The sequence below is a fragment of the Stigmatopora nigra genome, chromosome 23 (genome assembly GCF_051989575.1).
Source record: "Stigmatopora nigra isolate UIUO_SnigA chromosome 23, RoL_Snig_1.1, whole genome shotgun sequence".
NCBI lineage: Eukaryota > Metazoa > Chordata > Actinopteri > Syngnathiformes > Syngnathidae > Stigmatopora > Stigmatopora nigra.
Window position 1 is genome coordinate 7,505,081 of NC_135530.1, and position 130,457 is coordinate 7,635,537.

The 130,457-nt window shown below is 42.5% G+C and overlaps 6 protein-coding genes, 1 long non-coding RNA gene, 6 other non-coding genes and 1 pseudogene across 15 annotated transcripts; 10 read left to right on the plus strand and 4 right to left on the minus strand.

The window, feature by feature from the left end:
* Positions 1-14,120: 14,120 nt before the first annotated feature.
* trnar-acg (transfer RNA arginine (anticodon ACG)) lies at positions 14,121-14,193 on the minus strand. Its single transcript has one exon. It is a non-coding gene; the product is annotated as a tRNA-Arg (tRNA).
* A 444-nt stretch (positions 14,194-14,637) lies between these two features.
* trnar-acg (transfer RNA arginine (anticodon ACG)) lies at positions 14,638-14,710 on the minus strand. Its single transcript has one exon. It is a non-coding gene; the product is annotated as a tRNA-Arg (tRNA).
* An 8,197-nt stretch (positions 14,711-22,907) lies between these two features.
* LOC144181594 (putative RNA-binding protein 46) lies at positions 22,908-25,236 on the plus strand. The gene is made up of 6 exons (XM_077710173.1): positions 22,908-23,042; positions 24,008-24,099; positions 24,271-24,340; positions 24,526-24,752; positions 25,034-25,121; positions 25,190-25,236. The coding sequence occupies exons 1-6, from the start codon at positions 23,024-23,026 to the stop codon at positions 25,234-25,236; spliced, it is 543 nt and encodes a 180-aa protein (XP_077566299.1). The 5' UTR covers positions 22,908-23,023.
* A 1,522-nt stretch (positions 25,237-26,758) lies between these two features.
* On the plus strand, positions 26,759-31,548 carry LOC144181595 (uncharacterized). The gene is made up of 5 exons (XM_077710174.1): positions 26,759-26,869; positions 27,470-27,562; positions 27,727-27,958; positions 31,162-31,302; positions 31,388-31,548. Exons 1-5 carry the CDS (start codon positions 26,792-26,794, stop codon positions 31,546-31,548), a joined length of 705 nt encoding a protein of 234 aa, XP_077566300.1. The 5' UTR covers positions 26,759-26,791.
* A 168-nt stretch (positions 31,549-31,716) lies between these two features.
* LOC144181110 (uncharacterized) lies at positions 31,717-37,908 on the plus strand. 3 transcript variants are annotated; one of them, XM_077709412.1, is made up of 11 exons: positions 31,717-31,858; positions 31,925-32,053; positions 32,141-32,182; positions 32,429-32,510; positions 32,851-32,979; positions 35,888-36,042; positions 36,193-36,378; positions 36,445-36,573; positions 36,662-36,703; positions 36,962-37,036; positions 37,233-37,908. In XM_077709412.1, the coding sequence occupies exons 1-11, from the start codon at positions 31,742-31,744 to the stop codon at positions 37,323-37,325; spliced, it is 1,179 nt and encodes a 392-aa protein (XP_077565538.1). In that variant the 5' UTR covers positions 31,717-31,741; the 3' UTR covers positions 37,326-37,908. The 3 variants fall into 3 exon arrangements, with proteins under 3 accessions (XP_077565538.1, XP_077565540.1, XP_077565539.1); XM_077709414.1 differs by having other exon boundaries at positions 37,248-37,908; XM_077709413.1 differs by having other exon boundaries at positions 36,448-36,573.
* A 1,882-nt stretch (positions 37,909-39,790) lies between these two features.
* Positions 39,791-66,153, minus strand: LOC144181596 (putative RNA-binding protein 46). The gene is made up of 7 exons (XM_077710175.1): positions 66,136-66,153; positions 66,011-66,068; positions 65,037-65,128; positions 64,682-64,865; positions 64,417-64,616; positions 40,079-40,181; positions 39,791-40,015 (listed from the first exon to the last, which is right to left on the minus strand). The coding sequence occupies exons 1-7, from the start codon at positions 66,151-66,153 to the stop codon at positions 39,954-39,956; spliced, it is 717 nt and encodes a 238-aa protein (XP_077566301.1). The 3' UTR covers positions 39,791-39,953.
* On the minus strand, positions 57,150-59,206 carry LOC144181574 (engulfment and cell motility protein 3 pseudogene; annotated as a pseudogene).
* A 15,378-nt stretch (positions 66,154-81,531) lies between the features above and the next one.
* trnar-acg (transfer RNA arginine (anticodon ACG)) lies at positions 81,532-81,604 on the plus strand. Its single transcript has one exon. It is a non-coding gene; the product is annotated as a tRNA-Arg (tRNA).
* Positions 81,605-81,877: 273 nt separating this feature from the next.
* On the plus strand, positions 81,878-81,950 carry trnar-acg (transfer RNA arginine (anticodon ACG)). Its single transcript has one exon. It is a non-coding gene; the product is annotated as a tRNA-Arg (tRNA).
* Positions 81,951-103,033: 21,083 nt separating this feature from the next.
* On the plus strand, positions 103,034-103,106 carry trnar-acg (transfer RNA arginine (anticodon ACG)). Its single transcript has one exon. It is a non-coding gene; the product is annotated as a tRNA-Arg (tRNA).
* A 435-nt stretch (positions 103,107-103,541) lies between these two features.
* trnah-aug (transfer RNA histidin (anticodon AUG)) lies at positions 103,542-103,614 on the plus strand. Its single transcript has one exon. It is a non-coding gene; the product is annotated as a tRNA-His (tRNA).
* Positions 103,615-112,520: 8,906 nt separating this feature from the next.
* LOC144181597 (desmoplakin-A-like) lies at positions 112,521-113,720 on the plus strand. The gene is made up of 3 exons (XM_077710176.1): positions 112,521-112,700; positions 112,869-113,029; positions 113,099-113,720. The coding sequence occupies exons 1-3, from the start codon at positions 112,521-112,523 to the stop codon at positions 113,718-113,720; spliced, it is 963 nt and encodes a 320-aa protein (XP_077566302.1).
* Positions 113,721-119,566: 5,846 nt separating this feature from the next.
* Positions 119,567-122,101, plus strand: LOC144181116 (uncharacterized). The gene is made up of 6 exons (XM_077709424.1): positions 119,567-119,794; positions 120,760-120,851; positions 121,023-121,203; positions 121,269-121,495; positions 121,675-121,777; positions 121,846-122,101. Exons 1-6 carry the CDS (start codon positions 119,776-119,778, stop codon positions 121,905-121,907), a joined length of 684 nt encoding a protein of 227 aa, XP_077565550.1. The 5' UTR covers positions 119,567-119,775; the 3' UTR covers positions 121,908-122,101.
* Positions 122,102-127,466: 5,365 nt separating this feature from the next.
* Positions 127,467-128,002, plus strand: LOC144181131 (uncharacterized). The gene is made up of 3 exons (XR_013324623.1): positions 127,467-127,541; positions 127,633-127,674; positions 127,921-128,002. It is a non-coding gene; the product is annotated as an uncharacterized LOC144181131 (long non-coding RNA).
* The last annotated feature ends 2,455 nt before the right edge of the window (positions 128,003-130,457 follow it).

The window sequence follows — 130,457 nt, forward strand, 5'->3', positions numbered from 1 at the left end:
AGAGGGAACAGGTGATCGGTTAATTTTAACCTACGTCAGCATGCAGCTGGATCCAATTGAAGCCAAACATCCAAATTGTGTCAGGTATGCGGCGGCTCTCGGAAAATGCCTGCAAAAAATTGATCACATTGTAATGCAGCATCCACTCACAGTACTGACATCACATGCGGTTGCAGCCTTTGTATCGTCAGCAGAGTTCACACTCACTCCTCGCAGAACAGACAAACTAGATCGCATCCTGCACCGGCCAAATGTGACTTACAAGACTGAAGGTGTAAACATGGCAGACAGTATTGCGGAGGGAACACCCCACTGTTGTGCTGAACTGACCCTTGTGGAGCAGAGGCTCAGAGAGGGCCTACAGGCCACGCCTCTCACACATCCTGACATGACATTTTTCACTGACGGTTGTTGTTTTAGACACCCCACTGAAGGACTGAAATCAGCTTATGCAGTGACTCAAGACTACAACGACAACCACACAGACTTTATTGTTGTAGAATCAGACACCATCACCGGAAAACAGTCAGCCCAAAGAGCTGAACTGATTGCCATGATCAGAGCATTGGAGAAGGGGCGGACGTGGAAAATTAACATTTATACAGATTCTGCTTATGTAATAGGCTCTATTTTTGTTGATCTTCCTTTATGGAAAAGGAATGGTTTCCTCACAGCAACAGGTGCCCCTGTGAAACATCAAGAGGAGATGATGGCCTTAGAAAGGGCCCTTGACATGCCAGCAGAGGTTGCAATCATGAAATGTAGGGCACATACAAATGGCATGACTTTTGTGGACAGAGGTAATGCATCGGCTGATGCAGAGGCCAAAAGGACTGCAGGTTTTAAGGGTCCCGAATCAATGATGGTTCTAAATGAAGAGCAATTGGCAAATGTTGACGTCAACTCAATTTTAATTGAACAACAAAAGGCCTCACCGGAAGAAATTTCTTATTGGCTCTCCACCGGTAAAGTAATAAAAGATGCTATAGGTCTGTACCGACACGAAAGGACCGGCAGACCTATTCCCTCCGCGAAAACTTTGCGCGAAATAATCTTAGAAGCACACGGTCCTGCCCATGTGGGATACGCCCCCATAGATGCGCGCCTCAAAGCATGGTATCACCCAAACATGACTGTTACGATAAAAGACATTCTGGCAAACTGTACAGTATGTCATGAGTTTAATGTGCGTCCAAGCGAACAAACAAAACAGGGCGTAATTCCCACTCCCAAAAAACCAGGCGAAGAAATTACTATGGATTTTACTGACATGATCACCCCTTGCTACGGTAAAAGGTACCTGTTAGTAATTGTAGACTCCTATTCAAGGTGGCCTGAAACGTATCCCTGCCGAAAAGAAGACGCTGTGTCAGTGATTAAAGCACTGGTAAATCATTGGATACCCACGCACGGGTTTCCTAAAACTATAAGATCAGACAACGGCACTCATTTCAAAAATCAACACCTAAACGAAGTTGAAAAATGTCTAGGTCTCACGCATAAATTTGGTTCGGTCTACCACCCACAGTCCCAGGGAAAAGTAGAAAGGTTAAACAGGACACTAAAAGACAAACTAGCCAAAGTTATGGCCACAACTAAACTAAACTGGGTCGACGCCCTCCCGGTGGTACTGCTCACCATTAGATCTACTCTGTCATCAGCTACAGGTTACTCACCATTCGAACTCGAACATGGTCAATCTTTCCCCGGTCCGTGGATTGATCCCAAATTGGGTGGTAGACTTAGCAATGTTAGGCCCAAAGCTTTTTTCGATGCTCTGCACTCTCTAGTAGCTCAGTATTCTGTTCAGGTACCGACTGGAGAAAAAAGACCAGAGCAACCTGCCTACGATCCGGACCACTTCAGCACTCAGGTGTTCCTGAAGGTGTACCGGCGGAAGTGGAGCGAACCTCGTTGGTCTGGTCCATATCGAGTGGTGGAAAGGACTACGCACGCCTACCGGCTGGAAGGCAAAGGAGACACCTGGTTCCACAAGTCGCAGTGCTCACCTGCTCCCGTCGGCCGGCCTCCCCCGGCCCAACAGTCATCGCTTCAGGATGTTCCGTCGGAGGGTTCCAGTTGATCGCGACAACAAGCACCCCCCTTGGGCTACAGCATCCAGACGGAGTCTCAACCCGACCGTGATCCTGGTCCTCGTCGTCTGTGTCATAATTTTCATAATCCCCTTCATCGCCCTTGGTATGGGTGATGCAGCTTCCGGAGGCGACCCCCCAATCATACCCATGGGGAGCACTCCCAGAACCAACGACACCGATAGCGCCAACCCTGTATCCAGTGCGTCGCCATTCCCCGTAGACCCCACAACACCGCCTCCCATTTCTCCTGACCCCTACAAGGCCCGTGTGGGGGTCTCCAGTTTTCCTCATGTTGGCTCATCCTTCAAACTGAGGCCCAAACGCAACTCTGATTTGCCTTTCAGACTGAACACTGCCATAAAGCCATCATCTCCCGTTGGGGCTGCAGCGGAAGTCAACTTACCCGCCAACCTGGAGAGTAAAGAACTAATCCATTTCCCACCATGTCCCAAACCAGTACGAGCTGGTGTCAAAACCAGGTCCTCGTGTTTAAGTGTAGACGCTAATAATCAAGTGTCCTTCACATTTGACATATGCCGTCTGTTTCCCTGTAGTTGGGCTCCACGGGCTAATTATTATTTGACACCTAGATACAATTCCGGGTGGGAACATGTGCTTGCACACACAGGAAAGGATTGGGGACCTACTTGTACAAAGGACTTATGTAAGACATTAAGGGATGTCTTAACGTTGTCCAAAGCTAATGTTAAGGGCTCTGACAAGTATCTTACCTTGACAGTCGACTTAAGACACTCTAACATCTCCAGCTGGAAAGGCAACACTCAAAAGGGCCAATGTTATGATGTTTTTATCTATGCCCATGTGTCCGGTACTGACCCGGTTAGCATAATCCGGCTGTGTCAGTTCTTCGTTAGAACGCAGACAACGACCCGTTTTCGATCTCCCATTCCGCAACTGGACAAAGTAAGGGCTGTTTATACTGAAGATTTAACTGTGCCGGATGTCCTGTCTTCTTCCACGGGTGTTGGTTCTCTTAGTGGTAATGTGTGGTTAGAACGTGCGGCTGCTGCCCAGGGGTTGGTGAAACAAGGTGATTGTTTAGTTTGTATGGGCCCCAGGCCACTAATGTTGTTGGTCTCAACCACTGTAGACATTAGAGAACCGTCTTGTGTCTTACCTTTGATGTCTTCTGACAATCCCACTCAACAGTGTTCACAGTGGGATGAAATCTATCCCCTATTCTTTTTAACTGCTCCCCTACCCGTGTTTGATGCCTCTCGCATTTCCCTCAATGGAACTTGTTTTTTCCGATACCCAGCCGATCACATGGACCGTCCCATGGGTTCCGTAGACGCCTCCTCCTGTAGCACCACTATGGATGTCACCAAAGACGCCCGTGCTGCTAGGTTAACACGGGGGAGGGGTGATGTTTGGTGGTTCTGTGGGGGTGTAAGGCTGTACAACTCCCTTCCTCCCACCTGGAGTGGACGTTGTAGTTTAGTCTCAGCTATGTATCCGGCTACAGTGATAACAGGTAGTAAATTGGCTACCTGGTTAGCAGGTGGTTCTATATTTTCTGCCAGCCCTAGGTTATTTACCCAAGAGTTCCTTAAACGACCCACACGCTCTGTAGAGAGTGTAATAGGCCCCTCACCTGTCTATATTGATGCTCTGGGTATTCCCCGAGGTGTTCCTAACGAGTATAAATTGGTTGATCAGATAGCAACAGGGTTTGAAAATCTTCCTGTGATTTCGGCCATATTTCCCATCACTCCCAATAAAAATGCAGACAGGATTAATTACCTGCACTACAATCAACAACGTCTTGCTAACCTTACCCGTGATGGTTTTACAGCGGCCCACCAACAATTGGCGGCCACATCCCTAATGTCACTACAAGCTCATATGGCTGTTGATATGTTACTGGCTAAAGATGGTGGTATTTGTGCTATGTTTGGAGAGCAATGTTGTACTTTCATCCCTAATAACACGTCCCCAGATGGTACCCTGACACAAACCCTGACTAAGCTGCGTTCTTTCTCTGTCGAATTAAAATCTCATTCGGGAGTCGACACTTCATGGTGGGATGACACAATGGGCGCATGGTTCGGTAAATTTAAAGGCATTGTCTCATCCGTTTTACTCTCCCTTGCTGTATTCACCTCCATTTTGGTCACGTGTGGTTGTTGTTGTATTCCCTGTTTACGTCGTCTGTCCGAACGTCTAATCTCGACGGCCCTTGAAAAACGTGATCTAGAGCCACCTCCGGCCTATATGATGCCACTTCTAGATAACTCTGGTTCATACGTAGGGTCGTGTCCCCCGGAGGTTGAGGAGGTTGAATATTGCGAGATGAGCCAAGGTCTTTTCCCTGCTCCTTCCCCCCCCGTTTCTTCTGACGTCTTAGACGCCCTGGAGTAACTTTGTTGATTTTCCCCTCTCAGCTTGTTTATGTGATCCCAGAACTTTCTGGGATCAAGAGAGGGATTGTTGGAATTATATATCAAAATGTTTACTAACGACAATTATGCAACTTACTAATACATTAATAAGTAAGCAAATGAAACTAAGGCTGAACCACTATATATGTTTAATAGTGTTTTTACGACTTCACTATGTGGAACACAGCCGCTTGTATTGGAATTATATATATTAAAATGTTTACTAACGACAATTATGCAACTTACTAATACATTAATAAGTAAGCAAATGAAACTAAGGCTGAACCACTATATATGTTTAATAGTGTTTTTACGACTTCACTATGTGGAACACAGCCGCTTGTTAAACCCTGTATGATTTATCGCGTAAATAATGAGCTATCTATACTTTATGGCATAGACGCTGAAGGAGTTTTCTGTTCCGTTATCTTAGAATGACCAATGTGAACCCTAGTGTCTCACTCCTTTTTCCAGTTTGTTTGTGTTACCAGAAGTTATGGCCCTCTCGGCTCAGAGAAAGAAAAGTTACTGCCGACAGACATGAGTTAATTGGATGACCCATGTGTGGGGTCATAGGGAGTCTTTTCACACACACACTCATACTCAGAGGGACGGAGATCATTGCTATATATGTGCTTTGTAAACTGTATTGAGTGACCTTTCTTCCTCTTGCTTCTGTATGAGGTGTTAGGTCCAGATCGATCTGTTATATAAAGCCACGCCTTTTGAACGAGACTCTGCTGACTTTTTCCATTTATGAATTAAAAGAACTTGTGGAAGTAGAAACAGGCTAATATTGAAATTAGCTAACGGCAACAACAAACTTTCTACTTCAATTATCATTCAACAAAGGTGCTCTTAAATGGGTCAAAATTGTCAAAAGTTTGCACTTTGATGGCCCATGTTTGAAATAGGTCAAAAAAGGTTTTGAATTGGCTTTTGACAGTCCATACCAATCCTGAATAATCAGAGTGCACAAAGAGTTACCTGTGACAATAATGTACAAATTGACTTTATTTTGAATATGCTGTGGTGAAATACAGTTTAACGAATGGTTCCTGAACTCATCCAGCAGGGGTACTATTTCCTGTTTGGCAAGTAGCATTATGCTACTATAGCGACACCAATGGAAGGGGAGCCTCCCTCAATTGTCAAAATAGAAGTAAAGAACTATCCTGATAATCATAGTTAGTCATCTGTTCCTCGCTCCAGTGCTTAGTTCAAGTGTTATTACGTCTGTAATCAATGTTTCTTAATGAAACAGGAATATCGTTACGTTTCTTCGCGTCAATTGAATAATCAACTGACATGTTAACTTTCCAATAATTTTCGGTCCTGAATGTTTAACTTATATTACCACTTCCTCTAAAAAATCATTCATTTCCATTCGGTTTTCAATTTTTAAAACATTATTTTGTCAGAGATTAGGACAATGTGATTTGAAGATGTCTTATATTGTTCAAGTTCAGACATAGGCAAACTGCGGCCCGTGGGCCAGATCCAGTCCGCTAGGCCTTTTAAGGTTGAAGTAGAAAGTTTGTTGTTGCCGTTAGCTAATTTCAATATTAGCCTGTTTCTACTTCCACAAGTTCTTTTAATTCATAAATGGAAAAAGTCAGCAGAGTCTCGTTCAAAAGGCGTGGCTTTATATAACAGATCGATCTGGACCTAACACCTCATACAGAAGCAAGAGGAAGAAAGGTAACTCAATACAGTTTACAAAGCACATATATAGCAATGATCTCCGTCCCTCTAAGTATGAGTGTGTGTGTGAAAAGACCCCCTATGACCCCACACATGGGTCATCCTTTTAACTCATGTCTGTCGGCAGTAACTTCTCTTTCTCTGAGCTGAGGGGGCCATAACTTCTGGTAACACAAACAAAACTGGAAAAAGGAGTGAGACACTAGGGTTCACATTGGTCATTCTAAGATAACGGAACTGAAAGTAACTTCAGCGTCTATGCCATAAAGTATAGATAGCTCATTATTTACGCGATAAATCATACAGGGTTTAACAAGCGGCTGTGTTCCACATAGTGAAGTCGTAAAAACACTATTAAACATATATAGTGGTTCAGCCTTAGTTTCATTTGCTTAGTTATTAATGTATTAGTAAGTTGCATAATTGTCGTTAGTTAACATTTTAATATATAATTCCAACAATCCCTCTCTTGATCCCAGAAAGTTCTGGGATCACATAAACAAGCGGAGAGGGGAAAATCAACAAAGTTACTCCAGGGCGTCTAAGACGTCAGAAGAAACAGGAGGGGGACACGACCCTACATATGAACCAGAGTTAACTAGAAGTGGCATCAAATAGGCCAGAGGTGGCCCTAGATCACGTTTTTCAAAGGCCGTCGAGATTAGACGTTTGGACAGACGACGTAAACAGGGAATACAACAACAACCACACGTGACCAGAATGGCGGTGAATACAGCAAGGGAGAGTAAGACGGATGAGACAATGCCTTTAAATTTACCGAAGCGCCCATTGTGTCATCCCACCATGAAGTGTCGACTCCCGAATGAGATTTTAATTCGACAGAGAAAGAACGCAGCTTAAGTTGACTTCCGTTGCAGCCTCAACGGGAGCTGATGGCTCCATGGCAGTGTTCAGTCTGAAAGGCGAATCAGAGTTGCGTCTGGGCCTCCGTTTGGTGGATGAGCCAACATGAGGGAGACTGGAGGCCCTCACACGGGCCTTGTGGGGATCAGGAGAAATGGGAGGCGGCGTTGTGGGATCTATGGGAAATGGCGACGCACTGGATACAGGGTTGGCGCTATCGGTGTCGTTGGCTTGGAGTGCTCCCCATAGGTATGATTGGGGGTCGCCTCCGGAAGCTGCATCGCCCACACCAAGGACGATGAAGGGGATTATGATATTATGGTACAGACGACGATGACCAGGACCACGGTCGGGTTGAAACTCCGTCTGGATGCTGTAGCCCAAGGGGGTGCTTGTTGTCGGGATCAACTGGAACTCTCCGACGGAACATCCTGAAGCGATGCTCGTTTCTTGACTCGAATCTCTGGGAGCGGGCCGTTCAGCCACACTCAGGCTGCCACTGATAGTACAGTCACAATGATGAGGGTGGCAGCGACTTTCATTTTGGCTTCTGTGTGGGGGTGTAAAAACTATGAGAGGTCAAGGTTAGGTGAAAGGTGCTCGTGGCAGGTGAGTAGACGTCAGATGATTTTTTCACGGACAAGGGTTTTGGAACCGCCCGATTTCCAGTCTACTCAGAGTCACCGTTGTCTCGAACTACTTTGACTTGGGATTGGTGTATCCATGTCGACCTCTCTTTACTGCGGTGGGGGTGGTGAGTTGAACCACGAAGGGGCCTTCCCAACGTGGCGAGGACCAGGATTTCCATTTTATGACTCAAATCAGGATCTGGTCACCATACTTCACCACCTCCATTTGTGCGCTCTTTAAGTCCCACGGTCTTTTGGACGTTGCACTTGTTGTTGTTATTGTTGTTGTTAGGCCATCCAGGTGTTTAGGGTTTACCCTCAGTCGCACTCGTGAAGGTTCCAACTTTGTCTCCCCGCTGCACTTGTTTGGGCCTCTGGGACATGGAACACGTGCTCTGCCATGTCCATCTTCCCCCTTGTTGAGACATGGCTCCTTCCATGGCTCAATCTTGGAATAAATTCTTTGGTAGGCACGGTAGGCCTTTAGCTGTGAATAGGCCGTCTGTAGATTGTTCTGCTTTTTCATGTATCCATGCATCTTTTCTTTCTATGGTGCAATGTTTTTAAATCAATTAACACAGTTTTTTAGATCGACTCAGTTTTGTTGTTGTGTATGCTGTCTAGTAAGTGTTTTCTGCTGCTGCTTTAGCTGCTGTATTCTGTCGTTGTCTTCAGCGTGTGCTTAACATTTGCTTATCGCTATGTGGTTGGGCTTAAAATTCCAATGAACAAAAATCATAACAATCTTACTTAATTTCTAACTATATGCCTTATCAGTCACCAATAATAGGAAAAATACAAAAAACAAATCAGGCTGCTCTCTCCTCAGGAAAACAGCTTTTCCATTCTCTGCAACAGTTACATTCAAATCAATTAGTATTCAGAAACAAATGCACACATTTATAATTCTGAACAGAATTGAACCTACTAAAATGTAACCACCCCTTGTTGGTTAGGGTTAATAATTTTAGCATAATTGAGTCATTTAGAGCAATTAAATTTCATTACTTATAAAATGCATGCTAATCTAGTCCCAATTAATTCAATAATGTGTATCGCGTTGCATATTAAACTCAGTCGTTCGAAATTGAAAATATCCCAATCTAGTAGTCTTTTTTATCAAATGTCACATTGCATTGTCTTTGAGGTTTGCCAATCATCTCCTATAAAACTTTCTTAATCAATATTTTTCAATAGTCAGGCATAAAATTGAAATCCAGTTCCATTTCTATCAATTTTCTTTCTAGTTGTTCACATTAACTGTCTGTAAGAAGGTTTGGTCTCAATTGAAACGCTTTCACTCTTTTTATGGAGACAATAAAACCAATATAAAAAGTTCCTTATGGTTTATAGCATTGCTCCTCGAGCAATAATCTTTCCAATCAATATTGGATGCTTTCCATTACGTCTGATCGCGTCAATAAGCTTATCTTACCTGTCTCCTCAAACGTTTCAACTGAGAGAACCTCCTTACAGTGCAAAGATGGATCTGCATCCTCCGCTATTTTCATGTCTGCTGTTTGGTCAGCAACAGTTGTACGGACGTTCTCATTTTGGGTTGCTCGTGCGTCTTCTCCGTGTTTCCTGTTGAGAAGCACAGTCTTCTTCTCCCAACTCAAAATTAGTGTGTTTCTGTAAAGTTTTTCTTTTATGCAGATAGCCAGATTAGTCTAATCATCCAGCTCCAATCGTGAAGTGAATAATGGCGTTTGGTATGGTCTACTAAATAGGCTTTCCATATTTAACACAATTTGAATGCCATTAACACTATAAATCAATGGTACTTTGGAATTTCATATGATGCACTGCTTTTGTTCTTTCATTTCAGTGCTCCAAAATTTCACATTGCAGATTTGTTCCTCCAATTAATTCAATGCATTATCTTCAAAACATTTGTTTGGACTAAACAATTTTCCACAATTTTTTCATCGCCATCCAAAAAGGCTTATTGGCGACTTCAGAAATCGATTTCAAATTTCCAATCCTTCGCTGCCATCCCTGAAAAGGGCTTATTGGCGATTTCAGAAATCGATTCCAATTTGCAAAATCCTTTTCCACCTTGATATCTAACGGATTGAATACATCTTGGTGGTTGGCCAATCAAAAACACAAAAAGACAAACAACCATTCACACTCACAGACATCAGTGGTCTGTAATTTTTTATCACTAATCGTTCTCAAAAGAAATAGGTTAATGTCATTTGGTTAACATGAATTGTTTGATGCTTATGCAATCCGTTATATTCTAATAGTCATTAATATGACTTGCGCTAAAGCATATCTCATCTGTTCATGGGCGACCGAGACACATCATTCCGTGCACTGAATGATCTGTGATGCTCACACACTCCCAGAGAAATCATGCCTATCCTAAATTAATTATTTTATCTAAACTTGCCAGGTAATTTACCTAATAATTTGGAAAAAGGCCATTTATGCATTGTCTTTATGTTTGATATCATTAATATTGTTGATTTCCTCTGCCTCTGAATCTTTATCTCTCTCTGTTCCTCCTTTCTCCATCGCTTGGTGCGAGGCAAGCATTCCAGGAACCCCCCCGCACGCACCCTCCCTGTGTCCTTGGAGTTTGTAAAAGTTGCCTGGTACGAGTCTTTACGACGAGGGGGCGTAGGTGGGGGCTACTGTCTCTCAGCAGGCCTGGGATCTATCAAAGATTTTATGCTGGCGAGTTTCGGGGTGGGTTAGTAGGAGATGGGCTAGGGGAAAAGGCTTTTTTTTTTTTCATTCCAGTTGGCGGCCATTTTTCCTTTGTCTCTATCGGCTTGGCCATTTTTTCTTCACGTGTGCTTTGGTTTTGAACGTTTTTCAAACAATAGTCAAATGTTACGCTATTAATTTATTTCTCTAGGTTTTTATTTTTTATTTTTTATTTTTTAGGGACGTCCCAACTATGGAGGCGTGGGTGTAATTTTGTAAACAAACCAAAACAGTAATTATCTTTGCAATATGAAGGAGAACACTATGATGTTATTCAATCTACACAAAGGAAAATCTGGCGATTTTCCACTACTTTCTCAACACAAAGAGAAAACACAAACATAAACAAAAATGACACACTACTACAACCGGCAACATATAACAAAATGGGATCCCACAGACAACAAATATGAGTAAATATGAACGTTTTTTAAGACCGAGTGTTCCAGGTTTGTAAACACAAGCTTTTAATGTTATCCTAGAGACAACAATGGTTCAGCTACCTAAACCTTAAAAACCTTTCTACGGCCGGGCAAAAAGCGATAAACCCCATAAGAAAAAACCTAACTATCGTTTTTTAATACCGAGTGTTCCAGGTTTGTAAACACAAGCTTTTAATGTTATCCTAGAGACAACAATGGTTCAGCTCCCTAAACCTTAAAAACCTTTCTACGGCCGGGCAAAGAGCGATAAACCCCATAAGAAAAACCCTAACTATCGTTTTTTAATACCGAGTGTTCCAGGTTTGTAAACACAAGCTTTTAATGTTATCCTAGAGACAACAATGGTTCAGCTCCCTAAACCTTAAAAACCTTTCTACGGCCGGGCAAAGAGCGATAAACCCCATAAGAAAAACCCTAACTATCGTTTTTTAATACCGAGTGTTCCAGGTTTGTAAACACAAGCTTTTAATGTTATCCTAGAGACAACAATGGTTCAGCTCCCTAAACCTTAAAAACCTTTCTACGGCCGGGCAAAGAGCGATAAACCCCATAAGAAAAACCCTAACTATCGTTTTTTAATACCGAGTGTTCCAGGTTTGTAAACACAAGCTTTTAATGTTATCCTAGAGACAACAATGGTTCAGCTCCCTAAACCTTAAAAACCTTTCTACGGCCGGGCAAAGAGCGATAAACCCCATCAGAAAAAACCTAACTATCGTTTTTTAAGACCGAGTGTTCCAGGTTTGTAAACACAAGCTTTTAATGTTATCTTAGAGACAACAATGGTTCAGCTCCCTAAACCTTAAAAACCTTTCTACGGCCGGGCAAAGAGCGATAAACCCCATAAGAAAAAACCTAACTATCGTTTTTTAAGACCGAGTGTTCCAGGTTTGTAAACACAAGCTTTTAATGTTATCTTAGAGACAACAATGGTTCAGCTCCCTAAACCTTAAAAACCTTTCTACGGCCGGGCAAAGAGCGATAAACCCCATAAGAAAAAACCTAACTATCGTTTTTTAAGACCGAGTGTTCCAGGTTTGTAAACACAAGCTTTTAATGTTATCCTAGAGACAACAATGGTTCAGCTCCCTAAACCTTAAAAACCTTTCTACGGCCGGGCAAAGAGCGATAAACCCCATAAGAAAAAACCTAACTATCGTTTTTTAAGACCGAGTGTTCCAGGTTTGTAAACACAAGCTTTTAATGTTATCCTAGAGACAACAATGGTTCAGCTCCCTAAACCTTAAAAACCTTTCTACGGCCGGGCAAAGAGCGATAAACCCCATAAGAAAAAAGAAAGCCACACTTTTAGAACTACCGTTTCAGACAACACAAGGCAGGACAGTGAGTTTTTTTGCAGTACTCTAATTAAGAAGTACTATAAGCCAATTTGACACTTTTGACTGATTTTCAGTAACAGGGAGTGTCTTACCTTTTTGTTGTGGTCGACCTTTTCACTGTCCCGGCCTGGATCGCCGTTCACGTATCTGCAACTCCTCCAATGAATCCTGTCCGTGACGCCAATTGAAGTAGAAAGTTTGTTGTTGCCGTTAGCTAATTTCAATATTAGCCTGTTTCTACTTCCACAAGTTCTTTTAATTCATAAATGGAAAAAGTCAGCAGAGTCTCGTTCAAAAGGCGTGGCTTTATATAACAGATCGATCTGGACCTAACACCTCATACAGAAGCAAGAGGAAGAAAGGTAACCCAATACAGTTTACAAAGCACATATATAGCAATGATCTCCGTCCCTCTGAGTATGAGTGTGTGTGTGAAAAGACTCCCTATGACCCCACACATGGGTCATCCAATTAACTCATGTCTGTCGGCAGTAACTTTTCTTTCTCTGAGCCGAGAGGGCCATAACTTCTGGTAACACAAACAAACTGGAAAAAGGAGTGAGACACTAGGGTTCACATTGGTCATTCTAAGATAACGGAACAGAAAACTCCTTCAGCGTCTATGCCATAAAGTATAGATAGCTCATTATTTACGCGATAAATCATACAGGGTTTAACAAGCGGCTGTGTTCCACATAGTGAAGTCGTAAAAACACTATTAAACATATATAGTGGTTCAGCCTTAGTTTCATTTGCTTACTTATTAATGTATTAGTAAGTTGCATAATTGTCGTTAGTAAACATTTTAATATATATAATTCCAATACAAGCGGCTGTGTTCCACATAGTGAAGTCGTAAAAACACTATTAAACATATATAGTGGTTCAGCCTTAGTTTCATTTGCTTACTTATTAATGTATTAGTAAGTTGCATAATTGTCGTTAGTAAACATTTTGATATATAATTCCAACAAGGTAAAGTTTTTTTTCTCCCCGAGATGGCGCTGTCACGCGGAAGACAGTGGCAGTAGCGCTGTCCGCTCTTATTTGTTTTTCGTGTTTTACAGCCCCTCTATCTTTTTTAAATTACGTTTTAATATTTCTTAATACATTCCTTTTTACTTTACTTTGTACTTGATACTTTTTACTTTAATGATGAGTGATGAGTATGTTAATACTTTAGTCCTTTTTTTCTGTTTACGTTTCATATGTACTCTTAACGGATGCAGGTTTTTTTTATATGTATCGTGTCTTGTGCTGACCCGGTCGATATGTCAATTTTTTCAAGTCAATGTGGCCCTTTTTAAAGTCATTGTCTTGACAAAAAAAGAACAAATGTATTAAATTATTATCAGTTTCATGCAAATTTTTAATGATTGCATTCATGTTCTGCAAAACACTCAATGTTAGTAGCACTGTGCATTCCCAACCAAAGAAAAAACAGGAAGTTTGCCGGGAGGGAAGTGGGGCTCCATTGTCAAGTAGGTTACTCCAAAAAAGGGGCGGCTGCTAATTGACTCTGTATAAGAGCAGCAGTGCATGATGTGATTTTTTAAAAATCATAGTTGAAAGCTAAAATAAAGACCGACCAGTTGATGTTATGACTCAACTGTTACATTACTAGTTCTCGGTAGAATTACCTTATAAGGGTGCGTTTATGACTATGTTATTACAAACGAGCATGTGAATGAAGACGGCGAGCACACCAAACAAGAGGGTGCTTAATCTGTAGAGCAGTGAGCCGCTGCACCCGTGCGCGCCGCCATCTTGCCAAAATGTCTGTAAGTCAAGCATATTTACCTGGCAGGGGAGATACCACATTCAGGTAGGTGGTTCATACAGGGTGAGGCTCAGCCATTGCACTTTTGGCTGTGCTGACCCTTGTCTATTCCCCAATTGTGTATCAGGAATAAAAACAGAAATCCGAGCTAGCCAGGAGTCAAACCTGGAATCTCCTGATTCGTAGTCAGACGCGTTATCCATTGCGCCACTAGCCCTGTCTAATGAAGAAAAGGGCCATGGTAAACCAAATGTCATGGGTTAATATTATCAAAATGATGTATTCCCACTTGTGTATCAGGAATAAAAACAGAAAACCAAGCTAGCCAGGAGTCAAACCTGGTAGCTCCTAATTCGTAGTCAGACGTGTTATCCATTGCGCCACAAGCCCTCTATTGGAGAAAGGGCCCACGGTAATCCAATTGTCGTGGTTTAATATAATCAGAGTGATGTATTCCCAATTGTGTATCAGGAATATGAACAGAAAACCGAGCTAGCCAGGAGTCGAACTTGGAATCTCCTGATTTGAAGACAGACGCATTATCCTTTGCGCCACTAGCCCTTTCTTTTGGAGAAAGGCCCCATGGTAATCCAAATGCCGTGGGTTAATATAATCAAAGTGATGTATTACCGATTGTGTATCAGGAATAAGAACAGAAAACCGAGCCAGCCAGGAGTCGAACCTGGAATCTCCTGATTCGTAGTCAGACGCGTTGTCCATTGCGCCACTAGCCCTGTCTGTCGGACAACAGGCCCATGGTAATCCAAACTTTGCAGGTGAAAATGATCAAAATGATGTATTCCCAATTGTGTATCAGGAATAAAAACAGAAAACCAAGCTAGCCAGGAGTCGAACATGGAATCTCCAGTCAGACGCGTTATCCATTGCGCCACTCGCCCTGTCTATAGGATGAAAGGCCCATGGCAATCCAAAATTTGCGGGTGAAAATGATCAAAATGATGTATTCCCAATTGTGTATCAGGAATAAAAACAGAAAACCAAGCCAGCCTGGAGTCAAACCTGGAGTCTCCTGATTCATAGTCAGACACGTTATCCATTGCGCCACTAGGCCTGTCGATCACACAAAAGGCCCATGGTAATCCAAATGTCGTGGGTTAATAGTATCAAAATGATGTATTCCCAATTGTGTATCAGGAATAAAAACACAAAACCAAGCTAGCCAGGAGTCGAATCTGGAATCTCCTGATTCATATTCAGACGCGTTATCCAATGCACCACTAGCCCTGTCTATAGGACAAAAGGCCCATGATAATCCAAACTTTGCGGATAAAAATGATCAAAATTACGTAATCCCAATTGTGTATCAGGAATAAAACCAGAAAGCCGAGGTAGCCAGGAGTCAAACCTGGAGTCTTCTGATTCATAGTCAGACCCGTAATCCATTGCGCCACTAGTCTATAGGAGAGGTGTTGTGCTTGCTCGCAGTTCCTTCTCACAATGTCAACATGAATTACGTCAATTCTTAAAGGCTCGCGCTAACATTTACTGAACTCTATTATGTTCAGTACTAACCCTGCTTGACAATTGAATTGATCCGAGGAAAGGTAGGTTATACGGTGTCTCATTTGCTCATGAGAAATCTAACCAAGGATAGCAACTCACACACGTAGGTCAGGTTTTCAACCAGTTTCATTAATAAATTTCCAACCTATTTGGTTATGAACAAACCTAAAAGGTGTGGAGTGTGCATCCTTTCAGGCAGTTATGAATACAGACCAATGGATGCTGGTATGGACCAAAGAGACAAACTTAGCTGGAAAGGCGATCTTAGTTTGCTTCAGAAGTGGTCTGTTCGTTTTTTGTGTTATCGCAAAAAGACCAGAGTTTATACCAAAACTAAAATCACACTAATTTTTATGTAACAGGGTTCTGTAGCCTCAAGCATTTTGGGAAATGTTGTTTAGTTAGCAGTTAGCATTCTATGGAAATAACGGCACGGGTTAAAATAACAAAGGAGCAGAGTTTGCATGTTCCCCCTGGGCTTGCGTGTTTTTTTTTCCCATGTACTCCGTTTTTTTCTCACATCGCAGAAACATGCACGGAAGGCTGGTTCAGCATATATGTATGAGATTTAACATGTTTTCTGTTGCATTGTTTCATTCAACTGGATGGAAACCCATTCTTTTCGATTTGTTTTCTTCTCCTGTGTGCGTCTGTGTATGTCATTTCCGCTTTGCAGGCTGAAATGTGCACTGTTTTCCAGTGGCTTCTTCTTCTTATTGAAGCACTGTGGCTGCAATGGGAAATTGGTCCAAAGGTATAACAAAAAAATGGTCCAGCGTGGTCCAACGTGGTCATTCCAAAGCGCACCTGTCTCGCCAGATTCTGTGCTAATGTTCAAAGCAGCTCTCTCTGGCCTGAGAGGAGGACGTTATCTGAAAGGCGGGGGCGTGGCCTTCCTTGCTAATTCTGGGGAATTCTCCACACCTCGGGAACGTCAATAAAATTGCCTTCCGAGGAAGTCTTATGCACTTTGAGCTTTTTGCTGAAAGACACGTAAGCCCTTTTCTTATCTTAACTCTTCTTTTCTTTTCTCTTCTTTTCTTTTGTTTTCTTTTCTTTGCTGTTCTTTTCTTTTGTTTTGTTTTCTTTTCTTTTGTTTTGTTTTCTTTTCTTTTGTTTTGTTTTGTTTTCTTTTCTTTTCTTTTATTTTATTTTCTTCACTTTTCTTTTCTTTTCTTTTCTTTTCTTTTCTCTTCTCTTCTCTTCTCTTCTCTTCTCTTCTCTTCTCTTCTCTTCTTCTCTTCTCTTCTCTTCTTTTCTTTTCTCTTCTCCTCGCCAATGATCTTTCATGTCCAATCAAGAGCGATAACGAATAACATCTTATACGCAGCGCGTTTGAGTATTTGTTATTGGTTTTAGGGGGTTAAAAGAGAAAGCCAAACGTTCCCATTTTGGACACTCCATATTATTTGGGCACAAACAAGAAGAGAATTTTTAGGACTTGATGTCATTGGATTGTTATTTTCGTCACCAAAGCTTTCCTGTTTTGGACGAGTGGAACTTGAATAGCATCCCTTTCGTCATAAGGCATTTTAATGCTTTGTTTCGTGACTTATTTTCTCAATGGAAAGAAGCTCTAAAAGTATACGTTATTGTTTTCGTTAAAAAAAACAACAACCTTGCGCTCTTATTAACTCAAACTTAGTATTTGCTTTGACTGCTTGTATTATTCATACGTTAATTTGAATGTTTGCTCTGTTATGTTGGAGCCGTACCAATGACATTTTCCAGTTTCCAGTGTCTTGTGATGACATTTTTTTAGATTTAAAAACTATGTAAAAAACGCAAAAAAACGGACTTAAATAGAAATTATAGCCAAGATATGTTGTCACGCAACAGGCAGAAAAACCTTGGCCACGTCAGTGTCCTCCGTATTCAAAAGATGTTGACTGTCATTCATATTTGAAGAATCAAAAGAAGCTTTTCTGCCTGCAGGGGCAGACTTTGAGCCAGAAAACCACTTTGGAATTTTGTAATTCTGCTGCCAACAAAACAAACAACAAGTCATTGTCATTTACATTGTCATTGGGTAGGTCTTTTTTATTTGGAAAACATTTTGCTGTAATTGTCATCCATAATTAGATGGCGTACATCAATTAAGGTGTCCGTAAGTGAAAAAATACGTGGGTGGTTTGTTAGCATTTTTTCATCAATTGGATCTAGCCAAGCTATACAAAAATTATTAAGACATCACAAAGTATCCTTTGCTGAAAATCTCTCTCTGTGGGATTTGATCCAATCCAGCTACTTCACCGAAGACCACCGGCTTCAGCTAATTGTACGTTTCCGGACGGGGTGGCTCGCCCGGCAGGTCGCCATGCAGGAGAAACTGGAGAAGCGCCAAGGTAAAGAAACAATGGCGGGCCTGAGAAAGCTCGTCACGGCCCAACAACTCCTGGACTCTGGCGTCATCGACGACGACACGTTTAACGAGGTGCGGGAAGGCCACGCCACTTTGGAACAAGTCACTCAAGGAGCACGTTTCCAGCAATACCTGAGCGGAAAGAGGAGCATCGCCGGCGTCAAAGCCTATCCGTCTCAGACGGTCTTGAGCATCTACGCCGCAAGAAAGCAGGGCGCCTTGACAGACCGCGTGGCCCTTTTACTCCTCGAAGCCCAGGCGTCGACGGGATGGATCCTCGACCCAGTGGCCAACAAGTTCTACGCCGTCGAAGAGGCGGCCAAGGAGGAGCTCTTCGGACCGGACGTGTTGGAGAAGCTTCTGCTGGCCGAGCGGGCCCTGGTTGGCTACAAAGATCCCTACAGCGGAAACACCGTGTCGCTGTTCCAGGCCATGAAGTCGGAGCTGATTGCGGAAAGCGACGCCATTCGTCTCCTTCAAGCGCAAATGGCGACGGGCGGAGTGGTGGACCCCAACGCCAGCCTCAGGCTGCCCGCCGACGTTGCCGTCAAGAGGGGACTTCTGGATGAGCCACTCCAAAGGGTTCTGCTCCAGCCAGATGACAATTCCAAGAGATTCTTTGATCCCAACACCAGAGAAAGTCTTTCCTACCTGCAGCTGGTGGAGAGGTGCCAAACGGATGCCAGAACGGGGCTGCTCCTCCTGCCCATACGCGATGAGACATCCGGTGGGTTTCATACAGAGAAACGGGCGGGGAGATTAAACGGCAAGCGCAAAGAGGTTAGCTTGTGGCAGGCGCTGCTGTCTGAATACATTTCCCAGGCCAAAAGGGAGCAGCTGGTGCAACAGTACAAGAGCAGCGCCCTGACGCAAAAGATCACGGAAATACTCACGGCCATCATAGCAGAGGTGTCGTCCGAAGAAAGAAAGTTGGACGGACTGAGCAAGCAGATCTCGGTGGGCCACCTCTTTGATTCCAAGAAGCCCTTCACGCAAAGCATACAAGGCGAGGTGACGGTGGACAACGGCAACAAAATGGATTCCGTCCACAAGTATCTCGGGGCCACAAACTGCATTGCCGGCGTCCGGGTGGAGTCTACAAAGAAGGTCATGAGCATCTACGAAGCCAAGTCCAGAGGTCTGCTGCCTCCCGGGACATCTCTCATACTCCTGGAGGCCCAAGCCGCCACGGGATTTCTCATCGACCCGGTCGGCAACAAGAAACTTTCAGTGGAAGAAGCTGTGGCTCAGAGAGTGGTCGGCAGCGAGTTGAAAGAGAAGCTGCTGTCGGCCCAACGAGCGGTCACCGGATACACGGATCCTAAGACTACGGAAACCATATCATTGTTCCAGGCCCTGAACAAAGAGCTGATCGTCAAGGATCATGGAATTCGCCTTCTGGAAGCTCAAATTGCCACGGGAGGCATCATTGACCCGGTCTACAGCCACAGGGTTCCCGTGGAGGTGGCCTACCAACGAGGCTACTTTGACCAAGAAATGAAGTGGATTCTTTCCGACCCAGATGATGACACCAAGGGATTTTTTGATCCCAACACTCAAGAGAACCTCACCTATCTCCAACTCTTGGAGAGGTGCATCAGAGATCCCACCACTGGTCTAAGTTTACTACCTTTGAGCAAATAATGAAGACTCGTCTTCTCATCTTAGTCTGTCTTAATTTGAAGGAATTGAGCAACTTTTTTTGTTGATTTATATTTGTTTTTTTTATATTTAAAATGCTTGTGAGTGTGGCTTACTTACATAAATGCATTTTGAATCATGTTTAGTTCAGTCTCAAGTTGACATAAAAGGTAGGTAATAGTCAAGACTCAACAATTACACCCGTTTTTATGCACCAGGCAGATGACAACTACAAAAAATGGTATCATGATATTTGAACAAAATAACTGTGAACTTGGAAACGAAGCAATGACACACAATAGGAAATGGCATTCATTTATTTTACAAACTCCTAAATTGCCAGAAGAGCAGCCAGGACAAAAGTTTCATCTGACCGGCGACTTACAAGATTTTGATATAAAGATGATAGGTTCATTAATAATTACCCTTCTTTGTAATTATCAATAACTGCAGGCTGACATGTTATTTAATTATTGACATTTAATTAAATAGATTGGATCACAGATAAGAACCTTAAGGGAGGAGATCTTCAAAAGTATCCTCCTGAACAGTATTTTGCGTACGGCTTTAAGGCATTTTGGATAAAACAATCACGCCTTCATTTGACCTAACAATCATATATCAATTACATAAAGAAGCTCGTCACGAGTGTTATGGAAGTGGCAGAAACAACATCCAGTGACCCTGGCTCCGTTGCCTTGGATAAGAAGTCCACGTGAGAGTGGACCAGGTGGCTGATTATGACCTTGAGCCGAACAATTGGGAAGAATGATTTAATGATTTAACAAAGAAATGAATTACTACACATATATGTATAATAGTAATACAGAATAAACCCAACAAAAGAACATTGACATTTCGGGATCGGTCAGATCTCTTGTCCGCGATAAATTCTCTTGAGGCCTCTGGGAAGGAGGACAGGTTGGCTCCAATTTTGCGCCTCTGGGTAAATGCCTTGCTTCTGGCAAAATGTCAACATGTTGCTGCTGAAATACTGACCCCAGAAGAGGCACTCCAGCTCTGCAAAACAAACAAAAAAAGCAAACATGTATATTCCGCAATCTTCAAAAAAAACAACCTAATTTTAAAGACTAAATTCAAAACTTAGTGTAACAGCTGTCAGCCCCTCTTGGCCCTTTGTGGAATTTGTTTGACACTCCTGATCTAGAGAGTTTAGGGTCATTGTAAACCTGGATTTACATCAGTAGAAGGCTTAAGAACTCTTAAAGACAGAATTTCGTAAACAAGGTATTGAATTTCATGGATATTCTGTACTTTTGTCCACATTACCATCGAATGTCTCAAAATTCTAATTATGAGTAATCAAATGATAAATGAATGAGCTGTGAGGCTACTCATCTGCCGAGCCACCCCATTCATAGATATTAATCATTACATTTTATTCCTACTAAATCATTTATGTGTAGTAGACATGCACCTGCATTTTAGTCATTTACTAGTGACATTACATTTTGCATTCTTTGCACCGGTCGAAAAATATTTGCATCGGAATCGGTATCGAAAAAACATATTGAGAAAAAATTGGATTGAAACGGAAGTTCAGTTATTCCTATTAATTTCTAATCATTTTCTCATAGTATATAGTACAATGGCTTCATTCTAATATCCCAATTTTAATCTTGTGATATTTCTTTAACATGCGCAGATTCTCAAAATGTTACATATAAGATATACTGTTTTTACAATACTGATATGTACTACATTTGACTTATATTGTGACTTAAATTACTTAATAATCTGATTTCATCCTTTTCCCCCTTTTCTTTGGCCCTAATACTTCCGTTTTCGCGGTTGTTGACGTTTGTCTTTTTCACAGTTGGACTCCAGTCAGAGGGGGTGCATGAAACCTCTTCTCCCCCCAAACGTTTGTTTAACTCCCCGACGTAGGTAGACATCCTTCATTCACAAATGGATCGGACATCGATGAGTGACAAACCCAATTAAGGGGTTGAGATTTGAAGAGTCATGTCATTGGACGTTTATCATGAAACTGTCTATGTTGACACTAGGTGGTCACTCCTGGTCTGCTGGCAGAACTGAGAATCCGAAACCGACTACTCCCTCAACCAGCCTGAACCCGGAGACGGATGGACCTCAAAGAGGGTTGAAAACCCCAAAAGTGGTCCCCTTAGCCTGACATCAGCTTGTCCGAGACCCTGTCTCAATTCAAATAGGTGGGAATCTTTTCCCATTTCTTCCACAGTCAGAAGTATTCCCGGCAGATGTTTTTTTTTTGTTTTGTTTTGGGCCTGACACACAAGACATGAACATTTGATTTCATTTGACATCTGTTACACAACACATTTTGGAAGAATTTTAAATCTTGCCAACTTGGTAAAGAAGAATTGGTTCAATGTCAATTTTGCTGGTTCTGAAAAATATTTCAGAAGGTATTTCTCTTGATGTTTCCTTTTTTTCTTAGTTATCGTGAAGATAGTGTTTTGGGGCTTGGTTTAGCAATTAATGACAAATCATGTAAGAATCGCATAATCTCATTATTACCAATTCTACAATTCTTTCTTGGATTCTACACGTGCACCAATGTTCCAATCATATTTGTTCTTTTATGATGAGAATGGACCAATACATGTGGCGGTTCCTCCAAGCGCACACAATCTTTTCAAGGAATACACTACCAAAAATGTCATATTTTTTTAGGGCTTCACCAAAACTCTGTTGTTTCCTAACCTTAGTAATGTCTTCACTTCCTGTATTAACTATAATATATGTCAGCAATCATCTATCGTCTGTGTCGGGAGATTAAATGGGCAGCAAATTATAGTGGAAATACAACTAATGGCCGTTTTTTTGTTACCGCTCAAAATCCGGATCGGTCCACCTGTGTGGAGTTTGCATGTTCTCCCTGAGCCTGCGTGGATTTTCTCTGGATACTCCGGTTTCCTCCCACATTCCAATGACATGCATGGTAGGCTGACTGAAACACATTTAAATGTATTCTTTTTTGATTGAATTACACTATAATACGGTCCAAATACAAAATACCGTTACTTCCATCAAATATGCTGTTTCATAACAAATAAATTCACTTCAATCAAAAAGTCCTTTTCAATAAAAAAAAAAATTGTGCTCAAGTGCATTTTTTGTCTCAATAATATGTTTGCATTTAAACCCTTTTTTGATAGAATTTTTTATTTATTTTTATTGTTGGGGATTTTTTTTAATTGAAAATAAATATTTTGATTGAGGCAAGATTTTTAAAAATGAAATATGAAGGAGCGGATCGCTGGAAGAGGTTTTAGCGCATCGGCCTCACAGTTATGCGGGTCTTGTGTGGATTTTCTCTGGGTACTCCAGTTTCCTCGCTTATCCCCAGAACATGCATGGTAGGTTGGTGGAACACTCCAAATTGCCTCTAGCTATGTCTGGTCGTTTGTCTAACTGTGCCTTGCGATTGGCTACCACTTCGGTTCAGAATTAAACGGCTTCCTTGCTAGAGTAGAAATTAATTTCAGATTGTAAAAGAAATAAGTGCGATCTAATGGCGGAACCGACCAATGGTAAGTGTTTTGTGAGTCTTGATAAATATCGTTTAAAAACCAAAAACACTTTGCTAACTGTTAGCAAACCGTTAGCACGTTAGCATAACCGCAGTCACTTGACTGCAATGTAAAACCTGTTCTGGAATCAAATAATGATTTTTTTATCACTCTACATAAGTCTAAATGAAAGTTTATACCTGTATTTTATCTTTTATACGCTATTTTTTGAGTCGTATGCCGATCGAGAGATTCTAGCTGTGTGCCAAATCCACTTTTACTAGAATTCAAACCGGTTTAACTTTGTTCAGTGGCAACATTTTTGGGGGGATGGAATATGGAAAAAAAGAACATTTATTATGTGTTATAAGTGACCATAAATACAACGTAATACCACTCGACAACCACAGTAATGATACAGTCACAGTATCAGACAGCAACAGACAGACGAATGAATTATCAATAAATAAGTAGTCCAAGCAGAGAGGATTGGGCTTGTTCAGTCTAAAGTCCAGTAATGATAAATAAATAATCGCGAAATAGTAATACAAAAATATGTGGTCAACATAAGAAGTATAAGTAGTAGGATTAAGTCTTGATCAGCTCTTAGGTGCAGAACTCGAGTTGAGTATGGTGACAGCTCTTGGGAAGAAACTGTCCTTGAGTCTATTTGTCTTGGCTGTCATAGCGCTGTAGCGCCTCCCACAGGGCAGCAGGGAGGAGTGGTGGAAGCCGGGATGTGTATTGTCTTTTCTAATGCTCTCTGCCCGGCTAAGGCAGTGTTTTCCAACCATGGTGTACCGTGAACGATGCTCAGGTGTGCCGCGGGAAATTACGAGAAACCACTTTGATTTCAAAATACTATGTCGTGATCGTGGTTACTTAGTATTTATTTTATTTTGACTTCAAAACTCTGCCGTACTTGCAGTGCTAAGAATGAAGATGTATTACTTGTGAAGTTTCTGACTGTTGTCTTCGCACCACAGGAATGAGACTGTGGGGTAAGAACCCATGGGTGAACTGGGCCAAGCCCAAAAACAGTAAAGAGGCTAAAATTAGACCAGCGAACGTTGGCCAAGTAAGTCAAATCTTGTTGGAATATAAAGATCTATTCAGAAAGAATGAAGAATGTGTTTAAATTCCATGATTATCAGAGTCCATATAATGTTGTCAACATGAGAAACGTTGTGCTAAAAAGAAGCGGATGCAGCAAAATTATTTTATCATGAAAGTCGAGTGGGCTTTTCAGGCACTTTACAACCCGTCGCCAAGCTCAACAGCGGAAACGCTGCAGCGGGAGATGGAGCCCATCGAAGCAGGTGCGGTGGGGGGCGGGGGGGGCAACTATGGCACTTCCATTGGCGGGCACATCGTAGAAAGTCTGGATTCCACCAATCCACCTTCTCCCCAGTGGAGTTTTCGTCCTATTTCAGGCCCAGGTCAACAATCCGACAAATTATCTCTTCAGTCCTTTTGGTTTGAGCGTGGTTCTATTTCTGTACAGTATACAGCAACCTGCCTGTGACCCCGGTACTTCCGGGCATGAAGATGTCCCCGCTCTTTCCAGGGATGACCCTATCCCACACCGGCCTGCCGCAACTCCAGCGGTATCAGATCACTTCTGCAGTCAGCCTGCTGGAATTGTACTGTGGTTTGCACAACTTACCACCCCCACAATACAGCCTTTACTCTTTGCCGGATGAGCGCGGCAACCTGTGGCCAGTCTACGAGGTAACCACTTTAAATCAATTCATTCGTTCATTTTCGGAGCCCCTGGAATCCTGGGTTCAAATCTTGGTCGGTCCACCGGTGTGGAGTTTGCATGTTCTCCCCCGGCAGGCTTGGGTTTCCACCGGGTACTCCGGTTTCCCCCCACTTTCCAAAAACATGCACGGTAGGCTGATTAGACCCTTTAAAATTTAGAGGGTCTAATCAGCCTACCGTGCATGTTTTTGGAAAGTGGGGGGAAACAGAGACAATTTAGAGTCTAAATTGTCTCTGTTTGTGAGCAGGTGGTGATGCCGCTAACGCACAGCAGATTTTTGCCTCACCGCTTTTGTGCACGGCTGGATGATGCGCTCAACGCATTGTGGAATCTCGGTAAACGCCTCGGCACACGCCTATCGTTACGGTCACTCCAATGAGTGTTTGTGCTTCCCCACCACCAGACCCAGTCTTCGCGCGTGATTGGCCCCACATCACGTCTGTTGATTGACTGTTCGATTCCTGAGATGATCTGGCCCCGCCCAGCCTCGGCCTCCCTGTGCTTACCGGCTACTTTTATTTAGGAGCTGTTTTTGTGGCCTCTTCATGTCCAGAAAGAATGTGAAGTTCAATGGTAAATATGTCCTACAGTTCATGTTGTCTAGGTTCATATGTTTCATCTCCTAGTAATTTATTGAATAAAAGTTGAATCTCTCAAAATCATGTTTAGCATCATATATATAGGTACAGTAATCCGTTGAATATAGCGGATTAATGTACACCAGACATGGCCGCGATCATGGAAAAATCGCGGAGCAGGGTCACCCCTATTATTACTACTATACACCATGTTTTGGCGCCTATACAGAAATACAATGATCAACTTCAAAGGCAGCGTCTTGGAGGTCTAGCACGACATCAATCGTCACCCTGGGAAGGAGAACCATCTTCTGTGTTGCATATTTTGGGACGTAGTTACCTTCAACTGATAGCTGGCTGCTTTCCTGGTTGGTGTGTCATTTTTGACCTCCGGCGACCAATGTGTCTGCCAGAGCACCCGACAGCAGCGACAAAGACGACTTCATCTGGTCTCTCCACTTCCTGGCTCAACCTTTGAATCAACACAGCATGCGCTACAGGCGGGGAAATTCACTTTATATTTGTGTATTGAAAACTTCATTGCACCATGTGCTTTTGGACATTGAAAAAAGTAACTTGCCGGCAGGACTTTACGATTCATGTTTGTGTTTGTCTCTGTGAACCATGTTGAGTTGATTGCTTTGAATAACCTGTTATTAGTGTTCTTATTTTTGCTCTGAAGGATTTTGGGAGATGAGCGACAAAAACACAGACAAGACTTTATTGAAGCTTCAATGGTGGATTCTCTTTATATTCACAAGGTAAAAGACAACTTCTTGTAGATCTGACTCCAGTTTTAGCTCCCAAAGTTCATTTCAATATTAGTGGGGCTTCAGCTCCAAAGGAATTTCCATATCAGGATTTTTCCAAGGGTTGCTAGCCTTTTACTTAACTTGATTTTGTAGTTAGGCCTTGAGATCTTTCAGGTTTCTTGGACAGCTAGAATGTAGGAATTCTGGGTTTCAAGGTAAGTGTGGATGGAATAAACAACATATGCATACAAGACTTGGTTGATCATATAAACGATACATTTAAGTGTAAATGATGACATCTCATTTTCTGAACCAACCCAAGCAAAATTAAAAGTGAGATTCAACGTGAAATGCCCATTCCCACCCGGTCAGACGATCTTTGAAAGTTGGAATTTCCTTCATCAATGAATGGTCAGTCCCTTCAACATGCCTTATTTCACTTTTGTAAATCAAGGTTTAAAAAAATATATATTTTAAGTAAAGAAGTCCTGGTTTTGTATATTTAGTCACGCCATATACTCTTCCACATTTTAAAAAAAATGAAACACCGTTCATTTTAAGAAAAAAAAAATCGATTGAATAATATTTCTCTCCGGACAAGAGTCAACTACTGGCCCCGCCCTCTTTTCCCTTTACGGCTATACTTGCTCGGACCGTGGTAATCATTTTGAAAAGATGGACAGACACGCGCTATGTATGGCGAAGCTGAGGCAACACCATAAAGTATGTCAAGAGCTCTACGAAACATTACAGGTGCGTATTTTGGGAGCTTTTTAGATTCGATTGTTCCGACTTTTAATCAAGTTCGATGGGATTTGTGGGATTTTCGTGCTTTTGGTAACCAGCGAACGTGCCCCATTTGCGTCACGTTTTCGCCATTACATAGCTTGATTTGCATGAATAATCCTTTTTATTGTTGTTGGAGTATTCCAATGTGGGTGTTCGAAGAGTAGTTAGGTTATAAACTGTAACAACGTGGGTGTACAATGCCAGGCAATTTAGGCTTTTAGGCCACTCTCTTTGCTAAACTATTCTAGTTTCCGCCTCGTGCCCAAACTCAGCTGGGATAGGCTCTAGTGACCCTTGTGAGGATAAGCGGTTGAGAAAATGAATGAATGGATACAGGAGCTCATTTAATGAAATGTTCCATATTTGTCTCACATTAAGAGGGCGGTCGAAGACATAAAGGTTATTTTAATGAAATCATCCGCAGAATTTGTCTTTTTTTTTTTAAGCAAGCAATTATTTGACTATTTTAGGTGGTCTGAAGACCTATTTCTTCAGCAGTAATTGAGTTTGGTGGACACAACTTTGCAAATGAAGATATCAAATTCAGCCCATGGGTGTTTGTAGTCTTATCTTTCAGCTGCCCACCATGCACATGGTCCTAAGAAGCCTGAGGAAAAAGATTTGTCTCACATCAAGACGGAGGCCGAAGCCATAAAGGTTATTTTAATGAAATTTTCCGCAGAATTTGTGTCATTTTTTTTAAGTGAGCGATTATTTGACTATTTTAGGTGGTCTGGAGACCTATTTCTTCAGCAGTAATTGAGTTTGGGGACACAACAATGCAAATGAAGATATCAAATTCAGCCCATGCGTGTTTGTAGTCTTATCTTTCAGCCATCCGCCATGCACCTGGTCCTAAGATGCCCGAGAAAGAAGATTTGTCTCACATCAAGACGGGGGCTGAAGACATTAAGGTGACTGAGGAAGGGTCCGTACAGGTAAAAGAGGAGCAAGAGGAGCATCTCATCCAAGTTGAGGAGCAGCACCCATTTACAACATTCAACAACATTCTGGGCGTCGGTGAGGAGAAGGCGGACATCATCAAGTTGACTGGTGAGCCCTTGAAGAATGACAATGTGTGTTCAATGTGCTGTCTTTCATCACCTTTGTCCAAGTGGCTATGAGTTATGCTAGCAGAAAAACTCCAAAGGAAGTGATAGGTTAATTAATAATTACCCTTTATTATAATTATTAAACTCTGCAGGCAGACATCTGATTAAATTATTGACATTTAATTAAATAGGCATTTCTGGTAAACAACCTTATGAGGGAAGATACATCAAGACTTCCTCCTGATCTCCAAAGTATCTCCTAGAACAGTAATTTCTCGTACGGATTTAAAGCCATAAATCAAAACAATTACAAGGTTATTGATTAATACAACATGCGTAGGCAAAAACAACATCTGTAACTACAATCAAGGTATTTTAACAATAACAAAAGAGCAAACTAAAAACATACTTCATTTGGATTAGAACAATCACGCCTTCATTTGACATAACAATTACCTAACAATTACATAAAGAAGCGCAAAGTGCGTCACGATGAAGGAACACTATGCAAGTGTTCCTGGAAGTGATTGATAATCATCTGCTGGTAGCAAGAGTCCTTGACGACTCTTCGCTGCAAACCCAGATCAACAGTCCTCGGAGCCCGGGACTGGGTGAGATGTCAGGTCAACAGTCCTTGGCATGAGGACTCACTCGACTGGTTGCGACCCCGTGTTCTCTTCAGAAAATTGGAAGAATGGTTTAACAAAGAAATGATTAAATACATACATATTTATAATTGTATTACAGAATAAACCCAACAGGAAGCTAAGTGGGCCTGCTTCTTCAGCAGCTGTGCTCAATACGTCGATTGTGATCCACCAGTCGATTGCCAAGTTCGACTTGGTAGATCACATGACTGTCAGATTTCATCCTCGTATTGAAATGTATAAAAAATGGATATGATGATTGATTGATAACCCACATAACCCCTGAGCTTTTTCTGTGGCCCGTAAAGATCTCAAAATGGTGGCTCCTTGAAAAGGAGATCTAGAATAAAAAACGTTTGAACTCTGATCCACAGGGTTCTACTTAACATTTAAGCCACGTGCCTGTAGGGCAGGTAAACCGTCTATCTTACCATCAACAAACAAAACAAACTTAATGCGGGAGTACAGTGATACCTTTAGATACGAGCATTCCGGGACAGAGCTCGTATGTCAATGTACTCGTATCTCAAATCAATTATTCCCATGAAGATGAACTAAAGAGAAATTCCTTCCTTCGCACTCTCTGAAAAAACACCAAAATCAGAATATTACAATGAAAAAACATCTTTTTATTGATTCTAATTCAGCCCCTACTCACAAAGGAACAAATACTTATCTAGTGGTTATGATCTTCGATGCTAAAATGTGGCCTTACTCAGAATGGACTGACGGCGCGGACGAGAGAGAGACTTGAAGGACGCGCTCTTAAAATACGAATAAACTTTAAATTGAACATAGATTACTATACACACTGTTAGGTTCATTAATAATTACCCTTGTTCGTAATTATCAATAACTGCAGGCAGACATCTTATTCAATTATTGACATTTAATTAAATAGATTGGATCACGGATAAAAACCTCAAAGGGGAGATTCAACAAGCAAGGGTTCCCCCTACAACTTCGGAGCATCTCCGCGAATAGACATTTTCGTACGACTCTTATTGCCATGAATCAAAACAATTTACAGAGTTATTGATCATTTCATCACGTATGAGTAAAAACATCATCTGGAACTACAATAACAATCAAAGTATTTTACCAATAACAAGACAGGAGACTAACCCTAACAACATTTGGATTAAAACAATCACGCCTTCATTTGACCTAAAAATCATATAACAATTACATAAAGAAAAACCCAAAGTGCGTCACGAGGTATAGCCACTATGTTGGAAATGACAGGAACAACATTCTTGTTATTGGCCAAATGGCCCTGGCCTCGTTGGAAAAGGGACCAACGAATCTCGAAGACCCAGATTGGGTGAATTGTTTGTATAAACAATCCTTGGACAAGCAGTCCAGGTTCGAGAGGACTTGACGTTTTTTTGTGACCTCGAAACACTTTGAGAATAATAAGAGAATGATTTAACAAAGAAATTAATTAATACAACTATATGTATAATAGTAATACAGAATAAACCCAACACACACACTTATTATTTTTAATGTTACATTACGCTACATTTAAACCTTCTTGCGCCATAACCAAAACAAAAGTGTTCATGTATTCCACCGCGGCTTTCGAGGCCGAACTTCCTGCTTCTTGTTTTACTCGACCCGCTTGGAAGGGTTTCGCTGGTATCTTTTTTGCTTTCAAGTCCGTGTAAATTCCACTGGCTTTTTAGCAGATTGTCGACTCGGTGAGGCTATCCAGTAAAAAATGCAACCTGCGCTCGTAAATATCTTTACGCAAGACCGACAGTGCGCTGTTATCATTAGCACCCTCCCGCGTCTCGGCCACTTGGCTGTCTCTTATGCTCATACCTCAAGGCAAATATCTGCTCAGAATTTTGCTCGTATCTCAAGGCAAATATTTTCTCAGAATTTTGCTTGTATCTCAAGGCAAAAATCTGCCCAGAATTTAGCTCGTAACTTGAGGCAAATATTTTCTCAGAATTTTGCTTGTATCTCAAGGCAATATTTGCTCAGAGTTTTGCTCACTTCTCAAGGCAAACATTTTCTCTGAATTTTGCACGTATCTCAAGGCAAACATTTGCTCAGAATTTTGTTCGCATCTCAAGACAAATATTTTCTCAGAATTTTGCTCAGGTTCAGGCAAATATTTGCTCAGAATTTTGCTTGTACTCAGGGCAAGTATTTACTCAGAATTTTGCTCGTATCTTAAACTTTCCTCGTATGTCGAGGCACTCGTATGTCAAGGTATTACTGTATTAGGCAGAGTACTATTGTGTGCATTTATTTAGATATACTGTTATAACGTAATACCTTACACAGAATATGGTGAAATATTTTTTCGTCCCGGTACAAAGACGTTGAACAGACAAAATCCCAAACAAAACAAGATTAATGCGCACCATAAAAAAAACCAACTAATATTTGTTGCAAAATGGCGGTGCTCTTAAGTAAAAGTACACATGCACAGAAGATGAAAATATGTCACAAAATGGCCGTGCCCATGGCAGGAAACCAAACAGACACTGTGATTTTCCTCATGTACTTTACGGAACATGTAATTGGTCTTTTTCTCATGCAGATGTCAGAAGATGTCTTGATGCTGGGCCACAGCATCCGGATTCTCCGGATGGTCCGAGGGAAGTCACTAGGGAGCTCACCAGCGAGGCGCAACCTCTGGACAGCGTCCGAGTGAACGCTTCATCCAACGCTTCATTTTCAGGTAGCGAGAACGACTTGTCACACTTGCCTTAAAAAATAAAAAAAGGTCAGTGTGACTGCGTATTTTGTTTGTGTACATTTTTCAGTCAAAATGGTGGAGAATGAGAGCTCCTTTGGCCACAGCGGCATGCTCAACATACAGCAAAGGAACAATGCAATTGCTGTCGATGAGTCCAACGAGGGAAATCCAACTACAGTCAACATGTTGGAAGAACAATTGACAACTGAGGCAATTTCTTCAATCTAATTGAACTATCAGAGGGTTGAAAAAAGTGAAATATTTGGCCATCTGGCATCAAGTTGGAGTCAATCCTTTAATAGTCGTCAATTTGTGATTATTTATTTATTTGCTTCATTGCTGTCGTCTTCAGACCCGGAAGACTGGTGACGCTTGCCCAAATGATGCCACGCCTACAAGGCCGCCCTTCTCCAATACTTCCATGGTTCAGTTTGCCATCAACGGTACTAAGGATGGCCAAATGACACTCGCAGATATCTACGAGTGGCTCCAGTATCACTTTCACTTCTTCAAAGATGGAAATAAGCGCAAACGGAAGGTGGTTACCACCTCTTACATTCCATTACGATGAATAAAAACAGTGATATTTTTTTGTTTGTGGCAGGATTTCATCCATTTAATACTCTCCAGAAGCAAAATGTTCCTGCGAAAAAAGATGCCCAACGGGAATGGTTCCTACTGGGCCATTCGACCCGAGTCTAATCGAGGGCTCACACTGGATAACGTGTACACGGTCTGACACACACTTTTCAATACTAAACACAACCTCGGTTTAATGTTGGTCTTTTTTTATGAGGAAAAAACCTGTTTTCTTTTACAGCCTGGATGTAAGCCGGTGCCATCCCAATTTGTCCCTCATCATGTAAGATACGCAAGCCGGAGAAAGCATCAAGTCAAAATGTTTTCCTCATTTTAGTCAAGCCAAAAAAGGACAAACTACTGCTGTTCAGCTGGTGTAAATCAAACCACTCGCAAACGTGTGCAACATTTATTTCGAAACAGATCATCAGTTAATATCGCAAACAAGACATTTATTTACTTTGGTACAAATAGTTATTAGTCATTTATTTGTTACATTATATATATTTTTTTCCCTTTCCTGGTCCAGCTCCCTCTCAACGCTGCCGTGTGTCGGCCTTCGTCATCACCGGTGCTGAAGCAATCCAATGTTGGGGCACTCGTATGTCAAGGTATTACTGTAGCAGGCAGAGTACTATTGTGTACTTTTAATTAAGATATACTGTTATAACGTAATACCAAACACAGATATGGCGAACTATTTTATGTGTCCCGGTACAAAGACGTTGAACAGACGAAATCCCAAACAGAACAAGATTGTTGCGCACCGTAAAAAAAACCCCAAACTAATATTTGGTGCAAAATGGCGGTGCCCTCAAGTAAAAGTACACATGCACCGAAGACAAAAATGTGTCACAAAATGGCCGTGCCCATGGCAGGAATCCAAACAGACACAGTAATTTTCCTCATGTATTTTACGGAACATTTATTTGGTCTTTTTGTATCATGCAGATGCCAGAAAATGTCTTGATGCTGAGCCGCAGCAGCTGGATTGTCCGAGGGAAGTCATTCGGGAGATCACCGGCGAGGCGCAACCTCTGGACAGCGTCCCAGTGAACGACTTCAACGCTTCATTTTCAGGTAGCGAGAACGACTTGTCACACTTGCCTTACACTGATGATGAACGTGAAACAAAACACACTGCAAATGTTTTCAGTTTGGAAAAAACTTTGGCGGTAAGTCTTCTTTGAAACGGCATGTGAAAAGCCATGCTGGCGAGAAAGCGTTTGCATTATTCCAGTGCCTTGCCAAAGTATTTGGGCCCCTTTGAACTTTTCAATCTTTCGCCGCATTTCAGGATTCAAACGTATGCCAAAATGTTTTTTTGGGGGGGTGGAAACTCAACAAGTGGGACAGGATTGTGTCATCAAACGAAATTGATTGGATATCTTAAAGTTTTTGAACCAAAACAACTGAAAAGTGGGGCATGCACTATTATTCGAACCCTTTGCATTGATACTTGGTCGCGCTTGGGCAATGTTCCACCTAATTGTTTGTTTGCCAGGGCAGAAAGACAATCTTCCTAAGCACACTGAGTAGAGTAGCAGTGTGAGTGACATCATTGCTCGCTATGGACACACACCAGTATCACACCGGCCATAAGCAGGTGCATGTCTACTATACATAAATGATTTAGTAATAATAAAATGTAACTATTAATATCTATGAATGGGGCACCCGGCGGATGAGTGGTTTGCGCGTCGGCCTCACAGCTCTGGGGCCCTGGGTTCAAATCCAGATCGGTCCACCAGTGTTGAATTTGCAAATTCTCCATGGGCCTGGGTGTGTTTTCTCTGAGTACTGCATTGTCCTCCCACATCCCAAAAAGATGCATTGTAGGCTGATTGGACACTCTAAAATTGCCCCGAGTCATGGGTCTGAGTGTGCATGGCTGTCCGTCTCCTTGTGCCCTGCGATTGGCTGGCCACCGACCGATACAGGGTGTCCCCCGCCCCTGGCCCATAGTCAGCAGGGATAGGCTCCTGGCCCAAAGTCAGCAGGGATAGGCTCCAGCACCCTCCACGAGTGATAAAGTGGATAAAGCGGTTGAGAAAATGAATGAAAAAAATCTATGAATAAAACATCTTCTAAATGCCATTAGAATATGCACAAATTGGACTTAAATTTGACCTTATTCTACACATCTGGCCTTCTCACTTCTTATTCTCGATCAAATGATTTATTGAATTTAATGTATTGATTTATTTATTAAGGGATAGCACATACGAACGTATTTATATTCCTGCTAATGAACATATATATGTAAGATTGTAGCCAAGGGCTAATTTCCATTTATAGTCTATTGCAGTGATTTTCAAACTTTTTTGGCCACCGCCCCCTTCACCGCCGGGCCAAAATGCCAACGCCCCCCTCTTTACCCCTTTCCAACGAACGCTAGAACGACTATATTGCTAAATGTCACAAGAATTGGTTGATTCTTCAATCACAAACAGTTTGAAGACTAAAAAAAACAATTTTAATAAACAAAAATGGTTATCATTTATTCTTCAATTACAACACCTTGAACTGAACTTGAAATAAATTGTAAAACTGAACGAGTAACCTAAAATGATTTCTGTCGTGATGATGAGAAAATCGCGCACGTATAGTTGCTTTCTGGCAGCTATAAAAACTGACTTGCATGTGGAGAGAAGCTTAAATAAATAGAAGACAGGCGCCTCAGATATTATTCGCTAATTTCGTTTTTTTTAATAGACCAATGCGCAGTTCACCTCGAATCATAAAAATTGATAGCTGATGCATTAAGCCGGTCGCTGTGCGCATACGTCTGTGGTTAAGCGTTGCCGGCGCGCTATTGTGTGCTCCTCTGCGGCTGACTGGATGGTGGTGGTTTCCCCAGTCGCCTGCATCGACGATAAACTCGCGACAATTAGTGATATACGGTATATGCGCGCTGCTCGTGAGCGCTCGAGCAGACAACGTTTCTTGTTTCAATAAAGCTTGTTTTTTGTCGACTTTTTATTACAGACAATCAATTTTTCCGGTCTTTCTACAAACACCAACGTCACATTTTACTGTAATTGCTCCATCGCCCCCTTCACTATTTCATCGCCCCCCTTCACTATTTCAACGCCCCCCCATTCGCCATTTGTGACCAGCCGTCTACAGTTATAACTGGTCTTTTGGTCGCCGGACGTCCGGTCACGGGAAAATAGTTTCTGTCTGCTTAATATATATTAATGAATAAAAACTGATGACAGTATTCCCTCGATTATCGCGCTTAATGTAGCCCAGACATGGCCGTGATAAACTGAAAACTAAAAAATAGGATCACCCCTATTAAAAAAAAAATAATAATATATATATATATACATATATATATTCGTATATATGTATGTATGTGTATATATATATATATATATATATATATAGATAGATAGATAGATAGATAGATAGATAGATAGATAGATAGATAGATAGATAGATAGATAGATAGATAGATAGATAGATAGATAGATAGATAGATAGATAGATAGATAGATAGATAGATAGATAGATAGATAGATAGATAGATAGATAGATAGATAGATAGATAGATAGATAGATAGATAGATAGATAGATAGATAGATAGATAGATAGAGATATAGATATATACATATATATATATATATATATATATGTATATATATGTTTTATTTTTTTTTTTACTTCAATGCTGAGTTCTAGAAGCAAGCGGAGGGAAGAGGAGTGGCTTCCACTTGCTTGTTTCAGCATGGATTTTCATATTTTTAGAAACTAACAAAAAAAATTCATAAAAGAAATATTATATGAATAATAATAATGAAAAAAATTGTGAAGAAGTGAATTCATGATAAGTGATGAATTTCAAGAGTTCAATAGGGAGTGGAAAACTAAATATTCATCCGATCATCTACTGTTTTCCTAACACAGTAATACGTATTTTCAGAAATATTCTATGAAAACAGCTAATCAACAATGTCTAATTTGTTTGTGTACATTTTTCAGTCAAAATGGTGGAGAATGAAAGCTCCTTTGGCCACAGCGGCATGCTCAACGTACAGGAAAGGAACGAAGCTTTGCCACCGGCAATTGCTGTCGATGAGTCCAAGGAGGAAAATCCGACTGCAGTCAACATGTTGGAAGAACAATTGACAACTGAGGCAATTTCTTCAATCTAATTGAACTATCAGAAGGATGAAAAAAATGAAATATTTGGCCATCTGGCATCAAGTTGGAGTCAATCCTTTATTAGTTATCAAATTGTGATTTTAAGCAACTAACCATATTTGCTTCGTTGCTGTCGTCTTTAGACCCAGAAGACTGGTGACGCAAGGCCAAATGATGCCACGCCTAGAAGGCTGCCCTTCTCCAAAGCTTCCATGGTTCAGTTTGCCATCAACAGTACTAAGGATGTCCTAAAGACACTCAAGGAGATCTACGAGTGGCTCCAGTGTCACTTTCACTTTTTCAGGGACGGAAAAAAGCGCAGACAGAAGGTGGTTACCACCTCTTACATTCCATTACGATGAATACAATCAGTGATATTTTTTTGTTTGTGGCAGAAGTCCATCTATCGCAGAGTCTTCAAACGCAAAATGCTGCTGCGAAAAAAGATGCCCAACGGGAAGGGTTCATACTGGGCCATTCGACCCGAGGCCAATCGAGGGCTCACACTGGATAACGTGTACACGGTCTGACGCACACTTTTCAATACTAAACACAACCTCGGTTTAATGTTGGGTCTTTTTTTAAGAGGAAAAAACCTGTTTTCTTTTACAGCCTGGATGTAAGCCGGTGCCATCCCAATTTGTCCCTCATCAAGTAAGATACGCAAGCCGGAAAAAGCATCAAGTCAAAATGTTTTCCTTATTTTAGTCAGGCCAAAAAAGGGCAAACTACTGCTGTTCAGCTGGTGTAAATCAAACCACTCGCAAACGTGTGCAACATTTATTTCGAAACTAATGACATGAATAGATCATCTGTTAATATCGCAAACAATACATTTATTTACTTTAGTACAAATAGTTATTAGTCATTTACTAGTTACATTATATATTTTTTCCCCCTTCCCCGGTCCAGCTCCCCCTCAACGCACAACCGGTGGGAACCAGCAGCACCCGCAAGACCAAACGCAAACGTAAACGCAGTACGAAGGTGAGACATTTGAACTTGTTTAACTCGCTGACGAAGATAGACATCCAATCCGTTTCAAGGAGATGGTTAGCGGCGATACCCCCCCACCGTCCCAGTTTAAATGGATTGGACATCTATGAGTTACAAACCCAATTAAGTAGTTGAGATTTGAAGAGCCATTGAACATCTATTATAAAATGGTCTTTGTTGACACTAGGGGGCGCCCTCACAGGGTCAGGCTTTAAAAGCAAAACTGCCAAAAATGGAAGGGATCCCGAGACGTCCGTCCTGGTCCAACAAAAACTTGTAGGCCAGCAGCAGAAAGAACCACTCCTGGTCTGCTGGCAGAACTGGGACACCGGAACCGACACCCGCTCTACCAGCTTGAACCCGGAAATGGACGGACCTCAAAGTGGGCTGAAAACACTGAAAAGTGCTCCCCTAGCCTGACTTCTACCTGTTCGAGATCCTGTCTCAATTCAAATAGTTGGGAATCTTTTCCCATTTCTTTTGCATTCAGAAATAATCCCAGTAGAGTTTTGATGTCTGTGTGTTTGTTTTGGGACTGACACACAAAACATTTGATTTAATTTGACGTCTGGTCAACAGCATGTTTCACTTTTCTGTCCATTTTGTGTGTTTTGAAAAAGATTTCAGAAATGATTTCTGTTGACATTTTTTTTCTTAGTTATCGTGAAGCTGTTATGTTGCCCAGAAGGTTACTTCCAATTTTTGGGTTTTGGAAAGCACAGTAGCTTGTTTGCCAATCAGCAGTTTATGACAAATTGTGTGAGAAGCACATGATCTCATTATTACCCATTGGATTTTACAAATGCACCGATGTTCCTATTCTTTGTTTTATGAGAATTGACCAATAAATGAGTCCTAGTAGCAAGCGGAGGACGGGAGTGGCTTCCGCTTTGGAGTTTCAGTGTGGATTTTCACATTTTTTAAAATTAAAACAAAAAATCTGTAATGTAGTGAAGCTGTGGTATTCGAGGGATTACTGTAAATCGACTTTAATCCATATATGTATATACTTAGTACAAATGTAGAAATGAAGGGATACGAGGACACCAAGTACATGGCCTACAGGAGCTTTGTCATGTGGTGTTGGGGGTTACTTGAATGACTTACCCAAGTTGTTTTGCCAACGCAAAATTTCCCGACGCCCGAGAAAGCAACGATGACTTTAGGCCTCCTCTTGATTGAAGCGTGACACACTCAGTGGTACCAAAAAGTGGGCACCCTTTCCAGATTTACCTATTTGTGGGAAACATCACAGTAGGCTTGTCTCTTCCATGTTTTTCTGTTCCGTGATTCTAAAGGTTGTCCCATTTGTTTGCTGGCCGAGTAAATATTAATGACTGTTCATTTTGTTTTGGAAATGTCATGTTTTGTATTCAATATTGTGCCCCTTTCAATGTTTGGAATAAAGTGTTGTCCAAGAAAGCAGGTTGTGTGAACCGCGAATATAGTTTGCAACCCAGAAACACTCTCACCCTTGCGCCCACACCAACTTGCATTATGACAATCATCAAAGCTTTCAATTCAATTAACCAGGCTGCCCTACGTGGATTGAATGGTTAGCACTGGGCTCCCGGGTTCAAATCCAAGTCATGTCCACCTGTGTGGAGTTTGCGAGTTCTCCCCGGGCCTGCGTGGGTTTCCTCTGGTTACTCCGGTTTCCTCCCACATTCCAAAAACATGCATGGTAGGCTGATTTGACACTAGGTAAGAGTGCGAGCGTGCATGGTTGTTTGTCTCCTCGTGCCCAATCCTCTCGAAGGAGATCGGACAATCTTCCACTCTGGACTGGTTCAGGGTGAGAGGGGCCGAGCAGGTGTGGTCATACTTATTTCCCCCGGCTCGGTGCCTGTGTGTTGGGGTTTACCCCGGTGGATGAGGGGGTGGCATCCCTCCTTCTTTGGGTGGGAGGACGTACCTGACTGTCGTTTGTGCTTATGGGATCCTCTTATTTCTGGAGTGGAAGTCACTGAGGTGGGTGGGGGTTGAACTCCCCCAGGGCTGCCATATGTCACCGATTGTGTCCATGACTTTGATGGACAGAATATCTAGGCCACAGGTGTCAAGGTGGTGGCCCGGTGGCCAAATCTGGCCCGCCAAATATTTTTTAATGGCCCGGTGGCGAAATCTGGCCCGCCAAATATTTTTTAGTGGCCCGGGAAAGTGAATCATGAGTGCCGACTTTCTGTTTTAGGATCAAATTCAAATGACGAGTATAGATGTATATGTGACATTTCCTGATTTTCACTTTTAAATCGGTAATTGCATTTTTCTTTAATCCATATTTTCTTTCTTTTTTCATTCAAAAATCATTTTGTAAAATCTAAAAATATATTAACGGAATATTCAGGGCTTTAATCAAGTTCATTTAATCCATTTATAAAATAAATCTAAAGATATCTAAAATGGTCTGGCACACATGAAATCGAGTTGACGTTAAAGCGGCCCACGAACCCACCCTTGATCTAGGCGCACGCGTGGCGATGAGGGGGTCCGGTTGGGTGGCCTCGGTATTGCACCCCTGCTTTTTGCAGATGAAGTGGTTCTGTTGGCTCCATCAGGCCGTGATCTCCAACTCTCACTGAAACGATTCGCAACCGAGTGAGAAGCGGTTTGGGATGGGAATCAACCCCTCTAAATCTGAGACCATGGACCTCAATCTGGGCTTCCGTGCGAAAGCTGCTACTCCTTCGGCCTGACTTTGGATAAAACGGAAGTTAAGATGAGGGATTATACATGCAAAGATGATTTTGTCAAATTTGACTTTTATTCAATAAAATACTATGATATGAAACATTAACCATAGAACAGTGACTTCAACACAACTTCACTTTCCTTCAGGCCACAAAAAGGGCTACTAAATAAAACATAGCCAGTAAGAACAGGGAGGCCGAGGCTGGGCCAGATCATCTCAGGACTCGAACAGTCTACCAAGAGACGTGATGTGGGGCCAATCACGCGCGAAGGCTGGGTCTGGGGTGGGGAAGCACAAACACTAATTGGATTGACTGCACTGATAGGCGTATGCATGCTTACCAAGACTCCACAATGTGTTGAACGCAGCCATATTTTTGGCATCATCCAGCCATCCACATAAGAAGGCAGGCAAAATTCTGTTGGATGTTAGCGGCATCACCACCTACTCGCAAACACAAACAAACAGAGACACATAAAGGTCAATTACAGTAACCAATACATTAAAAACACTGAATAAATTATTCATTTGTATCTTTGTAAAATGGTGAACTAAGGGACTACGGAGAACCTCCCTAAACTCCGGAAATCCCCCAATACTGTGAATCATCCGAGTTACAAGTTCTGATGAATGATATGTCTTGTGCGACATCAGCGTAGCGATCGATTTGGAATCGATTGCATAGAAAGCCTTTATCCCTTTAATGTTGTTTTTTTTTCACAAGGGAAGTATTATTAAGGCTGATTAAACTTTTGTTTTGAAACAAATATTATCATTCCCAGGGTTTTTCTAAAGGAAGTAGGATTACTTAACAGCACAAGTCTGATCAATAAGCGCAAAAAACATGGCAATTTGGATGAAACTTTTAATAAGAAACCCAAACACTCGCAGAAGTTTATGGGTTCGTATTCGCTGAAATATCCTACATTGGACCGACATTTGCAAATTGCAAAAATGCGAAACATGAATACACATGGTGAAATGACGCACGTGGAAGGACCCAAACACATAGATAAACATACTTTCATTATGCTGTACTTTTTCAATAGTTTGCAAAAACCCAATATTTCAATTATTTTAAAAACACGAAAATGACAGTTTGATTTACCATCATCAAAGTTGATGACCCCGAACAGCTTTCAGTTCAACTGATGTAATAATTAATCCGAAGTTGTTTTAACCTTATTTTTAATTTTTTGACTTTTTCCCCAAATATTACGATAAAACTGCAGAAGCGGTCCGTGCATTTTCTCATAGCGCCTTCAACGAACCAATACAATTCTCAAAAACGATTTTATGGCTATAAAACTTCTACTGCAGCTACAGCTCCGACACAAAAATCATCAATAATAACCTCATACAAATGAAATAATATTTAGGAATATAGCCATATTTTACTCACCAAAAATCTTTTTTTAACTGTACACAATATCTATTGTGAAGTATGAATGTATTTTATGCTTATTATTATGTCTTTTGGTTTACATAGTGTAGTCACTAGAATAGAATTTTGCATGACCCAGTGGAAACTTCCATCATGACACCTTTTAGTTAAGGGGGTGTCATCTATCACGACATTCCCATTTCTTTGTCTACTTCTTCCCGCCTAAAGTTTGTACCTAGGTCACATGACCCTTTGTTAATAAAACCAGCTCAACTGTTGGAGGGAGGCAGGGATTCGAACTGGTCAGGCAAGGAGATGGACTCATCTCCAAGCGCCGACTGCTCCCGACCCCTCCCTCAGCTGAAGTCTTTGAAAATCTCATCAAGCCGACTCTGCGTGTGCTACCTCTGATCCGAAGTTATTGAATGTATATGGTTCTAAACCTGACATCTATCCTCCTTTCTTTCCTCCTATTCTATTGCCAACGAAGCTAATGCTGAAAGTCAAGCCTATCCTGTTCGACTTAGTGCTGAAAATGTTCGTTTGCTGTTGCGACAGGTTTGCTTGCTTTGGAGGTGTCCGACCTTTTTGCTGATGTCTTGAATAGTCTGTCTGAAAAATGACTTTGCCAGCAAATCTGCAACCAAATCCATTTGTTTTCCTCCGTCGGCGATTGTGGGCAGAGTTTGCTCACTATGGCTGGCTCACTCTGGCTTTGACCCGCCTACCCTATTACTAGCCAATTATAGTTAGGGGAAAGCGATGACGTTTCCCGATGACTGACAGAAGGCAATGACGTATCCCTACGCCTGCGAGAAGGCCTGGTGTCACCAAATGGATTCTGATTGGTTAAAGCAAGAGTCTTATTGATGCTTGTTTAATGCACTAGGGCCTGCAAAACGGACCGTGAAGGCCTTGAGGAAGATTTCTGACCCTGGCAACAAATAAAGGCTGAAATGTGATTGGTTAAATGCTTCAAAATAAAAACACACATCTGGAAGCAGCGCAACCAGAGCTAAAAGCAATGAAAGGAAGCTAACAGACAATTTGGAATTATTTCATTAGTATTGATGGACAAAATATAATATGATACAAATATTTCTTAGGCCAGTAGAGAAGGCCTTAAAGGCCCTGACGGCCCGCCACTGGCAAAAAGTAATATGCTCACAGAGACTCGACGTCACCGGTCAGGTGATTCTGAAGACCCCGGTGTCTCCTTTGCTAATATATTCATACGATTTTAAACAACATGCATAACAGAAGTCTAAACATTATTAAGAGTCCAAACTATTGTAGGTGTGTCGAATCTTCCCGAGAGAAAGTTGATGCGGACAACCATGAGAAGGCACGCTTACCAAAACAAAATCCACAGTTCCCAAGAACTTGTTGTTGAACCATAGTCTCGAGAAGTCCAGGTGTGAAGGAGATGTGACCTCCAAAGGTATTTTGGCTAACTTTGGAGCGAGCACTTCTTTTGCAAGAGATGTATTAAAATGCAAAGCGTTCATATATGTAATGTTTAATATACAAAATAAGGCAAAGTTTACATTTATAATAATGATGAATGTCAGGTTTGGAACCATATACATTCAATAATTCGGATCAGAGGTAGCACACGCAGAGTCGGCTTGATGAGATTTTCAAAGACATCAGCTGAGGGAGGGGTCGGGAGGTGCCAGCGCTTGGAGACGAGTCCATCTCCTTGCCTGACCAGTTCCAATCCCTACCGACCTCCAACAGAGTAGCCCCTTTTATTAACAAAGGGTCGTGTGACCTAGGTACAAACTTAAGGCGGGACGAAGTGACACAGAGAAATGGGCGTGTCTTAGTAAATGACATGCCCCTAACTCATAGGTGTTATGAAGGAAACTTACCACTAGGCTCCGCAAAATTCTATCCAAGTGACTATACAGCACAAAAGTATAAAGAATACATTCTATACTTCACATTTCCCCCCTATAGTTACTTTGAAAGAATTTTCATGAAATACATAAATTTATATCCCTCCTATCCAGATTCTAGAATGCAAATATCATCAGCATTATTTATCAAGGGGTATGGAAAACAATAAAATCACTTGTCAAGGCAGAGGCAAAAACTTGAGGTAATTTTAGGGTTATCCGAGAAAAATCCGTCTGCGTCCCTCTTTATGAGTGGACACAGTTTTTAAGTCAAAATAAGTACAATAACCTGAAGCACTCGACATACCGAGACTCGTCCCACTTTGAAAGAGTGGAAGAATCTCCATTACGATTTGCCACGCGGTTATACTGTATGTCATTGTAAGTTACCAGCATGTGCTAGATAGTATTTCGAATCATAACTTTCATACATAGAAAATACAGAACCGTAACAAAATCGCAAGTGAGGGAGTTGCAAATTTAAACACAATCGAAAACCCACGACCCGTGTTGGCCAAGGCTTTCATTTCAGCTATAGCCCGAGTCATGTATTGGTTTCATCTGGGATGAAGGTGCAGCAGTGTTCTCCCATCATGGCACACGCATCTCCATCATTGGCTCCATCTTCCTGCAACTCCATTTCCCTTAGGGTTTTTAAATCATCGGCTATACCCTGTAGGGCCAGGATCAGTTTGGTTAATCCACACTCGTGTAACAGTTCAATGTCTTTACATAACTTTACCCACTCGGATTTGGCAAAGTTGCGACAGTATGATTTTCTGGGGGAGTGGACCACTTGTAGTCACGACCGAACACCACCACCCCAGATTGAATCATGTGGTTTGAATTGCACTGATTTTGGTCTCTTATCGCTTACTGTTATGTTCATTACCCTTAAAAGGAATGCATCTCATCTGCCTCACTGCAGATTTAAGCGCGACGTCTAGACCCAGTGAATTCAGGATGTCAGGATACCACACATCTTCTTCATAGTAGTTCTCCAGATTGTTCTTTTCATACCAATTCACTCTCCTCTGTAATAGGAGTATGTCACCATCTTGTTTTCCAACTAGAGTCTCAGTGGGCGGGGCGTTCAGACACGCCCAGGCAGTCACTGACAGTGCAGTCACTGTGATGTAGGTGGCAACAGCTTTCACTGTGGCCTATATGTAGAGATGCAAAGTCTATGGAAACTCAAGGTTAAGTGAGGGGTGCTCGTGGCAGGTGAGTAGACTGATGAGTTTTTTACGGACAAGGGTTTTGATACCGTCCAACTGCCAGTCTACTCAGAGTCACCTGTGTCTCGAACTACCTTGACCTGGCATTGGTGAAAGCACTTTGACATTTCAGCCATCTTTGCAGCAGTGGAGGTTGGTGAGTTGGGCCACGAATAGGTCTTCCCATCGTGGAGAGAACCAGGACTTCCTTTTTATGACTGGGATCAGCATCCAGTCACCTGGCTTCACCACCTCCTGCAAAGTAGACAAAAAGGGATCACGGCAGCTTGCCCGTTCTTTGGACAAGTTTCTCCAAACATGTTACCATCCATTCTGTGATTAGGTCTGCCTTGCCCTTAGCCTTTTGTCATGTTTCACCTTCCATAAAGGATGTTGAAATGGTCTTCCATGAACGTTTGTTTGCTCTACCAGTCCCACACTCTTTTGGACGTTGTCCTCGTTTGGGCCTGAGGTTACCTTGCACACCATGTCTGCAACAAATCAAACACCAAAAAATTAAAAGTAGGTATTTAGACCTCTGGGACATGGAACACACACTGTACCATGTCCATCATCCCCCCTGTTGAGACATGGTTCAATCCATGGCTCAATTTTGGAATAATTTTTGGGAGGCACGCTAGGCCTTTAGCTGTGTACAGGTCTTCTGCAGACTGTTCTGTGTTCTTTCTGTATAGATGCATCTCTACCTTCTGTGATGCAATGTTTTGCATATTAATTAATACTGTTTTCGACTCAGTTTTTGTTGTTGTGAATACTGTGCAGTATGTGTTTGCGCTGCTGCTTTAGCTGCTGTCGTCTTTAGCGCATGCTCAACACCTGCATATGGCCACTTGGTTGGGCTTAATTCTCTAATGGACAAAAATCACAACAATCTTACTTATTCCATCACTTTGCTTGTGAAAATCTGAATGCTTTATCAGTCAAAAGTAGATATACTAGCTGTTATTCTATTGTGATTGCTGCTTCCTTGTTAAGATCAATAACTATATTTGATTTTTCCTTTCCTGCAATTGTTGTACCCGTGATTTTCCACGGGGTAGCGGTATTTCGCCTTTAAAAGACGGGTGAAATAATCAGACAGGTTCTTCGTTGTATTTCAAAACCAACTTAGAGAAATGTCTGAATAGCCCGTTATTATACTATCCCAAGGTCTATGACCATTGGTTAATCATTACGTCATCGCCCCGTGTTTAACGCATGCTAGCGGCATGAGTCCCTTTTTAACTTAACACCTGCACTCATGTATAACATCAACTACTTCACCCTGTCACACTCTCCCCCACAAAAACAAATGTCGTCCCGACATTAATATGCTCCCAAACATTTCCACTTTGGTGAGCCGATGCTCATTACAGTCCAGGCGGCCCGGGCCACAGTTCAAATATAATCCACAACTCGTACGGTCCACGTTTTACTGGATGGCACAGTAATCACAGTCCATAACAGTCCATAACAGTCCATAACAGTCCATGACAGTCCATAACAGTCCATGACAGTCCATGACAGTCCATGACAGTCCATGACAGTCCATGTATGTTCAAGCTTGTTGGAGTCCAAACAAAAAAGGTGGCTGCAGGTAATATGGATGCAGGTGTACTAACCAAGGGGCCACTCCTGGTGCAGGGTAAACAGTTAGCCGCTCCTGCGGTGACTGTAGACTATAACAGGAGGGGATTCCAAGATGGTCATAGGTCGTACGTCGTGGTGGGTGTCTCTCCCTTCTCGGCCGTTCATCAGTCAGCGCCTCAGGTTCTGTCACGGCGGTTGGCGGGGAAGTCTCTGATAACTGCTCATCACTAGGACCTTCAAGAGGAGGGTTTGCTCCCTCACCAGGCAGGTCCTCCAGCTGATGGTCCTCTTCTACTTGTACTGGTCCGGAAGCAGGGCCCCTCACTTCGTGTGTCTGGTCCACAGGCAGTGGCCTGTGCTCCGGCTCCATCTCTTGGGTACCTCTCTCATTTAGCTGGCGTAGCTCATAGTGGGAGTCATCTTCGTCATCGCTTTCTTCGTCTGACTCCTGATGAGATGCCGGCTGCTGTTTCTTTCTCGGCGTCCTCGTGCCGATTTTCCCTTCTTCTGGTGTTATCTCAACGGGCAAATGGTCACAAGACATTAGTAGATTTCTGTGCAGAATTCTGGAACGATCTTTACCTCTTTCTGGCCTAACTTCATAAATTGGTAGGTCAGATCCCATTTGCTTCACCACTGTGTGAACTGTATCTTCCCAGAAGTCACGGAGCTTCCCAGGTCCTCCTCTTGGTGTCAGGTTTTTTATCAGGACGCGTTCTCCTGGTTGTAGCACAGAACTCCTTACTTTAGTGTCATAGTGCTTTTTACCTTTTTCTGCCGCTTTCCGTGCGTTCTCGGTGGCAATGGTGTACGCCTCCTCCATCCCTCGTCTCCATTTCTCCACATAGTCCTGCTGTCCATCTGTATCGGACCTGTTGCACAGTCCAAAGAGCATGTCCACTGGGAGCCTCGGCGATCTCCCGAACAGTAGATAAAATGGTGAATAACCTGTCACATCACAACGGGTACAGTTGTAAGCATGCACAAGTTTGTTCAAAGACTCCTTCCAATTCGATTTCTGTGTCTCAGTCAGTGTTCTGAGCATCTGCAGTAGTGTTCTGTTCATTCGTTCCACTTGACCATTATCCATCGGGTGATACGGTGTTGTCCTTGATCCAGCCATACCACTGAGTTTCTTCAGCTGGGTGAACAACTGGTTTTCAAATTCTCTTCCCTGATCATGGTGGATACGTACGGGGAACCCAAACTTCAGAGCAAAGTCATTGAAGATAAGGTTTGCAGCAGCTTTTCCTGACTTGGTGGTGGTGGCATATGCTTGGACAAAACGTGTAAAGTGGTCAACTATGACGAGGATATATTCATATCCGCCTTTACATCTATCAAGATGAAGAAAGTCAATGCAGACCAGCTCAAAGGGTTGTGTTGTCACAATATTTGTCAATGGCGCTCTCTGTTCCTGGCATGGTTTCTTTTGTTTGAGACAATGGCAGGTTCTCGTCACATAATGTTCAATATCAGACTGCATATGTGACAGGGTGAAGTGATTGATGTTAGACATGAGTGCAGGAGTTAAGTTAAAAAGGGACTCATGCCGCTAGTGTGACAGGGTTAATTAGTTGATGTTATATATGAGTGCAGGTGTTAAGTTGAAAGGGGACTCATGCCGCTAGCATGCGAAAAACAAGGGGCGATGACGTAATGACTAACCAATGGTCATAGACCTTGGTAGGGTATAATAACGGGCTATTCAGACATTTATCCAAGTTGGTTTTGGAAATACAACAAAGAGCCTGTCTGATTATTTCACCCGTCTGTTAAAGGTATGTTGCTTTGTTTTGTATAACGACTGAGTGTGAGATGTGCAAGAGGCAATAGTAGCATGTGTGAAAGAACGTAATGCTTAAGTGATGCTTGTTTACTTCTTTATGTGTGCGCGTAAATGTGCGAGGCTCGGGTATTGTTTACAGCAAGCTACCTTCGGCCGCTGATTATTTACTTTTTCATGTGTGCGAGTAAATGTGCGAGGCTCGGGTATTGTTTACAGCAAGCTACCTTCGGCCGCTGATTATTTACTTTTTCATGTGTGCGAGTAAATGTGCGAGTCTCGGGTATTGTTTAAAGCGAGCTACCTTCGACCGTGGGTTGTTGACTTTTTTTTTTATGTGTGTGCGCGAATGTGCGCGTCTCGGGTGCATTGTCTACAGCAGACTACTTCGGCCGCCGTTATAACAGTAGCATAATAGTATGCAGTAAATGACGGCCGGAACAAAAGGTAACAAGATACAATACTCATAAGTTATAATCGTTTATGCAGCAAGTACATTGCTTTGGATTATAACGGGTTGTTAATATTGTTACTATGTATATATTTGAGTGTTATTGTATATTATGTTTTGTGTGAATTGCTTATATAACTAAAGTTGGTTTTGGAAATACAACAAAGAGCCTGTCTGATTATTTCACCCGTCTGTTAAAGGCGAAATACTACTACCACCTTCTACCCGTGGAAAATCGCGGGTACAACATTTTTGGAGGCACCGCTGGGATTTGCTGCTTTGATGTCCAGTATTCACAACCTGAGTACTGAATGCTGAGCCCGCAAAACCTAAACCACAACCAGGATCAAGACAGTGAGAAGAGGTGTTGCTGTTAAAAGGAACGTGAAGTTGGCAGAGTACTCGTCATCTGAGACCAGTAGAGATCATCAGAGAGACGGTAAAAACGTGCCAGTTCAGTGTTCACTTTTGCATCATAAACCAAACTCCTACCGTGTTGAGAAAATGGAAATGGAACGGGAGCAAGTACGCATAGAGGTAGAAGAAATGTTGTACAAGCTAACAGTTAATGACCTGTTAGAAATATGTGATTTCCTTAACATAGGGAAAACGAAACGCATATCAGAATGGACATTGTTGTGGCACATTAATAACCACCTGGGAAGGAACGAACTCAAAGACGAGGATCAAGGTATGTCTGAGTTGTTAAAATTGAAGGAGAAAATAGATGAGATGAGGCATGAAGGCAAAGGGGCTGAAAATGGGAAGCCAGGATCTTTGCCCCAGCTACCCGCCGCGGGGGACATTCAAAGGGACGTGCCTCCCCAGTATCCGCCAAGCTCGTACTGGCGGAAAGATTTTAAGATTGCGGGTCAAATAGGTGAACCAGGCCAGAAGGACAAGCTAACCTTCTCCAGTCTGGTTCACCAAATTGAAAAGGGAACGAGTAGGGGGTACCAGGACGTGGAAATTGTTGACGCTGTGATCAGAGCTATCTCCCCTGGTCTACAACTCAGAAACTATCTGGAAGAAAAAGCTAATCTTACCCTGCCCACACTCAAGTGCGTCCTCCGTGCTCATTTTCAGGAGAGGAGTGCTACCGACCTTTACAAACAGTTAACTTCGGAAGCACAGCAGATCAGGGAGACCCCGCAAAGTTTTTTCATGCGAGTGTTGGGTCTGAGACAGAAAGTATTGTTTGCATCCCGTGAGGCAGAATCGGGGCTTCAGTACGACCCAAGCCTAGTACAGCGTATGTGTTTACACACAATACTCACTGGGCTTCAGAGCGACAATATACGGATGGATATGCAGCCTCTCTTATTGGACTGCCAAACGTCCGATGAACTATTATTGGACAGGTTAAACATAGCCTGCGCTAATGAAGAAGAAAGAAAAAATAAAAAGAAGCTTAGTACTCCACAGGCAGCGAGACAAGTGAACCAGGTACAGTCGGAAGACCTGCTACCTTCTAATCGGCCTGCCGAAGAAAAAGCTAAAATGTCTCCGGAAGTAACAGCGGAGCTTGCCAAACTGCATAACCGTTTCGCGCCTCTTGAAGGTCTCAGTGCCGATGTCGCTCAGATTAAAGAGGCGTTACAACAGACTCGGTTCCAGCATCAGTCCTACCCCCCGCCCTCTGGCAGGAGACCAGTGATGGACCCCCAGGCACCTACGGTCCGACAAAATTATTACAACCAGCCACCAACACCTCACTGGAACACAGGCCGCCCCGCCTATGTCCCGAGGAGGTGTTTTGTCTGCCAGCAGGAAGGGCGAGATGTTCCGTGCACACATTGCTATCGGTGTGGAAGCGAAGAACATTTCCAAGCTGGCTGTAAAAGCCGAGTTGTCAGGCCACGAAGAGAAGCCCCTTTAAACAACTAATGGTTGCCCCTGCGGGACGAGGGTCAACCATGAAGAGAGAAAGGTTCCAACGATTCCCACATAGTGACCGGGGGGAACTTCCCCGCAGAGAGAAAGGCATTCCCAACCGATCACCCCCGGCAATAATAGGTCACCAACATAAAATTACCTCTCTAGTTGGAAGGCAATGTCTAGTGCAGTGTTACATAAATGGTCACCAACTACAAGCATTATGGGACACAGGCTCACAAGTTTCAATCATTGATGAAAGGTGGAAAGATGAATATTTACCTGACGTGCAACTGAGAAATGTGTCAGAAATATTAGAAACATCTGCAGACCTGACATTGATTGCAGCAAATGGGATTGAGATGCCTTTTATTGGGTGGGTGGAGACAACATTCCATCTAGTCTCGATGGTAAACAGAGAAGAACCATTGATTATCCCAATGCTGGTAACCAGCGGGCATCATCTGTCCCATCCCATTATTGGTTTTAATGTCATTGAACATATTCTGGCACAGACTGAAGTACATCAACAGCACCTTGCTGTGAGTAGTGCTTTCCCCAGTCTTAAAAGAAATGAGGTGAAGACTTTGATTCAGGCCGTCAGTGCGGAACAGAGAGACCAATATGTGGTGAGAACTAAGAAGAACAGGGTCTTGGTACCCAAACACACCATTATTCAAGTTGAGTGTCGGGTAGCCTCCACACCTTTTAAAGAGGGCACAAGTGTGCTGTTCCAACCAGATGTGAATTCCCAGTGGCCAGATGGTCTTGAGTTCAACGACACCTTGGTCAGAATAAGAAAAGGGTTTTCCCCTGTAATCAAAGTTGATGTCTCGAATCCAACGGGCCACAATATTGTCTTACCCGGGCGCACTGTAATTGGCACAGTACAAAGCGTTTTGACTATACTTCCTGCTGAAATTTTTGAACCAACACCAGCACCAATTGCAGTGAACCATACCAGCACTCACACCCCATTCAAGACGGGTGAACAATGGGACCCACCTGTAGATGTAAGTCACTTGACAGAGAAGCAAAGACAAATAGTCAAACGAATGCTGAGAGAAGAGTGTCACTCCTTCTCCACCTCAGACAATGATATTGGCCGCATTGACAGATTACAAATGACTATCTCACTCAAAGACACTGAGCCAGTCAAGCGTTCATATATGTCGGTGCCCCGACCATTGTACCAAGAGATGAAGGGGTATCTCCATGACTTAATAGCACAAGGCTGGGTGAGAAAGTCAAACTCATCATACTCCTCGCCAGTCGTGTGTGTCAGAAAAAAAGATGGAACCCTTCGTTTGTGTGTAGACTACAGAGATTTAAATAGAAAGACACATCCCGATCGGCAGCCGATCCCCAGAGTCCAAGACATCATGGACAGCTTGGGCGGAAACTCTTGGTTTTCCCTCCTCGACCAGGGGAAGGCCTATCACCAGGGATTTGTGTCTGAAGAATGCCGAGCAATGACTGCTTTTGTTACCCCCTGGGGACTATATGAGTGGATACGTATCCCTTTTGGTCTCATGAACGCTCCTGCATCGTTTCAGCGTTGCATGGAAGAATGCCTGGAAGGACTCCGGGACAACATATGCATCCCTTACTTGGATGACACGCTGGTGTTCAGCAAGACTTTTGAAGGGCATGTAGAAAATGTGAGACGAGTGTTGTGTCGCCTCAGAGAGTATGGGATAAAACTAAAACCCAGCAAGTGCAATCTTTTCAAAGCTGAGGTTCGCTACTTGGGTCGAATCGTCTCGGCAGAGGGAAGTAGAATAGATCCTGCAGATTTTGAAGCTGTTCGATCACTGAAAGACGTTAAACCACACACTGTGGGTCAACTCAGAAAGATGCTTGGTCTTCTGACTTATTATAGACAATATATAAAAGACTTTTCCCGAAGAGCGAGTTGTCTGTATGACCTTCTGAAAATGGACCAAAGTGATGCCCGAAACAAAACAAAGACAAAGAAACCAAGCCATGTCGTTCCGTCAAACAAGCCGATCGTGTGGACTGATGAGCACCAGCAGGCGCTTGAACAATTGATTGAATGCCTGCTCCATCCACCAGTATTAGGGTTCCCAGATTTTACCCAGCCCTTCATCGTACATACTGATGCCTCACACCAAGGGTTAGGTGCAGTGTTATGTCAGAAACAGGATGGTAAACTTAGAGTCATTGCCTACGGCTCCCGCACATTGACAGCAGCTGAAAAGAATTATCACTTGCACTCTGGGAAACTGGAATTTTTGGCCCTAAAATGGGCGATCACTGACAAGTTTCGAGATTATCTGTACTATGCCACAGCATTCACTGTATATAGCGACAACAACCCACTCACATACATTCTTTCCACTGCAAAGCTAAATGCAACCACTTCTAGGTGGGTGGCAGAACTGGCCGATTTCCACTTCACAATAAAATATAGGCCAGGGAGGGAAAACAAAGATGCTGATGCTTTGTCAAGGATGCCGCTGGATGTTGAGGCTTTGATGAAAGAATGTTCTGAGGAACTGCCACCCGATGCTATCGTTGCCACGATCCAAGCAGTCAGGGCACAGGAAGTATTCCCTTTGATGCCGCCTTCATTTCAAATCTGTTGTTCAGTCACAGATGTAGAGGCGACAGCTGCTGCGTCAATCAACCCTGTGCCAAAAGAAGAGATAAGGAAAGCACAACAATTGGACCTGGTCATTCGTCCGGTGTTGAATTATAAGCGGTCAGGTGGTAAGCCATCGGCTGAGGAATTGAAGGCGCTCTGCCCAAAGACAAAATGCTTGCTCAGGCAGTGGGAGAAATTGATAATAGACAGTGACGGGGTTCTGTGCAGAACCACAACGACCCGTAATCAGATGGTCCTGCCAGAACAATATCGAGGAACAGTCATGCAAGAGTTGCATAACAATATGGGGCACCAGGGCGTCGACCGCACAGTATCCCTTGTGCGTGACCGTTTCTTCTGGCCGTATATGCAGTCTGATATTGAACATTATGTGACGAGAACCTGCCATTGTCTCAAACAAAAGAAACCATGCCAGGAACAGAGAGCGCCATTGACAAATATTGTGACAACACAACCCTTTGAGCTGGTCTGCATTGACTTTCTTCATCTTGATAGATGTAAAGGCGGATATGAATATATCCTCGTCATAGTTGACCACTTTACACGTTTTGTCCAAGCATATGCCACCACCACCAAGTCAGGAAAAGCTGCTGCAAACCTTATCTTCAATGACTTTGCTCTGAAGTTTGGGTTCCCCGTACGTATCCACCACGATCAGGGAAGAGAATTTGAAAACCAGTTGTTCACCCAGCTGAAGAAACTCAGTGGTATGGCTGGATCAAGGACAACACCGTATCACCCGATGGGTAATGGTCAAGTGGAACGAATGAACAGAACACTACTGCAGATGCTCAGAACACTGACTGAGACACAGAAATCGAATTGGAAGGAGTCTTTGAACAAACTTGTGCATGCTTACAACTGTACCCGTTGTGATGTGACAGGTTATTCACCATTTTATCTACTGTTCGGGAGATCGCCAAGGCTCCCAGTGGACATGCTCTTTGGACTGTGCAACAGGTCCGATACAGATGGACAGCAGGACTATGTGGAGAAATGGAGACGAGGGATGGAGGAGGCGTACACCATTGCCACCGAGAACGCACGGAAAGCGGCAGAAAAAGGTAAAAAGCACTATGACACTAAAGTAAGGAGTTCTGTGCTACAACCAGGAGAACGCGTCCTGATAAAAAACCTGACACCAAGAGGAGGACCTGGGAAGCTCCGTGACTTCTGGGAAGATACAGTTCACACAGTGGTGAAGCAAATGGGATCTGACCTACCAATTTATGAAGTTAGGCCAGAAAGAGGTAAAGATCGTTCCAGAATTCTGCACAGAAATCTACTAATGTCTTGTGACCATTTGCCCGTTGAGATAAGACCAGAAGAAGGGAAAATCGGCACGAGGACGCCGAGAAAGAAACAGCAGCCGGCATCTCATCAGGAGTCAGACGAAGAAAGCGATGACGAAGATGACTCCCACTGTGAGCTGCGCCAGCTAAATGAGAGAGGTGCCCAGGAGATGGAGCTGGAGCACAGGCCACTGCCTGTGGACCAGACACACGAAGTGAGGGGCCCTGCTTCCGGACCAGTACAAGTAGAAGAGGACCATCAGCTGGAGGACCTGCCTGGTGAGGGAGCAAACCCTCCTCTTGAAGGTCCTAGTGCTGAGCAGTTATCAGAGACTTCCCCGCCAACCGCCGTGACGGAACCGGAGGCGCTGACTGATGAACGGCCGAGAAGGGAGAGACACCCACCACGGCGTACGACCTACGACCATCTTGGAATCCCCTCCTGTTATAGTACACAGTCACCGCAGGAGCGGCTAACTGTTTACCCTGCACCAGGAGTGGCCCCTTGGTTAGTACACCTGCATCCATATTACCTGCAGCCACCTTTTTTGTTTGGACTCCAACAAGCTTGAACATACATGGACTGTCATGGACTGTCATGGACTGTTATGGACTGTTATGGACTGTGATTACTGTGCCATCCAGTAAAACGTGGACCGTACGAGTTGTGGATTATATTTGAACTATGGCCGTGCCGCCTGGACTGTAATGAGCATCGGCTCACCAAAGTGGAAATGTTTGGGAGCATATTAATGTCGGGACGACATTTGTTTTTGTGGGGGAGAGTGTGACAGGGTGAAGTGATTGATGTTAGACATGAGTGCAGGAGTTAAGTTAAAAAGGGACTCATGCCGCTAGTGTGACAGGGTTAATTAGTTGATGTTATATATGAGTGCAGGTGTTAAGTTGAAAGGGGACTCATGCCGCTAGCATGCGAAAAACAAGGGGCGATGACGTAATGACTAACCAATGGTCATAGACCTTGGTAGGGTATAATAACGGGCTATTCAGACATTTATCCAAGTTGGTTTTGGAAATACAACAAAGAGCCTGTCTGATTATTTCACCCGTCTGTTAAAGGTATGTTGCTTTGTTTTGTATAACGACTGAGTGTGAGATGTGCAAGAGGCAATAGTAGCATGTGTGAAAGAACGTAATGCTTAAGTGATGCTTGTTTACTTCTTTATGTGTGCGCGTAAATGTGCGAGGCTCGGGTATTGTTTACAGCAAGCTACCTTCGGCCGCTGATTATTTACTTTTTCATGTGTGCGAGTAAATGTGCGAGGCTCGGGTATTGTTTACAGCAAGCTACCTTCGGCCGCTGATTATTTACTTTTTCATGTGTGCGAGTAAATGTGCGAGTCTCGGGTATTGTTTAAAGCGAGCTACCTTCGACCGTGGGTTGTTGACTTTTTTTTTTATGTGTGTGCGCGAATGTGCGCGTCTCGGGTGCATTGTCTACAGCAGACTACTTCGGCCGCCGTTATAACAGTAGCATAATAGTATGCAGTAAATGACGGCCGGAACAAAAGGTAACAAGATACAATACTCATAAGTTATAATCGTTTATGCAGCAAGTACATTGCTTTGGATTATAACGGGTTGTTAATATTGTTACTATGTATATATTTGAGTGTTATTGTATATTATGTTTTGTGTGAATTGCTTATATAACTAAAGTTGGTTTTGGAAATACAACAAAGAGCCTGTCTGATTATTTCACCCGTCTGTTAAAGGCGAAATACTACTACCACCTTCTACCCGTGGAAAATCGCGGGTACAACACATATACGGCCAGAAGAAACGGTCACGCACAAGGGATACTGTGCGGTCGACGCCCTGGTGCCCCATATTATTATGCAACTCTTGCATGACTGTTCCTCGATATTGTTCTGGCAGGACCATCTGGTTACGGGTCGTTGTGGTTCTGCACAGAACCCCGTCACTGTCTATTATCAATTTCTCCCACTGCCTGAGCAAGCATTTTGTCTTTGGGCAGAGCGCCTTCAATTCCTCAGCCGATGGCTTACCACCTGACCGCTTATAATTCAACACCGGACGAATGACCAGGTCCAATTGTTGTGCTTTCCTTATCTCTTCTTTTGGCACAGGGTTGATTGACGCAGCAGCTGTCGCCTCTACATTTGTGACTGAACAACAGATTTGAAATGAAGGCGGCATCAAAGGGAATACTTCCTGTGCCCTGACTGCTTGGATCGTGGCAACGATAGCATCGGGTGGCAGTTCCTCAGAACATTCTTTCATCAAAGCCTCAACATCCAGCGGCATCCTTGACAAAGCATCAGCATCTTTGTTTTCCCTCCCTGGCCTATATTTTATTGTGAAGTGGAAATCGGCCAGTTCTGCCACCCACCTAGAAGTGGTTGCATTTAGCTTTGCAGTGGAAAGAATGTATGTGAGTGGGTTGTTGTCGCTATATACAGTGAATGCTGTGGCATAGTACAGATAATCTCGAAACTTGTCAGTGATCGCCCATTTTAGGGCCAAAAATTCCAGTTTCCCAGAGTGCAAGTGATAATTCTTTTCAGCTGCTGTCAATGTGCGGGAGCCGTAGGCAATGACTCTAAGTTTACCATCCTGTTTCTGACATAACACTGCACCTAACCCTTGGTGTGAGGCATCAGTATGTACGATGAAGGGCTGGGTAAAATCTGGGAACCCTAATACTGGTGGATGGAGCAGGCATTCAATCAATTGTTCAAGCGCCTGCTGGTGCTCATCAGTCCACACGATCGGCTTGTTTGACGGAACGACATGGCTTGGTTTCTTTGTCTTTGTTTTGTTTCGGGCATCACTTTGGTCCATTTTCAGAAGGTCATACAGACAACTCGCTCTTCGGGAAAAGTCTTTTATATATTGTCTATAATAAGTCAGAAGACCAAGCATCTTTCTGAGTTGACCCACAGTGTGTGGTTTGACGTCTTTCAGTGATCGAACAGCTTCAAAATCTGCAGGATCTATTCTACTTCCCTCTGCCGAGACGATTCGACCCAAGTAGCGAACCTCAGCTTTGAAAAGATTGCACTTGCTGGGTTTTAGTTTTATCCCATACTCTCTGAGGCGACACAACACTCGTCTCACATTTTCTACATGCCCTTCAAAAGTCTTGCTGAACACCAGCGTGTCATCCAAGTAAGGGATGCATATGTTGTCCCGGAGTCCTTCCAGGCATTCTTCCATGCAACGCTGAAACGATGCAGGAGCGTTCATGAGACCAAAAGGGATACGTATCCACTCATATAGTCCCCAGGGGGTAACAAAAGCAGTCATTGCTCGGCATTCCTCAGACACAAATCCCTGGTGATAGGCCTTCCCCTGGTCGAGGAGGGAAAACCAAGAGTTTCCGCCCAAGCTGTCCATGATGTCTTGGACTCTGGGGATCGGCTGCTAATCTTTCGAAACATGGTCCCCTGACACAATCTGTTGAGTCTCTGTTGACGGATCAAGTCAAGCAGCTCCGGTTTCAGACGCTCTTTGAGTTCAAGAACGGGCGGCGCCAGAGTCTCTTCTTGGTGCAGTCGCTCCGTCTGCCGTAGTTTGAGTATCTCGCTGTAGTTGAGTGCGTTCACTTTGTTCTTGAAGAGCTCCAACGATGTCGGCTTGGTGGACAATGTGCGCGTGATCTGCTCCCTCACCACTTGCATCACCTTATCAAAGTCCTCCTGTGTGGCTCTCATCTCCTTCCAGGTCTTGTTGAGTAGCTGAATGCACACACAGAAGAGCTCCTCCAGCAGTCGGTCTTGACTGAAAAAGATGGGGTGGTAGTCCAAACCCGTCTCCGAGGGGCCTTCTCCGATGCGAAGGATTTCACACAGGATGAGCGTTAGTTGGATGCTGCTCCGAGCAAAAGGACACTCGTGTTTGTCCTCTCTGCTGCTGTTCTCCAGGACAAACCTGCTGTAAGCATCTGGATTGCGTGCAGCAAAAAAAACATTGTATCCAAAGCTAATAGACCAGGAGGTGTTCGCGACAAGTCTTGACCCGGGTTACTATTATTAGAGAAGCCCAACTTTTTAAACTCTTTGGCGCAGAGGGAACGTCGTCTTTCGTGACTCAGGCTGTTTTCGCTCTCCGTCTCGAAGGCGGCCTGCCTTAAACTGTGAAGGATGTCTCTCTGCTCCTGGCTGGAATAGTCCAGTGGCATCTTCATCCGCGTCTCCAAGTGTTTTAGAGTCAGTGATTGGAGGACATAGAGGTAGTGGGCCATCTCATCCTGGACTGAACCGGAACTGTGGATGATATTCTTATGAATGTACTGACGCAGATTCTTCTTATTCAAGTATGCAAACATATCCTGTCTGTCAGCATCCTTGGCCGTCTGCAACAGAGCCATGAGAAGAGCCATAGCTTTGGTCTGGATCTGCTGATTCATCATCTGCAAGTGATCAATCAGCCTCTCCATGGTCACCACTTGCTTGACCTGCAAAAAGAGGCTGTAGCTGCTAAGCACCATGTTCTCCAAGATGTCCAGGCACACCTGCTGGATGGACGCGTCCACTGCCTTGGCGTTGACGAAGCAGGCTATCTTCTCGATGAAGATTGACGAGAGGTTTTCCCACGACACGATGCCGTGATCCATCAGCTCCATGAAGGCCTTCAGTGTATGGATCATAATCAGAGCACTCTCGCTGGAGTCTTCCACGATTTTGACCAGAAAAAGATGTCCGTCTCTGCTGATGAACTCCTGCGCGAATGTCACGTCTGTGGAAACGCAGGCGAGTTGCTTCAACGAATCACAGCGCACGCCCAGGTCCATGCTCTGAATGCCCTTAAACAAATCCTCTGCACGGCGACCCGGGCCCTTGGTTAGTCGCAAAATGCAGCCATTCTTGATGTCCAGACGGTTCGATTCAGTGATGTATGTCTGCACTCCGTCGGCATACTGAAGTGCATAGTTTTCATGACCTGCCAGATTCCAGCCATCGCAGACATCCTTAATAACGGCAGATAGAGGATTCTTCTGGTCCAATCGGATGAGCTGAGGGTAGGCCCCGGGCATCTGGATGGCGATCTTCACGATATCTTTTTGTTGTGGCATTTTGGCTCTTGTGGGCTCCACTACGCTGACTGATTAGAAAATGTAAGTACTATAGAAGGTTTCTCTCCCGTAGGAACCGTTGCCCTCCTGGCGAGGGACATTTGCAGCGGTCTGTTCTCTACGCAGAATAGGCAGAGTTAGGCTTTACTCACAGATAAATGGTCTCAATTTCTAAAAAAAAGATGTATATGAGATGATCGGTATCGGGACTTAGACGCGTGCTTTCTTGAATTCTTCGTTTATATAAAAAAAAAAGTTCCGGGTTAGTTAAGCGTTCATGCAAAGATTTTCCTTTTTTAATTTTAACAACTCAGACATACCTTGGTCCTCGTCTTTGAGTTCGTTCCTTTCCAGGTGGTTAGCGATGTGACACAACAATTGGAATTTTGATATGCGTTTCGGACTCCCTATGTTAAGGAAATCACATATTTCTAACAGGTCATTAACTGTTAGCTTGTGCAACATTCCTTCTACTTCCAGGCGTAACTGCTCCCGTTCCATTTCCATTTTCTCAACACAGTAGGAGTTTGGTTTATGATGCAAAAGTGAACACTGAACTGGCACGTTTTTACCGTCTCTCTGATGATCTCTACTGGCCTCAGATGACGAGTACTCTGCCAACTTCACGTCCCTTTTCACCACAACACCTCTTCTCACTGTCTGTCCTGGTTGTGGTTTAGGTTTTGCTGGCTCAGCATTCAGTAGTCAGGTTGTGAATACTGGTCATCAAAGCAGCAATCCCAGCGGTGCCTCCAAAAATGTTGTACCCGTGATTTTCCACGGGGTAGCGGTATTTCGCCTTTAAAAGACGGGTGAAATAATCAGACAGGTTCTTCATTGTATTTCAAAACCAACTTAGAGAAATGTCTGAATAGCCCGTTATTATACTATCCCAAGGTCTATGACCATTGGTTAATCATTACGTCATCGCCCCGTGTTTAACGCATGCTAGCGGCATGAGTCCCTTTTTAACTTAACACCTGCACTCATGTATAACATCAACTACTTCACCCTGTCACACAATTACACAAATTAACTAATCATGCTAAAAATATGAAGAATACATAGAGCAAACCAGGCTGCCTTCTCCTCAGGAAAACAGCTTTCCCGCTCTCTGTAACAGTTACATTGACATCAATTAATATCCAGAAACAAATGTATACATTTATAATTCTGAAAAGAATTGAACCTACTAAAATGTAACCACCCCTTGTTTATTAGGGTTAATATTTTCTAGCATAATTGTCTTTTAGAGCCATTAAAACTCATTACTTATGAATTGCATACTAATCAAGTCCCAATTCAATTAACAATGTGTATTGCGTTGCACATTTATCTCAGCTGTTTGAAAATTCTAAAATATCCCAAACTAGTAGTCTTTTTTTATCAAATGTAACATTCCATTGTCTTTGGAGTTTGCCAATCATCTATAAAACTTTCTTAATCAACATTTTCCAATAGTCCGGCATAAAATTAAAATTTTGTTACATATCTATCCATTGGAAACTCTCTTTTCTCTCTTAATCGTTTACTTTAAAAATCTGTAAGAAGGTTTGTTCTCAATTGAAACGCTTTCACTTTTTGTGGAGACAATCAAAACAATATAACAGTTCCTTATGGTTTATGGCATTGCTCCTCGAGCAATAATCTTTCCAATCAATATTGGATGCTTTCCATTACGTCTGATCTCGTCAATAAGCTTATCTTACCTGTCTCCTCAAACGTTTCAACTGAGAGAACCTCCTTACAGTGCAAAGATGTATCTGCATCCTCCTTTCAGCTATTTTCATGTCTGCTGTTTGGTCAGCAAGAGTTGTACGGACGTTCTCATTTTGGGTTGCTCGTGGGTCTTCTCCATGTTTCCTGTTGAAAAACACAGTCTTCTTCTGCTAACTCAAAATTAGTGCGTTTCTTTAATGTTTTTCTTTTATGCAGATAGCCAGATTAGTCTAATCATTCAGCTCCAATCGTGTAGTGAATAATGGCGTTTGGTGTGGTAACTAAATATGGAACATTTTGTCAATTCAGTCAATTAATCTGTTAACACAATTTGGATGCCATCATCCCTATAAATCAATGGTACTTTGGAATTTCATATGATGCACTGTTTTTGTTTTTCTCAGTGCTCCCAAATTCTGCATAGCAGATTTATTCCTCCAATTCAATGCATTATCATCAAAAAATTTCTTTGGACTAAACAATTTTCCTTGATTTTTCATCGCCATCCAAAAAGGCTTATTGGCGATTTCAGAAATTGATTTCAAATTTCCAATCCTTCGCTGCCATCCCTGAAAAGGCTTATTGGCAGTTTCAGAAATTGATTCCAATTTGCTAAATCCTTTTCCACCTTGATATCTAAATGATCAATTATATCTAGGTGGTTGGCCAATCAAAAACACAAAAAGACAAACAACCATTCACGCTCACACTCATTCATAATCAGACATCAGTGGTCTGCAATTTTTTTCACTAGTGGAGAGCGCCATCCCTGAAAAGGGCTTATTGGCAGCTAACCACCTTTTTCTGTCCTATCAGCACTAGTCATTCTCAAAAGAACTAGGTTAATAGTCATTAATATGACTCACACTAAAGCATATTTCATCTAGTGAAGGAAAAACAATGAATTATATTTCGTGCACTAAACATGATTCATCTTATTCCATCCTATAGAAATCATGCTTATCCTAAATTAATTATTTTATCTAAACTTTACCTAATAATTTGGATCAATGCCATTTCTGCATTGTTTTCTTTTCGTTTGATATCATTAATAATTTGGATGAATGCCATTTCTGCATTGTAAACTTCTCGTTTGATATCATTAATGATTTGGATGAATGTCATTTCTGTCTCCTCTGCCTCTAAATTCTTATCTCCCTCTGCTCTTTACTTGGTGCGAGGTAACCTGAGACATCTTGTCTGGCATTCCAGGAGACCCCCCCCCCCCCCCCCCCCCCGTGCCTGGTACGAGAGGGGGGATAGTAGGGGGGCACTGTCATTTAGCAGGCCTGGCATCCATCAGACCTGTCATGCTGGCGAGTTTTGGGATGGGTTAGGGAAAGAAGGCTTTTTTCACTCCATTTGGCCGCCATTTTTCCTTTGTCCTCGGCTCAGCCATTTTTTCTTCACATGTGCTTTGCCCTTTTCTCCCCCCACCCTTTGTCTTTATTCTTCCTCCACTCTTTCATATATGTGCAATTATCCTGGAAAATGCTTTAGCATAAACTTCATGTTGGTTGAGAGTTCTTTGCTGTTTGTTCAACCCATTTTTGCAACTTTTCTTTTGTTTGAAGATTTTTTTGAACTTTTTCCAAACATTGGTCAAATGTTACTCTATTAATATATTTCTTTAGGATTTTTTAGGGACGTCCCAACCAATTTATTATATTTTTAATAACGTTATTATCCTATTTATCCGTCTACGTCGACTTTATAACCGTTATTCTTTTATTTTGCGCGGCAATCATCGAGATTTATGACTGCGTCACGGCATATTTCAGGTTCATATATATATATCCTTTCGGTTGATATATATATATATATATATATATATATATATACTTCATATGAAGATTACTTTTATCAAGCGCTTTTACTCATCAGGTGCTGTATTTTTGGAAGGTTTCCCTTATTTTTAACAATCTCCAAAAATCCTTTACGAGGGATTCTTTCACCCTCTAGTCTAAACCGCGTCACCAGTTTTCCTTACGAATGTCACCTATGGCCGAAGTGTACATTCGCCGCATATCTTGTGTATTCCCTTTATTTATTTTTTTGACATACATACTCCCCAACGATATGCAAATATTTCCTATTTATGGAACGTTTTTCTTCGACTTTTTCACGAGAGGAAAAACGGGATTTTCACCAGCCTTGTTATATATAAATTTTAAACAGCCCTACCGTCTCTTGTGCGTGCATCCTCTCTCCGGCCGGGTTCCTTCTTCAAACGGGCCGCGATCGACCGAAATGCCCCCTCTTTCAAAGTAAGAGGGCTGACGTCAGTAATTCTTGGCCTTCAGTCCACCGCGGTCCGAGAAATTCAGAAATGAATCCCCGGGTTTTTCGGCACCAGAAAATGTCAGGTTTGGAACCATATACATTCAATAATTCGGATCAGAGGTAGCACACGCAGAGTCGGCTTGATGAGATTTTCAAAGACATCAGCTGAGGGAGGGGTCGGGAGGTGCCAGCGCTTGGAGACGAGTCCATCTCCTTGCCTGACCAGTTCCAATCCCTACCGACCTCCAACAGAGTAGCCCCTTTTATTAACAAAGGGTCATGTAACCTAGGTACAAACTTAAGGCGGGACGAAGTGACACAGAGAAATGGGCGTGTCTTAGTAAATGACATGCCCCTAACTCATAGGTGTTATGAAGGAAACTTACCACTAGGCTCCGCAAAATTCTATCCAAGTGACTATACAGCACAAAAGTATAAAGAATACATTCTATACTTCACAATGAACCTAAAATTCCTAATAAGCAGGGCGTTCCTAATAAGCAAAGCGTTCATATATGTAATGTTTAATATACAAAATATGCCAAAGCGTTCTTCATTGCAAGCATATATATATATATATATAATGATTATATTACAAGCAAATATATAATAAGGATAAACCTAACAATTACTGTCAGGTACACGGTGAGCATTGAACAAGGTCGAACACAAGTAAGCACACCAAGACAGATGAGTGAGATTTTGACGCTTCTGCAGAAGGAGAACACCGTGAGCAAACAGACAGAGAGAGAGAGTGGCATGAAGGATGATGGATGAAGGCTGTGACACAGATGAAGGTTGTGACACATATTGAAAGCTATGACACATATTGAAACATTCTGTTAGGTTTATCATTATTATAAATTTGCTTGAAATATAATCATTATATATATTTGCTTGTAATGAAGAATGCTTTGCTTATTTTGGATATTAAACATTACATATGTGAACACTTTGCTTATTTTGGATATTAAACATTACATACATGAACGCTTTGCTTATTAGGAATGTTAGGTTCATCATTATTATAAATGTGACATTAATTCAAGGCACTTATTGGTGAACCTATCACATCCTTTTTGTTTAATATTCAAAAAGGTTATTGACTCAAGGTAATTTCACAATCACGAAAAGAGCCGTTTTGTGCTCACAGACTTAACGTCGACAAAAGTTGAAGCCCGGAAAATCAAAAAGCTTTCGGTTTACTTTACATAAAAATAAGCAACAAAATAACTTTAATCTCATGATATTACGATTTGATTCTTGTTATCGTACAATCTCTGATTTCATATTTCAATTTTAACCTTGCAATAGTTCGATTTTGATATCATAATATTGACATTTCCAACTTTTGGATTATTACGATGTGTGACTTCTTGTAATTTCCCGCTGCACACTGGTTGGGAAATACTATGTGAGTCCATAGTGCTCGTATGCCCTGTAAAGATAACGGTCTCGCAAGATGAACGGATGAATTTAATCAAAGTGGTTACCTGGTAAACCAGCCACAGGTTCCCGCGCGGATCCAGCAAAGAGTAAAGGTTGTATTGTGGGGGTGGTAAGTTGTGCAGACCACAGTACAACTCCAGCAGGCTGACAGCAGAAGTGATCTGATCACGCTGGAGTTGCGGCAGGCCGGTGTAGGAGATCTTCATGCCAGGAAAGAGCGGGGTCACAGGATGGTTGCTGTATACTGTACAGAAATAGAACTACACTCAAACCAAAAGTACTGAAGAGATAGTTTGTCGGATTGTTGACCTGGGCCTGAAATAGGACGAAAACTCCACTGCGGAGAAGGTGGATTGGTGGAATCCACACCTTCTCTGATGTGCCCGCCAATGGTAGTGCCATAGTTGCCTCCCACCGCACCTGCTCCGATGGGCTCCTTCTCCTCCCGCTGCAGTGTTTTCGCTGTTAAGCTTGGCGAAGGGTTGTAAAGTGCCTGAAAAGCCCACTCGACTTTCACGATAAAAGAATTTTGCTGCATCCGCTTCTTTTTAACACAACGTTTCTCATGTTGACCACACCCTATGGACTCTGATAATCATGGAATTTACACACATTCTTCATCCTTTCTGAATAGATCTCTCTATTCCAACAAGATTTGACTTACTTGGCCAACATTGGCTGGTCTAATTTTAGCCTCTTTACTGTTTTTGGGCTTGGCCCAGTTCACCCATGGGTTCTTACCCCACAGTCTCATTCCTGTGGTGCGAAGACAACAGTCCGAAACTTCACAAGTAATACATCTTCATTCTTAGCACTGCAACAACAGCAGAGTTGTGAGGTCAAAATAAAATAAATACTAAGTAACCACGATCACGACATAGTATTTTGAAATCAAAGTGGTTTCTCGTAATTTACCGCGGCACACTTGAGCATCGCTTACGGCACACCATGGTTGGCAAACACTGCTTTAGACGGGCAGAGAGCATTAGAAAATACAATAGTACTATACGCATCCCGGCTTCCACCACTCCACCCTGCTGCCCTCGGGGAGGCGCTACAGAGCTGGAACTGACAAGACTAACAGACTCAAGGACAGTTTCCTTCCCAAGAGCTTTCACCATACTCAACTCAAGGTCTGCACCTAAAACCTAATCCAGACTTATTACTTCTACTCATACATATTATGTCGACCACTTATTTTAGTATTACTATTTCGTGATTATTTATTTATCATTACAATTTATCATTACTGGACTTCAGACTGAACAAGGCCGATCCGCTCTGCTTGGACTACTTATTTATTGATAATTCATTCGTCTGTCTGTTCCATTCTGTGAGGAAAGCTTTAAATCTCACTATACTTGTATCATGAAAGCATTTAATTCAAGAAGTTGTCACAAAACGAGATTCAAGATTTAGCGTCACTAAAGTAGGACATCTACTTCAAATTAAAAACGATATTGGGATTGACGAACACTTAGTTGTAGCTCCAAATGTATTTTTTTAGAACAAAGTTGAATTAGCATTTTAAACTATTCAAAGTATTCTAATCGCAACTAGTGATGAGCCCATTACCAATCAAATCCCTGCGAGCAAATCCAGCCTCCTTGTGTGTCAGATACAGAAGTAAGGCAAAACCTTGGTTTTTGTCGGTGGCGCTTGGAGGCACGATGACATCCTGAAGGCCATCTGTTACCTAAAAGGAAAGCTAGAATGAGCGAACAGTGCTGTCTGTGTTCATTCAAATAAACTCTTGTGTGTACCTTTGTGACCTCCTCCATGATCTCCTTCTTACTTTTGTGGGTGGGAATGTTCTCAAGTAAGAGGTGGCAATTATTGCGAGAAGGGTACACGGCAAGAAACTTCCCTGGAGCAACTGTGACAGGGTGAAGTAGGTGATGTTATACATGAGTGCAGGTGTTAAGTTAAAAAGGGACTCATGCCGCGTAGCATGCGTTAAACACACGGCGATGACGTAATGGGCACGCGCAAGTCACGCAGTGATTAACCAATGGTCATAGACCTTGGTATAGTATAATAACGGGCTATTCAGACATTTCTCTAAGTTGGTTTGAAATACAACAAAGGACCTGTCTGATTATTTCACCCGTCTTTTTAAAGGTATGTTGCTTTGTTTTGAATAACGATTGAGTGTGAGATGTGCAAGAGGCAATAGTAGCATGTGAGAAAGAACGTAATGCTTAGTGATGCTTGTTTACTTTTTTTATGTGTGCGCGTAAATGTGCGAGTCTCGGGTATTGTTTACAGCAAGCTACCTTCGGCCGCTGGTTATTTACTTTTTCATGTGTGCGCGTAAATGTGCGAGTCTCGGGTATTGTTTAAAGCGAGCTACCTTCGGCCGCTGGTTGTTTACTTTTTTTATGTGTGTGCGTGAATGTGCGAGTCTCGGGTGCATTGTTTACAGCAGGCTACTTTCGGCCGCCGTTATAAGGGTAGCATAATAAGTATGCAAAATATGACGGCCGGAACAAAAAGGTAACAAGTTTCTATACTCATAAGTTATAATCGTTTTTGCAACAAGTACATTGTTTGGATTATAACGGGTTGTTAATATGTTACTATGTATATATTTGAGTGTTATTGTATATTATGTTTTGTGTGAATTGCTTTGATATAACTAAAGTTGGTTTGAAATACAACAAAGGACCTGTCTGATTATTTCACCCGTCTTTTTAAAGGCGAAATACTACCACCCCGTGGAAAATCACGGGTACAACACAACTTTGCGATGGTGAAGCATCCGAACAGCTCGGAGTGCCTCCTCCCTATTCCACAGTCGGCATTATGAATGAGCTCCAAAAGTTGCTCCTCCACAGAAAACAAAGCTGCAGCTTGATTTCAAATTTCAGCTTACTTTTTGGTGTACAGGACAAAGGCATCGCCACGGTTGTCTCCATTCAACTCCATCATCAGCCTCAGCTCGTAGATGGTTCCAGCTGTGTTGAAGAGGGGGACCAAGCTCATCTTCAAACATGTCTCTGGGAATGCATCCCACAAATACCTCACACTCAATCCCAGGAGCCGGACCTTCCCATTCTGCAAGTTAAGAATTTAGTCATGAGTAACTTACCGACCGTCTGATTTTCACCTCCATATTCATGGTTTTATTAGGGAGTACAAATGTGTTACTTTGAAGGGAAAATCTTAAGAAAATCATCTCAAGGTATTTCTGAGGTACTGTATGAATCAAAAGCACATAAGCCAATTACACTCACCAGCTGGTGGCCCGCCATACTTCCTCTGTTTCTTGTTTTTGGAAATTGAAGTCTTGTACTTTTCTGTGAGCATCACTGGATGGTGCACCCCTGACGATGAAGCCTGGTGGCTCCCTGGAAGACCAAGATTTTTGCAATATACAAATACAGTGGTACCTCAACATACGAGTGCCCCGACATACGAGCAATTCGAGATACGAGTATAATTTCGGGCAGATATTTATCTTGAGATATGAGACAAGTTTTGAAATATGAGCATACAGTGGACGTGAGGGGCTGCTCATAAGAATATCATCTAGCACTGGGCGGAGCGTTGTAACTTAAATATGCACCCCCCCCTCCCCACACCACCACCACCCCCGTCAGTCAGTGCGAATGGCGTATATACTACTTCTCGTTGGCAAGTGGTCGTGCGTTATCATTTTGTGAGGACATTTGTGTGCATCATTTTTGGACTATTTGGAAGGGAATACAAAAATGAACAACCCCCGATAAGTTGCATTTAAAAGTCAGAGTGGTGGCGGGGCAAATAGAGCTAAAAGAAAGGTATCAAAATTTAAAACAAAATTAGAATTAAATTTAGTGTAAGGTTAGATTAAACTTATTCTTGAGTGTCTGCATCGTAATCCAAGTTCTTTTAAATGTGTTTGTTATGTTACGTGCACGTTGCTGTCCAAAAAGTCCCCCCTCTCCTCTCTCGGTCCGTCTCTCTCCCTCCGCGAAATCACAATTTAGTACAATTAAACACATTTAGTACAATTAAACACATTTTTAGTACAATTAAACACATCTTTGTACTATTAAATAGATTTTAGTACAACTAAACACATTTTAGGACTATTAAACCACTAGTTATTTTTTACTTTGTTAATAGATGGTGAATTAGACCAAATACAAATGTTTTTCCAATCCAATACTGAAGAATCTGACATTTTACTCATTCTTTTTAGTATAGCTGTTTCATTTTGATATCATATTTTACTCATTCTTTTTAGTATAGCTGTTTCATTTTGATATCACATTTTACTCATTCCTTTTGTTGTGGCGGTCTTGTGTTAGAGTCGCCACTGGTTCCCAACTCAATTACAATATGAAAGGAAGGATGGGTCCGAGACTCCTCGACTACAATGTTAACAAAAGGCTCTTCCTGAGATTCTTGTTTCAAGGTAGGATTCACACTGATAAGAGACCAGATGGAGGACTTCAAAGGGCAGAGGAACAAAGAGCAGGGCAGAGGGTCGGGACTTTATAGGACCAGCGGAGACAGAGGTCTGGATGATGTGGATTCAAGGCTGGAAGATGTGGAGCCCAGAGAAACCCCCCCCCCCTCACAGCAGCCCTGGACCAGCCCACATCTCATTATTAATCAGCGAATGAATATGCATTTTTGTTGGACTATAACTGGGCAAACGCGGGTTTGGACAATGTCTTTTCCATCCTCCGCTTTGGGACATCAACACTCAGCGGGCTTATTCTATGGGAGGGAGACCCGGAGCTCTGTATAAATCAATTTGAATGGAATAAACCATCTGTGGATAAACTCGCTCTACCCTGGTTTGTCTCCTCCGATGCTGAACACGCTCCATTGTTAGACTGGAGACTACAGAGTTAAGGAATTGGAGTCAGGTGAAATAGTTTAGTCTAACAGTTTTGGTGACCCAGTCCGTGAGTCGGTTGCGTAGACAGTTAGGGGTTAAGGCCGATAACTCCGTCCGTGAACCAGGGAGGAAACTGCGTAGACATATGGGTTAAGGCCAGCCGCGGACTCTAAAACACGTCGGCGAACGTGGAGTCGCGGTTATCGAAACACGTCAGCGAACGTGAGAATAAGGAAAAGTTAAACACGTCAGCGAACGTGGAAAAAAGGAAAAGTTAACCACGTCAGCGAACGTGAGGGCACGCCGGCGAGCGTGAGACCTTTCTCTTGGGACTTCTCCAACAGGTGCCTGATCAACTGAAAGGTAAGCAGAATACCTATTACTGAAACGTTAAAATTCTGCTATTGGATTTTTTTAAATTATGGAGAAGATGCCATAGAAAGGGGGTATCGGGAATAGGAGATTTCGAAAAGGTTGTAATATACCTAGAGTCGGAATTGATGACGATCCCAGAACGGTCGTTTTGAGAAAGAGAAAACGTCGTATGAAACAAAGGAACAAGAGATTCCGGAAAAAGTTGTATGCAGGAGTTATTTTAAAGTCTTCAGCAGGGAAACAACTGGGTCCACAGATGTTTGATTCCTAGAATTGATTCTAAAAAAAAAAAAAAAAAAAAAAAAAAAGTAACAATAATAATATTCCTAATTCCTAGAATTGAACATACTGAAATTCTAAATTTATCCGGAGACTTGATCTAGATCAGTGGTTTTCAAAGTGGGCGGTACCGCCCCCCGGGGGGTGGTGTGAACTTTCAGGGGGGCGCTGACGAATAAACAGGCGAATGGGGGGCGTTGAAATAGTGAAGGGGGCGATGGAGCAATTACAGTAAAATGTGACGTTGGTGTTTGTAGAAAGACCGGAAAAATTGATTGTCTGTAATAAAAAGTCGACAAAAAACAAGCTTTATTGAAACAAGAAACGTTGTCTGCTCGAGCGCCCACGAGCAGCGCGCATATACCGTATATCACTAATTGTCGCGAGTTTATCGTCGATGCAGGCGACTGGGGAAACCACCACCATCCAGTCAGCCGCAGAGGAGCACACAATAGCGCGCCGGCAACGCTTAACCACAGACGTATGCGCACAGCGACCGGCTTAATGCATCAGCTATCAATTTTTATGATTCGAGGTGAACTGCGCATTGGTCTATTAAAAGAAACGAAATTAGCGAATAATATCTGAGGCGCCTGTCTTCTATTTATTTAAGCTTCTCTCCACATGCAAGTCAGTTTTTATAGCTGCCAGAAAGCAACTATACGTGCGCGATTTTCTCATCATCACGACAGAAATCATTTTAGGTTACTCGTTCAGTTTTACAATTTATTTCAAGTTCAGTTCAAGGTGTTGTAATTGAAGAATAAATGATAACCATTTTTGTTTATTAAAATTGTTTTTTTTAGTCTTCAAACTGTTTGTGATTGAAGAATCAACCAATTCTTGTGACATTTAGCAATATAGTCGTTCTAGCGTTCGTTGGAAAGGGGTAAAGAGGGGGGCGTTGGCATTTTGGCCCGGCGGTGAAGGGGGCGGTGGCCAAAAAAGTTTGAAAATCACTGATCTAGATCGAATTGGTGAAAATGGAAGGATGTGAGAGTGCGGGAGAATGTGGAGAATGGAATGAATTGACAATTTTTGTATGCAGATGTGGAAGCACAGGTTCTGAGTGGTGTTCAAGTTAAAAAACAACCAAAAATAAGACGCGAGTTGGTGAAACAATTTTGTACTTTAAAAGGAAATGTACATATTGTAGGTCAAAAGCATGAATGGAATATGAATAACTTGCCCATTGCTTTGCAGAAAGTAGAGCGTGAAGTCACAGCTAAGGAGGTGAAGGCGGGGGCCCGATACTGAGAAAGCACCCCACGGTGGGGCCATAGAGAGAGAGCCCCCACCAGCCCAAGGCCCCCACCCCCTGCACAAAGCGGGGAGGGGTGGGGGACAGAGAGAGAGAGACAGAGATGTAGAGAGAGAGAGAGACAGAGATGTAGAGAGAGAGAGAGACAGAGATGCAGAGAGAGAGAGAGACAGAGATGTAGAGAGAGAGAGACAGAGATGTAGAGAGAGAGAGACAGAGATGTAGAGAGAGGGAGACAGAGATGTAGAGAGAGAGAGACAGAGATGTAGAGAGAGAGAGACAGATATGTAGAGAGAGAGAGAGACAGAGATGTAGAGAGAGAGAGAGACAGAGATGTAGAGAGAGAGAGAGAGAGACAGAGATGTAGAGAGAGAGAGACAGAGATGTAGAGAGAGAGAGACAGAGATGTAGAGAGAGAGAGACAGAGATGTAGAGAGAGGGAGACAGAGATGTAGAGAGAGAGAGACAGAGATGTAGAGAGAGAGAGACAGATATGTAGAGAGAGAGAGAGACAGAGATGTAGAGAGAGAGAGAGACAGAGATGTAGAGAGAGAGAGAGAGAGACAGAGATGTAGAGAGAGAGAGACAGAGATGTAGAGAGAGAGAGACAGAGATGTAGAGAGAGAGAGACAGAGATGTAGAGAGAGAGAGACAGAGATGTAGAGAGAGAGAGACAGAGATGCAGAGAGAGAGAGACAGAGATGTAGAGAGAGAGAGACAGAGATGTAGAGAGAGAGAGACAGAGATGTAGAGAGAGAGAGACAGAGATGTAGAGAGAGAGAGACAGAGATGTAGAGAGAGAGAGACAGAGATGTAGAGAGAGAGAGACAGAGATGTAGAGAGAGAGAGACAGAGATGTAGAGAGAGAGAGACAGAGATGTAGAGAGAGAGAGACACAGATGTAGAGAGAGAGAGACAGAGATGTAGAGAGAGAGAGACAGAGATGTAGAGAGAGAGAGAGACAGAGATGTAGAGAGAGAGAGACAGAGATGTAGAGAGAGAGAGACACAGATGTAGAGAGAGAGAGACACAGATGTAGAGAGAGAGAGACACAGATGTAGAGAGAGAGAGACAGAGATGTAGAGAGAGAGAGACAGAGATGTAGAGAGAGAGAGACACAGATGTAGAGAGAGAGAGACACAGATGTAGAGAGAGAGAGACAGAGATGTAGAGAGAGAGAGACACAGAAGTAGAGAGAGAGAGACACAGATGTAGAGAGAGAGAGACACAGATGTAGAGAGAGAGAGACACAGATGTAGAGAGAGAGAGACAGAGATGTAGAGAGAGAGAGACAGAGATGTAGAGAGAGAGAGACACAGATGTAGAGAGAGAGAGACAGAGATGTAGAGAGAGAGAGACACAGATGTAGAGAGAGAGAGACACAGATGTAGAGAGAGAGAGACACAGATGTAGAGAGAGAGAGACACAGATGTAGAGAGAGAGAGACACAGATGTAGAGAGAGAGAGAGACAGAGATGTAGAGAGAGAGAGACAGAGATGTAGAGAGAGAGAGACAGAGATGTAGAGAGAGAGAGACAGAGATGTAGAGAGAGAGAGAGACAGATAGTTGATAATATTATGATATATTAGTGACAAATTATGGGTCCTTTATTAAACACTAAAATTTATATTAGGAAATTCCTAGTGAAAGGTTATTTTTCCTAAATTTTAATTATGGTAATAGTGAGACCAGAAAATGGCTCTTATTTTAAATATAACCGCCTTCTTGGAGCGGATAGGAATTCAATAGGAATTCCGCTAGCGCAATTTAGCTATCCTCATAGCTAATTTAGCAATATGAGAGTGATTTGTGATTTAGATTTAAGTATTAAGAATCATCCAAATTATTAAATGAAGACAATGCAGAAATGGCATTCATCCAAATCATTAATGATATCAAACGAGAAGTTTACAATGCAGAAATGGCATTGATCCAAATTATTAAATTGTACCTGACAAGTTTAGATAAAATAATTAATTTAGGATAAGCATGATTTCTATAGGATGAAATAAGATGAATCATGTTTAGTGCACGAAACATAATTCATTGTTTTTCCATCACTAGATGAAATATGCTTTAGTGTGAGTCATATTAATGACTATTAACCTAGTTCTTTTGAGAATGACTAGTGCTGATAGGACAGAAAAAGGTCGTTAGCTGCCAATAAGCCCTTTTCAGGGATGGCGCTCCCCACTAGTGAAAAAATTACAGACCACTGATGTCTGTGAGTGTGAATGGTTGTTTGTCTTTTTGTGTTTTTGATTGGCCATCCACCAAGATATAATCAATCCGTTAGATATCAAGGTGGAAAAGGATTTAGCAAATTGGAATCACTATCTGAAACCGCCAATAAGCCCTTTTCAGGGATGGCAGCGAAGGATTGGAAATTTGAAATCAATTTCTGAAATCGCCAATAAGCCTTTTTGGATGGCGATGAAAAATCAAGGAAAATTGTTTAGTCCAAAGAAATTTTTTGATGATAATGCATTGAATTGGAGGAATAAATCTGCTATGCAGAATTTGGGAGCACTGAGAAAAACAAAAACAGTGCATCATATGAAATTCCAAAGTACCATTGATTTATAGGGATAATGGCATCCAAATTGTGTTAATGGATTAATTGACTGTATTGACAAAATGTTTCATATTTCGTTACCATACCAAACACCATTATTCAATACACGATTGGAGCTGAATGATGAGTCTAATCTGGCTATCTGTATAAAAGAAAAACTTTAAAGAAACGCACTAATTTTGAGTCAGCAGAAGAAGACTGTGTTTTTCAACAGGAAACATGGAGAAGACGCACGAGCAACCCAAAATGAGAACGTCCGTACAACTGTTGCTGACCAAACAGCAGACATGCAAATAGCTGAAAAGCAGGATGCAGATACACCTTTGCACTGTAAGGAGGTTCTCTCAGTTGAAACGTTTGAGGAGACAGGTAAGATAAGCTTATTGACGCGATCAGACGTAATGGAAAGCATCCAATATTGATTGGAAAGATTAGGGTTTCCCCACATTGGTGGTGTAGAGGCGGCCGTTGTGTTGCAAGGACTCAGTGAGCGCGCAGTTATGGGGTGATCCGCTGAGAGAGCGGATCAAACGCCACGTTTTGCTGGGGTCCGGGTTGAACTCCAGCTCCTCCAATAGGGCAGCCCACTTTGCTTCCTTGGCCGACCGGGTGAGTGAGTTCACTTTCCTGCAAGCGGCCAGCCAGTCTTCTCTGTGGGTGCTTATGGAGCGGCGTAGGCGATTGCGGTCTTTGATAGCAGATCTCACGTCAGCCGACATCCAGGTATTGCTCGTCTTGCCTCTCCAGGATTTGCCAACGACGCGCTTCCCCACCTCCTTCAACAGGGTCGTGAAGCGGGAGAGGCGGTTGGACAGCGGCGGGGGCGTGTTGGTTCCAAAACTCAGTACTGCATCTTCTACGTCTTGAGTGAAGGTTGCCCAGTCGACGTCTTTGTGGTTCCACCGTGCCGTTGGTAGGGGTGGGCACGACGGGCGGACGACACAGGCCACTGAGATGGACAGGGGTAGGTGGTCGGATCCAAGGTCCTCATCAACAGTCCATTCGGCATGGTTGGCGAGCCGCGGGTGGGCAAAGGTGAGGTCGGGTGTGCTAAGCCCGCCGGTGCTTCGGTTCACCCTTGTTGCCGACCCGTTGTTAATGAGTGTGATGGAGTTCCTCAGCAGCCAGTCCTCGATGTCGGCCCCACGCTTGTCGCTTGGCTGGTTGTAGTCCCAGAGGCCGGAGTGGGCGTTTAGGTCACCGCCGATGATCACGTCGGTGTTCGCCCCGATCCAGGTGAGGTCCAGTTCGGAATTTGGTCCCGGATCTCGGCATGGGGGTGCGTAGAGGTTGTGCATCGTCAGCCAGCGGTGGCGGTTCACACGTACCTTGATCGTGGACGACTCCAGGAGGCCCCGCAGGGAGGCGCCCAGGTTCATGAAGGAGAGGTCGTCTTTGATCAGGGTCATGAGTCCGCCCCCGGGTTGGTCTTTGGGGCGGTCGGCACGGACGACAGCATACCCCGGGAAGGTCGGGGTGGAGTCTTTGGCCCGCAGCTTGCTTTCCTGGATCAAGCAAATGTCGTACTTGCCTTCGACCATCCGCTTTTCCAGCTCGGCAGACTTTGTCTTCACGCCGTCAGCATTCCACTGCAAGATGCGCAGCGTGGATCTCTTGGCTACGTCGGGGATGTCCGTCTTTGGTTTTGGGAAGGGTAGGAGGGGATTTGGGGGGTTGGGTTGGGGTTGGGAGGTAACCGGTGTCGGGGTGGTGGCACATTGTGGGCAGGACCAGGTGTCAGATGGCCTCATAGTTGCCGCAGCATCACGGGTAGTGCCTGAGCAGGACCGGTGGTAGGGGGCTCTGCAGACTCGACAGGTGAGGGGCTGGGTCGTCTTGGCGATGGTACGCTGGCAGCCGGTGCATTTCACTTTGTGCTGGGAGTCAGACAGGGGTTGGACTGCAAGGCCGGCCGCAACGCGGCCGGCGACTGTCTCGATTCGGGGCCTGTGCAGTGGGCATCTCCATGGGGACGCCTCGGGGGTGTCTCCACGGTAGCGCCTTCCGCGGTGGGTCATCGCTCCACAACTGGTTTCCGCGCATGCAAGGAAGCGGATCCCAGTCTTGAATGCCTTGTTGCAGGAGCAACAAATCCGCCCTCCCGAAGGGGGAGGGCCGAGAGGTTGGCCTCCGTGGGCCACGCACCTCCAAGGGCCGGTCTGCAACCGCCGGGAGAGGCCGCTGCAGGCCGACTGTTTGTGGCATAGGGCGGGGCAGGAAGGGGCGGAGCAATGGAGCGGAGGTTGGCCGCGACGGATCGGACGGTGGCAGTGGTGGCAATCTCCGTCAGGTCCCGGGTTCGTTTCGACATCTCCGGCAAGGAGGAGGAGGCGGGAGGCCAGTGCCGGATACCAGGCCCCCCATCTCAAAAAGGTGAGGGGGGGAGACTCCAGGGTCTCGGTGGCGCCAGCTCCCTGACCGGGCCAATGGTCCGAGTCGTGGGGTGCGCGCCTGACGAAGCACATTCGCCCAGAGGTCTGGTTGAATGGAAGGGGCCACGAAGAGGCTGTGCTTGTTCCCTTCCCTGTTGACCAGTCGAATGGTTGATTTGACTGACATAAATGTGGGCGAATCAGAACAAGGAGTGCTGCAGACTATCCCAGCCAGCTAATTGAACTGAAGCGGTAGCCAATCGCAGGGCACAGTTAGACAAACGACCAGCCATAGCTAGAGGCAATTTAGTGTTCAACCAGCCTACCATGCATGTTCCGGGGATAAGTGAGGAAACACACACAAGACCCTCATAACTGTGAGGCCGATGCACTAAAACGGGAGTGTCAAACATACGACCCGCGGGCCGGATCCGGCCCGCCTGGTGGTTTGGTACGGCCCGGAGAAGGAAGCTGCATTGTATAAAAAAATATGAATTTTCTTTGAAATTTGTAGTCTTGTATTATCCGCTAGGGGACGCAGTGGTTTAGTACGTGCAGACAACATGAAAGCAACACACTTTATTTATGTTATGTTATTCTCTTGTTCATAATGTATTGTTCATAATGTAAAAGGAAAATTCAGTTAATAAACATTTTGATAATTTACTCATTCTTTGCACTAATTATTAGTATTAGTGACTAATACAAAGGAAAAAAGTGGGCTTATTGTTAGTTCAATGTAATTTTGCAATGAGTTTACCGGTCTGGCCTGCTTGATCTCAAATTAAGCCGTATTCGGCCCGCAGACCAAAGGGAGTTTGACACCCCTGCACTAAAACCCCTTCCAGCGGTCCACCCCTTCATATTTCAATTTTTTTAAATGTTGCCTCAATCAAAATATTTATTTTCAATAAAAAAATCCACAACAATAAAAATAAATAAAAAATTCAATCAAAAAGGGTTTAAATGCAAACATATTATTGAGACAAAAATGCACTTGAGCACATTTTCTTTTGTTGAAAATGACTTTTTTGATTGAAGTGAGTTTATGTTATGAAACAGCATATTTGATAGAAATAACGGTATTTTGTATTTGGACTGTGTTTTAGGTTTAATTAAATCAAAAACGAATATTTTTCAAAGAAAGACATTTTGTAATCCCTTCAAGAAGAAAATGTGTTTCAGTCGGCCTACCATGCATGTCATTGGAATGTGGGAGGAAACCGGAGTATCCAGAGAAAATCCACGCAGGCTCAGGGAGAACATGCAAACTCCACACAGGTGGACCGATCCGGATTTTGAGCGGTAACAAAAAACGGTCATTAGTTTTATTTCCACAATAATTAGCTGGTTATTTAATCTCCTGACCTCTCATCGACACAGACGATAGATGATTGCTGACATTTATTATAGTTAATACAGGAAGTGAAGACATTACTAAGGTTAGGAAACAACAAAGTTTTGGTGAAGCCATAAAAAAATGTTACATTTTTGGAAGTGTAATCCTTGAAAAAAATATGATAGGAACATTGGTGCACTTGTAGAATCCAATTGGTAATAATGAGATAATGTGATTCTTACATGATTTGTCATTAATTGCTTATTGCTAAACCAAGCCCCAAAACACTACCTTTGCAATAACTAAGAATAAAAGGAAACATCAACAGAAATACTTTGTAAAATAATTTTCAGAACCAGGAAAATTAACAGTGAGGCAATTCTTCCAAGATTTTCCAAGTTCCCAACATTCAAAATTCTTCCAAAATGTGCTGTTGACCAGACGTCAAATGAAACCAAATGTTCAAGTCTTGTGTGTCAGCAAACCCCCCCCCCCCCCCCCCCCAAAAAAAAAAGACTGCTGGTAATACTTCTGACTGCAGAAGAAATGGGAAAAGATTCCCACCTATTTGAATTGAGACAGGGTCTCGGACCAGCTAATGTCAGGCTAAGTGGAGCACTTTTCAGGGTTTTCAGCCCTCTTTGAGGTCCATCCGTCTCCGGGTTCAGGCTTGTTGAGGGAGTAGTCGGTTCCGGATTCTCAGTTCTGCCAGCAGACCAGGAGTGACCACCTAGTGTCAACATAGACAGTTTTATGATAAACGTCCAATGACATGGCTCTTCAAATCTCAAGCCCTTAATTGGGTTTGTCACTCATCAATGTCCGATCCATTTGTGAATGAAGGATGTCTACCTACGTCAGCAAGTTAAACAAACGTTTGGGGAGAGAAGAAGTTTCATGCGCCCCCTCTGAATGGAGACAATCTGTAAAAAAGACAAACGTCATCAACCATGAAAATGAAAACCAAAGAAAGGGGAGAAAAAAAGGATGACAAAAATGAAATCAGGTTATTAAATCATTTAAGTGACAATAGAAGTCAAATGTAGTACATATTACTATTGTAAAAACAGTATATCATATATGTAATATTTTGAGAATAGTCGCACGTTGAAGTAATATCACAAGATTAAAATTGTGACATTAGAATTAAGCCATTGTACTGCATATCATGACAAAATTATTCGAAATGAATCGGAATAACTGAACTGACTTCTTGACTTTCGTTTCAATCCGATTTTTTCTCAATAAGTGTTTTTTTTCAATAACGATTCAAAATGTAATGTAACTAGTAAATGACTAATAACTATTTCTACTAAAGTAAAAAAAATGTTAAAAACTTAACCCACTCAACGGCAAATCCCCTGATACCATGTCAGTCTAGTTTATTAATTACCTACTAATATTTTATGCTTGATTGAATTCAATTGAATGCTTTTTATTGTCCTTTTACAAGTATAAATAGATTTAAAACTTCACTACAAAGTGCACAAATACAACAACAAAGACAAATAAATAATACATATTTTTTAAATCAACAAATAAGTAATAAATCATTTTTTTAAAAATCAACAAATAAGTAATAAATCATTTTTTTAAAAATCAACAAATAAGTAATAAATAACTAAGTAGTCCAAGTAATATCAGCAGTGTATTGTGTCCATTAGTAGGGAGAGAGCAGTACTGATAGGCTTCAGCACCCCCGCGACTCTAAGGAGGATAAAGCAGTTCAGAAAATGAGATGAGATTTTTGTATTGTCCTTCCTCTTTCAGGCCTGACCAATAAGAAAGGGGAATTCGGGTATAATGGGCAGACCTACAGATCCTTCTGAGTGTAACTATCTTTGTTTCTTTGTTTTCATAGGAATGATTTCATAAAATAAACCTCAAGGAGGTTTTATGAAAGCTCTGCACAAATATTATTAGCAAATCATCATTTATGATACATTGGCTAGGTTTAGTACAACCTTTGCCTGAAATTGTATGTATTCTTCCTTTACATAGTCGCCATCATTTCGTTTCTTGCCACCAATGAAGAACGCTTTGTTTACCCTCATTCAAAACGAGATGTGCCGAGGCGTCTTGGAGTGCTTGCCCCTTGTGTTTCGGCTCATGGGATGAGATTTATGAAGTGTTTTAAAAATTCTGACGTCTCAATTGTGTAATCCACCCCCTCAACTTCAGAGTTTAACGTCCATGTAATCAGGGCCTACCGAATGTAATCAAAATGGAAAAAAAAGCCAGAACGCCTTTGGGGATTTGCCACAAGCGGTTTTCAACATCTGTCCATAGCAACCTTCCGTGAGCCAAAAACCTGTCGCAGAAGATCCTCCCGATGTCCTTACAGTGCCTCCTCAAGAAGTCAAGATGATGTAATGTCTCTCGAATCTGATGAAGAGTGCGTACGCACAAATTCTCAACATCCACCATCAAGCAATATTTGTGTCTTCCAGGTTTCCTGAAATATATTGGTCCTGAGCAGCAGGAGTCAGAGTCTCCCCATTTAAAAGAGGAGGAGCCAGATCCCCCCCCCTTCCCCCCCAATAGCAAAAGAGAGAAGAGCAGCAACTTCCAATCAAAAGGGAGTAAGGGCTGGCATCCGTTAAAGAGGTGGGAGATATCAGCAGGTCAACTGGTGAGCCCTTAAAAAATCAAACTGTCTGAATGAGAGGAGGAGCAGCCTCCGAACGGGAGGGGCAATTTCCTCACTCCCCCATCAGATAATGAGGACGCCATGTCTTTCTCTCTCCTTGCATTGATAATGATGATGGTCACAAAAAAAGTTCCCAGTGTAAAAAAAATCCTGCAAATGCTCCTTGTGTGGGAAAACAATAGGTACTAAAAAAAATTGGGAAAATCATGAGTAACCACAGTGGAGAGAAACCCTTTTGCTGCACAGAATGTGGTCGAAGATTTGCTCATAAGAGACTTAAACGTACCGGCACTGGGAAGACCTATTTACATGCTCAGTTTGTGGCCGCATGTTCAGAAAAGAGACATGCAAGGACCCACAAAGGAGAAAAACCTTTTTCCTGCTCAGGTTGTGGTACAGCATTCACAAAGAAGGGAAACCTAAATATTCAGACAAGATCCCACACTGGTGTAAAACCGTTTTATTGCTCAGTTTGTGGTAAAAAAAATTCTTCAAAGCATTGCTAAAAATTACACACAACAATCCAAACTGGTGAAAAAAAACCTTTTCCCTGCTTAGCTTGTGGTCAAACATTCAGACATAAGATAACCTCCAATATTCACACAAGAAGAACAAACTGGCGAAAAAGCTTTTTCCCTGCTCTAATTGTGGCCAAAGGTTCACTCAGAAGGAGAAAGTTAAGAGACGTTTGTGTGAGGAGTAGTGGATTATAATGGCTTTTTACCTCGATAATCATCCATTTCTTTTCTAATCATAATAACATTTTTTGTCATATTGCGAAGGCCTTCTTGTTATTCAATTTAATCCCTCTATAAATATTTTATATATTATTATTATTATAACATTTTATGTCATTTTATTGTTCCTCACAGCTAGATTTGTTTATGACCAAATAGGATGGGACTTTATTAATCAAACTGGTTGAAAACCTGGCCTACCTGTGTGAGTTGCTATCCTTGGTTAGATTTCTCATGAGCCAATGAGCCACTGTATAACCTACCTTGCCTCGGATTAATTAAATTTATATGTCAAGGAGGGTTAGCACTGAACAAAATAGAGTTCAGTAAATGTTAGCGAGAGCCTTTGAGAATTGACGTAATTCATGTTGACATTGTGAGAAAGTACTGCGAGCAAGCACATCACCTCATTGAGCATTATTAATGTCATCAATTTCTTCATGTTCGACTCCTGGCTTGCTTGGTTATCTGTTTTTACTCCTGATACACAATTGGGAATACATCACTTTGATAATATTAACCCACAACATTTGGATTACCATGGGCCCTATCTCCAATTGACAGGGCTAGGGTCGCAATGGATAACGCGTCTGACTAAGAATCAGGAGATTCCAGTTCCGACTCCTGGCTAGCTCGGTTTTCTGTTTTTATTCCTGATACACAATTGGGAATACATCATTTTGATCATTTTCACCCGCAAAGTTTGGATTACAATGGGCCTGTTGCACAATAGACAGGGCTAGTGGCGCAATGGACAATGCGCCTGACTACGAATCAGGAGATTCCAGGTTCGAATCCTGGCTAGCTCGTATTTCTGTTTTTATTCCTGATACACAATTGGCAATACATTACTTTAATAATATTAACCCACAACATTTGGATTACCATGGGCCCTATCTCCAATTGACAGGGCTAGGGTCGCAATGGATAACGCGTCTGACTAAGAATCAGGAGATTCCAGTTCCGACTCCTGGCTAGCTCGGTTTTCTGTTTTTATTCCTGATTCACAATTGGGAATACATCATTTTGATCATTTTCACCCGCAAAGTTTGGATTACAATGGGCCTGTTGCACAATAGACAGGGCTAGTGGCGCAATGGACAACACGTCTGACTACGACTCAGGAGATTCCAGGTTCGACTCCTGGCTGGCTCATATTTCTGTTTTTATTCCTGATACACAATTGGCAATACATCACTTTAATAATATTAACCCACAACATTTGGATTACCATGGGCCCTTTCATCCTATAAACAGGGCTAGTGGCGCAATGGATAACACGTCTGACTAGAGAATCCATGTTCGACTCCTGGCTAGCTTGGTTTTCTGTTTATATTCCTGATAAACAATTGGGAATAAATCACTTTGATAATATTAACCCATGACATTTGGATTACCATGGGCCCTGTCTCCAATTGACAGGGCTAGTGGCGCAATGGATAACGCGTCTGACCATGAAACAGGAGATTCCAGGTTCGACTCCTGGCTAGCTCGGTTTTCTGTTTTTATTCCTGATACACAATTGGGAATACATCACTTTGATCATTTTCACCCGCAAAGTTTGGATTACCATGGGCCTGTTCTCCAATAGACAGGGCTGGTGGCGCAATGGACAGTGCGTCTAACTAAGAAGCAGGAGATTCCAGGTTCGACTCCTGTCTAGCTAGGTTATCTGTTTTTATTCCTGATACACAATTGGGAATACATCACTTTGATAATATTAACCCACGACAATTGGATTACCATGTGCCCTTTCTTCAATAGACAGGGCAAGTGGCGCAATGGACAACGTGTCTCACTACAAACCAGGAGATTCCAGGTTTGACTCCTGGCTAGCTCGGTTATCTGTTTTTATTCCTGATACACAATTGGGAATACACCAACACACCAAACTTTCACAATAAAAGAATGCTGCAGTATCGATTTCTTTTTAGCACAAAATTGACAGCACCCTTTCGAATCTGTTGATCATTAGAATGGAATTTATAGATGTTCTTTTTTCTTATTTAGGAAATGTTTCTTTCTAATTCCATTGATTAAGATTTGACTTACTTTGGAATCCTTGTCTCGTTGAATTTGAGCTTTATTTTTGCTTGTTTAGACTTGTACCAGTCCACCCAGTGGGTCTAGCCCCACAGTTTCGTTCCTATGGTACGAAGACAATAGTCAGGATCCTCACAAGTACTACATTTTATCCTTACAAAAATAACTTACTCCCTTACAAACTGAATTATGAAAATTACGGTATATTTTTGGGATTAATATGGTGACATGTTGAAGTAAGTGTGCTTTATGAATTAAGCAACTCAAGCCACCATGCATCTTTGTTTTAACATTGAAGAATGCTTTCAAAGGCATCTGGCTTTGTCAACTTTCCCTCAGGGGCAAATTTCAGACTTTGCATTTTAAAGACAAGAGATGTGATAATTATCATTATCGACTGATCAGAAAATTCCTTCTCATATCGCCCAACTCTAGTCATTACTATTGTGCGTGAGTGGTTTTTCTAATTAGATTGATGGTCGTTTTCAATTTGGAAATGTTTTGGATTGGATTGGATAACTTTGTGTTACGATCGCGTCGCGTAGTGTGACGCGATCGGGGGGGATAGTGAACCCAGGTGCAGAGTCGCCGAAGCAAATGGATAAGGGAAAGGCAGATATGTTGCTCTTGTAGCTTGATTTAATAAACGGGGTAACATAACATAAACAACTTAGCTTGATCACTTATTACAAACGAAAAGAAACATGCAGCGTGGCGTGGCGTCAATGTGAACAGCATGACTACGAGGAAACACAGGGAATGAGAACAGAACGTTCCGACAGCGTTCACAGAAAACCATAATGCTTAAATAGCAAAATTAACCTAATCACGTAATTAGCCACAGCTGATAATAATCGTGACATCATGCCAGGAGGGGCAATCCAGCCACTCCTTACACTTTGTTCATCCCGTATTCGGGAAATGTCATCGTGACAGTCGCAAGAGGGTGAGAATGCAGATACAGGAAAGGCACAATTATAAGTTAGACAGTACAGTCGCAAAGGCCGCAGAACAACAAAGCACAAAGTATAAAGCCAATCAAAATGATTGAGATAATTAAGAACATTGGTTCGCAGGCTGCTTTGACGTCTTTGACACTTGATTAAGAATCACCGAATGAAATCAATATGACAGAAAAGCAGCAAAAACACAAAACGAGCAAGAGTGGATGGAGCTACGGCCATTATCCCCAAAATTATTGTTACAGAACTACATAAACTTAAATATCATCCCATTTTCTGAACCGCTTTATTCTCACGAGGGTCGCACTGTCCGAGTGCTGGACAGTGGACCCTATCCCAGCTGGCAGAAACATACCTTCTTCAGAAAACGTCGCGACGTGACCCATTAAGTTGCGCAGAAGTTAACATATTGTGTGATATCAAATTAGAATGATATCAAACGTAAAATGAAACCTTACTTATAATTCTTGCATCCCAGAAGGGGTGGTCAATTTAAGATAGGATTCCATCGGCTGGAATCGAAACCGCGCCTGCCCGCACAAAAGTCAGGCGAGTGAATCTCTACACCACTGTTGTCAAAGTGCTGGCGCGGGGGCCAAATCTGGCCCGCCGCCTCATTTTGTGCGGGCCGAGAAAAAATCATGAGTGTCGACTTTCTGTTTTAGGATCAAATTTGAATGACTATAAATGATGTACATTACATTTCCTGATTTTCCCCTAAGATATTTTCCGTTTTCCACTTTAATATTGAGCATCATTAAAAAAAAATCATATTGTTTCCATTTCAAATGAAAAACATGATTAAAAGAAAAAAAAAGCTCAAATAAACATTGCTTTGGATCATAAAAAACGGACTATTCAGGGCTTTTGATCCATTTCTCTGAATCCAATTTAAAAGAACAAAATCTAAAAATTAGATCTAAAATGGTCCGGCCCACATGAGTGTCCCCATTATGGAGTTGACATTGATGTGGCCCGCGAACCAAAGTTAAGGGTTAGCTAAGCTTATTTGGTTTCAAAACAACATTTATGGGTACAGACAAAACACTTACCCCAATTATGTTCCACCATGAATTCAGAGTGATCTTTTTCCTATGTTGGCAAGGCAAGTATCATGTTGTCATTACAAAGGCCTCTTGAAACAAAGTGACTCAGCGGCAATGACCAATCAAATGTCCGACTTTGAATATGAATGTGTTTATGTGTGTATGTGTATGTATGTGTGTGTGTATGTGTATGTGTATGTATGTGTGTATGTATGTGTATGTGTATGTATGTGTGTGTGTATGTGTATGTGTATGTATGTGTATGTATGTGCGTGTGTGTATGTGTATGTATGTGTGTGTGTGTGTATGTATGTATGTATGTATGTATGTATGTATGTATGTATGTATGTATGTATATATATATATATATATATATATATATATATATATATATATATATATATATATATATATATATATATATATATATATATATATATATATATATATATATATATATATATATATATATATATATATATATATATATATATATATATATATATATATATATATATATATATATATATATATATATATATATATATATATATATATATATACCCTAACCCACACTCCAGAAAAAGCTTTTTCCTGCTCAGTTAGTGGTAAAGCTTTTCTTCTTCAAAGCAAAGCTCCTGAAAAAGACACACAAGGACTGTCAGGTTTAAGACCATATACATTCAATAATATCGGAGCAGAGGAAACACACAGCCAGTCGTGATGAGAATTTAAACCACTTCATATGAAGGAGGACGCCGGAATAGCCAGAGCAGAAAGATAGTCTATCTTCCTGAATGACCGTTTGGAATTCCCGGCGACTCCCTACAAACAACCTGGTTTTATTAGAGACAAGTCATAAAAATGGGAGGCGTTAATACAAATGCAGGAGGTGGAGTGCAGAAGGTGTAGTGCACATTTTAACCAATAGGTGTAAGTTAAATTCTATTCTAGTAACTTAATACATCATAGTGAAAAGGGTGCAAGACTAAATATAAGAATACAAATATATTTCACATTTCCCCCCTGAAGTTACTTTGAAAGAATTTTCATTTTCATCAATCTATATCCCTCCTCTGCAGGTTTTAGAAAACAAATATCATCAATAGTCACTCAACAGGGTATGGAAAATAACAAAATCACCTGTGAAGGCAAAGGTGAAAAACGTGAGGTAATTCAAGGTTATCTAAGAAAATTCCTCTGCGTCCCTCTTTATGAGCGAACACAGTTTTGAAGTTAAGACATGTACAATTACCCGGAGGACTCGACATACCGGCACTCGTAAAATGATGGGAGAATCTTCATCACGGCATGCCACACGGTGATACTGTATGTCGCTGTAAGCTACCAGCGTGTGCTGGTTAGGTTTTTGAATCATAACTTTCATACCAAGGATTACACACATTGAAAAGATACAGTATAGAAGTAAAACTGCAAGAAAGGGAGTTGCAAATTTAATCTGAATAGAGAACCATGATCCGGTTGGTAACCATGACCACAGTGATACCCAATTACGGCTGAGTAATCTTGGGCCATGGTGTTGGCTAAGATTTTCATTTCAGCTATGGCACGAGTTATGTTACCTTTGTCACCGGTTCCATCTTGGATGAAGGTGCAACAGTGCTCTCCAACTATGGCACACTCACCTCCATCCTTGGCTGTTATCAAATCTAGGACCGTCCGGTCTTGCAACTCCATTTCTCTAAGGGCTTTTAATTCATCTGCTATACCTTGTAGGGCTTTAAAAGTTTGGTTAATGAACACTCATGTAACAATTCAATGTCCAAGTTGGGTAATTAGTAAAAAAATGATTTTCTGGGGGGGTGGACCACAACTTATGGTCACCAGGAACATCACTGCCCCAGATTGAATCACGTGGTTTGAATTCCACTGACTCTGATCTTATATATCTTACTGTTATGTTCACTCCCCTTCAAAGGAATGCATCTTGGACCACCTGCATCACTGCAGATGTGCTAAATGTGACACCTAGACCCAGTGAATTCAGGATATCAGGATACCTGTGGAAATGGGTATACGGCTACACACATAACAACTTTCATTCACACCAGTTAGTTTTTGTCTGAAATGCCATGAAATGATACCACATATTTTCTTCAAAGTGGTTATTTGGATTGCTCTTTTCATACCACTTCACTTTCCTCTGTGACAGCAGCACGGCATTGTCTCGTTTTTCGACTCAAATCTCTGGGGGTGGGGCGTTCAGCCACACCCAGGCTGCCACTGATAGTACAGTCTCAGTGATGGGGGTGGCAACTGATTTCATTTTGGCTTCTGCGTGAGGGTGTAAAAACTATGAGAGGTCAAGGTTAGGTGAAAGGTGCTCGTGGCAGGTGAGTAGACGTCAGATGATTTTTTTCACGGAGAAGGGTTTTGGGACCACCCGATTTCCAGTCTACTCAGAGGCACCGTTGTCTCGAACTACTTTGATTTGGGATTGGTCAATCCACGTCGACCTCTCAGCGATCTTTACTGCGGTGGGGGGGGGGGGGGTGAGTTAAACCACGAAGGGGCCTTCCCAACGTGGCGAGGACCAGGACTTTCTTTTTATGACTCAAATCAGGCTCTGGTCACCAGACTTCACCACCTCCTGCAGGATAGACAAAAAGATCACGGCAGCTTACATGTTCTTTGGACAAGTTTATCGGTTTCTTGGTCTTATTGTACCATTTGTTCGCTCTTCAAGTCCCACGCTCTTTAGGACGTTGCACTTGTTGTTGTTATTGTTGTTGTTAGGCCATCCAAGCGTCTAGGGGTTACCCTCAGTCACATTAGTTCATCCGGGGGCTAGCCGAAGGTGTGTAGCAGTCGAATTCGAAGGCGGCGACGGGCGGCCTCTCAGGAAACACCTCGTGAAGGTTCCAACTTTGTCTCCCCGTTGCACCTGCTTGGGCCCGAGGCTATCCCGCACACCCTCTGTAACAAATTAAACAGTTCCTACAAAAATTTTTAAAGTAGGTAATTAGACCTCTGGGACATGGAACACATGCTCTGCCATGTCCATCTTCCCCCCTGTTGAGACATGGCTCCTTCCATGGCTCAATTTTGGAATATTTTTTGGTAGGCCCGCTAGGCCTTTAGCTGTGAATAGGCTGACTGTTCTACTTCTTCATGTATCTATGCATCTTTTCATTCTATGGTGCAGTGTTTTTAAATCAATTAACACAGTTTTTAGATCGACTCAGTTTTTGTTGTTGTGTATGCTGTTTGGTGTTTTCTGCTGCTGCTTTAGCTGCTGTATTCTGTCGTTGTCTTCAGCGTGTGCTTAACATTTTCCTACCGCTATGTGGTTGGGCTTAAAATCCCAATGAACAAACATCATAACAATCTTACTTAATTTCTAACTATATGCCTTATCAGTCAAAATTAAATATGCTAGCTGGTATTCTATTTTGATCACTGCTTCCTTGTTAAAATCAAAAAGTATATTTGTTTTTTCCTTTCCTGCAATTACACAAATTAACTAATCATGCTAAAAATATGAAGAATACATAGAGCAAACCAGGCTGCCTTCTCCTCAGGAAAACAGCTTTCCCGCTCTCTGCAACAGTTACATTCACATCAATTAATATCCAGAAACAAATGTAGACATTTATAATTCTGAAAAGAATTGAACCCACTAAACTGTAACCACCCCTTGTTTATTAGGGTTAATATTTTCTAGCATAATTGTCTTTTAGAGCCATTAAAACTCATTACTTATGAGTTGCATACTGATCAAGTCCCAATTCAATTAACAATGTGTATTGCGTTGCACATTTATCTCAGCTGTTTGAAAATTCTAAAATATCCCAAACTAGTAGTCTTTTTTATCAAATGTAACATTCCATTGTCTTTGGAGTTTGCCAATCATCTCCTTTAAAACTTTCTTAATCAACAATTTCCAATAGTCAGACATAAAATTGAAATTTAGTTACATATCTATTCATTGTAGTCTCTTTTTCTCTCTAATTGTTTACTTTTAAAAATCTGTAAGAAGGTTTGTTCTCAATTGAAACGCTTTCACTTTTTATGGAGACAATAAAACCAATCTAAAAGTTCCTTATGGTTTATCGCATTACTCCTTGAGCAATCATCTTTCCAATCAATATTGGATGCTTTCCATTACGTCTGATCTCGTCAAAAAGCTTATCTTACCTGTCTCCTCAAACGTTTCAACTGAGAGAACCTCCTTACAGTGCAAAGATGGATCTGCATCCTCCGCTATTTTCATGTCTGCTGTTTGGTCAGCAAGAGTTGTACGGACATTCTCATTTTGGGTTGCTCGTGCGTCTTCTCCATGTTTCCTGTTGAAAAACACAGTCTTCTTCTGCTAACTCAAAATTAGTGCGTTTCTGTTGCATACCTGTCAACTGGTACGTTCTCGCCGTAATTGGTACAACTGAAAGCCCATTTTTATATTGGTACGCTGTACACATGAAAATGGTACGCTAAACGGTGATTTTGAGAAAAAAAAATAAATTAAGGCACTTTCTAGCCATTTTTCACCATCCGCCATTGTTTCTTCCCGGAAACGCATGTCTGCCAAGTGATATATGTACCGGCGCCTCTGATTGGCTAAAAAAAAAAGATCATGATAAACATTTCGTTTTGTAACACTTTCACCATGTGATTTCCGTTTCCTGTTCCCTTGTTTATGTTTACTTTCATTTGATCAGCTGTTTCTGGTCTGGTAAAGTAAAGTGGTAAGATTTTCCATGTATTTATACATATATGTAAGGGCGAAAACAAAATTTGGTAAGATCACAAATGGTTCGAGGTTGACAGGTATGCTGTTGGGTTTATTCTGTTTTATTATTATAATAGTTATATTAATTCATTTCTTTATTAAATCATTCTCTTTCTTTTCTTTGTATTAATTCATTACTTTGTTAAATCATTCTCTTTCTGTTTTTCAAAAGTGTTGAGGTCACGCCAAGTCATCTTTAACCTAGACAGCCTGTTCCAGGATGGTTATACAAACAATCCACCCAATCTGGGTCCTTGAGATTTGGTGGGCCCTTGGTTACGAGGACAGGGCTATTCGGACAATAACAAGAATATTGTTATCGTTATGTAACCGTACACTTCGGGTTTTTCTGTATGTAACGATTATATGATTATGATTATATTATATGATTCTTAGGTCAAGGAGGTTGTATAATTACTCTAATCTAAATGTTGTTAGGTCTAGTCCCTGTTTTTGTTATTAGTAAAATACTTTGATTGTTATTGTAGTCCCAGATGTTGTTTTTACTCATACGTGATGGAATGATCAACAACTCTGTAACTTGTGACCATAAGAATGGGACGAAAACGTCTATTAGAGAAGACGTTCGGAAGTTGTAAGGTGACACTTGCTGTAACGCTCCCCTCCGGAGGCTTTTATCTGTTGTATCCATTTCTATTTAATTAAATGTCAATAATTGAATAAGATGTCTTCCTGCAGTTATTGATAATTACGGACGAAGGTAATTATTAATGAACCTGACAGTTTCTTTAAAGTTTTTCTTTTATACAGATAGCCAGATTAGAGTCATCATTCAGCTCCAATCGTGTAGTGAATAATGGCGTTTGGTATGGTAACGAAATATGGAACATTTTGTCAATTCAGTCAATTAATCTGTTAACACAATTTGGATGCCATTATCCCTATACATCAATGGTACTTTGGAATTTCATATGATGCACTGTTTTTGTTTTTCTCAGTGCTTCAAAATTTCGCATTGCAGATTTGTTCCTCCAATCCAATGCATTATCATCAAAAAATTTCTCTGGACTAAACTATTTTCCTTGATTTTTCATCGCCATCCAAAAATGCTTATTGGCGATTTCAGAAATTGATTTCAAATTTCCAATCCTTCGCTGCCATCCCTGAAAAGGGCTTATTGGCAGTTCAGAAATTGATTCCAATTTGCTCAATCCTTTTCCACCTTGATATCTAAGGGATCAATTATATCTTGGTGGATGGCCAATCAAAAACACAAAAACACAAACAACCATTCACGCTCACACGCATTCATAATTAGACATCAGTGGTCAGCAATTTTTTTTTCTAGTGGAGAGGTTGGCAGCTAACCACCTTTTGCTGTCCTATCAGCACTAATCGTTCTCAAAAGAACCAGGTCAACGGCATTTGGTTGCCATCAATTGTTTGATGCCTATGCAATCCGTTATATTCTAATAGTCATTAATATGACTTGCGCTAAAGCATATCTCATCTGTTGATAGGCGAGCGAGACACATCATTCCGTGCACTGAATGATCTATGATGCTCTTAGGTCAAGGAGGTTGTATAATTACATACCTGTCAACTGGTACGTTCTCGCCGTAATTGGTACAACTGAAAGCCCATTTTTATATTGGTACGCTGTACACATGAAAATGGTACGCTAAACGGTGATTTTGAGAAAAAAAAATAAATTAAGGCACTTTCTAGCCATTTTTCACCATCCGCCATTGTTTCTTCCCGGAAACGCATGTCTGCCAAGTGATATATCATATATCGGAAATCACATGGTGAAAAGTGTTACAAAACGAAATGTTTATCATGATCTTTTTTTTTAGCCAATCAGAGGCGCCGGTACATATAATATGTACCGGCGCCTCTGATTGGCTAAAAAAAAAAGATCATGATAAACATTTCGTTTTGTAACACTTTCACCATGTGATTTCCGTTTCCTGTTCCCTTGTTTATGTTTACTTTCATTTTCACTTGTTGTTCGTGATTTTTTACAAAAAAGTAAAGTGGTAAGATTTTCCATGTATTTATACATATATGTAAGGGCGAAAACAAAATTTGGTAAGATCACAAATGGTTCGAGGTTGACAGGTATGTAATTACTCTAATCTAAATGTTGTTAGGTCTAGTCCCTGTTTTTGTTATTAGTAAAATACTTTGATTGTTATTGTAGTCCCAGATGTTGTTTTTACTCATACGTGATGGAATGATCAACAACTCTGTAACTTGTGACCATAAGAATGGGACGAAAACGTCTATTAGAGAAGACGTTCGGAAGTTGTAAGGTGACACTTGCTGTAACGCTCCCCTCCGGAGGCTTTTATCTGTTGTATCCATTTCTATTTAATTAAATGTCAATAATTGAATAAGATGTCTTCCTGCAGTTATTGATAATTACGGACGAAGGTAATTATTAATGAACCTGACAGTTTCTTTAAAGTTTTTCTTTTATACAGATAGCCAGATTAGAGTCATCATTCAGCTCCAATCGTGTAGTGAATAATGGCGTTTGGTATGGTAACGAAATATGGAACATTTTGTCAATTCAGTCAATTAATCTGTTAACACAATTTGGATGCCATTATCCCTATACATCAATGGTACTTTGGAATTTCATATGATGCACTGTTTTTGTTTTTCTCAGTGCTTCAAAATTTCGCATTGCAGATTTGTTCCTCCAATCCAATGCATTATCATCAAAAAATTTCTCTGGACTAAACTATTTTCCTTGATTTTTCATCGCCATCCAAAAATGCTTATTGGCGATTTCAGAAATTGATTTCAAATTTCCAATCCTTCGCTGCCATCCCTGAAAAGGGCTTATTGGCAGTTCAGAAATTGATTCCAATTTGCTCAATCCTTTTCCACCTTGATATCTAAGGGATCAATTATATCTTGGTGGATGGCCAATCAAAAACACAAAAACACAAACAACCATTCACGCTCACACGCATTCATAATTAGACATCAGTGGTCAGCAATTTTTTTTTCTAGTGGAGAGGTTGGCAGCTAACCACCTTTTGCTGTCCTATCAGCACTAATCGTTCTCAAAAGAACCAGGTCAACGGCATTTGGTTGCCATCAATTGTTTGATGCCTATGCAATCCGTTATATTCTAATAGTCATTAATATGACTTGCGCTAAAGCATATCTCATCTGTTGATAGGCGAGCGAGACACATCATTCCGTGCACTGAATGATCTATGATGCTCTTAGGTCAAGGAGGTTGTATAATTACTCTAATCTAAATGTTGTTAGGTCTAGTCCCTGTTTTTGTTATTAGTAAAATACTTTGATTGTTATTGTAGTCCCAGATGTTGTTTTTACTCATACGTGATGGAATGATCAACAACTCTGTAACTTGTGACCATAAGAATGGGACGAAAACGTCTATTCGAGAAGACGTTCGGAAGTTGTAAGGTGACACTTGCTGTAACGCTCCCCTCCGGAGGCTTTTATCTGTTGTATCCATTTCTATTTAATTAAATGTCAATAATTGAATAAGATGTCTTCCTGCAGTTATTGATAATTACGGACGAAGGTAATTATTAATGAACCTGACATTTTGGTCCTTCTGAGCCATGGAGGTCAATATACCGGAGCGAGAACCCAGGCGCTGCTGTTCGACATCTGGTAAGTGACCGTGCGCACGGCGTCTTCAAAACCCTTGGTGGGCCGGAGTTTTCGACGGGGGCGCCTGGATTCTCGGCGGTTGAAGACTTTTCCTGCTGGAGGGAGACATCTGATGGATCTCGGGTAAGTCCACATTAATGTCTGCATGTTGTGAAGGTGTTTCCAAATGCGTTAAAGGGACATTGTATGTGAGGTCCATTGTTGGGCTGGTTTCGCGTCCTGGGTGACGGCGATAAAACCCTGTGTTTATACTAGTCAATGGCAGGTACGGTGGGGCACTTTGCTGGAAAGTGTCCTGTGTCTCAGGGGTAGGCACGAATATATTGTACTAGAGGTACAATATTGGGGCCGGGGAGTGTCCTGTGTCTAAAGGGTAGGCACGAATATACGTTGTATGGTGTTTGTGTGGTTTCTGCAGTAAAATTAGGAAAGGCCTAGGAGATACAGTCGATACAGTCGAATAGATAATAATAATATTAATAATAATAATAAATAATAGAGTTAACTGTGTGAGGCACACGAACTCACTACAAAAAATAAAAGTAAAATATGGGAAACACGTGTCGTAAGGCGGGTTTGGATGACGATCCAAAAAATACGTCTAACTTGTAAGGATTGGAAAAAATTGGAAAGACAAAGCGCTTTAAAATTATTACACAGCTATATTTATGGATAAATAAAAATGGGTTTGCTGGCCATCTTAAAATGCATAGAATGCAGGATAATATATGCACTAATGCATAGAGGTAATATACATATATAAATAATATGTGAGTGGATAAAAGTGTAACAGCTTGTTCCACAGACACTAATTGCGAAATAAGGCCGGGGAGAAGTTAAAAATACTATTTTGGGAAAATAGTGGGGGCTCCCTCGGATAACGGGGATATATTTAAGACCGTGGCGGCGGGAAAGTACTGTTTGGTAAGGAAAAATAGCGGGGCCTCCTCGGCTGACGGGGAAAATATTTACCGAGATAGGTGACGGGCGCGGAGGAAGTTTAACAAAAATAAAGGGAGCTAGAAAATTAATGGGGACACTGGTATTTGATTTGGTTAATCCGGGTATGACGTTTTGTGATTACAATAAATTGGGTTTTTTTGTGATGTGGCTTGTATAACAACAATTAGAATGGTTATTTCCAAGTGCTGGTGGTGCTTTGTTAATATAACCTATATGTACTGTCAATTTACAGCAATGTGATGGCTTATTGCAGCTTGGTTTTTGATCCCGTCCGCTAACGGGAAGATGGTGTTTAAAAAGACAAAAGAATATATACAAAATGATCATTTAAATTTTAGCAGGGAATGTCACCTGTGTTTTTATTATGCTCTAGACTTGCCAAAAAATGTGTCAACTGCGGGGGAAGCGTTTCTGGTGCAGCGGCTGCTGATTAGATGGGAGTGAAACATGTGGGCCGCGGGGCAGACGATTTAACTGTGTTGGGCTTTCGGGAGCGTTCGGACCGTGTAAACGACTACAATTTTGTGATCCCTTCCGTGAAGACATTATAATAATAATAATTGGCCTTGGGGGTGCTGAAGCAAACTTGAGGGCAGAAAATGGGTTTTTGCCATATTGTTGTGCTTGCAGCATACATATTCTGGATATATGGGGTCTTGGAAAAATATTGTGATGTAGTTGAATATCGGAAGAGGGGTTAATTTGACGTTTTAATGGTTGTCTTCTCTAAAAAGCGTTGTATTTGGGCACAGGGAAAAAGCTGGTTTGTAAACATAAGATAACAATGCTGTTTTCGCAGCAAGAGTGGAGGTCATAGTTAACGGCTAATTGCGTTTTCTGTTTGGACTTTTCAGAATAAGAACAATACATGGGCTGCAAGAAATGCAAGGTTATGCGAATGCTTTCGCATTGATATTTTGGGTTTTAAAATGAAATGTATTAAGAGGATAGAAAATCTGTTCAGTAAAAGGTTGATTTGGTAAAAAGCTTTGGATTTGGGAAATAGACCAAAATAGTCATTTTTGAGCAATTGTGGATTTCAAAGGGCTCTTAGTTAAAGGAAACTAGCTTTTGGAGGATAAAATAATATTAATACTATTTCAGAATATTTTGATTGTTCAAAATACTTTAATCCAGGAGGCTGGCTGGTTAAAAGAAAAAAAGGCCAGAATGACAAAATTTACAAAATTATGGTATATTGGTGACGATAAGGTTTTTAAAACATTAAAGTTTGTAATTAGGAATTGTCTAACAAAAGGTTGATTTCTCTCATTTAATTGTTGTAGATTTTTGTTTTGGTAACAGGCTATGGGAAATGACTCTTGTCTTAAGTAAACATCATATGAGGTGATTTACAAAGTATATAGTAGGTATTGAATTATTTGGCTGTTAACGACATCAGATGGGAAATTTACAATGCAATGGTGGCATGATAAAATTCATGGCATTCATCCAAATAATTAGGTGAATTGTAAATAAAATAATTGGTTTAGGATGAGCATATTTTCCCTAAGAATGGAGTAACATGGAATGTTTTTCAAAGTGCACTTGAAAGAACATTGTCTGTTGTCCTGGCAGGAGGAAATATGCTTTGTCACAGGTCATATTGATGACTTTAAGGATATTACAGATTGGATAAGCATTGGTCAATTGATACAACCAAATAACGTTGCTTTTTACTGCTTTAAGGGCATGCAAATTGGTGAGAACTTTAGCAACGATGGGGTTAATACGCCTGAATGTTACAGTGATAACGAGTGACAATAACAAGCTTAGATAAGGGAGGGAAAGGGGAAATTCTCCAAATTCCAGAATCTGGCTTAGAAACAGGTTATGTTAGTCGTTTTGGGTTTTTGACAGGATGTGGTAGTACATTAATTCTGGGAAATTTTGGGAAATTGGGGACCCCATATCTAAAACAAGTTTGAGACAAATGTGTAAATAGGCTCTATTTGGCGCTGGATGCACGAATTCTAGTGGGGCCTTTCATGTTTTGAAACAAGTGACGCTTTAGGTAGATGGGTTGTCTATGAACAAAATGGGATGGGGGAAATTCGCTTACAAATTCGGCGTGTTATCTTGGTTCATAAAATTTGGAGTCAAGGCGACGTAATAAAGGCCATAGGCGTCATGTTGTATAAATTAGGCGTGGATGAATTTGTTTTACAAATGGGGGAGATTATTTTATCACCTGGGGGAAAAAAAAAAGTGGAAACAAAATTGGATGGCCGCATTAAAAGGTGATTGGCATGCTATTAAAGGGAATTGGGATTTTCCAAAAACATGATAGGGGGCCATTAGGTCATGGCGGCTGTGAAAATAAAAACCTTAGATGTGAAACTATTGCCACCTCAATTCGGGGAACAAACAGCTAAACTGATAGCATTAAAAAGGATATAACTTTATGTGAAACTTGAAGGTAATTTTTTTACAAACGGTTAAAATGCTAGAGTGGGGGTGTGTATATTAAAGGATCTACTAATGAATGCGGGGTGGATCCAGACTTTCCGGAATGTGGGGTATTCATGGCGTCCTCGAGAATTTGTGGATTTTCTCCGGGTACTCCAGTTTACTCCCACAAAATGAAATTATGGATGCTAGACTGGTTGAACACACTAAATTCTTCTTTTTATGAGTGTGAGCGTGAATGATAGTTTGTCTTTTTGTGTTTTTTGATTGGCAGACCACCGAGACATAATCTATCAATAAAAGATCAATAAAGAAAATAATTTGGGCTTGAGTCAAGGGAAGACCTATGTCTCGACAAGGGGGAGGTGGCCTTGCTACAACGGCACTTCAAGGCTTAGGGTTTAAATCTATATGCATACCCACATATCCATTTCAAAAAATACATATAGATTTTATTTTATTTTTATTAGATCATATGGATATCATTCCACGATATGGAATTCCAGAAACTATTTATAGTGATAATGGCTCCCATTTTGTTAAAATAATAGTTGTCTACCATCCACAATTGGCGGACCTTATATGAAGTCCTGTTTGGTAGACCTTACAAATTGTTATTATTCACCACACAATGACAATTGGATGATGAGGCGAATCTATCAGAGAAAAAAAAAAAAACGCACACACCAAATTTAGACTATCAGAGGGAGATTTTGCTTCTCAACAGGAAACGGACGAAGCGACGGTGATTCTTGAAGACTGGATGCTGATAAGCAGCATAAAAGAAGAAACATCGGAGCAACGCAAAGTGGGAGGGTCCTTGTTACTAAAAGGGGACACGGATGCACCTTTCCCACAGTAAGAAGGTTGTCTAAATTGAAACGTTTCAAGAGGAAAACTCCCTAAACAAAGACAAAAAGTCATAATTGAAAACAATTATTGCTTTTGGGGCAATGAGATTAATGATGATTGTGATTCTATTCCTTTCCACAGTAGGGTTGTTTTCTCCAGTTGGAGAAAAAGGCGGAGGCGTTTCAATTGAGGATACACCTTCTTACGGGAGGGTAAACCGAGAAACATATACATTTACATTTAATTAACATTACCTACTAAATCAAATTTCCAAAATGAAAATATATATTTGGACTCGGCGACGTCCCGGTTGCCATACAAAGGGGCAATCTATGGTGGGAAATATGTGTGGTACATTAACAGCAAAAAATTGAAGATTGGGAAAAGCCTTGTTGCAGAAATTGGTCAAGATTGAAAAGCTTGGACTGACATATTAACCTGTGAAATTTATTTCTGAAACAGGGATTTCCCAAATGGGGGATAATTGGGCGCTGTTAATGGAGTGTAAAGAGGACAAGCACTAGGTGGAACTACTTTGGTAAAAGGGTGGTCTCAATTGAAACATTGAGGGGACGGGTAAAATAAACTTTCTGACTTAATAAAATACGGGAAACACCAATATTAATTGAAAAGATTATTGCTCAGCAAGCAATACCATAAAACTATAGGGAACTCTTTTATATTGGGTTTGACGTCTCCATATAGTTTCAATTGAGACTAAACCATCTTACAAAAGATTAGGATAACCTACCAGACAAGGGAAAATACGATGGGATCTAACAACTCCCTCAATCACCATTCTTTTGGGGAAAAGTGTTTTTACAAATGAAAAAACGTGTCCTACTTGGCAAGAAAGAAAAAAAAAATATTGAAACAGTGTTTATCCTGTTACGCAGTAAATAGGAAGTCAATTTTTCCACTGTTTAATTATTTTACCTGCTTAAACCTTACAGGGCATGGTCTGAAGCTGGGGGCGATAAATGACGTGGTGTACCGGCGTTCTAAAACAAACTACACCCCTGATACCACGTTCTGGCCTATGGTGGCGGGGTGGTAGATAAATTATACGACTCCTGCCGAAACGCGGCAGGACTAGGTACTTTGGTCTCACTGCTCTTACCGGTGTCTGTTTTTCCATCCACAGTGGAGGAGATACAATTGGCGGCTCAGAATTCGGAGGTGAAGGGTCGACCCTCCCGACATCGTCGAGAGGCATGGAGGGAAGGAGATCCAACATACATTGATGCGATTGGCATCCCCTGGGGCGTACCAGATGAGTATAAGCTGGCTAATCAGATCGCAGCAGGTTGGGAGTCTATCTTCCTTCTAATCACCCCAAACAAAAATGTGGATAGAATAAATTACTTACATTACAATGTCCAAAATTTGGAAATTATATTAAACAGGGATTTGTGGCCATGAAGGAACAACTGGCAGCTACCAGTCTGATGGCGTTCCAGAATCGCATAGCGGTGGATATGATCCTTGAAACAGGGGGCGTGTGTGCAATGTTTGGAAAACAATGTTGCACCTTCATACCGAACAACGCGTCACCCAGTGGATCTCTCACCAGGGCCATTACTGGCCTGCAAACACTGAACCGCAATATGCAAGAGCACTCTGGAGTAGATACGTCCGCATTGTCAGATTGGTGGGATAAGACCTTTGGAAAATCTAAAGATTTGGACTATAGGCACAATTACCGCTATCCTAACATTGTGTGGGTGATGTAGTATCCCCTGTTTGCGCTCCTTGCTAAGCCGACTTATAACTACTGCAATGGCCCCTACAAATTCTAAAGTACATGAGTTGTATCTTATGGGACGGTTTGGGGAAAGCAGTGAGGTCCAGGAGTACGGTAAATCCGAGGACCAATTGGACGAATATAATTATGTTTTTTCTCTTTCAGACCAGCCATGGGAGTAAGGAGTAGGCGGATAAAATCGCAGTCACCGACATTTCCATTTAGTGATTACTAAGAAATGACTAATAACATACATATAAAAACGGGGGAATGTTGGGTTTATTCTGTTTTATTATTATAATAGTTATATTAATTCATTTCTTTATTAAATCATTCTCTTTCCTTTCTTTGTATTAATTCATTACTTTGTTAAATCATTCTCTTTCTGTTTTTCAAAAGTGTTGAGGTCACGCCAAGTCATCTTTAACCTAGACAGCCTGTTCCAGGATGGTTATACAAACAATCCACCCAATCTGGGTCCTTGAGATTTGGTGGGCCCTTGGTTACGAGGACAGGGCTATTCGGACAATAACAAGAATATTGTTATCGTTATGTAACCGTACACTTCGGGTTTTTCTGTATGTAACGATTATATGATTATGATTATATTATATGATTCTTAGGTCAAGGAGGTTGTATAATTACTCTAATCTAAATGTTGTTAGGTCTAGTCCCTGTTTTTGTTATTAGTAAAATACTTTGATTGTTATTGTAGTCCCAGATGTTGTTTTTACTCATACGTGATGGAATGATCAACAACTCTGTAACTTGTGACCATAAGAATGGGACGAAAACGTCTATTAGAGAAGACGTTCGGAAGTTGTAAGGTGACACTTGCTGTAACGCTCCCCTCCGGAGGCTTTTATCTGTTGTATCCATTTCTATTTAATTAAATGTCAATAATTGAATAAGATGTCTTCCTGCAGTTATTGATAATTACGGACGAAGGTAATTATTAATGAACCTGACAGTTTCTTTAAAGTTTTTCTTTTATACAGATAGCCAGATTAGAGTCATCATTCAGCTCCAATCGTGTAGTGAATAATGGCGTTTGGTATGGTAACGAAATATGGAACATTTTGTCAATTCAGTCAATTAATCTGTTAACACAATTTGGATGCCATTATCCCTATACATCAATGGTACTTTGGAATTTCATATGATGCACTGTTTTTGTTTTTCTCAGTGCTTCAAAATTTCGCATTGCAGATTTGTTCCTCCAATCCAATGCATTATCATCAAAAAATTTCTCTGGACTAAACTATTTTCCTTGATTTTTCATCGCCATCCAAAAATGCTTATTGGCGATTTCAGAAATTGATTTCAAATTTCCAATCCTTCGCTGCCATCCCTGAAAAGGGCTTATTGGCAGTTCAGAAATTGATTCCAATTTGCTCAATCCTTTTCCACCTTGATATCTAAGGGATCAATTATATCTTGGTGGATGGCCAATCAAAAACACAAAAACACAAACAACCATTCACGCTCACACGCATTCATAATTAGACATCAGTGGTCAGCAATTTTTTTTTCTAGTGGAGAGGTTGGCAGCTAACCACCTTTTGCTGTCCTATCAGCACTAATCGTTCTCAAAAGAACCAGGTCAACGGCATTTGGTTGCCATCAATTGTTTGATGCCTATGCAATCCGTTATATTCTAATAGTCATTAATATGACTTGCGCTAAAGCATATCTCATCTGTTGATAGGCGAGCGAGACACATCATTCCGTGCACTGAATGATCTATGATGCTCACATAATCCCAGAGAAATCATGCCTTTCCTAAATTAATTATTTTATCTAAACTTTACCTAATAATTTGGATCAATGCCATTTCTGCATTGTTTTCTTCTCGTTTGATATCATTAATACTTTGGATGAATGCCATTTCTGTCTCCTCTGCCTCTAAATTCTTATCTCCCTCTGCTCTTGTTGATGCGAGGTAACCTGAGACATCTTGTCTTGAATTCCAGGAGACTCCTGGAAACACTTAGTTGGCCGACCAAGCATTCATCCGTGCATACCTTACGTTTCTATTTTAATTTAACGACATACGTAATCCTCACATGTATGCATCCCTTATCTCCCACTATTGGAGCGTTTTTCTTCGACTCGTTCACGAATGGAAAAACGGGATTTCACCAGCCTTGTTATATATAAATTTTTAAATGCACTTACCGTCTGTCTGCCTCCTCTTTTCTCCGGCCGGGTTCCTTTCTTCAAACGGGCCGCGATCGACCGAAAAACCCCCTCTTTCAAAGTAAGAGGGCTGACGTCAGTAATTCTTGGCCTTCAGTCCACCGCGGTCCGAGAAATTCAGAAATGAATCTCCGGGGTTTTCGGCACCAGAAAATGTCAGGTTTAAGACCATATACATTCAATAATATCGGAGCAGAGGAAACACACAGCCAGTCGTGATGAGAATTTAAACCACTTCATATGAAGGAGGACGCCAGAATAGCCAGAGCAGAAAGATAGTCTATCTTCCTGAATGACCGTTTGGAATTCCTGGCGACTCCCTACAAACAACCTGGTTTTATTAGAGACAAGTCATAAAAATGGGAGGCGTTAATACAAATGAAGGAGGTGGAATGCAAAAGGTGTAGTGCACATTTTAACCAATAGGTGTAAGTTAAATTCTATTCTAGTAACTTAATACATCATAGTGAAAAGGGTGCAAGACTAAATATAAGAATACAAATATATTTCACAGTATATCATATATGTCATATTTTGAGAATAGTCGCACGTTGAAGTAATATCAGCCTTATGTCCTAAGACAGGGTTAGTTGCGCAATGGATAATGCGTCTAACTACGAAGCAGGAGTTTCCAGGTTTGACTCCTGGCTAGCTCGATTATCTGTTTTTATTCCTGATACACAATTGGGAATACATCTGTTGGGTTTATTCTGTATTACTATTATAATAGTCGTATTAATTCATTTCTTTGGTAAATCATTCTCTTTCTATTCTCTGTATTAATTCCTTTCTTTGTTTAAATCATTCTCTTTCTATTTTCAAAGTGTTGCGAGGTCACGAGTATTGCCAAGTCATCTTTAACCTGGACGGCCTGTTCCAGGATGGTTATACAAACAATCCACCCAATCTGGGTCCTTGAGATTTGGTGGGCCCTTGGTGATGAGGCCAGGGCTATTCGGCCAATAACAAGAATGTTGTTATCGTTATGTAACCGTGCACTTCGGGCTTTTCTGTATGTAACCATTATATGATTATGATTATAATATATGATTCTTAGGTCAAGGAAGTTGTATAATTACTCTAATCTAAATGTGTTAGGTCTAGTCTCCTGTTTTTGTTATTGGTAAAATACTTTGTTATTGTAGTCCCAGATGTTGTTTTTACTCATACGTGATGGAATGATCAACAACTCTGTAACTTGCTTTGATTCATGACCATAAGAGTGGGACGAAAACGTCTATTCGAGGAGACGTTCGGAAGTTGTAAGGTGACACTTGCTGTAACGCTCCCCTTCGGAGGCTTTTATCTGTTGTATCCATTTCTATTTAATTAAATGTCAATAATTGAATAAGATGTCTTCCTGCAGTTATTGATAATTACGGACAAAGGTAATTATTAATGAACCTAACAACATCATTTTGATCATTTTCACCCGCAAAGTTTGGATTACAATGGGCCTGTTGCACAATAGACAGGGCTAATGGCGCAATCGACAACGCGTCTGACTATGAATCAGGAGATTCCAGGTTGACTCCTGGCTAGCTCGGTTATCTGTTTTTATTCCTGATACACAATTGGGAATACATCATTTTGATCATTTTCACCCACAAAGTTTGGATTACAATGGGCCTGTTTCGCAATAGACAGGGCTAGTGGCGCAATGGACAACGCGTCTGACTACGAATCAGGAGATTCCAGGTTCGACTCCTGGCTAGCTCGGTTTTCTGTTTTTATCCCTGAAACACAATTGGGAATACATCATTTTGATCATTTTCACCCGCAAAGTTTGGATTACAATGCATAATAGACAGGCCTAGTGGCGCAATGGACAACGCGTCTAACTACGAATCAGGAGATTCCAGGTTCGTCTCCTGGCTGGCTCGGTTTTCTGTTTTTATTCCTGATACACAATTGACAATACATCACTTTGATAATATTAACCCACGACATTTGGATTACCATGGGCCCGTTCTCCCATAGAGGGTTAGTGGCGCAATGGATAACGCGTCTGCCTACGAATCAGGAGATTCCAAGTTCGACTCCTGACTAGCTCGGTTTTATGTTTTTATTCCTGATACACAATTGGGAATACATAATTTTGGTCATTTTCACCCACTAAGTTTGGATTACCATGGGCCCTCTCTCCAATTGACGGGGCTAGTGGCGCAATGGACAGCGCGTCTGACTATGAATCAGGAGATTCCATGTTCGACTCCTGGCTAGCTTGGTTATCTGTTTTTATTCCTGATACACAATTAGGAATACATCACTTTGATAATATTAACCCACGACAATTGGATTACCATGGGCCGTTCTGCTAATAGCCAGGGCAAGTGGCGCAATGGATAACGCGTCTGGCTACAAATCAGGAGATTCCAGGTTCGACTCCAGGCTTGCTCGGTTTTCTGATTTTATTCCTGATACACAATTGGCAATACACCAACACACCAAACTTTCACAATAAAAGAATGCTACATTATCGATTTCTTTTTAGCACAAAATTGACAGCACCCTTTCGAATCTGTTGATCATTAGAATGGAATTTATAGATGTTATTTTTTCTTATTTAGGAAATGTTTCTTTCTAATTCCATTGATTAAGATTTGACTTACTTTGGAATCCTTGTCTCGTTGAATTTGAGCTTTATTTTTGCTTGTTTAGACTTGTACCACTTCACCCAGTGGGTCTAGCCCCACAGGTTCGTTCCTATGGTAAGAAGACAATAGTCAGGATCCTCACAAGTACTACATTTTATCCTTACAAAAATAACTTACTCCCTTACAAACAAAATTATGAAAATTACGGTATATTTTGGGATTAATATGGTGACATGTTCGAGTAATTGTGCCTAATGAATTAAGCAACTCAAGCCACCATGCATCTTTGTTTTAACATTGAAGAATGCTTTCAATGGCATCTGGCTTTGTCAACTTTCCCTCAGGGGCAAATTCCAGACTTTGCAATTTAAAGACAAGAGATGTGATAATTATCATTATCGACTGATCAGAAAATTCCGTTTTCCACTTGAATATTGAGCATCATTAAAAAAAATCATATTGTTTCCATTTCAAATGAAAAACATGATTAAAAGAAAAAAAAGCTCAAATAAACATTGCTTTGGATCATAAAAAAACGGACTATTCAGGGCTTTTGATCCATTTCTCTGAATCCAAATTAAAAGAACAAAATCTAAAAATTAGATCTAAAATGGTCCGGCCCACATGAGTGTCCCCATTATGGAGTTGACATTGATGTGGCCCGCGAACCAAAGTTAAGGGTTAGCTAAGCTTATTTGGTTTCAAAACAACATTTATGGATACAGACAAAACACTTACCCCAATTATGTTCCACCATGAATTCAGAGTGATCTTTTTTCCTATGTTGGCAAGGCAAGTATCATGTTGTCATTACAAAGGCCTTTTGAAACAAAGTGACTCAGCGGCAATGACCAATCAAATGTCCGACTTTGAATATGAATGTGTATATGTGTGTATGTGTATGCATGTGTGTGAACGTGTATGTATGTGTGTGTATGTGTATGTATGTGTGTGTATGTGTATGTATGTATGTATGTATGTATGTATATATATATATATATATATATATATATATATATATATATATATAACATGAATTTCACTCTCTCTACCCGTATTCTATATGGTGTACTGTATACTTGGGGGGGGGGGGGGGGGGGGGGAAGATGAAATTAAAAAAAATTAAATAAAAAAATAAAAAAACATTTGGAACTAAATTCAAATTAAGCATTTTTGAAGGGAAATCCCTACTTTGCGGAAATTCACTTATTGCGGGTGGTCCCGGTTCTCATTAACCGCGATAAGCGAGGGAACACTGTATTACACTCTTCTGAATGTTTAGAGAAACTATACATAACTTAGCACAAACTATTGTTACTCTATCTTTACGAACTCATCCGATCTTCTGTTTGATGAATAACTGTTTTATTTAATTGATTTTATGTGTGTGTTCATCATTGACTTGACAAAAAGCCTAATTGTCATCATACCCAGCTGCGTATGACACTAAGCGAGAATCAGACTACTAGATCAACAAGCCACAGGTGTGGGCAACTTTACCTTTTGGTTCTAAAATGGTCACTAATGTGCCAGATTCAATGTAACAATTACAAAAATGGAGAGCTCATCTGAGAGCTGAATTAGTCTGTTTAGTAAGGTTCCTCTCACACCTAAAGCGAGAATCATACCACCAGACCAAGGCGTCACAATTTCTTGTGAGATGACCTTCTGATAGCCAGTGTTTACAAATGTGCCTGAATCCCGTAGAAGCTACAGCTGCAAGATTGCTGGGCTCATCCGGGAGTCGTACCCGGGACTCCTCGCACCTGAAGCAACAATTATACCACTGGACCAAAGATCCACAGGTACAAGTTATTTGACCCTTTGATTCTCAAGGGTTACCAATGTGCCAGATTCCCGTCAAAATTACTGTTCCAAGATTGCAGTGCTCGTCCGGGAGTCGGGCCCAGAACCTCTTGCACCTAAAGCAAGAATCATACCACTACACCAACGAGCCACAGGTTCAGAGAATTTGGACCCTTTGATTCTCAATGGTTACCAATATGCCAGAATCCCTCCAAAGTCATAGTTCCAAGATTGCAGGGCTCATCCAGGAGTCAGACCCAGGACCTCTCGCATTCAAAGAGAGAATCATACCACTAGACCAATGAGCCACAGGTGGAGGTCTGTTGACCCTTTGGTTCTCAATGAGCCAGATTCCCATCAATGTCACAATTCCAAGACTTCACGGCTCATCCGGAAGTCGGACCCGAGACCTCCCGCTCCAAAGGCAAGAATCATACCACTTGACCAATGAGCCACAGATGGAGAGATGTTGACCCTTTGATTCTCAATGGTTACCAATATGCCACATTCCCATCAACGTCACAGTTCCGTGATTTCAGGACTCTTCACACCCAAAGCGAGAATCATAGCACAAGACCAACGAGCCACAGGTACAGTGTACCCGACCATTTGATTCCCAATGGTTACCAGTGTGCCAGATTCCCATTAAAATCACAGTCCCAAGATTGCAGGGCTCGTCCGGGAGTTGGACCCAGGACCTCTAACACCCCCTAAGCAAGAATCATACCACTAGACCAACGACCCACAGGTGCAGTGTGGCTAACTCTTTGATTCCCAATGGCTACCAATGTGCCAGATTGCCGTCAATATCACAGTCCCAAGATGGCAGGGCTCGTCCTGGAGTCAAACCCAGAACCTCCCGCACCCTTAGCTAGAATTATACCACTAGACCAACAAGCCACAGGTACAAAGCAGCCGACCCTTTGATTCCCAATAGTTATCAATGTGCCAGATTCCCGTCAAAATCACAGTCCCAAGATTGCAGAGCTCGTCCGGGAGTTGGACCTGGGACCTCTTGCGCCCTAAGCAAGAATCATACCACTAGACCAACGAGCTACAGGGATGGCATGGCCGACCCTTTGATTCCCAATGGCTACCAATGTGCCAGATTCCCGTCAAAATCACAGTCCCAAGATTGCAGGGCTCATCCGGGAGTTGGACCCAGGACCTCCCGCACCCTAAGCAAGAATCATACCACTAGACCAGTGCTTCTCAATTATTTACAGTTAGGCCCCTCCTAGCAAGAATAAAACTATTCGCGCCCCGCCTCCTCCACTTCCCACCGTGACTATAAATAAAATCATTTCATAAAATTGTTATAAGTACAACATTTTATCCTTATTAACATTAAAGAAAAGGAAAAAAGAAAGAAATATAGTCAAACTTACAAAGAATAACTTTATTAAATCTTGTTTTAAGTCTGCAACAGAAAAGATTTTAAGTGCATCAATGCCTGAAATAAAAAATAAAGGAGAGCGCCAGATTCCCGTCAATATCACAGTCCCAATATTGCAGGGTTTTCCAGGATATGGACGCAGAACCTCTCGTATCCTAAGCGAGAATCATACCACTAGACCAGTGATTTTCAAACTTTTTTGGCCACCGCCCCCTTCACCGCCGGGCCAAAATGCCAACGCCCCCCTCTTTACCCCTTTCCAACGAACGCTAGAACGACTATATTGCTAAATGTCACAAGAATTGGTTGATTCTTCAATCACAAACAGTTTGAAGACTAAAAAAAACAATTTTAATAAACAAAAATGGTTATCATTTATTCTTCAATTACAACACCTTGAACTGAACTTGAAATAAATTGTAAAACTGAACGAGTAACCTAAAATGATTTCTGTCGTGATGATGAGAAAATCGCGCACGTATAGTTGCTTTCTGGCAGCTATAAAAACTGACTTGCATGTGGAGAGAAGCTTAAATAAATAGAAGACAGGCGCCTCAGATATTATTCGCTAATTTCGTTTCTTTTAATAGACCAATGCGCAGTTCACCTCGAATCATAAAAATTGATAGCTGATGCATTAAGCCGGTCGCTGTGCGCATACGTCTGTGGTTAAGCGTTGCCGGCGCGCTATTGTGTGCTCCTCTGCGGCTGACTGGATGGTGGTGGTTTCCCCAGTCGCCTGCATCGACGATAAACTCGCGACAATTAGTGATATACGGTATATGCGCGCTGCTCGTGGGCGCTCGAGCAGACAACGTTTCTTGTTTCAATAAAGCTTGTTTTTTGTCGACTTTTTATTACAGACAATCAATTTTTCCGGTCTTTCTACAAACACCAACGTCACATTTTACTGTAATTGCTCCATCGCCCCCTTCACTATTTCAACGCCCCCCATTCGCCTGTTTATTCGTCAGCGCCCCCCTGAAAGTTCACACCACCCCCCGGGGGGCGGTACCGCCCACTTTGAAAACCACTGCACTAGACCAACGAGCCACAAGTGCTAGACTGGTTGACCCATTGATTTTCAAATGGTAACCAGTGTGCCAGATTCCCTTAATGTCACAATTCCAAGTTTAGTGGGCTCATTTGAGAGTCCAACCCAGGACCTCTCACCCCCGAAGTAAGAATCGTACTACTAGACCAACGAGCGACAGGTGCAAACCTGTTGACCCTTTGCTGGTCAATATGCCAGATGCCCTTCAAAGTCACAGGTCCAGGATTACAGGGCTCATCCGTGTGTCGAACCCAGGACCTCTCACACCTCAAGTGAGAATCATGCCACTAGACCAAGGGTGGCCAACCCGCGGCTCGCGAGCCGCATGCGGCTCTTTGCCCGGTTTCATGCGGCTCTTACGTCCATATCAAAGTTTGTATTTGTGTTTTATTTTTATTTGCGTGTGCGCTTCGCTTGAGTTCAATACGGTATTTTCGTCCAATGCGCATGTACTTGAGATGAAAATACCTCAAAGTTTCCCAGTAGGAGCAAGGTCATTTGAGTAAACGTTTTTAACAGAGTTGGAGAGCTCCCGTGAACCAGAAGCGACAATGAACGGCGTCGCGCACACAAAAAGTATCCCAAAGATCGAGCGTCGGCTGAAAAAGCCACACCCCCTGCGAGGCAGACCAATGGCGAGAGTGCTTAGCCGGGAGCAGCCAATAGGAGAGCGAGGTGTACACCCACGTGGTGGGCGAGCTGGTTAAAAGCCTTTCATAATAAATGACAGCTCACAAGGAGCGAATGTTGCGCAAAAATAGGCTCTGATTTTATGACAGAAGTCCCACTAAGTAACATGCATAGTAAAAGAAAAACACGATTGTAAATTATTATATTTTTGTTTGTGGACTTGGTTGAACTGAGAGTTTGTCTGTGTAAGACAGTGCACACAATGTTCATTGTTGATAATGACTGGCCTGTGCTGTTAGTACTGTAGGAGTCAATTTATTTCATTACTATGCTGGTGTGTGACATATACAATAAATCTGGCTGAGCAAAGGTATGTGTGTGATGTGGCTCTTTGCGGTAACACAGTAAAAAATGTGGCTCTTTGCGGTAACACAGTGAAAAATGTGGCACTTGGTCTCTGACTGGTTGGCCACCCCTGCTCATATCCTTTTTCAAATTATTCTTAGTACCTATTTTTTTCCCGCACTGGGAGTATTTGCAGCATTTTTTTCTACACTGGGAACTTTTTTGTGGCCATTATCAACGCAAGATGAGTGTGACGTCGCGTCCTCATTATCTGATGGGGGAGTGAGGAATATCAAGCAGGCCTCGGAGCGAGCGCGAGCCGAAGCCGACGCTCTCCATCAAAAGGGCCAAGCCGACGCCGAGGCGGAGCGCCACACGGTGGAAGCCCGGCTAGAGGCCGAGCAGAAGTCGCTGCTGCAAAAGGAGCTGGAGGAGGAGCTCCCTCGGGTCAAGGGCGAGAAAGGCGAACCCGTCAAGCAAAAGGCCCAGGTGAAGGAGGAGCCCGGGCCGGGCTACGAGAGCTGCAGAGCAGCCGAGAGGCCGACCGCCTCAAGATGACCATCGCTGACCTGGAGAAGGAGAGGGAGGAGCTGAGGAAGGAGGCGGAGGAGCAACAGAAACATTCCAAAGAGGCACCATTTCATGGAGGTCCTTAAAATGGAGGGGTGGAGCTGTTGGAAGAGGAGAACAAAACGCTGAGAGTAACCCTGGGCCGTCTCCAGATGGCCGCGTCTCAGAGAAAGGACACCGCCGAGGTCCAGACTCAGAAGGACGAGCAGTCACTTTCTGCCGCCGTCTCAGTCATCACAATGAAAGTTTTCAACGGCTTCCAGCCCGACGGAGAGAAGAAAGACGCGGCTTGGCCTCGGACCTACGATGGAATCCAAAAAGAAAAGGTTCCCGCCCAACGCCTCCGCGACATCGGCGTCCTGACCAAGAAAGACCTGGACAAAGTGCGGGTGCGGGACCTGGCTAAACACGGACGGATATTTTGACGTGTGCAGCTTTTCCTCTGCTTTCAATTCCATGGTTTGAATCGGACCAAAGTTAGGGCTTTTTACTTAACCCCTGGTGTTATGGTAAAAGTGACAGAAAAGTTTGGTGGTGAGAATAATAGTAAAGATGGGATCACTGGCCACGCCCCAAAACTATTTGCCATGAATGCAGCCGGTGCTTACCTGCTCGCCCACCAGTGACATCATGGGCTGGTATTTCCATGAAATCAGACAGTTATTAATTGCTTTAGAGTAAATGACTTCAGCATGTGTGTGTGTGAGAAATTCCTGATTTGTCATGACAAACGTTTGTGTGCGCTGAAATCAAAAGCATGTTTCCCAACCTTTACTTAAACTTGACACACATTTCTGAAAAGAAAAATAACTTTTAGACAAATGAGGTCAAGGGTGACGATTTTACAATATAACCACATGACTCTTTCTTTTTGTTTTTTTTTCAAATTTTTTTCTCCTCCTGTGTGTGTTTGCGTGTGTGTGTGTGTGTGTGTGTGTGTGTGTGTGTGTGTGTGTGTGTGTGTGTGTGTCATTTTCCAGTTGCAGGCTGAAATGTGCACTTTTTTCCAGTGGCTTCTTCTTCTTATTATTGAAGCACTGTGGCTGCAATGGGAAATTGGTCCAAAGGTATAACAAAATCATTGTCCAGCGTGGTCATGTCTGTCATTCCACCTTTCACGCCAGATTCCGTATTGTTGTTTTCAGAGACAATGGGGCAGTTGAAAGGAAGCGGGCAAGAATTGGAGGAATCCTGCTGCACTCCCCCGCGATAATGTTCAAAGCGGCTCTCTCTGACCTCTCTGGCTGGCCTGGCTAACCTGGCTGTCCTTTGTCCCTCCTTGCCTGCACCGAGAGGAGGACGTTATCTGAAAGGCAGGGGCGTGGCCTTCCTGGCTAATTCTGGGGAATTCTCCACACCTCAGGAATGTCAATAAAATTGCCTTCCGAGGAAGTCTTTTGCACTTTGAGCTTTTTGCTGAAAGACACGTAAGCCCTTTTCTTATCTTAACTCTTCTTTTATTTTCTCAACTCTTCTTTTCTTTTCTTAACTCTCCTTTTCTCTTCTGTTCTCTTCTGTTCTCTTCTGTTCTCTTCTGTTCTCTTCTGTTCTCTTCTGTTCTCTTCTGTTCTCTTCTGTTCTCTTCTGTTCTCTTCTGTTCTCTTCTGTTCTCTTCTGTTCTCTTCTGTTCTCTTCTGTTCTCTTCTGTTCTCTTTTCTTTTCTTTTCTTTTATTTTCATTTCTTTTCTCCTTGCCAATGATCTTTCATGTCCAATCAAGAGCGATAACAAATAACATCTTTTACGCATCGCTTTTGAGTATTTGTTATTGGTTTTAGGGGGTTAAAGGTCCGGCTCTGGTTCTGGTGGCCCGTGCCCTTTTTGAGGAGAAAAAGAGAAAGCCAAACGTTCCCATTTTGGACATGCCATATTATTTGGGCACAAACAAGAAGAGAATTTTTAGGACTTGATGTCATTGGATTGTTACTTTGACACCAAACCTTTCCTGTTTTGGACGAGTGAAACTTGAAAAGCATCCCTTTTGTCTTAAGGCATTTGAACGCTTTATTTCATGACGTATTTACTCAACATAAAGAAGCTCTAAAAGTATGCGTTATTGTTTTCGTTAAAAACAACAATAACCTTGCTATCCTAAAAACTCAAACTTAGTATTTGCTTTGACTGCTTGTATTATTCATACGTTAACTTGAATGTTTGCTCTGTTATGTTGGAGCCGTACCAATGACATTTTCCAGTTTCCAGTGTCTTGTGATGACATTTTTTTTAGGTTTAAAAACTATGTAAAAAACGCAAAAAAAACAGACTAAAATAGAAATTATAGGCAAGATATGCCGTCGCGCAAAAGGCGGAAAAATCTTGGCCACGTCAGTGTCCTCCGTATTCAAAAGATGTTGACTGTCATTCATATTTGAACGATGAAAAGAAGCTTTTCTGCCTGCAGGGGCAGACTTTGAGCTGCAAAACCACTTTGGAATTTTGTTATTCTGCTGCCAACAAAACAAACAACAAGTCATTGTCATTGTCGTTGGGTAGGTCTTTTTTATTTGGAAAAACATTTTGCTGTAATTGTCATCCATAATTAGATGGCCTACATCAATTAAGGTGTACGTAAGTGGAAAAACACACGGATGGTTTCTTTGCATTTTTTCATCAATTGGATCTAGCCAAGCTATGCAAAAATTATTAAGACATCACAAAGTATCCTTTGCTGAAAATCTCTCTGTGGGATTTGATCTGATTGCGGAAAGCGACGCCATTCGTCTCCTTCAAGCGCAAATGGCGACGGGCGGAGTGGTGGATCCCAACGCCAGCCTCAGGCTGCCTGCCGACGTTGCCGTCAAAAGGGGACTTCTGGATGAGCCCCTCCAAAGGCTTCTGCTCCAGCCAGATGACAATTCCAAGGGATTCTTTGACCCCAACACCAGAGAAAGACTTTCCTACCTGCAGCTGACGCAGGTGCCAAACGGATGCCAGAACGGGGCTGCTCCTCCTGCCCATACGCGATGAGACATCCGGTGGGTTTCATACAGAGAAACGGGCGGGGAGATTAAACGGCAAGGGCAAAGAGGTTACTTTGTGCAGGCGCTGCTGTCTGAAAACATTTCCCAGGCCAAAAGGTAGCAGCTGGTGCAACAGTACAAGAGCAGCGCCCTGACGCAAAAGATCACGGAAATACTCACGGCCATCATAGCGGAGGTGTCGTCCGAAGAGAAAAAGTTGGACGGACTGAGCAAGCAGATCTCGGTGGGCCACCTCTTAGCGGAGGTGTCGTCCGAAGAGAAAAAGTTGGACGGACTGAGCAAGCAGATCTCGGTGGGCCACCTCTTTGATTCCAAGTAGCCCTTCACGCAAAGTTTACAAGGCGAGGTGACGGTGGACAACGGCAACAAAATGGAATCTGTCCACAAGTACCTGGGGGCCACAAACTGCATTGCCGGCGTCCGGGTGGAGTCTACAAAGAAGGTCATGAGCATCTACAAAGCCAAGTCCAGAGGTCTGCTGCCTCCCGGGACATCTCTCATACTCCTGGAGGCCCAAACCGCCACGGGATTTCTCATCGCAGTGGAAAAAGCTGTGGCTCAGAGAGTGGTCGGCAGCGAGTTGAAGGAGAAGCTGCTGTCGGCCCAACTGGCGGTCAGCGGATACACGGATCCTGACACTAAAGAAACAATATCCTTGTTCCAGGCCCTGAACAAAGAGCTGATTGTCAAGGATCATGGAATTCGCCTTCTGGAAGCACAAATTGCAACGGGAGGCATCATTGACCCGCTCTACAGCCACAGGGTTCCCGTGCAGGTGGCCTACCAACGAGGCTACTTTGACCAAGAAATGAAGCGGATTCTTTCCGACCCAGATGATGACACCAAGGGATTTTTTGATCCCAACACTCAGGAGTACCTCACTTATCTCCAGCTCTTGGAGAGGTGCATCACAGATCCCACCACTGGTCTAAGTTTACTACCTTTAAGAAAATAATGAAGACTGCTCTTCTTATCTTAATCAGTCATAATTTGAAGGAATTGAGCAACTTTCTTGTTGATTTATATTTGTTTTTATATTTAAAATGCTTGTGAGTGAGGCTTACTTACATAAATGCATTTTGAATCATGTTTAGTTCAGTCTCAAGTTGACATAAAAGGTAGGGGATGGGTTGATTAATAATTACACTATAATATAATTACTAAACACTGCAGGCAGACATCTGATTTAATTATTAACATTTAATTAAATAGGCATCTATGATAAGCAAGGAAATGAGGGAAAATACAACAAGTCTTCCTTCCGGTCTCCGAAGTATCTCCTCTGTCAGGAGTCGCTGGATTGCCTCTCCTGACATGACGTCACGATAATTATCAGCTGTGACTAATTACGTGATTAGATTATTTTGGTATTTAAGCATTATGATTTTCTGTGAACGCCGTTGGATCGTCTGGTGTAGTACTGGTTTAGTTCTGGTTTTGTTTCCTGTTGATCCTCGTAGTCATTGCTGTTTCCATTGACGCCACGCCGCATGTTCTTTTCGTTTGTAATGAGTGGTCAAGCTAAGTTGTTGAAGTTATGTTACCCCGTTTATTAAATCAACCTACAAGAGCTACAGATCTGCCTCACCTTTCCATTCCTTCGGCGACTCTGCATCTGGGTTCAACTTCCCCTCCGATCGCGTCGCACTACGCGGCGGCGATCGTAACAGCACGATCCAACCAAAATGGACCCAGCGGACCGCCACCCACGCTCGCGGCGACGCACTCGGCGACGCCGCAAACCATCCACCTCGAAGACACCGGACTGCTTGGAATGTATAAGAAACCCCTCAGAATCGTTTAGGAATTTTGTAATGAACACACCGTGGTGCGGGGCTCTCAGGCACATCATTGCTGGAGAGGAGTCCCAGCGGGTGGGAGAGTTAGAGCCGCAGCGTACTCATACGCCCCACCACTGCTATGCACGTCGCCCTGGGAAGCCTTTACCGTTTCATCATGAGGCCCAGGTGCATACAACCACCAGAGGCCGCCCAAGTTATCTTATGCCTATGCCCAGAGGTATTGATTCACCATTGAGGGAGCCTGAAGATTCTGGTGAGGAGGACATCGTTGAGGAAATTGATTTTTTCGCTGGCGTTTCGGAATCCGATGATGAATTCTTTGACCAATTCGGACCCCGAGACCTTCCACTGGAGGAGGATTATCCCGATTGTTTCCCCGATAATTCCTATTACAAATATCCCGACCAGCAATTACAGAGTGGGCTAGCCACCAATTATGGGGCACGACGTGATGGCGGGGGTGCTGTGCAATCCTCCCAGAGGAGGCGCCGAGCGCCACGCCGTAGAGCGAAGCGAAAGCAATGCCTGGACACACTAACCACTGTCCAAGTTACGCGCCCGCCCACGTCCGTCCAAGCTCCTTTTCCGACCACGTCCCTCCAAGCTCCTTTTCCGACCACGTCCCTCCAAGCTCCTTTTCCGACCACGTCCCTCCAAGCTCCTTTTCCGACCACGTCCCTCCAAGCTCCTTTTCCGACCACGTCCCTCCAAGCTCCTTTTCCGACCACGTCCCTCCAAGCTCCTTTTCCGACCACGTCCCTCCAAGCTCCTTTTCCGACCACGTCCCTCCAAGCTCCTTTTCCGACCACCACCACGCCTTTCCAAGTGCCCGAAGTTACTCGGCCGACCACGCCTTTCCAGGTGCCCGAAGTTACTCGGCCGACCACGCCTTTCCAGGTGCCCGAAGTTACTCGGCCGACCACGCCTTTCCAGGTGCCCGAAGTTACTCGGCCGACCACGCTGTACCAGCAGCTCCTAAGGACTATGCAGCCCTCCCCGTTCCAAGTGGCCGAAGTCACTCGACCGACCACGCCTGTCCAAGTGCCCGAAGTCACTCGGCCGACCACGCCTTTCCAAGTGGCCGAAGTTACTCGGCCCAGCGCGCCGTTTCAAGTGCCCCAAGCTCCTGTGCCAAGGCCACGCAAATTACTTCCGTTGCCTTTGGGATCGCCGGTCGCACCCGTACCGAAGCCACGGTTCAGGTTTCTGGTGACGGACGGCCATTCTAGCACCGCTCTCCCAAGCACCGCTCTCCCAAGCACCGCTCTCCCAAGCACCGCTCTCCCAAGCACCGCTCTCCCAAGCGCCTGCCCGTCCAGCGCCTGCCCGCCCAGAAGTGGCGACGATGCTCCGGCGCTCGAGGAAGACGGGGCCGGCGACGTCGAGAGTGGTATTTCCCCGGAGTCCCTGGAAGATGGGACTGGCGACGTCGAGAGAGGCAATTCGCCGGAGTCCCTGGAGGAAGGGGCTGGCGACGTCGAGAGTGCCAATTCACCGGTGCCCCTGGAGGAAGAAGCCGGTGACGTCGAGAGTGGCAATTCGCCGGAGTCCCTGGAGGAAGGGGCTGGCGACGTCGAGAGTGCCAATTCGCCGGTGCCCCTGGAGGAAGAAGCCGGTGACGTCGAGAGTGGCAATTCGCCGGAGTCCCTGGATGAAGGGGCTGGCGACGTCAAGAGTGCCAATTTGCCGTTGCCCCTGGAGGATGGGGCCGGTGACGTCAAAAGTGGTAATTCGCTGGTGCCCCTGGAGGAGGAAGACGGTGACGTCGAGAGTGGCAATGCGCCGGAGTCCCTGGCAGTAGGGGCTGGCGACGTCAAGTGTGGTAATTCGCCGGAGTCCCTGGAAGGAGGGGCTGGCGACGTCAAGAGTGGTAATTCGCCGGAGTCCCTGGATGAAGAAGCCGGCGACGTCGAGAGTGGCAATTCGCCGGTGCCCCTGGAGGACGGGGCCGGCGACGTCCAGAGAAGCAATGATCCGGGTTCCTGGGAGAGGAGGGTTGTCCACCCCCCGAGCAAACAGGGTAAGGTGCCCGACCGCACTAAACTTCTAATATTTCCTGAAGGCAGGCAGTTTGGCAAAGACTTAAGGGACCAGCTGGGATGCCTGCCGGACCGACCTCAGCCTCGTCTCGTATCCGGCCTGCGCGGACGCCCGCCGGATCGACCACAGCCTCGTAACGTTCTTGGCCGGCGCGGACGCCCGCCGGATCGACCACAGCCTCGTCTCGTTTCTGGCCGGCGCGGACGCCCGCCGGATCGACCTCAGCCTCGTCTCGTTTCTGGCCGACGCGGACGCCCGCCGGACCGACCACTGCCTCGTCTCGTTTCTGGCCGGCGCGGACGCCCGCCGGATCGACCACAGCCTCGTCTCATTTCTGGCCGACGCGGACGCCCGCCGGACCGACCACTGCCTCGTCTCGTTTCTGGCCGGCGCGGACGCCCGCCGGACCGACCACAGCCTCGTCTCGTTTCTGGCCGGCGCGGACGCCCGCCGGATCGACCACAGCCTCGTCTCGTTTCTGGCCGGCGCGGACGCCCGCCGGATCGACCTCAGCCTCGTCTTGTTTCTGGCCGGCGCGGACGCCCGCCAGACCTGCCACTGACTCGTCTCGTTTCTGGCCGGCGCGGACGCCCACCGGATCGACCACTGCCTCGTCTCGTTTCTGGCCGGCGCGGACGCCCGCCGGACCGACCACAGCCTCGTCTCGTTTCTGGCCGGCGCGGACGCCCGCCGGATCGACCTCAGCCTCGTCTCGTTTCTGGCCGACGCGGACGCCCGCCGGACCGACCACTGCCTCGTCTCGTTTCTGGCCGGCGCGGACGCCCGCCGGATCGACCACAGCCTCGTCTCATTTCTGGCCGACGCGGACGCCCGCCGGACCGACCACAGCCTCGTCTCGTTTCTGGCCGGCGCGGACGCCCGCCGGATCGACCACAGCCTCGTCTCGTTTCTGGCCGGCGCGGACGCCCGCCGGATCGACCTCAGCCTCGTCTTGTTTCTGGCCGGCGCGGACGCCCGCCGGATCGACCTCAGCCTCGTCTCGTTTCTGGCCGACGCGGACGCCCGCCGGACCGACCACTGCCTCGTCTCGTTTCTGGCCGGCGCGGACGCCCGCCGGATCGACCACAGCCTCGTCTCATTTCTGGCCGACGCGGACGCCCGCCGGACCGACCACAGCCTCGTCTCGTTTCTGGCCGGCGCGGACGCCCGCCGGATCGACCACAGCCTCGTCTCGTTTCTGGCCGGCGCGGACGCCCGCCGGATCGACCTCAGCCTCGTCTTGTTTCTGGCCGGCGCGGACGCCCGCCAGACCTGCCACTGACTCGTCTCGTTTCTGGCCGGCGCGGACGCCCACCGGATCGACCACAGCCTCGTCTTGTTTCTGGCCGACACGGACGCCCGCCAGACTTGCCTCTGCCCCGTCTTGTTTCTGACCGGCACGGACGCCCGCCAGACCTGCCACTGACTTGTCTCGTTTCTGGCTGGCGCGGACGCCCGCCGGAGCGACCTCTCCGTCTGTTCTTGGGTTGGTGTGAAAGACCACCGGACAAAACTAGATCTCCCACCCACCCTCCCTGCTTGTTCCCGTTTCTCATGTTGTAATTGACCTAGGGACGTCTAGAATCCGTCCCTTAGAGGGGATGTACTGTCAGGAGTCGCTGGATTGCCTCTCCTGACATGACGTCACGATAATTATCAGCTGTGACTAATTACGTGATTAGATTATTTTGGTATTTAAGCATTATGATTTTCTGTGAACGCCGTTGGATCGTCTGGTGTAGTACTGGTTTAGTTCTGGTTTTGTTTCCTGTTGATCCTCGTAGTCATTGCTGTTTCCATTGACGCCACGCCGCATGTTCTTTTCGTTTGTAATGAGTGGTCAAGCTAAGTTGTTGAAGTTATGTTACCCCGTTTATTAAATCAACCTACAAGAGCTACAGATCTGCCTCACCTTTCCATTCCTTCGGCGACTCTGCATCTGGGTTCAACTTCCCCTCCGATCGCGTCGCACTACGCGGCGGCGATCGTAACATCCTAAAACAGTAATTTCTCGTACGGCTTTAAAGCCATGAAGCAAAACAATTACAAGATTACGGATTAATCCAACTGCGTAAGCAAAAACAACATCTGCAATTATAATAACAATCAAGGTATTTAACAATAATAAAAAGAAGAAACTAAAAACAAACTTCATTTGAATTTAAACAAGCACGCCTTCATTTGGCATAACAATGACATAAAGAAGCGAGAAGTGCATCACGACGTAGGAACACTATGCGAGTGTTCTGCTGGTATCAAGAGTCCTTGTCAACTCTTCGCTGCAAATCCAGATCAAAAAGTTCTCAGAGCCCGGCACTGGGTGAGATGTCAGATAAACAGTCCTAGTGAGAGGACTAGATGACTGCTTACGACCCCGAGTTCTCTTCGGACAATTTGAAGAATGATTTAATACAAAAATTATAAATAAAATAATACACATTCCAATGACATGCACGGTAGGCTGACTGAAACACATTTTCTTTCTTGAAGGGATTACAAAATGAGTGTCGTTTGAAAATGTATTCTTTTTTGATTGAATTAAACTATAATACGGTCCAAATACAAAATACCGTTACTTCCATCAAATATGCTGTTTCATAACAAATAAATTCACTTCAATCAAAAAGTCCTTTTCAATAAAAGAAAAAATTGTGCTCAAGTGCATTTTTTCTCAATATGTTTGCATTTAAACCCTTTTTTGATAGAATTTTTTATTTATTTTTATTGTTGTGTATTTTTTTAAATTGAAAATAAATATTTTGATTGAGGCAAGATTTTAAAAAATGAAATATGAAGGAGCGGACCGCTGGAAGAGGTTTTAGCGCATCGGCCTCACAGTTATGCGGGTCTTGTGTGTGTTTTCTCTGGGTACTTCAGTTTCCTCGCTTTTCCCCAGAACATGCATGGTAGGTTGGTGAAACACTCCAAATTGCCTCTAGCTATGGCTGGTCGTGTTCCCTGCGATTGGCTCCCACTTCGGTTCAGTTTGCTGGCTGGGATAGGCTGCAGCACTCCTTGTTCTGATTCGCCCACATTTCAGTCAGTCAAATCAACCATTTGATTGGTCAACAGCACTGAGGGTCTTCTTTTTTTGTTCATGAAAATTAAACGGCTTCCTTGCTAGAGTAGAAATTAATTTCAGATTGTAAAAGAAATAAGTGCGATCTAATGGCGGAACCGACCAATGGTAAGTGTTTTGTGAGTCTTGATAAATATCGTTTAAAAACCAAAAACACTTTGCTAACTGTTAGCAAACCGTTAGCACGTTAGCATAACCGCAGTCACTTGACTGAAATGTAAAACCTGTTCTGGAATCAAATAATGATTTTTTTTTTCACTCTACATAAGTCTAAATGAAAGTTTATACCTGTATTTTATCTTTTATACGCTATTGTTTGAGTCGTATACCGATCGAGAGATTCTAGCTGTGTGCCAAATCCACTTTTACTAGACTTAAGACCGGTTTAACTTTGTTCAGTGGCAACATTTTTTCGGGATGGAATATGGAAAAAAAGAACATTCATTATGTGTTATAAGTGACCATAAATACAACGTAATACCACTCGACAACCTCAGTAATGATACAGTCACAGTATCAGACAGCAACAGACAGACGAATTAATTATCAATAAATAAGTAGTCCAAGCAGAGCGGATTGGGCTTGTTCAGTCTAAAGTCCAGTAATGATAAATAAATAATCGCGAAATCGTAATACAAAAATAAGTGGTCAACATAAGAAGTATAAGTAGTAGGATTAAGTCTTGATCAGCTCTTAGGTGCAGAACTCGAGTTGAGTATGGTGACAGCTCTTGGGAAGAAACTGTCCTTGAGTCTATTTGTCTTGGCTGTCATAGCGCTGTAGCGCCTCCCACAGGGCAGCAGGGAGGAGTGGTGGAAGCCGGGATATGTATTGTCTTTTCTAATGCTCTCTGCCCGGCTAAGGCAGTGTTTCCCAACCATGGTGTACCGTGAGCAATGCTCAGCTGTGCCGCGGGAAATTACGAGAAACCACTTTGATTTCAAAATACTATGTCGTGATCGTGGTTACTTAGTATTTATTTTATTTTGACTTCAAAACTCTGCCGTACTTGCAGTGCTAAGAATGAACATGTATTACTTGTGAAGTTTCTGACTGTTGTCTTCGCACCACAGGAATGAGACTGTGGGGTAAGAACCCATGGGTGAACTGGGCCAAGCCCAAAAACAGTAAAGAGGCTAAAATTAGACCAGCCAACGTTGGCCAAGTAAGTCAAATCTTGCTGGAATATAAAGATCTATTCAGAAAGAATGAAGAATGTGTTTAAATTCCATGATTATCAGAGTCCATATAATGTTGTCAACATGAGAAACGTTGTGCTAAAAAGAAGCGGATGCAGCAAAATTCTTTTATCATGAAAGTCGAGTGGGCTTTTCAGGCACTTTACAACCCGTCGCCAAGCTCAACAGCGGAAACGCTGCAGCGGGAGATGGAGCCCATCGAAGCAGGTGCGGTGGGGGGCAACTATGGCACTTCCATTGGCGGGCACATCGTAGAAAGTCTGGATTCCACCAATCCACCTTCTCCCCAGTGGAGTTTTCGTCCTATTTCAGGCCCAGGTCAACAATCCGACAAACTATCTCTTCAGTACTTTTGGTTTGAGCGTGGTTCTATTTCTGTACAGTATACAGCAACCTGCCTGTGACCCCGGTACTTCCGGGCATGAAGATGTTCCCGCTCTTTCCAGGGATGACCCTATCCCACACCGGCCTGCCGCAACTCCAACGTGATCAGATCACTTGTGCAGTCAGCCTGCTGGAATTGTACTGTGGTTTGCACAACTTACCACCCCCACAATACAGCCTTTACTCTTTGCCGGATGAGCGCGGCAACCTGTGGCCAGTCTACGAGGTAACCACTTTAAATCAATTCATTCGTTCATTTTCGGAGCCCCTGGAATCCTGGGTTCAAATCTTCCCCGGCAGGCTAGGGTTTCCACCGGGTACTCCGGTTTCCCCTCACTTTCCAAAAGCATGCACGGTAGGCTGATTAGACCCTCTAAAATCTAAATTGTCTCTGTTTGTGACCAGGTGGTGATGCCGCTAACACACAGCAGCTTTTTGCCTCACCGCTTATGTGCACGGCTGGATGATGCCAAACAGATGGCCGCGCTCAACGCATTGTGGAATCTCGGTAAACGCCTCGGCACACGCCTATCGTTACGGTCACTCCAATGAGTGTTTGTGCTTCCCCACCACCAGACCCAGTCTTCGCACGTGATTGGCCCCACATCACGTCTGTTGGTGGACTGTTCGATTCCTGAGAAGATCTGGCCCCACCCAGCTTCGGCCTCCCTGTGCTTACCGGCTACTTTTATTTAGGAGCTGTTTTTGTGGCCTCTTTATGTCCAGAAAGAATGTGAAGTTCAATGGTAAATATGTCCTACAGTTCATGTTGTCTAGGTTCATATGTTTCATCTCCTAGTATTTTATTGAATAAAAGTTGAATCTCTCAAAATCATGTTTACCATCATATATATAGGTACAGTAATCTGTGGAATATAGCGGATTAATGTAGACCAGACATGGCCGCGATCATGGAAAAATTGCGGAGCAGGGTCACCCCTATTATTACTACTATACACCATGTTTTGGCGCCTATACAGAAATACAATGATCAACTTCAAAGGCAGCCTCTTGGAGGTCTAGCACGACATCAATCGTCACCCCGGGAAGGAGAACCATCATCTGTGTTGCATGTTTTGGGACGTAGTTACCTTCAACTGATAGCTGGCTGCTTTCCTGGTTGGTGTGTCATTTTTTTACCTCCGGCGACCAATGTGTCTGCCAGAGCACCCGACGACAGCAGCGACAATGACGACTTCTGTTGGTCTCTCCACTTCCTGGCTCAACCTTTGAATCAACACAGCATGCGCTACAGGCGGGGAAATTTACTTTATATTTGTGTATTGAAAACTTCACTGCACCATGTGCTTTTGGACATTGAAAAAAGTAACTTGCCGGCAGGACTTTACGATTCATGTTTGTGTTTGTCTCTGTGAACCATGTTGAGTTGATTGCTTTGAATAACCTGTTATTAGTGTTCTTATTTTTGCTCTGAAGGATTTTGGGAGATGAGCGACAAAAACACAGACAAGACTTTATTGAAGCTTCAATGGTGGATTCTCTTTATATTCACAAGGGAAAAGACAACTTCTTGTAGATCTGACTCCAGTTTTAGCTCCCAAAGTTCATTTCAATATTAGTAGGGCTTCAGCTCCAAAGGAATTTCCATATCAGGATTTTTCCAAGGGTTGCTAGCCTTTTAATTAACTTGATTTTGTAGTTAGGCCTTGAGATCTTTCAGGTTTCTTGGACAGCTAGAATGTAGGAATTCTGGGTTTCAAGGTAAGTGTGGATGGAATAAACAACATATGCATACAAGACTTGGTTGATCATACATTTAAGTGTAAATGATGACATCTCATTTTCTGAACAACAAAATTAAAAGTGAGATTCAACGTGAAATGCCCATCCCCACCCGGTCAGACGATCTTTGAAAGTTGGAATTTCCTTCGTCAATGAATGGTCAGTCCCTTCAACATGCCTTATTTCACTTTTGTAAATCAAGGTTTAAAAAAATATATATTTTAAGTAAAGAAGTCCTGGTTTTGTATATTTAGTCACGCCTTATACTCTTCCACATTTAAAAAAAATAAAACACCGTTCATTTTAAGAAAAAAAAATCGATTGAATAATATTTCTCCGGACAAGAGTCAACTACTGGCCCCACCCTCTTTTCCCTTTACGGCTATATTTGCTCGGACCGTGGTAATCATTTTGAAAAGATGGATAAAATGGAAAAAATGTATAAAAATGGATATGACGATTGATTGATTGATAACCCACATAACCCCTGAGCTTTTTCAGTGGCCCGTAAAGATCTCAAAATGGTGGCTTCTTGAAAAGTAGATCTAGAATAAAAAACGTTTGAACTCTGATCCACAGGGTTCTACTTAACATTTAAGCCACCTGCCTGTAGGGCAGGTAAACCGTCTATCTTACCATTAACAAACAAAACAAACTTAATGCAGGAGTACAGTGATACCTTGAGATACGAGCATTCCGGGACAGAGCTCGTATGTCAATGTACTCGTATCTCAAATCAATTATTCCCATGAAGATGAACTAAAGAGAAATTCCTTCCTTCCCACTCTCTGAAAAAACACCCAAATCAGAATATTACAATGGAAAAACATCTTTTTATTGATTCTAATTCACCCCCTACTCACAAAGGAACAAATACTTATCCAGTGGTTATGATCTTCGATACTAAAATGTGACCTTACTCAGAATGGACTGACGGCGCGGACGAGAGAGAGACTTGAAGGACGCGCTCTTAAAATAAGATAAACTTTAAATTGAACATAGATTACTATACATGTGACAGGGTGAAGTAGTTGATGTTATACATGAGTGCAGGTGTTAAGTTGAAAGGGGACTCATGCCGCTAGCATGCGTTAAACACGGGGCGATGACGTAATGACTAACCAATGGTCATAGACCTTGGTAGGGTATAATAACGGGCTATTCAGACATTTCTCTAAGTTGGTTTTGGAAATACAACAAAGAGCCTGTCTGATTATTTCACCCGTCTTTTAAAGGTATGTTGCTTTGTTTTGAATAACGACTGAGTGTGAGATGTGCAAGAGGCAATAGTAGCATGTCAGAAAGAACGTAATGCTTAGTGATGCTTGTTTACTTCTTTATGTGTGCGCGTAAATGTGCGAGTCTCGGGTATTGTTTACAGCAAGCTACCTTCGGCCGCTGGTTATTTACTTTTTCATGTGTGCGAGTAAATGTGCGAGTCTCGGGTATTGTTTAAAGCGAGCTACCTTCGACCGTGGGTTGTTTACTTTTTTTTATGTGTGTGCGCGAATGTGCGCGTCTCGGGTGCATTGTCTACAGCAGGCTACTTTCGGCCGCCGTTATAACAGTAGCATAATAGTATGCAGTAAATGACGGCCGGAACAAAAGGTAACAAGTTACAATACTCATAAGTTATAATCGTTTATGCAGCAAGTACATTGCTTTGGATTATAACGGGTTGTTAATATGTTACTATGTATATATTTGAGTGTTATTGTATATTATGTTTTGTGTGAATTGCTTATATAACTAAAAGTTGGCTTTGAAATACAAATACAACAAAGAGCCTGTCTGATTATTTCACCCGTCTTTTAAAGGCGAAATACTACCACCCCGTGGAAAATCACGGGTACAACATACACACTGTTAGGTTCATTAATAATTACCCTTGTTAGTAATTATCAATAACTGCAGGCAGACATCTTATTCAATTATTGACAATTAATTAAATAGATTGGATCACGGATAAAAACGTCAGAGGGGAGATTCAACAAGCAAGGGTTCCCCTTACAACGACTCTTATTGCCATGAATCAAAACAATTTACAGAGTTGTTGATCATTTCATCACGTATGAGTAAAAACAACATCTGGAACTACAATAACAATCAAAGTATTTTACCAATAACAAGACAGGAGACTAACCCTAACAACATTTGGATTAAAACAATCACGCCTTCATTTGACCGAAAAATCATATAACAATTACATAAAGAAAAACCCAAAGTGCGTCACGAGGTATAGCCACTATGTTGGAAATGACAGGAACAACATTCTTGTTATTGGCCAAATGGCCCTGGCCTTGTTGGAAAAGGGACCAACGAATCTCGAAGACCCAGGTTGGGTGAATTGTTTGTATAAACAATCCTTGGACAAGCAGTCCAGGTTAGAGAGGACTTGACGGTTGTTTGTGACCTCGAAACACTTTGAGAATAATAAAAGAATGATTTAACAAAGAAATGAATTAATACAACTATATGTATAATAGTAATACAGAATAAACCCAACACACACACACCTATTATTTTTAATGTTACGTTACGCTACATTTAAACCTTCTTGCGTGTTCATGTATTCCACCGCGGCTTTCGAGCCCGAACTTCCTGCTTCTTGTTTTTCTCGACTCGCTTGGAAGGTTTTCGCTCGTATCTTTTTTGCTTTCAAGTCCGTGTAAATTCCACTGGCTTTTTAGCAGATTGTCGACTCGGTGAGGCTATCCAGTAAAAAAAATGCAACCTGCGATCGTAAATATCTTTACGCAAGACCGACAGTGCGCTGTTATCATTAGCACCCTCCCGCGTCTCGGCCACTTGGCTGTCTCGTATGCTCATACCTCAAGGCAAATATCTGCTCAGAATTTTGCTCGTATCTCAAGGCAAATATTTTCTCAGAATTTTGCTTGTATCTCAAGGCAAAAATCTGCCCAGAATTTTGCCCATATCTCAAGGCAAATATTTTCTCAGAATTTTGCTCATATGTTCAGGCAAATATTTGCCCAGAATTTAGCTCGTAACTCAAGGCAAATATTTTATCAGAATTTTGCTTGTATCTCAAGGCAATATTTGCTTAGAATTTTGCTCACTTCTCAAGGCAAACATTTTCTCCGATTTTTGCCCGTATCTCAATGCAAACATTTGCTCAGAATTTTGTTCGCATCTCAAGACAAATATTTTCTCAGAATTTTGCTCAGGTTCAGGCAAATATTTACTCAGAATTTTGCTCGTATCTTAAACTTTCCTCGTATGTCGAGGCACTCGTATGTCAAGGTATTACTGTATTAGGCAGAGTACTATTGTGTGCATTTATTTAGATATACTGTTATAACGTAATACCAAACACAGAATATGGTGAAATATTTTTTCGTCCCGGTACAAAGACGTTGAACAGACAAAATCCCAAACAAAACAAGATTGATGCGCACCATAAAAAAAAATATATATATATTTGTTGCAAAATGGCGGTGCTCTTTAGTAAAGGTACACATGCACAGAAGATGAAAATATGTCACAAAATGGCCGTGCCCATGGCAGGAAACAAAATGGACAAAGTGATTTTCCTCATGTATTTTATGGAACATAAAATTGGTCCTTTTGTGTCACGCAGATGTCAGAAAATGTCTTGATGCTGAGCCGCAGCAGCCGGATTCTCCGGATGGTCCGAGCGAAGTCACTAGGGAGCTCACCAGCGAGGCGCAACCTCTGGACAGCGTCCGAGTGAACGCTTCATCCAACGCTTCATTTTCAGGTAGCGAGAACGACTTGTCACACTTGCCTTAAAAAAGAAAAAAAGGTCAGTGTGACTGTGTATTTTGTTTGTGTACATTTTTCAGTCAAAATGGTGGAGAATGAGAGCTCCTTTGGCCACAGCGGCATGCTCAACATACAGCAAAGGAACAATGCAATTGCTGTTCATGAGTCCAAGGAGGGAAATCCGACTGCAGTCAACATGTTGGAAGAACAATTGACAACTGAGGCAATTTCTTCAATCTAATTGAACTATCAGAGGGTTGAAAAAAGTGAAATATTTGGCCATCTGGCATCAAGTTGGAGTCAATCCTTTAATAGTCGTCAATTTGTGATTATTTATTTATTTGCTTCATTGCTGTCGTCTTCAGACCCGGAAGACTGGTGACGCTTGCCCAAATGATGCCACGCCTACAAGGCCGCCCTTCTCCAATACTTTGCCTACAAGGCCGCCCTTCTCCAATAATTCCATGTTTCAGTTTGCCATCAACAGTACTAAGGATGGCCAAATGACACTCACGGAGATCTACGAGTGGCTCCAGTATCACTTTCACTTCTTCAGGGGCGGAAATAAATGCAGACGGAAGGTGGTTACCACCTCGTCACATTACATTCCATTTCGATGAATACAAACCGTGATATTTTTTTGTTTGTGGCAGGATTTCATCCATTTAATACTCTCCAGAAGCAAAATGTTCCTGCGAAAAAAGATGCCCAACGGGAATGGTTCATACTGGGCCATTCGACCCGAGTCCAATCGAGGGCTCACACTGGATAACGTGTACACGGTCTGACACACACACACTTTTCAATACTAAACACAACCTCGGTTTAATGTTGGTCTTTTTTTATGAGGAAAAAACCTGTTTTCTTTTACAGCCTGGATGTAAGCCGGTGCCATCCCAATTTGTCCCTCATCATGTAAGATACGCAAGCCGGAGAAAGCATCAAGTCAAAATGTTTTCCTCATTTTAGTCAAGCCAAAAAAGGACAAACTACTGCTGTTCAGCTGGTGTAAATCAAACCACTCGCAAACGTGTGCAACATTTATTTCGAAACAGATCATCAGTTAATATCGCAAACAAGACATTTATTTACTTTGGTACAAATAGTTATTAGTCATTTATTTGTTACATTATATATATTTTTTTCCCTTTCCTGGTCCAGCTCCCTCTCAACGCTGCCGTGTGTCGGCCTTCGTCATCACCGGTGCTGAAGCAATCCAATGTTGGGGCACTCGTATGTCAAGGTATTACTGTAGTAGGCAGAGTACTATTGTGTACTTTTAATTAAGACATACTGTTATAACGTAATACCAAACACAGATATGGCGAACTATTTTATGTGTCCCGGTACAAAGACGTTGAACAGACGAAATCCCAAACAGAACAAGATTGTTGCGCACTGTAAAAAAAAAACCCAAACTAATATTTGGTGCAAAATGGCGGTGCCCTCAAGTAAAAGTACACATGCACCGAAGACAAAAATGTGTCACAAAATGGCCGTGCCCATGGCAGGAATCCAAACAGACACAGTAATTTTCCTCATGTATTTTACGGAACATGGATTTGGTCTTTTTGTATCATGCAGATGCCAGAAAATGTCTTGATGCTGAGCTGCAGCAGCTGGATTGTCCGAGGGAAGTCACTAGGGAGATCACCAGCGAGGCGCAACCTCTGGACAGCGTCCCAGTGAACGACCTCAACGCTTCATTTTCAGGTAGCGAGAACGACTTGTCACACTTGCCTTACACTGATGATGATGAACATGAAACAAAACACACTGCAAATGTTTTCAGTTTGGAAAAAACTTTGACGGTAAGTCTTCTTTGAAACGGCATGTGAAAAGCCATGCTGGCGAGAAAGCGTTTGCATTATTCCAGTGCCTTGCCAAAGTATTTGGGCCCCTTTGAACTTTTCAATCTTTCGCCGCATTTCAGGATTCAAACGTATGCCAAAATGTTTTTTTGGGGGGGTGGAAACTCAACAAGTGGGACAGGATTGTGTCATCAAACGAAATTGATTGGATATCTTAAAGTTTTTGAACCAAAACAACTGAAAAGTGGGGCATGCACTATTATTCGAACCCTTTGCATTGATACTTGGTAGCGCTTGGGCAATGTTCCACCTAATTGTTTGTTTGCCAGGGCAGAAAGACAATCTTCCTGAGCACACTGAGTAGAGTAGCAGTGTGAGTGACATCATTGCTCGCTATGGACACACACCAGTATCACACCGGCCATAAGCAGGTGCATGTCTACTATACATAAATGATTTAGTAATAATAAAATGTAACTATTAATATCTATGAATGGGGCACCCGGCGGATGAGTGGTTTGCGCGTCGGCCTCACAGCTCTGGGGCCCTGGGTTCAAATCCAGATCGGTCCACCAGTGTTGAATTTGCAAATTCTCCATGGGCCTGGGTGTGTTTTCTCTGAGTACTGCATTGTCCTCCCACATCCCAAAAAGATGCATTGTAGGCTGATTGGACACTCTAAAATTGCCCCGAGTCATGGGTCTGAGTGTGCATGGCTGTCCGTCTCCTTGTGCCCTGCGATTGGCTGGCCACCGATACAGGGTGTCCCCCACCCCTGGCCCATAGTCAGCAGGGATAGGCTCCTGGCCCAAAGTCAGCAGGGATAGGCTCCAGCACCCTCCACGAGGGATAAAGTGGATAAAGCGGTTGAGAAAATGAATGAAAAAAATCTATGAATAAAACATCTTCTAAATGCCATTAGAATATGCACAAATCGGACTTAAATTTGACCTTATTCTACACATCTGGCCTTCTCACTTCTCATTCTCGATCAAATGATTTATTGAATTTAATGTATTGATTTATTTATTAAGGGATAGCACATACGAACGTATTTATATTCCTGCTAATGAACATATATATGTAAGATTGTAGCCAAGGGCTAATTTCCATTTATAGTCTATTGTGTAGGTTGAAGACCAACGATCACACATACTAGACACTCAGACACGCACACAACCACACACAGTAGATTTAGACAATTCTCACTTGATTTCACCACTTGTTCGTCTATTTGCACAGTAACGTGAAAAGGTATGTATTTAAAATGTAATAAAAAAAAAAAGATAGAAGGGCTGTAAAACATGAAAAACATACTAGTGGACAGAGCTACTGCCACTGGCTGCCACGTAAACGGCGCCATCATGGGGAAAGGGGTAAAAAAAAAAGTTTGGATTTTATTTACTACGCGCCATATGATTGCTGCTGCACAGAAAAGACCAGTGTAGTGCGCATGCGCACAGCTTAGAGGGAACATTGCACTTGGGGTAAGTCTCTCTTAGTTTTGCACACAGAGACTGAAATTGTTCCTCATTCTTCCTTGCAAAACAGCTGGAACTTAGTGAGGATGGATGGAGAGCATTTGTGACCAGCCGTCTACAGTTATAACTGGTCTTTTGGTCGCCGGACGTCCGGTCACGGGAAAATAGTTTCTGTCTGCTTAATATAAATTAATAAATAAAAACTGATGACAGTATTCCCTCGATTATCGCGTTTAATGTAGACCAGACATGGCCGTGATAAACTGAAAACTAAAAAATAGGATCACCCCTATTAAAAATAAATAAATAAATAAATAAATAAATAAAAAAAAAAAAATATATATATATATATATATATATATATATATATATATATATATATATATATATATATATATATATATAT

Excerpts from the sequence above, each read along its gene's own strand:
- LOC144181594 (XM_077710173.1), top strand. Across the intron at positions 24,341-24,525 it reads GATGGAGCCCATCGAAGCAG|TATACAGCAACCTGCCTGTG; the intron begins GTGCGGTGGGGG and ends ATTTCTGTACAG. Across the intron at positions 24,753-25,033 it reads ACCTGTGGCCAGTCTACGAG|GTGGTGATGCCGCTAACGCA; the intron begins GTAACCACTTTA and ends GTTTGTGAGCAG.
- LOC144181595 (XM_077710174.1), top strand. The coding sequence starts at position 26,792 with ATGGACAGACACGCGCTATGTATGGCGAAGCTGAGGCAACACCATAAA. Across the intron at positions 27,959-31,161 it reads GGACATCATCAAGTTGACTG|ATGTCAGAAGATGTCTTGAT; the intron begins GTGAGCCCTTGA and ends TTTCTCATGCAG. Across the intron at positions 31,303-31,387 it reads ATCCAACGCTTCATTTTCAG|TCAAAATGGTGGAGAATGAG; the intron begins GTAGCGAGAACG and ends TACATTTTTCAG.
- LOC144181110 (XM_077709412.1), top strand. The coding sequence starts at position 31,742 with ATGGTTCAGTTTGCCATCAACGGTACTAAGGATGGCCAAATGACACTC. Across the intron at positions 32,183-32,428 it reads CCCAATTTGTCCCTCATCAT|CTCCCTCTCAACGCTGCCGT; the intron begins GTAAGATACGCA and ends TTCCTGGTCCAG. Across the intron at positions 36,574-36,661 it reads CACTGGATAACGTGTACACG|CCTGGATGTAAGCCGGTGCC; the intron begins GTCTGACGCACA and ends TTTCTTTTACAG.
- LOC144181596 (XM_077710175.1), bottom strand. Across the intron at positions 65,129-66,010 it reads CGCCACCGACAAAAACCAAG|GAATGAGACTGTGGGGTAAG; the intron begins GTTTTGCCTTAC and ends TTCGCACCACAG. Across the intron at positions 40,182-64,416 it reads ACCTGTGGCTGGTTTACCAG|GTGGTGATGCCGCTAACATC; the intron begins GTAACCACTTTG and ends GTTTGCGAGTAG.
- LOC144181597 (XM_077710176.1), top strand. The coding sequence starts at position 112,521 with ATGGCGACGGGCGGAGTGGTGGATCCCAACGCCAGCCTCAGGCTGCCT. Across the intron at positions 112,701-112,868 it reads CCTACCTGCAGCTGACGCAG|CTGGTGCAACAGTACAAGAG; the intron begins GTGCCAAACGGA and ends AAAAGGTAGCAG. Across the intron at positions 113,030-113,098 it reads GTGTCGTCCGAAGAGAAAAA|TTTACAAGGCGAGGTGACGG; the intron begins GTTGGACGGACT and ends CTTCACGCAAAG.
- LOC144181116 (XM_077709424.1), top strand. Across the intron at positions 120,852-121,022 it reads GACCAGCCAACGTTGGCCAA|GCACTTTACAACCCGTCGCC; the intron begins GTAAGTCAAATC and ends TGGGCTTTTCAG. Across the intron at positions 121,204-121,268 it reads TCGTCCTATTTCAGGCCCAG|TATACAGCAACCTGCCTGTG; the intron begins GTCAACAATCCG and ends ATTTCTGTACAG.